The sequence below is a fragment of the Girardinichthys multiradiatus genome, chromosome 19, assembly GCF_021462225.1.
Source record: "Girardinichthys multiradiatus isolate DD_20200921_A chromosome 19, DD_fGirMul_XY1, whole genome shotgun sequence".
Lineage (NCBI taxonomy): Eukaryota > Metazoa > Chordata > Actinopteri > Cyprinodontiformes > Goodeidae > Girardinichthys > Girardinichthys multiradiatus.
This window is the reverse complement of record NC_061811.1, coordinates 3,861,605-4,005,783: the sequence shown is the minus strand read 5'-3', so window position 1 is coordinate 4,005,783 and position 144,179 is coordinate 3,861,605. Positions and strand designations below refer to the sequence as shown.

Below are 144,179 nucleotides of genomic sequence, written 5' to 3'. Positions count from 1 at the left end.
ATTTCTCAGAAGGACGGCTCAGAAGGAGCCCTATGTCCACATCCTGGTTCCTCAAATATTTAAGCCAGGTCCTAGTTCAATGCATCATGCCCCCCAGCCAGTTTTCAGGCCATTCCTTCAGAACAGGAGCAACCACTACTGCAGCGACCCAAGGTCTCTCCTCAGCCGCTCTCCAGCAATTGGGTCGTTGGTCTTCTACATCCTTCTCTTCCTATGTTCGCCCAGATTTCCACTCTGTTCTATCTGCTCAATGTTTTCTCAGCTCTCAGGGAAGAGCTCCCTTCAATTCCTGGTGGTGGTTGGCCTTTATCCATCATTGGCTTTGTTCAATTGTCATGTTTCCGTTTTGCAGGACTCTTCCCTTCAGCACCTGCCAGTCGTGTCTAATTTTCTCCCTCACTCTAGCTCCCCTATGTTCTTCGAAAAGTACTTTTCTCTTTGTTTTGTCCTTCTTTAATCGGAGGTCAATTTTTCCTTGTCTTTTTAAGTTTTTCATTTGATCACGTCTATTCTCCTTCCTCCTTTCTTCACGTTCCCGTTCACTCTTTTACGCCTTCACGTTCGATTTATCTACCAACTCCTTATTAATAGATCTGTATTATAACTTTATTTCATATCTTCATCTACATTTCCTTCATGGCATTTTCAGCACTCCAAGGCTCTTCTGAAATTTATTCATCTCATTTTATTTCCCCCTTTCTTGGGCAATCCTATTTCCCGTTTCATTTAAACTCCTTCTTCCCTTTAATTACCCTCTCTTTTCCGGCCTTTATTCCTTCATTACCCAATCTATCTATTTCTTTTTCTCAGCTGATCTGTTCATAACTTTATTCCATATCTTTATTTGTATATCCTCTGCAGAATATTCACATCATCAACCATTGCCCTCACGGCATATCTATCACCTTGCATTGCTCTCTAAGCATATTATTATCGTGCACTGCCCTTAGACATATCTATCATCTGCTTTGCTTCTCTATTATTTTCCTTGCTTTATAGCCTATTTACAAACTTCTTTTCTCTGCTTTAATTCTTCCCGTGGCTTTCGCTTCTCTCTTCCTTTCTTATTTTCATTCTATTTTCCTGTTAGATGCCCCCTTTAGTACTCAATTAGGCCTCGTCTCGGCCTCGCCCCTTGTTTTGGGGGGGAAGACATCTCTAAATCTAAGCCTTACAAAAGTTCATATTAACTCATCTCATTCTCAGCATTCATGTCTTCCTCCCAGGTCCAAGCACCTAAGAAATAACCATGTAATTTCACATCATTAAAACTTTTCTAATTGCCATCCCTTTCCTTTGTGAGTCTTTTCAGATTGCAATGTACGTATATACAGTACAGACCAAACGTTTGGACACACCTTCTCATTCAAAGAGTTGTCTTTATTTTCATGACTATGAATATTGTAGCTTCACACTGAAGGCATCAAAACTATGAATTAACACATGTGGAATTATATACTGAACAAAAAAGTGTGAAACAACTGAAAATATGTCTTATATTCTAGGTTCTTCAAAGTAGCCACCTTTTGCTTTGATTACTGCTCCGCACACTCTTAGCATTCTGTTGATGAGCTTCAAGAGGTAGTTACCTGAAATGGTTTTCACTTCACAGGTGTGTCCTGTCAGGTTTAATAAGCCTTATAAATGGGGTTGGGACCATCAGTTGTGTTGTGCAGGAGGTGGATACAGTACACAGCTGATAGTCCTACTGAATATACTGTTAGAATTTGTATTATGGGAAGAAAAAAGCAGCTAAGTAAAGAAAAACGAGTGGCCATCATTACTTTAAGAAATGAAGGTCAGTCAGTCCGAACAATTGGGAAAACTTTGAAAGTGTCCCCAAGTGCAGTCGCAAAAACCATCAAGCGCTACAAAGAAACTGGCTCACATGAGGACCGCCCCAGGAAAGGAAGACCAAGAGTCACCTCTGCTGCGGACGATAAGTTCATCCGAGTCACCAGCCTCAGAAATTGCAGGTTAACAGCAGCTCAGATTAGATAACAGGTCAATGGCACACAGAGTTCTAGCAGCAGACACATCTCTAGAACAACTGTTAAGAGGAGACTGTGTGAATCAGGCCTTCATGGTAAAATAGGTGTATGTGTATATAGGTATATGTATGTGTATACTACACTATACAGGTCCTTCTCAAAATATTAGCATATTGTGATAAAGTTCATTATTTTCCATAATGTAATGATGAAAATTTAACATTCATATATTTTAGATTCATTGCACACTAACTGAAATATTTCAGGTCTTTTATAGTCTTAATACGGATGATTTTGGCATACAGCTCATGAAAACCCAAAATTCCTATCTCACAAAATTAGCATATCATTAAAAGGGTCTCTAAACGAGCTATGAACCTAATCATCTGAATCAACGAGTTAACTCTAAACACCAGCAAAAGATTCCTGAGGCCTTTAAAACTCCCAGCCTGGTTCATCACTCAAAACCCCAATCATGGGTAAGACTGCCGACCTGACTGCTGTCCAGAAGGCCACTATTGACACCCTCAAGCAAGAGGGTAAGACACAGAAAGACATTTCTGAATGAATAGGCTGTTCAAAGAGTACTGTATCAAGGCACCTCAGTGGGAAGTCTGTGGGAAGGAAAAAGTGTGGCACAAAACGCTGCACAACGAGAAGAGGTGACCGGACCCTGAGGAAGATTGTGGAGAAGGGCCGATTCCAGACCTTGGGGGACCTGCGGAAGCAGTGGACTGAGTCTGGAGTAGAAACATCCAGAGCCACCGTGCACAGGCGTGTGCAGGAAATGGGCTACAGGTGCCGCATTCCCCAGGTCAAGCCACTTTTGAACCAGACACAGCGGCAGAAGCGCCTGACCTGGGCTACAGAGAAGCAGCACTGGACTGTTGCTCAGTGGTCCAAAGTACTTTTTTCGGATGAAAGCAAATTATGCATGTCATTTGGAAATCAAGGTGCCAGAGTCTGGAGGAAGACTGGGGAGAAGGAAATACCAAAATGCCAGAAGTCCAGTGTCAAGTACCCACAGTCAGTGATGGTCTGGGGTGCCGTGTCAGCTGCTGGTGTTGGTCCACTGTGTTTTATCAAGGGCAGGGTCAATGCAGCTAGCTATCAGGAGATTGTGGAGCACTTCATGCTTCCATCTGCTGAAAAGCTTTATGGAGATGAAGATTTCATTTTTCAGCACGACCTGGCACCTGCTCACAGTGCCAAAACCACTGGTAAATGGTTTACTGACCATGGTATCACTGTGCTCAATTGGCCTGCCAACTCTCCTGACCTGAACCCCATAGAGAATCTGTGGGATATTGTGAAGAGAACGTTGAGAGACTCAAGACCCAACACTCTGGATGAGCTAAAGGCCGCTATCGAAGCATCCTGGGCCTCCATAAGACCTCAGCAGTGCCACAGGCTGATTGCCTCCATGCCACGCCGCATTGAAGCAGTCATTTCTGCAAAAGGATTCCCGACCAAGTATTGAGTGCATAACTGTACATGATTATTTGAAGGTTGATGTTTTTTGTATTAAAAACACTTTTCTTTTATTGGTCGGATGAAATATGCTAATTGTGTGAGATAGGAATTTTGGGTTTTCATGAGCTGTATGCCAAAATCATCCGTATTAAGACAATAAAAGACCTGAAATATTTCAGTTAGTGTGCAATGAATCTAAAATATATGAATGTTAAATTTTCATCATTACATTATGGAAAATAATGAACTTTATCACAATATGCCAATATTTTGAGAAGGACCTGTATAATACTTGTTTGAACTGCACCTTTGTTTTTCTCTTGCGCTGTCTTTGAAAGCTGCTATTTTTAAATTTTGTGGTGCTTTTTTGTACAATGACAATAAAGGGATTTTGATTCTGAAATCCCCTTTACAGATGATATTCATTTTATTTTCATATATATTCTAGAAAACAATATTACTTCCATTACACTTCACAGTTATGCCTTCTTTGTGCTGGTCCGTCACATAAAATGTAAAATACGTTGAAGTTTGTGGTTTGGTTTATTTTAATGCTCTGTTTGACATTCTAGGCAAAAGATGAAGCATAAAAAGCATTCATCTCTACTCAAAAGATGAACCAAGTTATGAAAGTCAACTGACTTTTTCTTCTTCATTTCCAATATCTCCTTGAAGGCAAAGCAAGCGTTTAGACTCCTGTGAACCCACAACATATTCTCAATTAGCTGCTCCAAGGTTGTGGGATGTCATGGTTATTATTTCTATCTTAGCTTCATTAATCCACATTTTCCCATCATCCCTCTGTCCTTAATCATAATTTTTGCCTATGCCAGCATGGCCTCTGGTGGCTGGATGCAACGAGGGTCACAGCATGCTACCGCAGCACTCAGAGGGGTACACACTCACGTACACATTCATAGAAAATACTAAGGCTAGTCAGTCATCCATCTCAATTACATAGTATTGGACCCATATCATTACATTCCTCTCACTTGGATGGGTCAACACAAAACTATAGTGTGAACGCTCTCAAAAACAGTAACTCATCTGTGACATCCACTGGACTCAATTCATCTTGCACTGGACCCTCGAGTGGTCTCTGATCTGTTGAGACATTTGGAGTCAGTGAGCAGTGAAGAGAGGCTAAACTAGAGTCAGATGGGTTGCTGTAAAGAGTCTGACTGTGGGGGAGAAAAACAACATTCAGGCAATTGAGAGGTGTTGAAAGAACTGCAGACAATATGAATCTGTCTTAGCAGAGCTCAGTCCAGGTGGGTGATTGGTTGGAACGTGCTTATTGTTCCAGCAGATCTGAGCTCTTTGCGTTATTTGAATACCAAATGGTTCCAATTGCTGCCTGTGAAGGGGGTGGGGGATACCGCAGTCTGACACACAATGGAAACTGGAGAGGGTAATCTGATGGAAATCTTAAAATGTTCCTTTTCCTGCTTGCTACATGCAAGCTTGCTATACTGTCTGTTTCTCAGGTAGTTTCCTGTTAATCCTTTAGAGAGAAAGAAAAATGGAAGAATGACTGAATGATATGAGAAAAAAATAGTGGTGGGTGGCATTATTAAACTCAGATGCAGAGAACCGTTGGATTTCATGATGAAAACTTTCAGAGCTGCAGCGCATCCACTAAGTTTCAACACAGCAGCACAATGAATCGTCCAACCATACGGCTCCCATTCTTAGGAAAGCCATTTCATCTCTCCACTGCATATCGAACATAAAGACTGAAGCCGGGTGGGGTAAGGGGGGACTCGTCTGTCTGACTGAGAGTAGATAGTACAACCACTGCAGAGCAAAGCAAAAAACCCTTTAGCATTGTGACAGAGCAGATGTTAAGAGTAATGACAGTGGAGATTACCCAATAATTGTAGCAGCGTAAATCAAACCGAAACGGCAGGAGAAGGAGAGGAGGAGGAGGGATGGAACAAAGATGGATGGATACACCCCCAGAAACAAAGAACACTTTGTAATTAATATAAAACCTAAAGAAGACAATTTAAATTTAGATGCATTTTATTTTATTCTATTTTTTCCTTACAGACCAACCTCTCCATCATACTTTACATGGTAGAATATGGAAACATCCCTTTTGTGATGATGGTGGTGGGGCAACATGACTCCTAGTGTCTATTTTTCTGCGCTAAAGTAATGGCTGTGATGCAAGCTGCTGCCTGAGCCTCAAGGCCAAAGATGCAGCATAAAGGGCTCCCTCCATCTGAAAGCATGATGACATACTTCCCCCGAACATCGACAGCACTCAGAGTTCACCAAAGCCCGCGAGCGACCACACACCGGGAACCGACACATTCTGCAGCAAGGTGCTCCTGCAAAGTGAATTTGTATCCCTCTCCATTACTGTGTTGTTGCCTTGATTGTGTAATAAACTTTATTCGGTTAAGCGTGAATTATTGTTAATTGAACTAAAAAGTAATTTTCTTAATTGAAACAGAGAGGGGAGGGGCACACCAGATTAACAGCGTGAAGGAATGACTGGTCTTCACTCTTTCTCCCCCACCTTATTCTGAGTTTTATTTTGTCCAATTCTTTTTCCTATTACATTTCTCTTCTCATCTTGCAGTAAAATGTCTGTAATCTACTTAGTTCCTGTAAAGACTGACAATAAAGAAAAACCCTGCAACAATTCTGAACAGTATGGCTGCTTGAGTTACAAAATGTCCTTGATATTTTCTCTACTAAAATGCAGAGCTGCTCAGAAGTTTACTTGCAATTGTCATAACTAAAATAACATACAATATATGCAAAATTATAGATATGGACTCAAATATATTCATACACCCTCACTATTTTTAGGAAAACTGTGGAAAATTAAAAAAATACTTTTAGCAGCCATCAACAAGCTTCTGACATAACCTGAGAGAATATTTGACCACACTTCTTTGCAGACTTTGGAAGGTTTTATTTAAATTGCTTGGTTTGATGGAACAAACCTGACTTTTATTCCCTGTGTGATCCACTCCAAAACCAGTTTGAATGTGTGTTTGGGGTCATTGTCTAGTAAGAACACCAATTGTGTCTACAACTGTCAAAACTGTCAGAGGACAGAAAATCTGTTTGAATGTTCAAGAACATCCTGGAAACAACCAAAGACCAAGCCTATCATAAAATAGGAGATGCTGGAACACCAGTGTAACTGTCCACAGTGAAGCCGTCTTATCATCAACATGGACTGAGAGGGTACCAACCAAGAAGCTGCAGGTCCAAAATCAACACCTTTTAGTTGAAACTCCCAACCAAGACTTTTCAAATGCCCATTGTTGTACTCATCGTACTCAAACCTAGGAACACTGTACCAATCGTCAAGCACAATGGTGGTAGCATCATGCTAAGGGGCAGTTTCACTACCAAAGGGTCTGCTGAATTGCTCAAAATGGATAGTGTGATAATGAAGAAGGAATATATTCAAATTCTTCAACTTGACATAAAATTAGTAGCTGGATGGTTAAAACCTGGACACAATAGGCTATTCCAACATATCAGTGATCTCACACATGCATCTAAATGGCTTTCAGATTGTATGAGGCAGGATATTAGCCTTGTGGACCGATTCTGACCTTTAAGCCTAACAAAGATATATAGCCTATGCTTAAAAGCTGTATCCATGTGAAGAGACCAAAAGATTTGAATAAACTGTACCAAGTCTGACATGATCAGTTGTCAAATGTTCAGTCAGAATGATGCCAGAAGCTTGCTGATGACTTCAAAAAGTGTGAACTGTCTCTGCAACTTTCCAAATGACAACCAAATATTAGTGGGGGTCTTGTGTGTATTGGGGCCTGTTTGTATTGTGCACGAAATTCTTGATCATAAAAATCAATAAGGTTGTTTATTGTAGAATGATTCCACTCTGGAAAAGGTATGGCTCAAATAAATCTAAAGTTCATGTGATGATGAGTGCATGTAAGATATTCCGAAGATGTTACCTTAAAGTCATTAGTACTTTAAAGAATATCAACGCTGCAGGAAAGTGCACATGCAAGATTTTAGTATTATTGTTAGATTATTTGACAACAAATTATTTAACAGCAGTAAAAGCAGTAAAGGAAGCACATAACACACATACCAGAGCTATTGCGGACTTTTAGGAAACAGTCTTATTCCAGTAAACTATAATGTGGACTCACCAGGGTAAGAACTGCTGGTCGCAAACCTAGCTAAATATTATCCCATGCAGAACAGAATCACCACCCTGCACGGCCGGTATTGGCTGAATGGCAGGAAGTGATGTATATTGACTTTTGTGTCTCGCTGACTCTGCTGACAAAAAAGGGACCAAACCACTTCCAGCTGCTAAACCTAGAGCAAACAGACGCATTCTGCCAAACATGATTCATCTGCATTTGTTTCCCCAAATTAGATTTTTCATTCAGTGCTTCTGCTTCTCAACAATTGTGAGTCACCCAGCAGTAGAAGTAGCTACATGACACTCAAATTGTATTATCACAGTAATACACTTCTAAAATGATTCGTACATTATGTGTAATATAAGCAAATGAGGCCTGCAAATGACACTGCTGTTGGTGTCAATGAGATTCATGTACACACTAAAACAAACATTATCCATCTATTCCTGATGATTTCTCTACATTAACTCATGACCTCAGGAACATAAACGCTCTTGTCAATTTTGGCCATCCTCCATTGTTTGCCTTTCTGCAAAGTCTGAGCCATCTAGCACCCTGTCAGTCACAGGAAGGGTGTGGAGGAGGGGGCAAGAAGAGGGCCATTAACAGTGTTCTGGACCCGTGTCTTCCTAGGGTGAATAATTATGTCTGACATGTCGTGAATAGGGGAGGACATTATCGCAGTGATCCTCTGTACCCCTCAGTGTGTTCCCCTTGCACACACTCATATGCACTCACATTAGGGCCCCCTCTGAATGATTTAGGGGGTCTGTTAATAATGCAGGGGCTCCTAGAGCTAATTAGGTAAGTAGCAGAGGGTGCCGACTAGGACGCCTCAGTTCACTGATACAAGCTGTAAAGGAATGAAGCTTCAACTGCTCACAGACTTTAAGTTTCTCTTCAATGATACAACCATTCTCTGACCTCTGCCATGCTTCCATCTTATCAAACTGTCATATTTTAGAGAAATAAATTCTATAAACAATGCAAGTTTGAAATATAAATGAGTCATAATCTACATATCTACTGTTCTTCAAATCAGGTAAATATTTTTAGATGACCTTTTTGATAACAAAAAAGTCCTTGTAGCCATGTTTATATGTACCATATATGGACGATGGTGTGCCATCTGGATCTGCCGTGTCTGTCTGACTATTTTATACAGGGCATGGTTTGTTTTCTAGTTTTATAAAAACACTTTTTAATAAGAATATGTTGTGGAAACGTGGCCTCTATTTGGTGACACAGAAAAGGGATGAAGTGGGCACATTTTGCCATAAAGATCGCTTACACAGGAAACATGAGGAGCTACATGGAAGTAAACAGAATATAAAACAATTGGAATTTTAGATTTAAAGCAAGAAACAAAAACATCTGAAGAAAAATACATTTTATACCACGCCTGGGATAGATAGCTTGAGCAGGGAGTAAACAAAATGTCAAGGTGACTGTAGGTTTTGTTTGTGAGCATAAAATTTATCAGGAGAGGAAATGCTTTCTTTTACAGCAGCTTTTACTTTTCATGTGTCCTCTGTCAGCAAAAACCCCAACAAAACTAAGTTAAGAGTCCTGCTGCATGTTTTCAGATAATTACTTTCAGTTGTGACTCATTTGCTTTCTTAGTGTCTGAGCCAAATGAATGAGTGTTTGACTGCAACTAAAGTCTGATTGTATGTCAGTATTTTAACCTGAACAGAAAAATAACAGAAACATGATTCAAAACTTCAACTGGGAAATAAGACCAACAAAAACCCCAAAACACCCACAAATCAGAACACTTACAGTTTGAGTAATGTGAGATGTCTCTGAATAATGTTTTTATAGCTGCATTACTGTGCTGTAGTTACACCCAGAAAACTAGAACGCAGACACATTATGTGAAAAAGAAAGACTTGCACCACATCTTCTTGACTTCTTACTGTAAAGTAGTTTTTCACTATTTTGGTGATGTCAGGAGGGTATTGTAGTTGGGAAGAGCATGCTGACGCATGTGCAGACCACAGTAACAATGCAGTTCTGAACCAGAGCAGAAACTGCAAGGTGTCTTCAAATGCTATAAGAATTGTAGAGGTTTGAAGCAGCATTTTTGAGAGAAGAAGGCGTTCCAAACTGTGAATGAATGTCTGAGAATCACTGGCAGACCAGAATCACAACAAAGTGCTTTAAAATTCTACCATAGGGTGCAGGTTTGCTTGGTCTCCCAACTTCTGCTCTTAGACAAAACTTCTTCTGACTTCCTCCTTCTCACTCAAAATATCACCAAATACAAGCTTTGTCCATTTATCCTGTCTTGGGTGGACATTGGGTTGCTTTGATGCCTGAGTTCAATGTTCCAAACGCGACGTCATCACTCATCAGGAAGTCTCTGCTCCATTCTTGGCTGCCTTGTGCTTGCTTTTCTTTCTTTCACCTTTTTATACATTTCTCAATTACAATCTTGAAAGTGAAGATAACTATTATTAGCTACACCCTACAAAAAATATTCCATATCCTCATTAAGGTTAGGCATGTGGTTTATAGTATATGATTATATATGGAACAAAGGCAAAATTATTTGTGTTTTATTACAAATCATAAATCCAAGGTTTTCCTAATCTATAAATTTGTCTTGTGTGTATTATAGGTGGAGTAGAGGAAATTAATCTGCAAAATATTTTGGTATAAAGTATCATGAAGGCTGTAAGAAACAGGGAGCTGTGTGCTCCAGGAAAATCAATAGAAAGTCATTATCTTGAGAGGAAACAAGTGGAGAGTCAAGGTGGGCCTTGTCACGTGTTCAAGCTCACTCTCACTCTCTCTGGCGCCATAGCTGTCAGCCTTGTAAGTACAGCGTCAGGGTGATTAGGGAGCAGCAGGGGCTAGACAGAGCTCAGTCGACCTCCAGACAAGCCCTCCTGAGACACACTGCCTTAACCAGTCTAGGGTCAGGACTACCTTGTCTGCCTCCCTGCTTGCAAGATTTGCACTTTTGTTGCACAAAAAGGGGGCTTCTGCTTTCAGCCATTGAATCACTACATATCTGATTTATGGTGCCTTCAGGCTGCCAGGCATTATACTTTAAAGGGTTCACTCGCACAAATTACGGAAAAAACCGTGCTCCGTAGCCATAAAGTAGAATTATATGGTGAAATTTATATATATATATATATATATATATATATATATATATATATATATATATATATATATATATATATATATATATATATATACATAATATATACATAAATATATATATTTATGTATATATATATATATATATATATATATATATATATATATAAATATATATATACATAATATATACATAAATATATATATTTATGTATATATATATATATATATATATATATATATATTTATATATATATATATATATGTGACGAAAACATTAATAAGGTAAATACAACAAATTAAACAACAACAGGCGGCCAAATTAAAAGTTCAATAAAACTATATATAATTAACTACAAATAAGTTTTAAATAAGAATAAATTTTGGACTTTTGGAAGAGTGGACTATTATTTATCTCCATAATGCATAAAAGTACCTAACTACATGAAGTAAACTGACATGCAACGGTGTAAGCTCATCCTTACAAAATGGGCGTAGGTAGGGAAGAAACTACAGCGCGTAGAAAAGAAATGGGGGCATGACTTGGTAATGGGTCAAACTGGCCCAGAACCCAACAGTTCTATAATCTATATTATCCTAAAGAAGAACTAAAGAAACATCAGAACTGCAGAAATATACTGAAGCATTCCTGCATTTCACAGCCAATAACTGTGAAAAAAATCCCAGAAACCACAAAGGGGATTATTTTGTCACGTTTGTTTCTGTAAAGCTTTAGGTGTGGGTGGGTTAGAGAGGAATTCAGGCAAGAATTTGCACCATATAATCTATATTTTCTTCTGATGTTTCTGTTTTTCTCTGAGTTCCCTTTAGCGCACAGTCGATGACAGATTGGTCATTAGTGTTCCACAACCTTTCAACGCCGTCTGCAGTTTGTGGAGTTTAGCGACTCTCTGCTGTCCCACAGCAAAAGGAAAAACCTATGGACTCTACCTGTATGCGATACCTATGGCCTGAGGGATAATGATATTTAATCACAGCCCCACCAGGTGAGGAGAGGGGATGGCGTAGACATCATGGCACCACAAAGAATTCCTCCACTATCATAATGTAGATCAAACCACACACAATGCACCAAGCTTTTGCAAGGAGAATCTTTGGAATCTAAATAGGCTTATACAGAAGCACAGATGCTGGTCTAAAAAGTCACAAAGTAAAAAAGCTTCTAAATAAAAAGCAAAGGCAAAAGAGTGCAAGACCAAAACTGTTGCTTAGGCACCTTTTCAAGTAAAAGCAAACATTTTTTACATTGATCTTCATCTATCTAAGTGTGAAGCTTCTCAGGCCTGCATTTGAAGTCATTTGACCTCATTTTCACCCCCACAGAACAGAACCTCATCAGACATAAAAGCTATCAGAGAGGGGCAAAAAAGGCCAAACCTCCCCAGGGAAAGTGGGAGGAGATGTGGGAGTAGGAGGAGAAGGATAGGTGTCACTGTTTCTACAAATCCCTCCAATCGTCTTCAAATCAAAGCTCTGCACTCACAGCAATATATGTTGTCAAAATGATGTGATTCATGGCATGCAGGAGGTTTTAGGTTCTTTAAAATTAGGAAAGAAAGAATCCTCTGTGTGAAGCTCATTATTTTCTTCTATCTTGATACCAAAGTCCCCAAGATAAAATTAAAATGTGTTTGAATAGATTTCTTTTTCAAGAGGACAGAGGGCCAGAAATAACAATACAATGAAAAACCTTTACAATAAATACACCAAACAAACAATGTAAAAAAATTTGACAAATTAGTCTGGTACACACTTCAGTCTAGAAACGGATAAGTGACACTGATGTCTCAGTCAAAGTGTGCCTGATAGGAAGGAAGGAAGGAAGGAAGGAAGGAAGGAAGGAAGGAAGGAAAGACTGAAACTTTATAGCAAAAGATAAATGGTCAAAATACCAGAGGAAACATAACTCTGCTCAGTAATTCCAGGGAAGGGTTTGATTGCTACAATGCCAAAAATAAATAATTTCTATTGATTATCAAGAAGGGTATAATGAATTTGTTAATGACAGCTGCATTTTCTTTTTCTAAATTGTTGAACATTTATATTGTTTTTTTATCTTTTGAAAGATACCTGCCTCATTTTCTATCAGAAAATAAATTCTTAATTGATTCAAAACTTTTTAAACCTAAGTTAGCCAGTGGTATAAATAATTTTACACATTTTCATGGCCCTCCAAAGAAATGCCACCCCACACCATTAATGACCCACTGCCAAACCAGTCATGCTGAAGGATGCTGCAGGCAGCAGATCTCTCTCCACGGTGTCTCCAGACTCTGTCACGTCTGTCACAAGTGCTCAGTGTGAACCTGCTTTCATCTGTGAAGAACACAGGGCACCAGTGGCCAATTTGCCAATCCTGGTGTTCTCTGGCAAATGCCAAGTGTCCTGCACGGTGTTGGGCTGTGAGCACAACCCCCATTTGTGGACGTCGGGTCCTCATACCATCCTCATGGAGTCGGTTTCTAACCGTTTGTGCAGACACATGCACATTTGTGGCCTGCTGGAGGTCATTTTGCAGGGCTCTGGCAGTGCTCCTCCTGTTCCTCCTTCCACAAAGGTGGAGGTAGCGGTCCTGCTGCTGGGTTGTTGTCCTCCTACGGCCTCCTCCACATCTCCTGGTGTACTGGCCTGTCTCCTGGTAGCGCCTCCAGGCTCTGGACACTACGCTGACAGACACAGCAAACCTTGCCATAGCTCACATTGATGTGCCATCCTGGATGAGCTGCACTACCTGAGCCACTTGTGTGGGTTGTAGAGTCCGTCTCATGCTAACACGAGTGTGAAAGCACCACCAACATTCAAAAGTGACCAAAACATCAGCCAGAAAGCATCAGTACTGAGAAGTGGTCTGTGGTCCCCACCTGCAGAACCACTCCTTTATTGAGTGAGTCTTGTTAATCGCCAAAGATTTCCTCCTGTTGTCTTTTCCATTTGAACAACATCATGTGAAATTGATTGTTAATCAGTGTTGCTTCCTAAGTGGACAGTTTGATTTCACAAAGGTTTGATTTACTTGGAGTTATATTGTGTTGTTTAAGTGTTCACTTTATTTTTTTGAGCAGTCTACTTAGAATTCCTCAGAAAATTATGGAATATAATTTGAAAAATGTGTTGTGACCCTATTTTGTTGTGGGTATTTTAGGAATTTTAGCTCTGCTGACCAACTTATAGTGAGATGACATCAGCGGATCCCATAGATGGATAAAAAAGTATGAAACTTTATCACAAAAAGCAACACAAACCCCTCTGTAAGTATCCCTGAAATTATATCAAACTCCTGAGCTGTTTCGAAGTGTTTCTCTCTGTTTTTTGCTTGCTTTCTAAAGAGGAAGTATTTAGGATGTAGGCCAGATGGGTACACAGCACTATTGTATGGTTGACACAGAGATGACCTTGTTGTGCCTGTTGGTGTGTGTGTGTGTGTGTGTGTGTGTGTGTGTGTGTGTGTGTGTGTGTGTGTGTGTGTGTTTAATCAGACAGAGAGGGGGGATTAGAGACCAGGCACCTGGCAGGTGGAAACAGTCTGTACTCATCTGATGCCCTCCTGTCCTTCTGCTCTGTCGCTCAAACAAAGACGCTCAGACACAATATGCAACTTATTAGTGAGTAATGAACACATTCTAGTTCTTACAGTGATGAGCTAATGTTGTAGATGGAAAGAGTTTGTTCGTGAAGCAAAATATACAATGAATGACATTTAGCTGCTGGAAGCAAATGTGTTCTTGAAAGAGTCACAATTGGAGCTTAAATTACATTAAACTGTGGCCAATTTAATGTCAAACTGCAGAACCTCAGTGGTTCCCCATCTTAGCTAAAAAAAAATATAGCCACCAAGATGTATTCCAGTTATTAGCACACCTGCTGTCCCTCCATGTTATGCTGTTGTGCCTACAGGACAGCTCCTAGTCTTCTCTTTTCACAAGGTTGGAGTGTACAGAGTGTACAGACTTTTCTAGAGTCCGGGGTCCTCTCATCCCGAAAGGTTTTTTACAGAATTTACGGCTGAGGTGTCAAACTCCAGTCTTCTAGGGCTGGTGTCCTGAAAATGTTTAAATGTGTCCCTGCTTCAGCACACCTAAATTAAATATGTAGCTCGTTAGCAGCACTCCGGGCCAGGGACACATCTAAAAGTTGCAGGACACCGGCCCTCGAGGACTGGAGTTTGACAGCCTTGATTTGTAGGATGCCATACATTCAACCAAAGTTCCCAGACACCTTTTCAAAAGAAACAGGCCCATAGCATCACAGGACCTCTGCTTTACCAGTGGGCATGAATTTCTGTTCCACATATTTATATTTTATTTTTACGCAGTCTCACCTGGAGTGTTTAGATGCCAAGAAGATCAGTCTTATTCTTATCTGATCAAAGGACTCACTTCCATTTAAAATCCCTGTAAAATTTTGCAAGCTCCATATATTTACTTCTGTGATGGTAGGACGGGACAGGTTTTTTCCTAGTATGCCTACCCGAACATACCAAAGGTAATAAATTAAATGTATCCCTCTAAAACAATCCACATTAGAAGGATACTGTTTTGTCACCATTTCACCTTTGAACTACAAGTGTTTCCTTTTAACTTCCAACTTTTAATATTGTTGAGCCTCTGGTAGAAATGCTTAAGAGAAACCTAAGTTTTAATAGCAAACTTAGCTGACAGACATGAAACTAAAGAAAATTAGCTCCATCCTGACTCTTGTCAGCCCTCCCAGATGAGTACTAAGTCTACCATCTGTTAGAGGCCGCTCAAAGACAGTAGCAGAAATAGAGCCATCAGTGTAAAGCTTGAAAAAGGACTGTTTATAGAACATGTCAACATAGGTTTGTCCTCATCAAGAGCAGATTTTACAAGAGACAAGTACAACAGGGGAAATATGTATTGAACATGAAAGGGGTTGTTTCAGTAAATATATTTCTACTGGGGCTATTTGCACGAAATTTACACTGAACAATACTAGCAACTGCCTTTATCAACAAATAAAACAAAAACAGATAAGTCCAGAAGATATGTGCAACAACTTAACTTAGGGATTTAGGTGAGTAAGTACTGAGCCCACACACTGAATCTATTTAACACGTAGTAGAAAAGCCTCTTCAGGTGATAACAGCGTCAAGATGTGTGTGGATGTGCATTGCCCAGGTGGGATTTTTTTCTGTACTTTTGTGGGGTTTTATGTGGTAATAAATGTTAATTTGTTTAATAATAAAATCTAAAAAAAAATTCAATTTAACATATTTATTTCTCAATATAAAAACTTTAATGAACATTTGTTTGTATTCTATTGTAACATCGCAGTTGTTTCACACATTTCTTCTCCCATGTTGCTGGCTGTAGATGATAAGTCGCTAACGGATAGAGGTGAGCTAACGTACCAAATGCAGGAGTTGTAGCCGTAGATCCAAGGGGCTGACAAAAATTGCTCTTTAGCCTTGAGAAAAACCTTGTTCTTAACCAGGTACTTCCTCAGATTAGTAGTATTCCCGCCGCTGGCCTTGCACTTGGCGTCACAAATATTGCAGCGAACATAATCTGCACCGCACTTTGAAAAGTGGAGCCATATTTTCGAGGCTTTCAATGTATCAGCCATGCTTTGTTGATGGTACCAGAGGCTACTGACGTCATTGACTACTGTTTTCATGTCCGGCATGGAAAATCTGCCACTCTTCCACTCCCTCAGTGTCGCAATGATGCGTTTAGGTACCAAAACATGGTACCATTTGATTTTACTTGAATAGGTACTTGGTAGTACCGACGGAATTCAGGCGATACATATAAAAGTACGGAATTCGTTACCCATCTGTAAAAACCACTAGTGTTTTATCCACAGATTCATGTGAAGAAAGTCTTTGTGAATCTCTCCATTTACTCTCCTGTTAAATATTTAAAGTACCATATGCTGAAAAACAGCCCCACACCATAATAGTCTCACCTTCAAATTTCACTGTTGGTGTCTTTGGATGATTTGCATTGTGTTTCCTGCTCCAAGAAGGTGTGTTCATTGACATCTGAGTTTAGTTTTTGTCTTATTTGATTAAATTATATTCTATGCAGTGTTTTATTGGCTTGTCCAGAAACTCAGTTTCAACATGCCTTTTCTTTACCAGTGGATTTTTGCGCGGTGAGTTTGCATTAATTATTTCCTATTCCTGATAATGGTCCTAACAGATTTCATTGTAACTGATACCATCAGTAAGTTTTGCAATAATAAGGTTGTGAAGGTCTTGAGAGATTTATTTGCTTTTACCCATCAAGAACCTTGTATGGGCCATTGATTAGGCCTAAACACGCTGATTGTAACTGGCACTGATAGATTTCTAAATAGTGACAGATTTTAGCTCATAACCTGGCTTTTAAAGCCTTTTGTACCTCAATTTATTTATTTATCCCCTGTAATTTCACTTTATTACACTTACCCTAATTAACGAATACATTTATTTTTATTCCTTTGTTGGTGTGGATTATTTGTTTTGGTACGTCTGGTGTGAATTGCCAATAGCCTCATTAGAAATGTATCTACTTGGAGAACTTCTAATGTATTCCGCGGTTATTTTTTCCAGTGTTAGCAGTCTAAAGAAAAACACAAAGACAAAACAAAGACATAGGACCCTGTCAGATCACAAAACATTAATAATTGTCTAACATAAAGAAGAACATTACAGTTAGAACGAGGTGGTAAGGGGGAGGAGAAAACATCAAGAGGAATGAAAAAAAGAAAAAAAGTTGTATATTTTCTTGGCTCATGTTAGCCAGCTAACGAGGTGCACAGTTTTCAACTGTACAATGAGTAAATGCTTCTGTAGGCGCCTGTCACTCCAAGGACCAGCATGGGATGATCAGAGATGATGACAGGGGCACAGACCTATGTCACAATGCCCAACCCGGCTGTCAGTCAAACTCTTCTACTCCATTAGATGAAAAGAATGAGATCTAATCCTGCTAAACAAGGTGAGAAAAAATGAATTAGAAAAACACAAGGATGACAAATTCTGAGATGCTGCAAATTTCTGATGAAATTTGAAGCAGGAAGCAAAAACCGCAGTTGTTCCTCATCTGGATTTCAGGCCGAAGTCATTTATCCTGGGGAATAAAAAATGTAGTGTCTCACTCCTTAGTAGGAAATGTGACACTCTGTAAACTTGTCATTTGACAGCCAAAGAAAGACCATATGAGTCATACTCCAGCCATCTTGGACCGTAACCCCTCAGGTCTCTGGGGATTTTAGAGGAATGACCGTAGAACCAGAACGTCAGAGCACAATGGAGAAACAGACTCTATCCCACAGTCAGTTTATGCAGGAACTTCAGTGAGCTGTTTTCAATTAGAGTTTGCTGATTCACAGTGTTGGTCTACCGCATCATTTCAAGAAAATGCAACCATAACTGAAAACCACAATATTTGGTTTGGACATGGGGAACTTCTTTGCCTTCGCCTTTCTCTTGTAACGGGTAATTCTGAAACAAATCCATATTTTCTGACCCTTTCCTGCTCATTAAAATGAAATTGTAAGCTTATAATATGCTCCATCTATTGATGTTGAGGCTGCAGGAGGATTTGCTTGAGAGATCAGCACCAATTCTTGGCCAGCAATGTCTCTCCTCTAGTCTGCCCTCAGCATCTCCATGGTAACCAGCAGATGTACAGGTCCATAAGTGTTGGTAAATTCCAATGCTTCTTTTACTGCTTTGGGTTTTAGCTCATATTTGCACCATATACCTCTTGGAAACTAAAAAATACAATCTTTTTCCAAGGTGGGATGCTGTTACTGGGTTAAGAACATTCAGATATTTGTAGTATTAGTAAGGTGTTTAAAATGAACTCTAAAATGAACCGAAATAAATTATATATATATATATATATATATATATATATATTTATACAACATGCTGATCCATGTTTGTAGTTCATTTAGTTTGCAGGAGAGAGCAGACTTTCAGCAGATAACAAAGAAGCTGAACAAGTGCAACAAAGGTGCCCTATTTACCTGTTTAAGCTTTAAATCTCTGTCTGTCATGAAACATGCTGGATTTGAAAATGTTGGCAGCCCTTTGGAAATCTCAGAGATGCAATAAGTTATCTACATTCTCTAGGGCTGGTGTCCTGCAACTTTAATATGTGTCCCTGATTGGACACACCTGAATCAAATGGATGAAATTGCCTCCTGGGTTTGCAGGAAAGTTCTAAGGAGTCCTGCTAATGACTAAATTATTTAATTCTAGTGTGTTGAAGCAGAGACACATTAGACATTGCAGCAAAATGGCCTATGAGGACTGGAGGTTGACGCCCAGGGCTCTGGAGGATGCACATTGAGACCTGTATACAGTCTGGAAAAAAAGTGAATGGAAATCACCCACCAAAAAACCTAATTGGTACATCTAGAAATTATACTTTAGTATTCAGACAGACAGACAGACAGACAAGAAATAAATGTAGAGTTTAGGTGTGGCCCAGCCAAAATCCTGACTTTAGTCCTTCTATAGATCCTTTATTGGATCTATGGAGGGAGCTAAAGATTGGGGAGATGGCAAGCAGGCCTTCCTTGGGGCTATGAATATATTTTGACTCAACAATATATATGTAAATGAAATTAAATGTCTCGAGACATGGCCCAAAGAAGCCCATGAAGAGACGGTTCAAACAGCTTTCGGGGGACACTGACGTTTGCTGTGATCTTTTGGGCCCCCAGATGTACAGTACCTCTGAAGTGGTCAGAGCCATGACATTAGACTCTGATGTCCCAGCATGCTCTGCAGATGTGGGTCAACTGACATCTGTTTCTCACTGCTGCCTGGGCTCAGCTCAACCCAACCAGCCTGGCTGCCATATTCATCCTAATAACTGCTCCCATAATCACCAGGGATTATTCTAATATTAGTGAGCGCACACCCCCAAACAGATGAACACACAAGCAGTGCTGCTCTGATTAAGGTATAGTGCTCCATATGTTTTTTTGGAGTGTTTTGGGAAGGATTTGTATGTTTTTAGCCTTTCAGTGAAAAGCCTTGAAAAAGCCAGCTTAGCGAGGACTAAAGAGGGTCGCTGCATAAATAATATTAGCAAATAGCCTGGGCCGATAGGGGTCAGGCTGGGTGAGATGTGGCTTGCCAGCAGAGGTGCTCTAACAATGAGTGCACGACGCTGCAGGAAAATCTGGCCTAGCAGCTCCAGAATTAGAAGTGAGACAGCAATGAACTGATCTGTCTCCATAAAAGGGGGATTACGACGCACTGACAGGATGTGGGAATCAAGACGGCACACTCACCACACAACAGGACGAGAAAGAGACGCTGCGGGGGGCTGTCAAGACAGAGCTGGAGTGAGAAGGGAGGATTACCGTATAATGATAACAGATTATGAAGATGGAGGGGTAGATTGTTGCTGTTAGAGAACATGCTTCTGTGAGGAGCCTGATTGTCCAATTTGGGATTTTGATTGCAATGCTTCAAACTGCATTTTTCCACCATTTACACATTTGTGCATTCTTGAGTTTTCGTTATGTGTAAAATAATCTCTCCCTCTCCTTCTCTCAGACATTTTTTCTCTCCAAACGGTCTATTTGTGGAAGTAGATGCCTGCGTGTGTTTATGACTCTCAGTGGGGCTGTACTGCTGGTGATTTTTTTTCTCCACACACACACACAAGCATGCACAGTAGGCTCCCACTGCTGACATTCAACATTATTCTTTGCTGCATTTGCATCTGTAGTCACCATGGTGACCTTGTTTATGACTGAATCCCGTACTGCTGACAAACATACACACAATATCCCAGACAAACAAGCATGTTGGATCATCCTCTGTTTTATTTACATGCATTTCTTCCCATTTTGTGATGTTAAAATGATAAACTTGTGTATTGTTAATTTTTATTTGATAAACTGACTGCAGAAGGAAAACAATTACTGGTTTCTATTTCCTTTACAAATATAAATATTAAAAGGTAGTTAGACCCATTTACTCTCACACCCAGAAACACATCCAGTGCAACGAGTAGCCTGTGCGAAATTTAATCAGTGTCTCACTCTACCTGTCCTGTGAAGGCCTCAAAGGTTTGTTAGAGGACAGAAAACAAACAGCATTGTGAAGACCAAGGAACCAAGCAGAGGTCAGGGAGGAAGCTGTGGAGACGTTTAAAGCAGGGTTAGGTTCTAAAACACTATTCCAAGCTTTGAACATCTCACAGAGCTCTGTTCAATCCATCATCTGGACATGGACAGAGGATGGACCAACTGCAGACCTACCAGGACATGGACATCCACCTAAACTTGACCGGCTGGGCAACAAGAGCCGTAATCAGGGAAGCAGCCAAGAGGCCCATGGTACCTATGGAGGAGCAGCTGAGATTCAAAGCCCAGGTGGGAGTCCTGTTGACACGACAACCATTAGTTGTGCTCTTCACAAATCTGGCTTTTATAGAACAGTAGCAAGAAAAAAAGCCATTGTCATTTGCAGTTTGTTACCAGCCATTAAGGAAACAAAGAAGGAGCTTGGGTCAGAGGAGACCTAAAGGAAACTTTTTGGCCCACATGTGAAACGTTATGTGTGGTGGAAAACTAACTCCAACACCAACATGAACACACCTGCTCTGAAACATGCTGGTGGGAATACAGGTGGGCTGAGTACTAATGCACACCCCATACTTTCAATATTTTAAATGTAATTTTTTTAAACATGTTTCTTTTTTCTTCCACTTCACAACTATGTACTACCATGTTGCTGACATATAGCTCAAAATCCCAATAAAATATATTGTCTCTGGCTGCAATGTGATAAAATGTGAAAACGTTGAAGGATTTAAATACTTTTACAAGGCATTGTGCAATCATAGGACCCTGTCAGATCACAGCAATCTCAAACTCATTTGCTCAAACACGCACAGCAGTTGGTGTGGATGGATGCAAAAGACCAAAGCTAAACACAGAGCCATAAGCAGCACACCACCTAATCACCTCCTGGCTGGACTGGATAAGGTAAAAGGTCAACCTGGCTACTTCTCCTGCCTTACATATGCAAGATAAAATGACAAACCAACAAATATCAACTTAAATGACAAAAAGCAGTAGGAGGCTTTTCACTGAATGTCCTAGATGTCTGATGTGTTTGTGCATCAGGTCTGAGTGTAAGGAAGCCGTGATTGTAAAGCCATCCCTCTTAGCGGGTGGCAGCATGCAGACATGTTTGGCATGTGAGGGTGATCTGTTATGCAACATGTGGGAGCCTGCTAATCTCACCAAACAGCCTGCTCCTCCTGGCCACCTCTCGGACCGCGCGCACAACAAACATGCACTGGTGGCACACCTCCCGGCCATCTTTGCAGCCATGCATGGCTACACACCCAGGTGGCCTTAATGGGTTTAAGAGCAGTCGGAGATCCTCCCGCACTTCTGTCCTGACCTGAGCCCTCCTGTCTCCACATGTGACTGCACAAGAAGTTGTGTGAGAGGTCAAGGCACCAAGAAGTCAACAGAATATACCAATGGTATCAGCAGCTATGAAATACAAAATGCTTTGAGACATTTTTGTTGCTGTTGCTTCCTTACCATTTGTAAACTAAGTTCCCAGTTTTATATCTAACCCTTAGTGTTTGTTTTGGATTCTGGAAGTTTCTAGTTTTGGACTCTTTGTGCACACTTTAATCCTCATAATGAACATTTTAGTGGCATGTGTTGGTCAGGTGACTGTTCACAGGCTATATCTAGAAAGCATTACTCTACCTGATGGCATATGCTAATTGGCTTCCAACTGGCACAATCTGCAGCAGATGCACTTAGACTCACCTAGAGTGCCTTGCAAAACTATTAACACCCCTTGAACTTTTCCCCTTTTTGTTGTGCACCACAATCGTCAGTGTATTTTATTAGGATTTTATGCGATAGACCAGCATAAAGGTCAGCATAAAGTGCGTTTTTCTAGTAGTTTGTAGTAGTTTCAGTTTTTTGGAAAAAAACCTAAAACTACTATGTACAGGTCCTTCTCAAAATATTAGCATATTGTGATAAAGTTCATTATTTTCCATAATGTTATGATGAAAATTTAACATTCATATATTTTAGATTCATTGCACACTAACTGAAATATTTCAGGTCTTTTATTGTCTTAATACGGATGATTTTGGCATACAGCTCATGAAAACCCAAAATTCCTATCTCACAAAATTAGCATATTTCATCCGACCAATAAAAGAAAAGTGTTTTTTATACAAAAAACGTCAACCTTCAAATAATCATGTACAGTTACGCACTCAATACTTAGTGGGGAATCCTTTTGCAGAAATGACTGCTTCAATGTGGCGTGGCATGGAGGCAATCAGCCTGTGGCACTGCTGAGGTCTTATGGAGGCCCAGGATGCTTCGATAGCGGCCTTTAGCTCATCCAGAGTGTTGGGTCTTGAGTCTCTCAACGTTCTCTTCACAATATCCCACAGATTCTCTATGGGGTTCAGGTCAGGAGAGTTGGCAGGCCAATTGAGCACAGTGATACCATGGTCAGTAAACCATTTACCAGTGGTTTTGGCACTGTGAGCAGGTGCCAGGTCATGCTGAAAAATTAAATCTTCATCTCCATAAAGCTTTTCAGCAGATGGAAGCATGAAGTGCTCCACAATCTCCTGATAGCTAGCTGCATTGACCCTACCCTTGATAAAACACAGTGGACCAACACCAGCAGCTGACACGGCACCCCAGACCATCACTGACTGTGGGTACTTGACACTGGACTTCTGGCATTTTGGCATTTCCTTCTCCCCAGTCTTCCTCCAGACTCTTGCACCTTGATTTCTGAATGACATGCAGAATTTGCTTTCATCTGAAAAAAGTACTTTGGGCCACTGAGCAACAGTCCAGTGCTGCTTCTCTGTAGCCCAGGTCTGGGGAATGCGGCACCTGTAGCCCATTTCCTGCACACGCCTGTGCACGGTGGCTCTGGATGTTTCTACTCCAGACTCAGTCCACTGCTTCCGCAGGTCCCCCAAGGTCTGGAATCGGCCCTTCTCCACAATCTTCCTCAGGGTCCGGTCACCTCTTCTCGTTGTGCAGCGTTTTCTGCCACACGTTTTCCTTCCCACAGACTTCCCACTGAGGTGCCTTGATACAGCACTCTGGGAACAGCCTATTCGTTCAGAAATGTCTTTCTGTGTCTTACCCTCTTGCTTGAGGGTGTCAATAGTGGCCTTCTGGACAGCAGTCAGGTCGGCAGTCTTACCCATGATTGGGGTTTTGAGTGATGAACCAGGCTGTGAGTTTTAAAGGCCTCAGGAATCTTTTGCAGGTGTTTAGAGTTAACTCGTTGATTCAGATGATTAGGTTCATAGCTCGTTTAGAGACCCTTTTAATGATATACTAATTTTGTGAGATAGGAATTTTGGGTTTTCATGAGCTGTATGCCAAAATCATCCGTATTAAGACAATAAAAGACCTGAAATATTTCAGTTAGTGTGCAATGAATCTAAAATATATGAATGTTAAATTTTCATCATTACATTATGGAAAATAATGAACTTTATCACAATATGCTAATATTTTGAGAAGGACCTGTACATGTTTCTTTTTTCCCCTAAGCCAATGCTTTCTAGAACCACCTTGTGCTTCAGTTAAAGTCTTTCGGAGTATGTCTCCACCAGCTTTGTGCATCTGAAAACTGAAATCTAAACACACAAGTAATTGCATTTAGGTATCCACTTCGACACATGTATGTGCATACATCATATCAGCTGTAGCTGTATGTTCAATTCAATTCAATTCAGTTTATTTATATAGCGCCAATTCACAACACATGTTGTCTCAAGGTTCTTCACAACAGTCAGGTTCATACATTCCAATTAATACTAACCATTGAACAGTGCAGTCGGAGTTAGCTTTTTATTCAAATTGGATAAAATGTTTTTCTGTCTAAGGACACCCAGCAGATTGCATCCAGTCAGTGACTTGCAGCATTCACTCCTCCCAGTTGAGCATGTAGAGACAGTGGACAGTCACTGGCGTTGACTTTGCAGCAATCCCTCATACTGAGCATGCATGTAGCGACAGTGGAGAGGAAAAACTCCCTTTTAACAGGAAGAAACCTCCAGCAGAACCAGAACCAGGCTCAGTGTGAGCGGCCATCTGCCACGACCAACTGGGGGTTTGAGAGAACAGAGCAGAGACACAAAAAGAACAAAGAAGCACTGATCTAGGAGTACTTTCTATGGGAATGAAAAGTAAATGTTAATGGATGTAGCTCCTTTAGTCGTTTCACCTAGAAAGAAAGAACAGATAAACTCTGAGCCAGTTTTTAAGGTTAGAGTCTGAAAGAGAGCACATAGAGTTAGTCAAATAGAAGCTCAGTCAGTAGCCATGTCTAGGAGAGAAAAAGGGTTAAACACTAAAAGACAGGGCCATGTGGGTCATCTGTAGAAGGTGAGCATTAAGTTGTTGCCAGCAGAAGCTTGGACGATGCCCCTCTCCAGAAAGGTGTCACAGGTAGAAACAGAGTCAGGCCAGGTGTAGCTTCTAGGAAGAGAAAAGACAGAACAAGGTTAAAAGCTGAAATAACAGCAAATAATGCAAAATTGGAGAGTAGTGTGAGAATGTAGCAAAGAGGGTGAAAGCGGTCATTATGTCCTCCAGCAGCCTAAGCCTATAGCAGCATAACTACACAGATAGTTTCAGTTCAGATTATTTAGTTAAACGGCGCTTATTTACAACAATGTCGTCTCAAGGAACCCCACAAAGGGTCCCACTGATGGTCATTGTTATACTAAAAATCACAAGGATTGGGATACCTCTCTCTGTCAGACTGATTATGATCATTGGAAAAGAGAAGGGGTCATACAGGTAGCAGAAATGGAGGGTGTGTTTGGACCTCAACCATAACTGAGCCGGTTTAGGGTCACTGTCCTGCTGGGAGGTGAATGTCCACCCCAGTCTCAGGTCTTCTGCAGCCTCTAACAGTATTTCTTCCAGGATTGTCCTGGATTTAGCTCCATCCAACTTCCTATCAACTCTGACCAGCGTCCCTGTCCCTGCTGAAAAAAAGCATTCCCACAGCATGAAGCCGCCATCACCATGTTTCATGGATCCTGTACTAAGTGTGATCTTTACTGTTAGTTTTCAATGACACAATATTCAGTATGTAGGCCAGCAGTTACCTGCTTCTCCTTGTCCACCCTTTCAATTTAGGTGAACGTCCATGTCCTGGGAGGTCTGCAGATGGTCTATCCTCCCTCCATATTCAGATGATGGATTGAACAGAGCTCTGTGAGATTCTCTAATATTGGGATGTCGTTTTACAACCTAATCCTGCTTTAAACCTTTCCACAACGTTCTCCCTGACCTGTCTGCTGTGTCCCTTGGTCTTCATGATGCTATTTGTTCACTAATGTTCTTTAACCTCTGAGGCCAAAAACAGAACAGTTCAATTTATACTGAGATTAGATTGCACACAGGTGGACTCTGTTTAATTCTTTTTACCAATTAGTTGGCTTCTGAAGCCAACTAGTTACACTGGATTTCATTTAGAATTATCAGAGTAAGGGGGGCTGAATACATAAGCATGATGTGCTTCTCAGGTTTTTATTTGAAAAGTTTTGAAAACCATGTCATGTTTTTCCACATCACACACAATTATGCATTAACTTGTGTTGATCTACTACATAAAATCCCAATGTAAAACGTTGGCATGTTTGGTCGAAATGTGACCAAATGTGGAGTAGCTAGAAGTAAAACTATTTTTGCATGACACCGTATGTGCCACACAGCCACATGTCCTGTCTGAAATGCTGCTTTAAAAGCAAAAAGGAAAAGTAGACTTCAGTTTTTTTATAATTTTCTGTAATTTACTTATATGTTAATTTCCAAAAACAATCCAAGTTCATTTTATTAATTAGTAGCTTATCATTGTTCTGCAGTGTAAAGCTTCTTCACGATTACTTCCCCCTTTGAAGATGTAAGCGGAACTAAGCTTGTGTTAGATGTGTGGGAACGTTAACCAATGAGCCAAACTTGCAGGGCAAAATCACCACTAAGGGAGCATTTAAAAGTGGCCTCTTATCAGTGACAGTTCTGGCTTATTTCATATGTGCCCACAGCCTTTCGTGCCATTTGCACCCCCACCAACCCCACTGCATATTGTGACAACTTTGATGTGCTGCAAAGCTTCAGACCCTTCCCCACATTGACGCACAATAAATACTCTGATAACAGCTCAATCTGCAACTGGGGTAAAAAGCAAATAACACTATGGTCCTTACAAGACTTCTTTTGTCAGGGTTTGGTTCTGGATTCATGAACCAAATGAAACAATTGGTTCCAGATTGAGGCAGACTTCCGTTCCCCCCAGGGGGATGGTTTAAATATATCAGAGCAGAGAGAGGCAGTTGTAACAGTAAATGGTGAGAAAGCAATCAAGAAAAGAGGAATGAGTGAAATGGAAAATAATTCAACCCTGAGCAGTGTGGGAACGTTTGTGGAGAATGGACGCCAGGATGCATCATGTGTAAAATGTGCAAAAAAACCAAATGTCAACAATATAAACAGGACAACAAAGAATCAACTGTTCTATCATAGATTGGATTTTTTTCTCATCAAAATCCCACCAGTCAGCAAAGAAAGACTTTGATGTACCAAACAAAATATAATTACATGATATAATTATGTAAGGAGTGTGTATGACATGCCTTAATATGATTTTACCAAATATAGTTATTGATTAAGCATCTCTGATCCATTCAAATTCCATCATTAAAGTAATATAATTTAATGCAAACACCAAAAATTAACGAAACTTTGTTTTTTTCGTTTTTAACCGTGACCTGTCCGGCAGAGTAGTACTCAAATTTGTTGTCTGAGTGCCAAGAAAAAGCCCAACAGATTTACTGTCACAAGTGGAGCACCACAGCTAATGCTTTAATATTTTAATGCTCTTTAAAACTTTTATTTGCAGCTGCAAACAAACGTAGGACAGCCCAGCCCCTAATAGCTAGAATTACCCTCTTTGGTTTAAATAACATTTGCGAGGTTCTTCTTATAGCCATCTTTCATCTCTGAATTTGGTTTGAGGAACGTTTGTCCCACTCAACACTTTCAGCTTTTTAAGATCTTTGCTCAAAGCACCTCATGAGATCAAGATCTGGGCTTTGACTAGGCCCAGAACTTTCCATTTCTTAATTCTCAACCAGTCCTTGGTGGATTTACCGGTATGCTTTGGGTCGTTGTCATGTTGCAGGTTCCAGTTCGGTTTAGCTTTACCTTTTTTACAGATGATCTTACATTTTCTTCAAGCACCCTCTGTATGTATGTATGTTGGTAATTGCATCAAAAGTTCTCCGCTTGTAGACTATTTTCCTTGCAGTGGAATGGCTGATTTCTAATTGTCCTGAGACCTCTTTAAATCCCACACCAGCCTCATATGCTGCTGCAGTCTTCCTGAAGGCCTCTGGCAGATCTCTGGATCCCGCCATAGATTTCACTCTCACTTCAGCAATCAGGAGCACCAACCAAATGTCCGTGGTTTAAACAGCACAAACTACCTTCAAAATGCTGAGTAACGATTGTCATGTGCGTCTGATGTGATACACTTCTATAGGATTTTCAGCCACAGAAGCCAAAAAATTTATAGGCCAGTTACTTACATGTTCACAATGTGGGTAAACCAATATGAAATTACTTCCTACAATTCTTAAGAATTGAAGCAATGAACTCCAAAAATATCATCATAATTCTCTGCCAGAAAAACCTAAAAATCATAAGAGTATGAAATAAATAAATTACAAATCTCCATTTTCACAAAACTTTCACAGAAACACAGCCGCTGAAGCCCCACTATTCTTCTCCATCTACTAGATGAGCATTTGTATATATGGATGATGAAGCAGCGTTGAGTAACTTGATCTTGATCCACAGTATGGCTGTAAAGAGAAAACGGGTCAACTTCTTCAAAGAAAACACATTTAAATGGTTGTGTGGCCATTGGCCATAAGCACTCTTGCTTTCCCCAAAGACCCTCTGTGCACATACAGTATGTGTGAGCTTCAGGGATGTCAACATGTAAAGAGCATGGCTTTCTCCTCACCCACCAAAAACAGTTGTGTTAATGATCATTAATTCAGTCCCAGACCAGAAATCAGAGACAATTATCAGGTCTCTAATGCACCAGTATGAGTCAAGTTTGTTTTAGAAGTGCACCCCAAGTCTGAAACTGGAGTTACCATCTCTAGTTGGAACATACAGAGAGAGGCATGTTTGACCATTCCTTCTTTCTACAGTCACTAGATCATCCAGAGTCCTGGATCCTCTCTGATGTCCTCATGTTTCCGGATCAGTCTGCAAATTTTCTACGAGATTTATTTATGCGAACTGAGGTGGATGTGGAGGAAGGTTGATTTCACAAATGGTTAATGGTTAAAACCAGTTTTCAGATTTATGGCAAAGTCCACTAGATTTTTATTTGAAAGGTCACAGAAAACGTATATAAACCTGCACTCCAACAAGCTTACTGTTGCCTTGTGAAAAAGACCCACAGCATCACAGATCCTCCATCTTACTATGCCCAGGAGTTGCTTTTTTAATGTATTATTTGCTTTCACAAAAGGAGTTTTTGTTGCTGAGAAGAAAACCTCAACCACGTCTCATTTGACCCAAGCACAAAGTTCCAGTAAATTTCAGGAGGCAATTAGCTAAGTTCACATGTTAATTCTATGGTTCTTCTCCCACTGAATAAATGTAGTTAAATGAAAAGTTGGATTTTTTAAAAAGATTTGTTGCCGGGCACTCCAAAAAATTTGTCCACATCTGTCGTAACATATCATCTAACAGTAAAAACATTCATGTGCATCGAGGCTTGTTTGTGAGAAAAGAAGAATGAATGCACATGATGACAAGCTGTTGAAATTATGGTCTGTCTTTTGTAGCATTTGTAGCATGGAGGTGAGACCATCTGCAAAGGTCTCTCATGGTGTCCTCCCCTTAAGCAACAAAATGATATGATGTACAAAGAGAAAAATAGCTTAGATAAGTTATGGTAGAGCAGGGGTGTCCAAAGTGGGGTCCGGAGGCCATTTCTGGCCCTTGGAATGATTTTGTGTGGCCCCCAAAGACTGAGCTGAAATGGGGTCAAATTCTCCCACCAGCATAAGCAATTAAATCAAAATACCTTTTTAAAACTGAGTTGACATTTACAATGACAGACAAATAACAACTATTTTATGTGATTTTTGCTTTCATTTTAATTTGTTAGTAAATGCAACCACAAACATCCAGTAACCTTTCACACAAGCACACCTGGGTGCCTTTAATCATTAAACTTGGCTTAATATCACAGCATTTTTAAAGAAAGAGTGACTCACATCTTGTTCTTGTAGCTGAGAATAGGCAAGGAAATGTATTAAACGATCAAAATGGAAACAATTGGCTTAATAATTCTAATTGTATGTCTTTGTTATAATGAGGGAAGCATGAGGTTTTTGGATCTACCAACATTTTCTGACCCGTAAATAGTTTCAACTTGATTGAACGTTTGGATACCACTGTGGTAGAGGATGTGAGCTTGTTTGGTGTCATTTGCGTCTACTGCATGAGATTAAACTATTTGCAGCCCTTTAAAATAATGTTTTTAGCTTTCTGTTCTAAAACTCACGCAGAAAGAATGTTCATGGTAAGTATTTCTGTAAAGTTTCTTGGAATATGCTGTAGAGGCAGCAAACCTAGTCCCACTCACCCGCATATTTTAGGTGTTTCCTTGCCTTCATGCACCTGCTTTAAATAAATGGGCAATTAACAGGCCTCTGCAGCACTTGATGGCTGCTAATGAGGTAATGCAATCATTTGATTCAGGTGTTTCTGGGTGGAGACACATCTAAAACATGTAGGACAGTGGGCCCAGAGGACCAGGATTAAGACCACCCACCATTCGCCAGAGGCGAACATTATCAATGCAGGTTAAAGACACAGTGTTTTAGCATTAAATGTCTAATAGATCATCATAGATGTTAACATTAACAAAAAGGAACAGCCAGTAATCCATGTGTCACAACTGAACTGTCAGGGATAAGGACTCTTCAAGTATGACCTGCTACAATGACAACAAAACATAATTTTACCTCACTCTCACCCATTAACAAAACATATTTTTTCAGAAATGGTCCTTATGTTGCTGCTCTGCAATAATAAAACTGGCCAAACTTGTTGCTTGTTTTAAAGCTTATTAAAGAAAAGAAGGAGACATTTTCTTGATTTCAGCATCAGAATCCACGTTCAGTCGCCTAAACACAAAACACTCTCAACAAGTGCGTGCTTCATTCTTGAGAGAGCAGAGCTAAAGTGACCTGGAAAGGGTTTGGCTAAGGTCCAGCTGCCTTCACACTAACACACACATACACACTCAGTCATCATCTTGGGTGATTGCATAGCCTTTCAAGCTCATTTACACACACAAGCAGTCAAACTGAAAACTAATTAGTTACAACATAGACAAACAAGCACACACCCGTGCACTGACACCTACACTCACCGGCATGAACAGAACATCTATGGAGCAAGGTTAAAAGAAATGGAGTAACAAAAGTGCAGAATAGACAATATAAATACACACGTGACCCATTATTTTTCCAGATTCAACTTTAAATGGTGAAAAGTGACTCTGAAATGATGTGACACAAGCCGACAAAATCATTCTTATCTCAACATCGCTGGGAAAATCATCAAATAAATTTTAGATAAGCTGAGTAAATTAAAAAGCAATTTTTAAATGATGATTACATTTACCAAAGAAATCTTGATGATCCGTTAGACTTATGGGAGGATATTCTGTGGACCGATGAGACAAAAGTGGACCTTTCTGTAAGGAGTTCACACTGTGAAAACTAACATAACATTCTGGAAAAATAACATCAGACTGAAAGTCAAACATGGTGGTGGTAGTGTGATGGTCTGGGGTTGCTTTGTTGCTTAAGGACTTGGACAATTTACTGTAATTGACTGAACCATGCATTCTGTCTAGCAGAAAATCCTTAAGGAGAATGTCCGACCATAAACTAAAAAGGTTTTTGAAATGTCCTACTCAAAGCTTGCATCTACACCCCATCAAAATGCTGTGGCATGACCTTAAACAATCTGTAGATGCTTGGAACCCCCCAGTAAGGCTGAATTCAAGCAATTCTGCAAAGAAGAGCGGGACAAAATTCCTCCACAGCAATGTTAGGACTAATTGTCAGTTATCTCCTAAGCTTAATAGCAGTTGTTCCTGAGGGTGAAACAATCAGTTTTAAGGTTACCGTTGCTTTTTCTCATTGGGCCAGGTTTGTTTGGACAGATTGTTTTTCTTTTAATAAATGAAATCATTTGAAAACAGCTTTTTGTATTTATTCCGCTAATCAAAATATGTTTGACGGTCAAAAATATTTGAGTGTGACAAGAAAACAAAATCAATAACAAACTTGTGAGGGGAACAAATACATTTCATGGCACTGTGGTTTAAAGTTCAAATAAAAAACAGTGTTCTCCTCTCTACCTCTCGCCTGCTAGATTCAGTTCTGCATCCTTTGGTCAGTTGGTGACACAGTGTCTGCTTGGTTATCTAATTATTCAGGCCTCCAGATCATCCACAGGTGTGGATGTAGATTTATGTGAATCAGATGTTCTCCAGGAAGGAGGCTGATGTCAGTTTAGCATCTATTCAAGGAACTGGGGGAAAATGTGTGTTTGGGCTGGAGGTGTGGGGGGTTCGTCAGTTGTTGTGTCCCAAAGACATGTCCCCAGGCTGACACCTCTTCCTGTTTGGACATAAGGCCCCTCAGGACACACACAGCTGTGTACAAAGCTAGCTCCCCCTCTTTGCATCCTCGTAAACACAAACACACACTCCATTGTTGCCTGTTAGGTTCTATACATCAGCCATGTTGATGACACACCTCCTTTTCATGTTTGGCCACCAGCAGCCCTCAGTCACATGGAGGCTTATCACAGCACCTGTGAGGAACACACAGAGGAGCATTGGTGCATGTACAACGTTTTCACATTTGGTCATGTTACAACCACCAACTTCAGAGGATTTGATTAGGACTTTCTGTGAGAGACCAATACAAAGAAGTGCAGAATTAAAGTGGAAGAGATTGACAACTAAAAATCTGAAAAGTGTGGTGTGCATTTGTAATCCACCCGTTTCTGACACCCCACAACAAAATAAATCCACAGTCACCAGATTAGCAAACAGAGTCCAGCAATTTAATTGGAGTCTCAATGTCGCTGTTCTGTTTCTAGCCTTGGAGGTTTGCTAGAGAACATTAGTGAACAAACAACATCATGAAGACCAACGAACTCAGACATTCAGCCACATGCTCCAGCTCATTCTGCAGGATACCGAGGTGTTCCAAGGCCAGATGGGACTTATAGTCTCTCCAGCAAGTTCTGGGAAAACCACCAAAGGGAGGTGCTCAGGAGGCATCCTGATCAGATTCACGAACTACCTCAAATGGCCCCTTTGAAGATGGAGGTCCTCATTCTATCTCTAAGGCTGAGTCCAGCCACCCTACGAGGAAGCAGATTTTGGCTGCTTGAATCTTGTTCTTTTGGTCATGATCGATATCTCATTATCATATGTTGAGCGTAGGAACATAGACGGACCAGTAAATTGAAAGCTTATTTTAGATGCACGTTAATCCGCTTTTAATAAACATGTTAAACTTGGATAAATACAGCAAGTATTTAAAAAAAAAGAGTGACCCACAATATGGTTTCCGTGATTGTAGTTTTAAAAAATTCTATATTTTTCATGGCCATCAAAAGTGTTTTACCTGACTTTTTTGGCCCATGTGACAAAAAGTTTGGACTCCTCATTGTGAAAATGCATTCCAAGCTGTGAACATCTCACAGAGTCCATCCTCTTTCCGTGTCCATCATCTGAACGTGGAAAAAGGATGGACCAACTGCAGACCTACCGAAACAAGAACATCCATCTAAACTGACAGGCTGGGCAAGGAGAGCATTAATCCAAGAATCATTCAACAGGCAATATGTCAACAGGACAACTATTATATGTGCACATGAATCTTCCCTTCATGTAAATGGCAACTACAAAGCCATTGTTCAAAGAAAACTATCAGAAGGTCTGTGTCCGTGTAGGCAATATAGCAAATAAATGAAAGAGGTGCTGCGATCAGATGAAACCATAATTGACAGTCTCCATTCAACCTGACTGAGCTCGAGATCTTTTGCAGAGAAAAATGCAAAAATATCAGTCTCTACAGGTAAAAAGCTGGTAGAAATACAACCGAAAAGACCTACAGGTGTAAACGAGAAGTGGTGAGGCTGACAACTAATGTATGATATTTCTACTAGGAAAATATATGCAATTATGCACCACGTTGTGTTGGTCTATCAAATAAATGTACAATAAAACATACTGATGACTTTGGTTTTAATGTGATGAAATTTGAAAGAGTTTAGGGTGATGAAGACCGGTGCCAACCATTGCATTAAAGTATTTATGCACGCTCTTCTTAGTTTTGTCTCAGAAACAAAAATCTGTTGACTTCACCTTGTTATTTCTGTTGCATGCTGAGAATGGCTGCAACATAAGAAAAGAATGCAGCAAATGAATGTAAAACAGCTGCTGCATTCTTGAGTTGGATGAGTCAACAATCACAAAGTATGGAGACAAAAAAGACAATACAAGGTCTCATACCAGCTTGTTTGGAGCAGTAGCCTGAAATGTTAGTGCACACATTTAGTCAGTTCAGTGTGTGCAGTGTACATGGCGTGTTCACATACTTGATGACCGCAAACGATCCCATCTTCTTGGCAGCACGTTACATATTGAAGGAATGTAATGCAATAAGCTGCGAGAAGCAACAATCCCTTTCTGTTTTGATAACCAGGGTTACAAGTTCCTCTCTGGGCAGTAAGGACAAAACCAGCAGAACCTGTGAATAAAAATCTAATCAAAGAGCGATCCAAACTATATTTACACCACGTCAAACAGAAATAAACCCAAACCTGATACTGGAACATTTCAACTTGATGTAAATTTCTAAAGTAGTTCCTCCAGTTTTCCAAAGGTTGGAGGTGTTTGTCAGTTTCTAAGTTTGTGAGTCAGGCGACTGTTGCCCATTAAGTGGCCACATCCATCGGACGTCCAATTCCGCCCGCTACCTGACCAGCATCGTTTTGCGATCTGCAGACGGGAGGTACTGGATACTGTCAAAGCAAGTGGCAATTCAAATAGTTTTGTCATGAAATTTCGTAATTTAGTAATTCCACACTTTTAATAAAGAAAATGTTACTGTGAAGGTCAGACCTGACCCAAAGTATAATGGTAAGCCATGCCAAAGCATTCTTTTTATTGTTTTGGTTTTTTGATGTCTGGACTCTGTGGTGGTCAATCCATGTGTGAGAATAATGTCTCATGCTCCCTGAACCACTCTTTCACAATTTGAGTCCGATGAATCCTTGCAATGTCATCTTGGAATATGCCCGTCAGGGAAGAAAAGATCCATTGATGGAATAACCCAGTCATTCAGTATATTCAGGTAGTCAGCTGACCTCATTCTTTGAACACATACTGTTGCTGAACCCAGACCTGACCACCTGCAGCAACCCCAGATCATAGCACTGCTCCTACAGGCTTGGACAGTAGGCACTAGGCATGATGGGTGCATCGCTTCATCTGCCTCTCTTCTTACCCTGATGCCCCCATCACTCTGAAACAGGGTAAATCTGGACTCATCAGACCAAATGACCTTCTTTCATTCCTTCAGAGTCCAATCTTTATGCTCCCTAACACATTGAAGCCTTTTTTTCCAGTTAGCCTCACTTCTTAGTGGTTTTCTCAAGGCTACACAGCTGTTCAGTCCCAATCCCTTGTGTTCCCTTCGCATTGTGCGTGTGGAAATGTTCTAACTTTCATTATTAAACATAGCCCAGAGTTCTACTGTTGTTTTTCTTCTTTCTTCTTTGATTTCACCAAACGTTTAGGTGATCGCCGATCACGATCATTCAGGATTTGTTTCCGGCCACATTTCTTCCTTCGAAGACGATAGGTCCCCACTATCTTTCCGGTTTTTAATAATGCGTTGGACAGTTCTTAACCAGTTTCGGTAGTTTCTGCAATCTCCTTAGATGTTTTCTCTGCTTGATGCATGCCAATGATTTGACTTCTGAAACAGACTGACATCTTTTCCACGACCACGGGATGCGTCTTTCAACATGGTTGTTTAAGAAATGAGAAGCTACTCACTGCATCAGTTAGGGTTAAATAACTTGTTGCCAGCTGAAACATAATCACCCATGCAGTAATTATCCAATGGGAGGCTCGTACCTATTTGCTTAGTAAAATCCAGGTGGTGACCTTTTTTTTGGCCAGGCAGTGTATCTGAGCATCTCCTCCGTTCAACGGCCAAAATGCAAAACCTAGTGTCTGAGGTTTCGATTGATTAATTTCACTTTAGATAAGAACACATAAAACTCAAGCTGTCTGCAAGAACCTTCCACCCCAAAAATAGAAAATGCTGAAATGCAAAACAACCAGTATTATTCTGACTTAAGGTTTTGCTCTTTGGCTCTTCTGACAGCAAGTTAAGGCTTGTCACTGCATTTAAGCTTGGGTAGATCAATCTATTTATTGTTTATTGTTAAGGGATTTACAGGAAATGAGCTGCACCAGAAGGAGATCAGCATGGAGAATACTGACAGAGAAGAGCAAGTCACAAAGAACCCAGGGAAGAGGTGAGAGGAGTGAGGAGTTTTTAACTGCTGGTACAGCAGATAAATAGCCATCAGAACCAGGTGTAACTAATCAAGGGAATGTGGTGCAGAAGGGGAAGCGGCCAATCAGGGAAAACTGAGGGAAGGTGCCTAATTAACACAGAGGGATATGAACCAAAACACAAAAGGATTCACTAAATGAAAAAGAAAATACACAGAACACCAGAAAAAAACAGGAAATGATAGGGTGGTATATGGAGCACCAGACAGATCATGACAGCTGAAGGTTCTTTCTCCGGCATGGTGCAGCATATTTATCCCAGCCACAGAAGGTCGGGGAAAACACGGTTTGATCTGCGTAAACCCGAGGAAGATAAGGGGATCAGTTCAGCTTGTTTTCTTACAGGACCTGACAAATGAATAGAGAAGTGAGCCCATTCTTCTTTGGGCAGCAGGACTGGAGTGTTTATCTTCTTATTTCTTCAGGCCGCTGATGTCAGAAACCTACAAAATGCATGCTAACACTGCAGCTACTGTACATAAAAACACAGAGGAAAGAACAGACATGTTGTGTATGCATGATTTAAGATAAATACACAAATGTATCGATCAAGTACGTTCAACTGGCTTGGCCCTGTTCTGTGTGTTTGCTGGTCCTGAGGTCTGCACCCATCTGCTCCTGTGTGTGTGTAATCTGCCTCAGACAGGCTACAGCGCTTAGAGGGGCCAGACTGCAAACACTGCATTGGGATGAGACACCTGCCACAGGGCTAAGACCGCAGCCGTGACACACAAACACATACACAGATGGAAGAGGCCATGGTTACCAGGGACAGACGTGTGCTCACGTGTTTCGTGTTGTTTTAAACCACAATTTGTCTGCTGAGAAGCGTCTCCATTTTCCATCCTAATTGGTTCGTATTAATCGAAGGCACATTTGACAGTTTCTTATTTACAGAACTCATATTGCTCCTGCTATAGACAGAGAGAAAAAATCTCTGCCTGTTTATCCTCGTCTTGAAGTCTGGCTTTGAGCATCTGCTGTCAGGGTGTCACGTCTGAATTTAGCAAATGCCCAGGCACGAGGTGGCTTCGTTCTAAACGCCCAACGCTCAAAGGAGTGTCTGTCGTGCCGCGGCTCTGCGTGCCAAATCAGAGCTGGCTAGGAGCTCCCTATAGGCGAACAGATGGCCATTACTATCATTTATAACTTATTAGGGCCTATAATCCTACCTGCGTCAAACACGCCCCAACGCTTAGAGCTGGCTTTTTCTCTTTTTTTTCCCTCTCATTTAAAACTCTCCAATGTGCCAGATAAGTTTCTGTCACGATTTTCTCAGATTTTATTTTTTGGTCTTATTATTATTTTTAAGCTACATGATTGACACATATGTGCAGAGATAATATGATATAGGGTTATTTTCCTGCTAAATCAACAGTCAACAGATTGCCCCATGATGGCGAAGAGCTGGAAACTGATAGCAGTGGATGGAAAATGTAGGCACAACATGTGGTGTACAATCATCTTCACCAACTGTAAAGGAGAATCATGCAGTTCTATTTATTTTCATAACATTGCTCTGTTTTTGCTCCCATGCTCTAATCATTGGACTAATAAGCAGCGCTCCTCCTGAAGTCATATGCTGTAAACCGACCACTTGAATAAGTGGATTTCTCTCCACTCAAAATTTACAGCTGATACCTGAAATTACTGTAGAGGACAGTGAAACATTTGCCCCCTTAGAAAAAAGAGAAAGTTAGAATAAGAGACTTTGCAGTAAGGGCAATTTTACAGCAAAAGAAAAAATACTGTGCACTTACAAAAAATAGCATTCTCAGATTTAAAGAATGTGCAAATGAGTAGGATCTGTTCAGGATGTATGTATATTTGTACATAAAAACAACAACAGACTTACTGGGTTTGTTTGGAGCAATTCTGCAACAGCTTCATGCATGGGATGGGAGACATTGTCCAACAGAGTTCTTCTGTATCCCGCCACCTGCAGTGGGTTGAGGGATCATCCCAGAACAGAAAAATCCCAGAATAATGATCTAGCTCCATCATACATCAGAGATCTGATTGGTCCATATGTTCCTAACAGAGCACTTCGTTCTCAGACTGCAAGTTTACTGGTGGTTCCTAGAGTCTCTAGAAGTAGAATGGGAGGCAGATCCTTTAGTTATCAGGTTCCTCTCCTGTGGAACCAGCTCCCAGTTTTAGTCCGTGAGGCAGACACCCTGTCTACTTTTAAGGCTAGGCTTCAAACTTTCCTTTTTGATAAAGCTTATAGTTAGAGTGACTTAGGTTATCCTGAGCTATCTGTGTAGTTATGCTGCTATAGGCTTAGGCTGCTGGAGGACATAATGACCACTTTCACTCTCTTTGCTACATTCTCATACTACTCTCCAATTTTGCATTATTTGCTATTATTTCAGCTTTTAACTTTATGTTCTCTCTCTTTTCTCTTCCTAGAAGCTACACCTGGCCTGACTCTGTCTGCCTGTGACATCTTTCTGGAGGGGCCATTGTCCAAGCTTCTGCTGGCAACAACTTAATGCTCACCTTCTACTGATGATACACTTGGCCCTGTCTTTCAGTGTTTAACCCTTTCTCTCTCCTACTGACTGAGCTTTTACTGTAACTAATTATATGTGCTCTCTTTCATACTCTAACCTTGAAAACTGGCTCAGAGTTTATCTGTTTTTTCTTCCTAGGTGAAACGACTAAATGAGCTACATGCATTAACATTTACTTTTCCTTCCCATAGAAAGTACTCCTGGATCAGTGCTTCTGTGTTCTTTTTGTGACTCTGCTCTGTTCTCTCAAACCCCCAGTTGGTCGTGGCAGATGGCTGCTCACACTGAGCCTGGTTCTGGTTCTGCTGGAGGTTTCTTCCTGTTAAAAGGGAGTTTTTCCTCTCCACTGTCGCTATATGCATGCTCAGTATGAGGGATTACTGCATGTAGATAAACTGCTGCTCCAACAAACTACACCACAGAAGATGGCTGATGCCACCCCTGATTCGAAAAAGGTTTTCAGGAGCACCCCTTGTACTCCAAAAGATCTCCTTAGCAGGTAAAGTCTGCTCTGACCCTTCCTGTGAAGAGGATCAGTGTTGTGACTCCAGTCCAGTTTATTGCTCAGGTGGAGACCCAGGTACTTCTGAGAGTGCATTATCTCAATATCAGTTCCCTGGATGTTCACCTGTGTTGGTGTGGTGGGTCTATGCCTGCAGAAATCCACAACCACCTCGTTGGTTTTTCCCATGTTAACCAGGAGATGGTCCCACTGGCACCAGTCTTTAAACTCCTGTGTCCACTGTCTGAACTTTCAGTCGTTCTCTCCTGTGATGAGGCCAACTATGGCACAGTCATCAGAGAAACTTTGAAGATGGCAGTCTGGGAAGTTGATGAAAACTCTGCAGTGTAGAGGGTAAAGAGGAACTGTGCCAGCACAGTTCCCTGAGGGACCCCCTTCCTGCAGACCAGCATGTCAGAATCTGCCCCTGTTCCTGACCGTGGCAAGTGAGGTACTCCAGTGTCCACTGGGACAGGTGTTGGTCCATTTCTGGCAGCTCCAGCTTGTCCCTGAGAAATCTAGGCAGGTTGCTATTAAAACACTGGAGAAATCAAAGAACATGATCCTCACAGTGTTTCCTGTTTATTGCATTTTATAAAGAGATTTTAAAAAAGAGATAAAAGCTATTTAAACCAACCAAACTAAAAAAAGTTATATCTCCATTTGTTGTCATGAATTAATTACGATAAAGTTCAATGTCACCTGTCACATCCAGGCCTGAATATTGCCAGAGCTGTAGGACTGAGAAATCACATAAATAGAACCTGTCTGACAACATGAAGTAGGCTAAAGGTTCACAAAAAGCATCACATGATGCCCAGATCTGAAGAAACAGTCATTAACATCTATCAGTCTAGAAAGGGTTACAAAGACTAAGGCTTTGGGACTCCAGAAAGCCACAGTGAGAACCATTATCCACGAATGGAGAAAACATAGAACAATGCAGAACCCTCCCAGGAGTGTCCGGCCTACCAGAATTACTCCAACAGTATATCAACAACTCATCCAGGAGGCCACAAAAGAACCCAAAACAACATATATAGGTCTGTAGGCCTCACTTGCCTCAGTTAAGGTCCGAGTTTATGATTAAACAATAGGAAATAGACACTGGATTGAAATGGTTCCAAGGCCAAAACCACTGCTGACCCAAAAGAACACAAAGGCACATCTCAAATAACATCTTCATGACCTTCCTAAAGAGCTTTAGGAAAATATTCAGTGGATTGTCGAGACAAATGTGGACTTTTTGGAAGGTGTTCTTCCTCTAAAAACGAAAAATAAGATCATACTGACAGTCAAACATGGTGGTGGTAGTGTGATGGCCTGGAGCCTTTGTTCATCTACTTCTGTTGTGCTCTCTAGCGGAAAATCCTGAAGCACAATGTCCGACCAACAAGCACAAGTTAATTTGGGTTATCTAGCAGGACAATGATGCACAACACAATAACAAGTCCAACTATAAAAGCTTTGGCCTAGTCAAAGTCTGGACTTCAATCAGATTGAGATTCCGTGGCATGATCTTAAACGGGTCATTCATGCTGGAACCCCCATAAATGTGGCTGAATTAAAACAATTATGCAAAGAGTGTGTCAGAATTCCTCCACAACAGTGCTGAAAAATCATTGAAAGGAAACTCTTGATGGTAGCAGTTGCTGCCAGCAGTGGCAAAACCAGTTATTAGGGTTAGGAGACAATTATTTTTGTTCACAAAGGGCCTGGTTTGTTTTGGAAAAGCTTTTTAACCTTAATAAATAAAAAATCATTTGGAAATTACCTTGGTATTTACTGAGGTTATCTTTGTCTGCTGGGTTTCTGTCCGTCCCCCACTTTGTCTCTCTGTATGGCTCCAAGGAACCAATCGGCAGTGATGCCTCACACTCGCCACCCAAGCAGGTGTGGGCATTGACGTTTCTGCTGTGAACAGGCTGCATCTGTCATGTGGCAAAAAATAAATAGCACCAATCAATGTCCACCATGGACAAACACACACACACAGAAACACACTATGTCCCTCTTGCGCACAATCCAGGCCCTGTTTCTGCAAACGAGGAGCTGTGGCACTATGGTAACATCGAGGGCGATCGATGAGGACGTCTCATGTGGAAAGTTATTACTTATGATGTGTTCCTGTCACCTATCAACATGATCACCGAAGAAAAAGGCCAGAGTTGTCCGCAAACCTTTGACTGCACCTCCTCTCTGTCGCCATTTTGAAGCAGCTCCTTTTCTGCGGCCATTTTGTCGCTGCCATTTAGCGCTATGTAGAGCTCCAACTAGGGATGCCACATGGTGCCTGTGAACCCCAACCCCACAACCACCCAAGCCCCACCCCCCAACCCCCACCCCAGCACACACACTCACACACACACACTAAACAGCATCATTTGTGACTGGATGACAGACAAATAGACGGGCAGACAGAGAGACAGAAGGAAGGCAGATGACCGGCTTTGATGAGTTTTATGGAGATGTGTGTGAAAAGACGGACGTACAAATGTTGGCAAACAGACAGACAGATAGACGGTGCACATGCATGCGTGTTTCAGCGTGCATGTATGTGTGTGTGTATGTGTGTGTTAGCGGATGTCAGAGCAGGTTGTCTGTTCTTGCAGTGGCAGAGATGAGAGGGAGAGAACAGGAAGCTGCTCTCCTGGAGACAGATGGACTGCCATGCTGTGGACACATACACACAGTCACACAAACTCAGAGTGACACACAACGGAGCAGCCAGCGAGAGAACATGTCAGAGAACAACTGCTGAAGACAGACCAGCACACACCGTCATGCTAGTCCTGGCGTCCTGGATGCACAACTCAGAAAAGAACTGGTGAAAATGACTGAATGTTAGTTGAAAAGCTGCAGTCTGGTCGGCTTACATGAGTGCAGGCTTCTCTGTAAGCACTAATGGGGAAAATGAGTCCTGTTTGACTAACTCAAAACAAGTTTCTTCTTCATTACAGCTTAATACCTGAAATAAAAAATCCACAATGAATGCGGCGAGAAGCACGTCGACATAGATGCACAACACAGCGCAGCTCATAACAGGTGTTAATCCTGCCAGATTCAGGTATGTGATGACAATCTTCTCACACCCAACTTGAGAGCAATGGCGGATCTAGGCTATGCCAGGTTGTCACACAGGATGTGTTGTGTGTACACACTTGAACACACACACACACACACACATGTTCAGCATCTTCTCCTCAATTTCTTCGTCTCTCTTCTGAAGAGCGATGCACAGGAAAAAGGAGGAACCAGTGATTCCAGCGGCGACAACAGCAGTGTCACACCGTGTGTTTGGGTGTTTCTGCAACTGTATGCATGTGTGTGTGAAAGAGAGCATCTGTGAATATGTGTTCGTGTGCGCCCAGGCGCGTGTGTTAGGTGTGCTTCACAGAATTGCCAACACATCGCCTCGCAACTAGAGCCCTATAGGAACACAGACATCTGTGGAGTGAAAGGACGCCAGCTTGCACGGCCGTCTCCAGAGGAAACAGAGGAAGTAGAGGAGAAAAGAGAAATGGAGCAGAGGAGGAGAGGAGACCTTTGACCTCTAACAACACCTATATTAGTGACAAAAAAAAAGTTTTGCAATATATATTAAGTCTTATGAAAATAAAACAGTTATGGCAGAAATTGTTCACTTTTTCCCCAACAAATCCCAACAGGAAAGTCTTTCAGGAAGAATGGCGTATAAAAGATTATTAAAATAAAATATTTTTAAAAACCCCTGGAAACTAAATCTACACTCTAGATGAAAAAGCAGAGTGAGGTCTATTGTGGTTAGAATAAAGAGTACACTGTCTATCAGCAGATTAGCGAATAGAAGCTGGAGCCACTGGCCTTCTCCAACAATTCATCCATGACCCTGCAGCCAGGGACTTCCACCGCAAATGGAGTTGATGACAATACAAGCAAATGTCCTCCATGTGTGCACAAGCCGGCGCTCTCAAGCAGATGTGCACTGCAGACCTTGGGAGTATGAGCCAGCAAACAGGACACAGGTGCACCTGCTCTCTGCTCTCAATGAAAGGTCAGCCAAACTTCAGAGATGGATGCAACTTTACAGTATTTATGTCTACGCGACAATGAGACGAGAACTGTCACAAAACAAATGTTAATATCTGCTCATTTGCTAAATTTGTGTGTTTCTGTCCTAAATGTTATCTCTATTTTAAACTAGCTGCACATGTTTTTCCTTCCAAACAGCCATCATTGCTGCACGTGGCTCCATGCTGGTTGCCAAAGTGCATTTGCAGCGATCTGAACAGGTATACAGGAGAAAACATGTGCAGCCGGACCAGTGCCAGGAGAGACAGAAGGTCCGCAATGATGTTTCACTACATAGATTATGCGGGTACTGTGGTCAGAATGAGGAACAGACAGCGCGGGGGAAACAGAACACAAGAAACAGACAATTACCGACAGAAAGAGGGGACAGAGACGGGTCCGCGCAGAGAAAGACGAACGAGCGTGAGCATGAGAGGCAGAACATGTGAGACAAAGAGAGGGGAGTGAAGCAGGGAGGGTGTGTGTGTGTGTGTGTGTGTGTGTGTGTGTATAGGCTACAGCTGGCAAAGGGATTCCCAGAGCCAACTGCCAGTGTAGTGGAGCTCCTTAACAACTTCACAGGCCTCTCAGAAAGGAGCTTTAAAGTGGCCACATGGCCTGGCCAGCACAGCAGAGCAGAGCAGCCGGCTTTACTTGGGCTCCACACACACACATACAAATGCACACACACATATTTGTGCATAAGCATTCGAACACACACAGGCTCAAACAAGACTCAGCCCGCCAGCTGCTGACAGGGACAAGAGTGTCCAGAGCAATAAATCTGTGAGCATGTGTGAGTGCAGGAAGGGGGTTAACCAAGAAATAGCAAATGAGCAAAAGACCTTTTAAGTTGCCTTCTTGTTAAAAACAGGACGTTGGCATGATATTTAACTTAAAATGGCTGTCTCCACTCAAATTTAAACTTTTTCATATTACAACAACAAACCTCAACTTATTTTATTGAGATTTTATGTGATGGACCAAAGCAAAATAGTGCTTCAATGAAACTGACATGTGTTTGTCTTTATGTTTCACATACAAAAATTAGAGTGAGGCATGCATTTCTATTCAGCCCCTTGAGCCAATGGTTTGTAGAACCACCTTTCACTGCAGATGCAATTTAAAGTCTTGTGGAGTATCACTTCACCAGCTTTGCACATCTAGAGGCACAAGTTGTCCTTTCTTCATTGCCAAACAGCTCAAGATCAATCAGATTGGTCAGAGAGCATCTATGAACATAAGTTTTCAAGTCAAACCACAGATTTTCAGTCTGGCATTTGACTAGGCCATTCTAACACACAAATACGCTTTGATTTAAACCACTCATATAGCTCTGGCTGTATGTTTAGGGTCATTGTCCTGCTGTAAGGTGAAGCTTCACCCCAGACTCAAGTTTTCGGCAGCCTCCAACAGGTTTTCTTCCAGAATTCCTCAACAATGTCTATACTGAAGAAATGCATCCCAACAACATGATGCTGCCACCACAATATTTCACTAAGTGGAGAATGTGTTAAAGGGGACATGTAGAGTTCATTTTCAGTTTCTGATGCAAACCAGAGAGTTTATATTAGAATAAATGGGGCTGAATACAAATGCATGTCACACTTTTAGATGTTTGTTTGTTTGGAAAGTAAATTAAAAACCATGCATTGTTTTTCTCACATTTCACAAATATTTACTACACTGTGTTGGCCCGTCACATAGAAGTGCATTTAAGTTTGTGGTTGTAATGTGATTAAAATGTGGAAAAGGGTATGAATACTTTTGCAAGGTAACACTGATATTGCAAACTTTTTGTCTCTTTGCAACTACACTCAATGCATGCTAATGCAAGAACTAATTCCAGCAATTAATTCCTCTTTGCGGAAGTGAAAATGGGATGTATGCGATGGATTAAAGCAGCTTTGCTTTTGTCTGTTTGAGTCCTCTGATAACTGTAACCAGCAGCCGATCATCAAATGTTCCCAGCGAATTAAGACCCCTAATTTCAGAATCTCTGCCTGATCCTTTAAATGTTCGTTGCAGGGCAGAAATTGGTTCTTTTATGGCTTTATTCATATGATTGATTATCATTATGCCTCTTTGGAGCACAACTTGGAAGAGGTTTGGAGACTTGGGAGAAAAGGGAAGGGGAAGGAGGATAGGGGATGAGATGCCATCACACTGTGGTGAGACAAATGTCTCCTTCTCTTGCTTTCTCCCTCTCAAACCTCCTCTAGACGCTTGTCTGTCTGGATCAGCGGAGTATATTTTCCAGGAGCTGTTTGGTGACAAAGGTTTCTTCAGCCCCGATTGCGGTTTTCCCCTTTTTTCCCACCATCACTATGCCAGACCACCACTATACTAATGGTGGGGCATTAGCATTTCAAGGAGCCTCCATTAAGGAGGGCAAGAAAAGCTGCTCTCGGCAGGGGGAAATCCATTTTGTCCCAAGCTCCAACATCTGCTGCATCCGTCCCAGCCAGAAGGACGCTCGGATAAAGCCGAAGAGCCCTCTGATTTACTGTAATGACAGACAGATAGACAGACAGGCAGGCAAAACGGATGACCATATGCGGAAGAGAGAGAGAAAAAGGAAAAGACAAAAACAACTTCTGTCTCACTGTCTGTCAATTCCTGGTGCTTTCTGCGTGCATGTGTCAATTGTGGTGAGGAAGAAGAGGGAAGGGGTCATGGGAAAGGCAGGTTGCCAGATTAAACTCTGCTGGGAAGAATCCTTTATGCCACAAGAGTGGAAAATTATTTTTTAAAAAGCGTTACAGTACATGGCTCATATAAAGCCAGTAGTAAGAAAACTTTGGTAGTCTTAATCAGAGAGCTGACGGTCTGATGGTTATCTTGCCCCACATAATGTCCAAAGACCTGCAGCAGGAAGAGAAGACGACTGAAAGACGGTGGCAGAGGGACACAGGGCCCTGATCCTCAACCCATCTGTCCTGTTCTGCACTGCTCCTTCTATCTCTTTCATCCCGCCCTCCCTCTTCAGTGGTCTCCTGTTTGTTTTGGTCTAAACCTACTAAGTCCGTCACCATCCTAAAGCCTGAACAGCACGGAGGTGAGCTGAGTCACACCCCGGCCAGCTGGGTGTTTTAAGTAGATATACAGAAAGGGGGAGAGACAACTTTAAACTGAGAGAAAAACGCTGTGACAGGAGGTCATTCCAGGATGACGACACACATTCTGTCTTTACAATAACTCCTGTAGAAGACAATTCAAGTTCTAATAAAAGAACATGCTGCTACTACATGACTCCTGATATTATCTATGTGCATGAAGCACGCCTGATAATGTCCCAATCTGGGAGCAGGAGCATGCACTTAAAGAGTCCTGTACTGCTGTGACACACCACAACTCTGCTGTGATGGATACTGGCTGTTGCCACGCACCAAAACAAAAATCCGGCTCCAGAGGTTAAACACTGTATTTTTCATTTTCACAGCAGCGTACTTGAGTGTTTGGTTAGATAAGTCATGCAAGCATGTGTGTCTCTGTTTTGTACCACCTTCATCATCCGTCTCACTGGAGTTTAAACAGACAGAGGGGTTCTACTGGGAACTATTGTGAAAGGTTGGTCCTGACACAAAAAAAGGAAAAGAAATAAAAAAGATGGATTAGGGAGACATTCATGCTAATAACTGGTCCTGACATAATTCTTTCACACTGGGAGGACGGAGTTTTCCAATTCTTTTTAGGATTTTTTGGGAGGAGTAACCGGGGCTATCTGGCTCTGCATGCTACAGCTACAAACTTCAATGTCTTATATTAGTATTTAATATGATGACCCAACACAAAGTCCTGCATATTTTTGAAATCTAAGCAAATCACACATGGCTTTTAATAGTTTTTACAGATATAAATCTGCAGTGCGCGTATATTCAGCCCCTTTGAGTCAATACTTTGTGGATCAACCTTTTTCTGCAGTTACAGCTGCACGTCTTTTAAGATGTGTCCCTACCAGCTTTGCACATCTAGAGACTGAAAGTTTGGCCCATTCTTCTGAGCTCAAACTCAGTATAATTGGATTAATAACGCCTATAAACATAAATTTTCAAGTCTTACCACAAATTCTTAATTGAATTCAGGTCTGGAATTTGACTAGGCCATTCTAACACATGAATTTGCTTTGATCTAAACCACTCCGTTGTGGCTCTGGCTGTATATAGAGTTGTTCTGTTGGAAGGTGAACCTTCACCGTCTCAAATGGTTTGCAACCTTTCTTCTAGGATTATTCTCTAGTTATCTCATCCATCTTCACACCAAGTCTGACCAGATTCTCTGTTCGTGCTGGGGAAAAGCATTTCCACAGCATGATGCTCCCACCACCATGTTTTGGGTTCAGGGGTATGCACATTAGAAACTTTCCAACACATTTTGCATGAGCCAAACAGACTTCCTCCATCCCAAAACAAGTCCGATCTCAAAACATCATATCAGATGATGCAAATGCGGTTCTGTGAATCTATGAGCCGTCATTACATTTGACTTTGGCAGATTTTTACAGAGAACCTGAGGATTATTAATAGGGACAAAGAAGATAGGAAGCGGCGTACTATCAAAAATCTTCCTGTATGAAACATCTACTGAGAACAGAACATGTCCAGTAAAGCATTTCCAGTCAGATTAATTGTCTGGTTTAAAAGTAAATCAGTATAAAACTCTAAAATGTGATAGGTAATGTATTGATTTTTCTGCCTTACTTTTCTATTAGGTTATTGTCTGGACCAGAAATGCTTCACTTTTGATTCCCTGGCACCCTGACCACGTACATGCTTCATTTCCTGTGTCAATATTCATCAGCTTCTGGGTAAATACCTGCCAAATGCAAAGAGAATGTTTTAAAAGTTCGTAAACTTTTAAAACTTTTAAAGTGTTGTTTTACAAACTACCATGATATTTTTGAAACCGGAAATGTTTTAGGATGGGAGAGATCCACTTTGGTCCTGGACCCTCTTGGACTAGCCTTTAATCTCTGAGACCACTTAATCTCAAATTCTGAACAAAGACACTAAAAGAGTCTACTGCAGGTAAGATATTCACTACTTAAAACCTTTTAGCAGATCCTCCCTTGATGCAGCATACAATTTCAAGTAATAACTTAATTGAAGTTGTTTTGTTATTATTTTTTACAATGTGCACAAACACTACAAGCTGTTTGTTCGGCCTAAGAAGAAGCAAAGGGATGATGTCACACAGTGGTCGGGGCATCACATCATGGGCTGACTCTGCGATGTCGCCTGTGGTGAGCACCTGGCTGCTTTCACCACGAGAGAGCCATTACATGTCAGAGGGGTGTTTAGAGCGCTCCATCATTACACACACACACACACACACACAAACACAGAATCAGCAGCTGGTATGCAACTCCAACTGGACAAAACAACAAAACTTGGAACACCGCGGCCTGTTGGATAGTACAGAAAAACCTGGCAAATTTGGAGAGCTCTGTCTATGTCTGTCGGCCTGCTTGTCTCACTCTCTTTCTCACTCTTACACTGCGGTGCCACCCAACCTCAACGCCGCAGCTTTTATGCAACACCGGTGTCTTGTTCTGAGTGATGCCTTACTCTGTGTGGTCCAGACGTAACTCATCCAGGCAACTCGCTCAGCTCTGTTTACCAGTGGGTTACTTTACACACACACATCATCTATTGCACTGTCTCTGCAGGTCTGCTTCTGGGTTTCTGTCCTCCTAACAATTATCTCTGGTGTTAGCTCAAAGATCAGGCACCTCAAAGTCTGGGTCTGTCACAGATGAAGAGCTTGCTGGCTCTGAGATGTGTTTACAGGATCCTGGGGGTAAAATGTGTGTGTGTGTGTGTGTGTGTGTGTGTGTGTGTGTGTGTGTGTGTGTGTGTGTGTGTGTGTGTGTGTGTGTGTGTGTGTGTAGGGGAGAATGAATGAGACGTAAGAGCAGAAGGCTAGCTTATAGTGTGCTACAGTCAGCAACACTTTAAAAGGAAGGCTTGTATTGCTCTTCCCGCTACAGGATCCCATCCAGTGTCTGTACACATGCGCAAAGACGCACACATGCAGAGAGCCAGATGGACAGCAGTGCTAAGGCTTAGTTTAATGACAAAAGGACCCTCAATCTGGACGTGGATTTATCACTCACTTTAAAGTCCATCTGCGAGAAGTTTGGACTGAAAACACGATTGCTCAGTGTCTGTTCCTCTCCCTGCTTGCCTACTTTCGCTGAAACTGAACTCAAAAACTTTCCCACATGACGAGCACCCATGCATACGTCGCCTGCATCTGCAGCAAATCTCTAGGATACGTTATTGAAGAAGGTGGGGTTGATGGAGGACTTGGATTCTCCAAACTGGTGGTGGTGATGTCATACAGGCATGTAAGCATAGGTCATTATTTTCTGGGTTTAGTGGCGTCCAGGGGCCCGGCAGCATGTGGGGGAGGGCTAGAGGGGAGCTGAGAAACAGATAGACAAGTAGAGTGACAGCACAGAGATAGACTAGCCACCTATTTATAGAGCAGGCCATCTGCAGAGCTCCCTCTTGTCTTTGGTCATCCTGTTCACAAAGGCTTGGAGGCAGATTCCAGCAGCCCAGCGCCCAGCCGCTCCATTCACTATTCATTCCAGAGCCGGCAGCACCATATGGATCCGGCCCCACTGCTGGGCCCTGGCCGGCCTGTTTCTCCCTCTCTAGCTCTCTCTCCTCAGATTGACATGGTAATGAAGCCTGGGTGGCTTGCAAAGTGCACTCCTTTCTTTTTTCCCAGCGTCTTTCCCCTCTCAAAGATGCTGTGCTTGAGCATGACCGGACACCCCCTCCTCCACCTCCTTCTCCTCCCTTCCCTCCTGCTCCCTTCCTCTTACCGTCCCTCCTCCTCTTTTTGCAGTGCTCTCCTTCTGTCTTCCTTTACAGGTAGCTCAGACTCTCTCAGATCTCCTTGCTGTGTCCACTCTCAGACATGTTAAATGATCTCATTTGATTCCCTCACACCTGCAAGCAGCTAATGTGACGTTAGGCAGCAAAGATGCTCTTGTACCAAAAACATCTCAGTAAAGCTCAAGGCAGTTGTGTGTTTAAATAGCAATGAGTCAAAATAGGATTTTTTTTATCAGCAGTGTCATATGTCAAGAGGAACACTGGATACTCCCTGAGATCACTTCCTCTTTTTCAGCTCACATCCCCTTTCCAGTTTGACCATCTCACTTCAATGAGACATAGAAGGTAATAAAGCAGAAATAGGATCAGAGAAGGGGATTCCATACAGAAACTGAAGATGAAGCGACAAACGTCTTGCAGGAAGAGGACTGTGAAAGTGAACCCAAACAGAGCCTCTGTCAAAGTCCCTCTGTCCTCCTTGGTTGTCTCTCAATGGACGAAATAACCACACTGACGGCTTTATTATAAATGTGACACTTTAATTAGATGAGTCAAACATCTGAGTCAGCCAGTCTACTGTGTGTTATAAGGAGAGACCCTAAAGGTCAGCAAATCATGTGAAATGAGGTCCTAACTGTCTGAACTTCCTGGTTTATCCTTGACCTGCTGTAATTATCATAGTTTTGTAGTTGTTCACGGTTTTCCTGTGCAGGATGATCAAAAAGAGAACAGCTTTTTTCTCTCTAGGTTCTGTTCTCTGATGATGTGTCTAAAATAAAATTACAGATATTTAGATATTCGAAAAACTTTGTTCATGAAGAATATATATCGGTTTGCATGTTTTTAATGTTTTTAATGGGAACATTGAAATAAACCTCACAACAGATGTTGGAATCCACTAGGTCATCCACACATCTGAAGAAATCAAAGCAAATTAATCAATAAATGAAGTTATGTGGAATGGTTGTGGAATGGATGGTAGAGGGAATAAATATTAAACACATGATCAATATCAGTTGGTTTAATATTAACTGATGACCTATAAAATTCCTCTCATTACCAAAGCATAGCACAGAGTGGTACAAGTCTTAAAAGCAAAGAGAACTTCACAAAAAAAGTCTTCCTGTTACAAAAACTTATTGCAATGGTTACAGCTGCATTTCTGAATGTGCCTGTGAGGACCACTGAAGCCATAATCTGGAAGTGGGAAGAACCTAATTTCAACATAAACCAGCCACACCCAGGTGACCCTCAGAAGATTTCTGGCAGAGGAAAAGAATAATCAAATGAGTTGTCCAAAAGCCAAAGACCTGGATTAGCAGGTACAGTTTTTCCCAAGAAAAAGAAAAATCAGTAATGCACTGAACCACAGTGGTCTTTATGCACACTCACTGCCCAAGACTCCACTGTTGAAGATAAAGCGTGTCAATGTTAATTTTAAGTTTACTGCAGATTTGGACAAGCCTGTGAAATACTGGGGAAATATATGGTCACATGAGTCCAAAGCTGAATTATTTGAATCTCATGCCACACACCAAGTTTGGAGGAAAGATGGTTATGCAAATCACCCAAAAACACCATGCCAAATAAGAAGTTAGCATGTGGGAACATCATAGTCTAAGCTGTCCTACAACATATGATACTGGCAGACTAACTGAGGGAAGGATGAGAGGAGACATGTACCAGGATTTCTTGATGAATACTTTAAGATGAAAGTGTGTGGATTTCCAAGTAAGACAATAGCCCCAAACCCCCAGCCAAGGAAACTCTTAATTTGTTTCAGAGAAAGAAAGAATAAATGATCCAGTCAATCACCTGACTAGTATCCAACTGAAAATTTGTGTAAAAAAAGTGAAGATCAGACTGCATAGAAAGAACCTCAAAATTTTAAGAAAGTTTGTGTTAAAGATGGGGTCAAAATCCCACCTGAGCAATGCCCATTAAAATATTTCTACACCTGTAGACAACAGTTCAAACATATTGCTTCCTTGTGAGACATCATGGGATAACACAAAGAGAACTGTGGAGCTCCACAAGGCTGATTAATCCTTGAGTCCAATTTCCAGTTGCCTGAATGTACTAGATATGAATGGGTTTTGGTGTGAATTGTGTGATTCAATCCCAGAACAAAAGTACAAGATGGTGAAAGACTTTCTGTCCTGACGTGAGCTTAAAGGGCAGTCACAGAGAAAGATGCAACTACTTTGAAACACAGCACAAAAAGTCAGAATTCAGCCTGTAAATGCACTCAGGGACAGACACCATTATTTTCAGAGACATATCCTATCATCTAAAGAAAGTAAAGGTCATGTGTCTGAATAAAAATCATTACATTTGGAGGGAAAAGGGGACGTTTATAAGCCTGAGAACACCATCACAACTGTGAGGTACAAGGGTGGCAGTATTATTATATGGTGTTTTGCTTCAGGAGGGACTGGTGCACTTTAAAAAACACATGTCATGATGTTTTCATTGCATGATGAAGGAACGTGGAAATTTAAAGACATCAGCCCAGAAGTTAAATCTTGGACCCAAATGCATCATTAATTTTATTTCATTATTTCATTATTATTACTGGTATTTTCTCGACTCTGAAGTAGCTTTATTATTATTCTACTGAGTACAGTTTTACTGAAGGAAAAACCACAGGACACTATGTAAGCAATGATAATTTTTTAATAATGTAAAATTCTAATTATTTCTTGAATCATCTGTAACAGATTTGTGTTTTCTGTTAAATTTTCCTCTTATTTCAAGCGCTAGAAAAATACAATCTCAGCAGCATTTTTTAGATCAGTGGTACTATGAAGCTTGAACTCACTGTGTTACCAGTATCTTGACTTTCAGTTTACAGTTTTGATGCATTTAACTCTGTTCGACAGGAGAAAAGAATGTACACCTCTCATCTGTGCATGCCTTTCTGTGTTGGATAAATCCTTAAATAACCATTCATGTGTGCATGAATGTTGGTAATTTGTCACCATTTATTGTTTTTTCTTCTTTACCTGGTGTACTGTTGGGTGTGATGAGGTGGGGTCCAGTCCCTGATGACCCTTAAATTATAAAACTTGAAGGTGGTTTTAAACCTGAAAGTGGGTTTATCCACAAAAGATGCTTTAAAGTAAAATATTTTGGAAGGTTTTTTTGTTAAGCTACTCAGATGTGTGCATTATTATTAGTTATGGTTGTATGTGGTAATATTTTTAGTGACAGTACATTAGTAGTCAGAGGTATCACTGTTGCACGATAGCAGTCACCTTGGGATCTGTGCAGCCGCAGGCCTAAGCCAACCTAGTTAACCATGCATGCTGTGCTGGCCCTAACATAATTAGGTGCCATCCCAATGTCAACACTGCTGCTTTCAGAGCCTGATAAAAGACAAGCCTTTTCCCCACTCCTGATACTGTGACAGGGCTGGGAAGAACCAGTCACAGGGATCCTATCATGTGCAGGCTCTGTGTGTGGATGTGTAGGAGTGTGCATGGCAGTGTGTGACACACTTTTGCTATTGTGTTACTTTCAACTTTTAAAATCTCATCTCATTCCAACCCAAAGACAGAAATTAAAAAGTTCTAATCTTGCGGTCTGGACTGTTAGAAAGTGGACTGATGAGTCAAAGCAGATGTTACAGGCCTGACTGGAGGGTTTTTAAACCTTCAGCCACTGACCTGGATGAACTTGCTGAAACTTTTACTTCCTCCAGTAGTTTGTTCTCTCCCCTCTCCTCTTCTCCTTGTACACAGATTAATGCAATCAGCTGGGCTTCCAATTAATACTGCAAATTGAATTAGGCTGCATTTGTAAAATAACCACAATGAACTGGAATGTAGGTAATTGAATCTATCTATTATTATAAACTATGCACTGCTCAGATTTTTTAATGCGTACAGGCATTAAAATGAACAGAGGTTTGTGGTACTCTATTTACTAAATAGATCAGATTGATTTATTTTGTCTCACAGAAACCTGGCTGCAGCAAGAGGATTATGTTACTATAAAGGAGTCAACTCCTACTAATTATTTAAATTTTCACATTCCTCGAAATACTGGGCGAGGGGGAGGAGTAGTAACCATCTTTCAGCCCGATTTATTGATTAGCCCCAGACCAATCAATAGCTACAACTCTTTTGAATATTTAATCCTTAGTTTTCCTCATCCAAATTGCAAAGCACTAAAACCACTTCTGTTTGTTGTTTTGTACCGTCCACCAGGTCCTTACTCTCAATTTTTAGATCAGTTTCCAGACATTTTATCTGATTTAGTGTTAAATACAGATAAAGTTATTATAGTGGGGGATTTTAACATTCATGTTGACACTGAAAGTGATAGCCTAAATATAGTGTTTAATGCTATCTTAGACTCAATTGGTTTTGCTCAAAACATTAACAAACCTACCCACCTTTGTCTTCATTCTCTGGACCTTGTGCTGACATATGGCATTGAGTGTGAAGACATAACAATATTTCCTCATAACCCTGTCCTGTCTGACCATTTCTTAATAACCTTTGAGTTTAATTTAACCGAGTATTCCACACCTGAAAGAAAATGTCATTATAGTAGATCATTATCAGGCAATGCTGTAACAACCTTTAAAGAATCTGTTCCACTTTTAATTTCCTCATTATCACAGAAAAGCACAGTGGAGGGCAATAATTTTGTTTCTTCCCCTTCACAAATTGATTCTCTTGTTCATGGTGTTACTTCATTGCGTGGTGCATTAGACAATGCAGCCCCTTTGAAAAAGAAGTAATTATTCATAGGAGGCTAGCTCCTTGGTTTAATTCAGAGTTGCATACTTTAAAGCACAATGTTAGAAAATTGGAGAGAAAATGGCGCTCTACACACCTAGAGGATTCCTACTTAATCTGGAAAAATAGCCTACTGTTGTATAAAAAGACACTTCGCCAAGCTAGAACAGCTTATTTCTCACCATTAATAGAAGAGAACAAGAATAATCCTAGGTTTCTCTTTAGTACAGTTGCTAAACTTACACAGAGTCATAGCTCTGTTGAGCCATCCATTCCCTTAGCTCTCAGCAGTCATGACTTTATGGGATTCTTCCGAAATAAAATTGATTCTATTAAAAAGAAAATCTTTAACATACTCCCGAAGATGATTACTTCATCCTCGGAAAGTGAGACAACATTGGAAATAACTGCAGAACCTGATTTGTGTTTGGACTGTTTTGATCCTGTGGAGCTTCCTGAGTTATCAGAAATATTAGCTTCATCTAAACCTTCAACTTGTATGTTAGACCCAATCCCAACCAAATTATTTAAGGAAGTGTTCCCTCTGATTACCAGCCCCATTTTAGATATGATTAATCTATCTTTAGTAGATGGATATGTACCACAGGCTTTTAAGTTAGCTGTAATTAAACCTTTGCTTAAGAAACATTCGCTTGATCGAGATAACTTGAAAAATTGCAGACCTATATCCAATCTTCCATTCTTATGTAAAATTCTTGAGAAAATAGTTGCTAATCAAATGTGTGAGCATTTACACAGCAATGACCTGTTTGAAGAGTTTCAGTCAGCCTTCAGAGCTCATCATAGCACTGAAACAGCTCTGCTGAAAGTCAGTAATGATATTCTTATGGCCTCAGATAATGGACTTGTGTCTGTTCTGGTTCTGTTAGATCTCAGTGCTGCATTTGATCCAGTTGATCACAAAATTCTCTTAGAAAGGCTGGAATATGCTGTAGGGATCATTGGAACAGCGCTTGGCTGGTTTAAATCTTATCTGTCTGACATATTCCAGTTTGTTCATGTAAATGATAAATCATCTTTAAACTCCAGGGTTAATTGTGGAGTACCACAGGGTTCAGTACTTGGGCCAATTCTCTTTACTATATATATGCTTCCAATAGGTCAAATTATCAGGCAGCATTGGATAAATCTTCAGTTACACTGATGACACTTTACTTATCCATGAATCCTGATGAACCCAACCAGTTAGACTACAAGCATGTCTTGAAGACATAAAAACTGGAATGACTTTAAATTTTCTACTTCTAAATTCAGACAAGACAGAAGTTGTCATCTTTGGACCGGAGTCTTTAAAAAACAAACTGCTTAGTCACTGCTTAATCACTTAACCTGGATGGCATTAAATTGACCTCCAGTAATAAAGTAAAAAACCTTGGTGTTATTTTTGACCAGGACATGTCATTTAAATCCCATATTAAACAGGTTTCTAGGATTTCCTTCTTTCATCTCCGGAACATTGCCAAAATTAGAAATATCCTATCCAGGAGGGACGCTGAAAAACTAGTTCATGCATTTGTTACTTCAATGCTGGACTATTGTAATTCTTTACTATCAGGATCTCCACAAAATGCAGTTAAAAGCCTTCAGTTGATTCAAAATGCTGCAGCAAGAGTTCTGATGAAAATTAAAAAGAGAGATCATATTTCTCCTACTTTAGCTTCCCTTCATTGGCTCCCTGTTAAATCCAGAATAGAATTTAAAATTCTCCTTCTCACATATAAAGCCCTTAATGATCTAGCTCCATCATACATCAGAGATCTGATTGTTCCATATGTTCCTAACAGAGCACTTTGTTCTCAGACTGCAGGTTTACTGGTGGTTCCTAGAGTCTCTAGAAGTAGAATGGGAGGCAGATCCTTTAGTTATCAGGCTCCTCTCCTGTGGAACCAGCTCCCAGTTTTAGTCCGTGAGGCAGACACCCTGTCTACTTTTAAGGCTAGGCTTAAAACTTTCCTTTTTGATAAAGCTTATAGTTAGAGTGGCTTAGGTTTTCCTGAGCTATCTCTGTAGTTATGCTGCTATAGGTGTAGGCTGCTGGAGGACATAACGACCACTTTCACCCTCTTCGTTACATTCTCACACTACTCTCCAATTTTGCATTATTTGCTGTTATTTCACCTTTTAACTTTTTTCTCTCTTTTCTCTTCCTAGAAGCTACACTTGGCCTGACTCTGTGTCTACCTGTGAAACCTTTCTGGAGAGGGGCATCGTCCAAGCTTCTGCTGGCAACAACTTAATGCTCACCTTCTACAGATGATCCACATAGCCCTGTATTTCAGTGTTTAACCCTTTCTCTCTCCTAGACATGGCAATTGACTGAGCTTTTATTGTGACTAACTCTATGTGCTCTTTTTCAGACTCTAACCTTGAAAACTGGCTCAGAGTTTATCTGTTCTTTCTTTCTAGATGAAACGACTAAAGGAGCTACATCCACTAACATTTACTTTTCCTTCCCATAGAAAGTACTCCTGGATCAGTGCTTCTGTGTTCTTTTTGTGTCTCTGCTCTGTTCTCTCAAACCCCCAGTCGGTCGTGGCAGATGGCCGCTCACACTGAGCCCGGTTCTGGTTCTGCTGGAGGTTTCTTCCTGTTAAAAGGGAGTTTTCCTCTCCACTGTCGCTACATGCATGCTCAGTATGAGGGATTGCTGCAAAGTCAACGCCAGTGACTGTCCACTGTCTCTACATGCTGACTTCAACTGAATTGAATTGAAACTGAACTAAGCAGGTGACGTGTGAAAGCAGTTTGTTGTGTTAAACTTCAACAGAATCAGACTGGGGGTTTAATACAAATCTTTGCCAACCATTACAGATTTGTATATGTAAAGATAATGAAAACCTTGTATCAAAAAGTGAAAAAGTTTTTGAGGGGTGTGGAAACGTCTGCAAAGTGCTGTATCTCTCTAAGCCGTGATGTCATCCTGTTTGCATTTTTAGGAACTGGAACACTTTGTGTTTACTGGTTTAATCCAGATTTATCTTTTTCTTAACATCACATTATCAGCATCATCAAACCATAGAAACACTGCTGAGGCATTCCAATTAGGGGTGATCAAAAATGGCTCCTTCAGCACACACACTCTCAGAGACACAAACACACACACACACACACAAGCACAGTCAAAGCTGCCTTTTAAATGTTTTTCACTAATTCCTTTTATCCGGATGAAACCCTCTCACAAATAGATTACCTGCTACGTACGATCCTCTCTTTCACTGTGAAATTGTGGCACGGAGCCACATCCTCCCACTGCTTCTTCGTCCATTAAAATACAGATGAGAGCGTTTTACAGCACGGGCCAACAGCAACGCCTCCCAGCTAATCCAGCAACACAAACACAAACATCAGATGAATTATCTGTAATGGAGAGGACTCTGTTCTGGCACCGCTGATGGAGAAATGAAACAAAACAGGAGTTTATTTTGGTAAATATTTGGATTTCATTTTGATTCCTCTTTTCTCGTACGTAATTAGCTGGCAAATATAGATCTGCATGGAAGCCCCTTGCTTTTTTTCCCACTCAGGGTGCTGCTGTCTTTAGGTCTGAATCCAGCAGCTCTTTTTACTTTATTTCAAAAAGAAAGTTGTTTTTTTCAGTCAGTGTTTAAAGAGTTCTCAGCTTCAGCTTCTAAAAAATGCACTTTGAGAGTTTGCTCTGAATTCTCCATCCATCCATCCATCCATCCATCAGTGGCTAGCAGTACACTTGACAGTTTCACTGGCTCAGGAGTCGAGCAAACAATGCTGTTCTTACTAGCAAAACTCTCCCGTGTTGATATCTTATCTACTTAAAGCTCTATTTATTCAGCACACATCCTTTTATTCCGAATCTTGGCAACGACGCATGAAATCCAGCACCTTAATTCCATTAGCTTGTTACTTCAATAAGTCCCAATAATCTAGACCTAACTGCAACATGTACACTGACTCAGAAAATACATAAAGCCTAGCAGCTCCCGTGGGCCCATTTTAATAACACTAACAGCCTTTAAAGGTTGATTCATTCTGCTGATATTAAAGCAAATGGCCGCATTAACCTGTTGGCTGAGACTAACTGTGCTGGAGCTTATCATATGGAGTGGGGAAAAGCTGGTGGCGGTATGAAACACAGCAGGTTTAAAGCCATTTTATATAATTACTTTGCAGAGATGCACCAGCTGAAGGAAAGTAGTTTCTCTCTCCTGCTTGCAGCTTAGTTTCCCACCATCCTGAATGAGCCGATCATAGTCCGCACACAGGGCTAAGGCTATTGTTGATAAGAGACTGAAGCGTCTCTTCAACTGGGGCTTAGCGAGTATCATTCAAAGGCTCCACTCTTCATCTCAAAAGTGACTCAGCTTTTGTTAGTTGAGGGGTAAAGAGGGTCCTTTCTGACCCACATGCCCTCAGTGGGAAAAGAACAGATAAACTAAAAAAACCTAAGAGGGAGAAAAGAAAAGATTTGGAGAAAAAAAGGTAGAGAGATAATCTATAAGGAAAGTGAACATGATGGTAATGGGGATGTTAAGAGCACCGCAGAAAGGCATGAGAAAGTGTGTGTCGGTAGGCCCGATCCCGCCTGAGCTGATGTGACGGGCAAGGAGGGAGAAAAGATAAGAGCCAAGAGAGAATTAGAGCCGTGAGAACCTTTGTTGTTGTGATCAGTTGAAAGCACTGGCTCTCAATGATCCACCTGACCACTTCAACGTGCTTACAGCCACAAATCTGCATATGAGGGGTGAGCAGATACCCGCAGCAGTCCGCAACAGCACAGATACCTATGCACGAGGCAATGGGAAAACCAGCTGTAAAATGTAAGTCTGCAAGTAAAGGTGAAGCTGTGGTAAAAGATTAACATGATCATATATCTGGAACATGTGAACCATGATGATACGTGGTTTTTATTTTACAAAATATCTTAAAGGTGTGGCATGCATTTGTATTCAACCCCTTTTACTTTGACTACCCTAAATGTAATCAAATTCAACAAAGTACAAAAGAAGTCACCTAAATAGTATAAATGTAACTTTTCTGGAATGGCTTCAGAGGTTTATTATAGAGCATTAGAGAACAAACAGCATCTTGGAGACCAAGGAACACAGCAGACAGGTCAAGGAGGAAGTTGGGTAGAATTTTATACCAGGGTAAGGTTCTAAAACAATATCCAAAGCTTTGAACATCTCACAGAGCTCTGTCTAATCTATCATCTGAACATGGACAGAGGATGGACCAACTACAAACCCACCAAAATATGGACGTCCTCCTAAACTGTGGAGAGCATTAAGAAGAATCCATGACAGGACAACCATTAGTCCTGCACTCTACAAATCCGACCTGGAAGAAAGCAAAATTAAATATTGTTTGCAGACACAGCATACAGTGCCTTGCAAAAGTACTCGGCCCCTTGAACTTTTCAACCTTTTGCCACATTTCAGGCTTCAAACATAAAGATGTAAAATTCTAATTTGTTGTGAAGAATCAACAACAAGTGGGACACAATCGTGAAGTGGAATGAAATTTATTGGATGTGTCAAACTTTTTTAACAAATAAAACACTGAAAAGTGGGGCGTGCAATATTATTCGGCCCCTTTACATTCAGTGCAGCAAACTCACTCCAGAAGTTCAGTGAGGATCTCTGAATGATCCAATGTTGTCCCAAATGACTGATGATGATAAATAGAATCCACCTGTGTGTAATCAAGTCTCCGTATAAATGCACCTGCTCTGTGATAGTGTCAGAGTTTTGTTCAAAGCGCAGAGAGCATCATGAAGAACAAGGAACACACCAGGCAGGTCCGAGATACTGTTGTGGAGAAATTTAAAGCCGGATTTGGGTACAAAAAGATTTCCCAAGCTTTAAACATCCCAAGGAGCACTGTGCAAGCAATCATATTGAAATGGAAGGAGTATCAGACCACTGCAAATCTACAAAGACCGGGCCGTCCGTCTAAACCTTCATCTCAAACAAGGAGAAGACTGATCAGAGATGCAGCCAAGAGGCCCATGATCACTCTGGATGAACTGCAGAGATCTACAGCTGAGGTGGGAGAGTCTGTCCATAGGACAACAATCAGTCGTACACGGCACAAATCTGGCCTTTATGGAAGAGTGGCAAGAAGAAAGCCATTTCTCAAAGATATCCATAAAAAGTCTTGTTTAAAGTTTGCCACAAGCCACCTGGGAGACACACCAAACATGTGGAAGAAGGTACTCTGGTCAGATGAAACCAAAATCAAAGAGTTTGGCTACAATGCAAAACTATATGTTTGGCGTTAAAGCAACACAGCTCATCACCCTGAACACACCAACCCCACTGTCAAACATGGTGGTGGCAGCATCATGGTTTGGGCCTGCTTTTCGTCAGCAGGGACAGGGAAGATGGTCAAAATTGATGGGAAGATGGATGGGTCCAAATACAGGACCATTCTGGAAGAAAACCTGTTGGAGTCTGCAAGAGACCTGAGACTGAGGTAGAGGTTTACCTTCCAGCAGGACAACCAGCCTAAACATACAGCCAGAGATAAAATGGAATGGTTTAGATAAAAGCATATCCATGTGTTAGAATAGCTTAGTTAAAGTCCAGGCCCAAATCCAACTGACAATCTGTGGCAAGACTTAAAAAATGCTGTTCACAGAAAGGATAAAACCCGCTCAGAGAATCATTTATAGCGACTTTAAGGGCAGGTGCCGTTTAATTTTCTAGGATTGAATTCTTCATTATGAGGAAAATAAATACTAAATGATTTGGCTTATTTTGTCGAATCTCTCCAGACTGTTTTGACCATTGCCCTCAGTATGTCCACATGCCCTGCAGCAAATGGGATGTCAAGGGACTGATTTTCATTGTGTGAATCTCGACTTTCTGAGGCAGCCCATTTTTCACACTTCCTCTGTACAATAAGTAACGCTTCAAAGACAGTGAAAAGCATCTTGGCAGTGAATTTGTTAAGCTGTCGGCTTGGAATGGAGCAGACTGCATTGTTTTTCTGTTGATTTAGCATTCAGAAAAGTGCTTGTGGTATTAAAACAAATGTTGTGTTTTTCTGTATAATTTAAAGACATTTCAACTGAAGTACAATACACAGCAATGCGTAAAGCAAAATGCAACAAGTCAAATCAAAAATAGCATCGTTAAATATTATAAAAGTCCATAAAAGCAACAAAGGTCAGAGCTTATAGAAAACTTTGTGGATTTCTGAACATATTCCAACATTAACGTGCTGCTCACAGTCTGCCCCAGCCATCCTCCAAACAGCAGATGCATAATTTACCTCTGAAGATACAACACAAGTACGGGTGGTCGGAGATGGCACAGAACGCTGCAGTGAATCAGCCACCACTGGCCTGTTCTCCATTTTCACACAAACCCCCTGTTTTCTACATTAACTCTCTCTTCCCTTTGTGTTTTATAAATAGAGAAAGATTGAGTAAGAGTAAGAAAACTGAGGTTAGAAGGAAGTAGGCTTTTTTTCAGCAGCAAAGAGGACCATGTGAAGGAAGGAAACAAAGCTCTAAAGGGAGAAGTCATGTACTGTATGTTCTGTTCTGCCCATGGAGTAAAAATCATTTGTGTGACTTGAAAACAAATTATAAATTTGTACAGAATGTTACATGAAGGTATCATGAATGTACCTACAGCAAGTCTACCTAAAATAACAGGCCAGGCAAGAAGGAGCAACCCATGGTGACTGGAGGAGCTGAAGAGATCCAGAGGTGTTAAAATCTAATAAACAATAATATTAGTCGTAAAATCTGTAAAACTGGCCTTAAGGAAAAGGTGGCAAGAAGAAACCAGCAAGAAATCTGCTCTGCAATTTACCCCAAGCCAAGTAGGGATACAGCAAACACAAAGAAGAAGGTGCTCTGGTCAGATGAGACCAAAAGGGGAAGTTTTGGCCCAACAGAAAAATTAACATCTCCATTGTGAAACATGTTGGTGGCCGCTTCATGCTGTGGGAATGCTTTTTTTCAGCAGGAATAGAGAAGCTGGTCAGATTTCAAGGCAAGATGGATGGAGCTAAATCCAGCTAATCCTGGAAGAAAACCTGTTAGAGGCTGCAGGAGACTGGAGACTGGGGTGGAGGTTCATCTTCCAGCAGGACAACAGGGCATGAATACTTTTGTAAGGCACTGTAAAAACTTACCTGAATCAAACATCAGCTGCTTCAACACCAGCACACAAATAGACCAACTACAAAATTGACAAAACGGAAATTCTACCTGGCAACCAGGCAGAGGCAGGTCAAGTAGCCAAAGATTGTCTTGAAGTAAGAGCAGAACAACTTCAATATATGTTTACTTAAGTAAGAGTGAAAAAAGTCTGATTTAATTTGTTTAATAATAACAGAATCAGACAGACAAAAACACAAAGTTACCTGGAAATTCTGGTAGTTGAAATAATAAAATAAAAAATAAGTCAAAATAAATAACATTATTACAAAATACCAAATTCAGGAAGAAGAAACAAAAATTTCACACATATAACTTTTTTTCACAACAAAAAGGGTACCGTAGGTAAAATATACATGCTAGAACGGCGCAACATACTTTCAGTACTACTTGCTGTTAACTGTATATTCATTTGACCTCCAAACAGCCCTGCAGGCTCAGCAGAAAGAAAATAACATTAAAACAATGAAGTTTGTAAAAATAAGAGAATTCTCACTGTAACATAAACTGCATGTGCTTCACATACAGTTACAATCAGAGGTGGAGTAGCCAGATAGTAAGAATATCTTTACTTCAAAATCATATTACTCAAGCAAAAGTAAAAGGTATGGGGCAGTAATACTACTTCTATAAGTGTATGTATTTTTTTCAGAAAGTTATTCAAGAAAATTTAACTGAGTAAATGTAGGTAGTTACTAGTGACAGGAAGGTTTTGACTCAATATTACCGTTTAACTAGCTGGTTATAAAACAACTTCAGCTTCCTGTCAGAAAGAGACAGGGACTTTTTCTCCAGGAAGTTCCCACATCATCATTCGTGTTTAACCCATAATTACTTGGTCAAAGACACTGATCAGATTTAGTGATGAACTAGTTAGCTGAAAATGTTCAAACAGATTGTCTCCAAAATGAACCAGAACCCACACATTGTACTGTCTTATTTTTTACTATTCTGTTTTTTTGTTTTGTTTGTTTGTTTAGGGAAATCTAGACAGCTTTTCAAAGTTTTGTTTCCTATTTATATTGTGGTGTTTTTGCACCTCAGGGCTTCCAAAGTGAATGTTAGATGTACTGGAGAGAAATTCCCTGAAATCAAACTCAGAGCAGTGGCATTTCTAAACCAAATTTACCAGGGGAACCAGGGTTTTATCATGGAAGCACAGAACAAAATCGTGAAACCAAAAAGGAAACAGGGAAATAGCCCACATAATCTAAGAAGTCTGTGGGCTAGGTGGTATCAGAACATAGTTTCAGGTCTCGCAGACACATTCTCAATTCCCCTTGGAATAGAGGAACCTGTCAAACTGCGCCTTGGGAATGAAACAACCCCAGCTTCATCTCTGGTGAAATGTTTCCATATGCTCACCCTGGGCATGAATGTTGTATTAATTTTGGGCTTTTACTAGTGCATTTGAATCAATTTTTTCCTTTGTTGGTGAAATGATGATACAACAAACAATGTGAAGGAATTTCAACAACAAAACTTGTTTCGATTTACTGGATATTTTCTCTGAGCCCTACCACAGATTCAGCTTTTAATTTCTAAATTTTCCATACAGATGAGGTTGGGGCCATTCTCCTAATGAAGCCTCTTTTATCCATCACAAAACCAGTTTTGGTATTTAATATAAATTATTGTCCCGTTGGGTTCAGGTTCCAATAACCTAACTGGTGATTTGTAGAGAAGTTAAATAATTTGGAGATCATCCTCCTTTATCGTTACAACCACTTTGAGCAATGTACAATTACCATGGACTGCAAACCAGACCCAAAGCATCATGCTTCCACCACCATGTTTGACAATGTTTGCAGTGTTTTAAGGTTAAACTCTTCACTTTGACTTCTCCGAACACACATTTTGTCATTGTGGCAAAGCCGCTCAAACTGTCTCATATGACCATAAAACCTTTCTCCATAAGACATTTGGCTTGTCCATCTGGACAGCTGTGAATTTTACTCCATCTTGAATATGCACATTTAGCAAAAGGGCCTTCTTTTTTATTCAGTACCCTGACTATGTCTATGTTTATGTTGGAAATATTTCACTATAGACAACATCCCTGGTGCTGTAGCATCTCCCAGTTATTAATAGACTCAAATCTTTGTGGTTTCTGGGTTGTTCCTGAATATCTTACCCATTTTCCTTTCATCTGAGGTTTAGGAACAAATAGAAAACTGGACAATGATCCCAAGCACAACTAAAGACTTGTTTTGGAATGGCTTCTGGAATGGCCCAAAACTCAAGCTTATTGAACACCTGTTTAAAAGCATTGTCAGTACCAGGGAACCCGCATATTTAAACTGTCTCTACCTATTCTGATGAGAAGATGAGAAGAGTGGTCAAATACCAAGCCAGAAGGATGCCAGGACCACACCATAACTCTCCCAGATGTGGGGAAAACAGTAAAGGTGGACTCATCAGAGAACAATACATGTTTCACATTGTCCACAGCCCAAGATTTGCGCTCCTTGCACCATTGAAACCGACGTTTGGCATTGGCATGAGTGACCAAAGGTTTGGCTATAGCAGCCCGGCCGTGTATATTGACCCTGTGGAGCTCCCGACGGACAGTTCTGGTGGAAACAGGAGAGTTGAGGTTCACATTTAATTCTGCCGTGATTTGGACAGCCGTGGTTTTATGTTTTTTGGATGCAATCTGGGTTAGCACCCGAACATCCCTTTCAGACAGCTTCCTCTTGCGTCCACAGTTAATCCTGTTGGATGTGGTTCGTCCTTCTTGGTGGTATGCTGACATTACCCTGGATACCGTGGCTCTTGATACATCACAAAGACTTGCTGTCTTGGTCACAGATGCGCCAGCAAGACGTGCACCAACAATTTGTCCTCTTTTGAACTCTGATATGTCACCCATAATGTTGTGTGCATTTCAATATTTTGAGCAAAACTGTGCTCTTACCCTGCTAATTGAACCTTCACACTCTGCTCTTACTGGTGCAATGTGCAATCAATGAAGACTGGCTACCAGGCTGATCCAATTTAGCCATGAAACCTCCCACACTAAAATGACAGGTGTTTCAGTTTCATTGTCCAACCCCTGTATATATTTCAACTTGTATGTGTAATTTTGAATTTGAGTAAATAGCAAATAAATTCCAGCCTCTGCACAAAGTTCTTCTTTTTGAAATGAATTGAAGTTGTTGTTCTATTCTTCCTGCCTGGAGAAGTAGCAGTTTAAATGCATCACTGAGCAGGATGTGAAATGCATTACGTAACATTTCATTGCACTGTTACTGCCTGCACCTAATGCATTTGAACTGTAACTGACTCAACGGCCAGTAGAGCCATAGTGTTCATGTAAAGTCAGATAAGCAACCCTAACATATAATATATGCTGAGACACCGACTCACCACTCATTTGTGCTGCTCAGACGATTTGAGTTCCACCGTCTAACTGTATGTTCATCTAGAAACCACACAGTCCCATCTCCTGTGTGAAAAACGAAGTACACAGACATTTGATTTCGGGGGCACAAACTCATCACTGCAGCGACCGCTGTGCCGCAGTGATAGGTGGGCAACCCAGTAATGCTAGCATGTGACTGTGTGCCAACAGGCAATATTACCAAAATTATTGGAAGTACAGCAACAAGTCATCCAGGGCATCACAGAAGAATCCAGATCAACATCTAAAGTTCTGCAGGCCTCATTTCCCTCAGTTAAGGTCAGAAGTCATGATTCAACAGTAAGAAAAAAAGAAACCATGGGAGAGTTCCAAGGTCAGAACCACTGCTGACCCACAAGAACATGAAGTTACATTTGTCTTAGAAACATTTTGGTAAATATTATCAGAAAAGAACAGCATACTGACAGTCAAACATGGTGGTGGTTGTGTGATGATCTGGGCTGCTTCGATGCTTCAGGACCTGGATAACCTGTAACGGATGGAATTATGAAATCTGCTCTCTACCACAGAATCTCTAAGGAGAATGTCCAGTTACCAGTTGGTGACCTTAGTGTTAGCACACTTGGGTTCTGTAGCAGGACAAAGATCCAAACCACACCAGCAAGTCCAACACTGAATGGTTCAAATTATAAGGACCTAAATCCAATTAAGTGGCCTTACATGCATGAAATTTTAATGAATTCCTCCAGAGTGATGTAAAGCACCCATCAGTTATCACAAACACTCAATGTTGAATGTCGGTCAGTCAGTCATTTTCTACCGCTTCTTCCATAGTGGGTCGCGGGGAAGCTGGTGCCTATCTCCAGCAGTCTATGGGCGAGAGGAAGGGTACACCCTGGACAGGTCGTCAGTTCATCGCAGGGCAGCACACAAACAACCATGCACACACTCATTCATACACCTAAGGACAATTTAGATTGACCAATTAACCTAACAGGCATGTCTTTGGACTGTGGGAGGAAACTGGAGTACCCGGTGAGAACCCACGCATGCACGGGGAGAACATGCAAACTCCATGCGGAAAGACCCCCGGCCAGGAATTGAACCCAGAGCCTTCTTGCTGCAAAGCAACAGTTCTACCAACTGCACCACCGTGCCGCCCTCAGTGTTGAATGTGAACTGGTAAAAAGTTTTCTATGCAAGGATTCCCCCAGTGGTTTGCGTTGATTGTCGTCCTGACCAAGCATGTGGCAACAGTGCAAAGAAGCAACTCTGTTTCAAAAGAAAGTCCAGAACTCAGCTCGGTATGACCGACCATCTGTCCTGACTGTGGGTCAAAAGGACAGAGCAGAGACCCAGAAGCAGCTGGTCCAGGGGTTCTATCCATGGATGAGAAAAACATAGGGATGCAGCTGCACCTCTGTTGACATCCAACTCCTGCAGCCAGCTGTGTGCTGACAGAGAGAGGACAATGAGGAGATGAAAGTGGAGGAGGATTGTCCTCCGGGGAAGCTTGGAGAGGCCCCTTCACAACCAGCCTGGAAAGCACTTGGGCAGCCATGGTGTCTTTTGTCTCCCTGTCCAATCTGCCCTTATCTTTCCCACCCTCCAAAGGTTTATCCACTGCTGCCTCCCCTCACATGACAGCAGAGCCGGGTCTGGGCGGCTGCTGCTCAGAGAGCACGAAGAGTCCCGTTTGGACAGCAGGAGACAGTGGACAGACCAGATGAGTTTTAGTCAAGGCCAAAAACCAGTTAGACCACAACAGGTTTTAATTTGATGCAGCTTTCTCTCTTTTTAAGGGGTGATACACCTACGGTTGATCTGCAGATGAAAAGTTACAAAACTGCGCCTGTTTTTAGTCTTCAATGCTTTTTTAAAGCGCTCAGTCCTGCGCTGCATGAACGCGTCACGCAGCTGCTGTTTTTTGGGGTGTATAATACCAAACCCCGCCCCACGCGGGTCGGGGTTGTCCTGCTCCCCTCCGGGATGTGTTTACGCTCCTCCACGCGACAGGCGCGTGGCAGCTGAGACGAGGAGTGGAGCAGCGCGAAGCTCCTCGGTTCTCCGGGACCGTGGAAGCAGAACGCGCGCGGAAGGATTCTGGAAGTCCAGTGGGCCTGTTCTGGTGCTGAAATCTACGCAGGTATCAGCATGAGGACTTTTCTGTGTCGGGACGTTTATTCCAGGACATGTCCCACTGAAACTTATTTCTTAGTCTTTATCTAGAAATGAATTGCAGTTGCAGACAGCAGAACCAGCAAATGGACCGGAGAACAGACTTCTGGACTCCCGGCTGCACGGTGCACACAGGCCGGTTGCAGCTCCGCTTTGTTTCCTGAATCCGAACCTATTGGCAGTGAGCGGGAATATCTTGGATTTTTCGAGGACCAAAAATAAAATAAAAACTTTGGGAAAGGTTTTGCTTTTTTTGACAAAGCTTGGTTGACAATCTTCTATGCAAAGCATGAGGTTGGCAGTGTGAAAACAGTTTCAATAAGATTTAGCAACCAATAATTGATTTAAATACACCTGTGACAAAATGCAAAAAGCATCCCCACTTTTTATTTATTACTTATGTGTTTTGGTCCCACAAAGGCTACATTACAATTAAGGATTTCTTTGGTGGAGCAAATATTCAGCTCCCAAACTCTATTACAAGTTCCATCTATCTAATAGCAGGAATAGTTCTGTGCTCAATGTCTCTTTAAATTATGTTAAATATGCTTAAAGTAGCAGAGATATTCAGAATTGTTCATACCAAAATATTCGCCTATAAACTGTTGGATTTGTGTGCATGTAATGGAAAAAATAAAAAAATAAAAAAATATATATATATACACACCGATTTGTGTTATTTTCCTTTTATCTAAATTGTTAGATAGGACAATTGTGATGTTTAGATTTTATAGGATGCTGCAGTTTCCATTTGGGTTATCCTTATCCCTGCCCCTTAATTCAGGTAGAGGCTAAAATATCCCGCTGAGAAATGGGACACTTCTTCAGGGAGCTGAACCATCATCACTTCTTGCAGATTTCTGTTGACTAAACATACATGATTCAACATGGCTGTTTCTGATCTATCCTGCTGCCGACATGCACAGGGTTGTTAAAAAAAAATCATATAATACCAAATGTACCTTAGTAAAAACTAAATATATTTTAATTCCTATACATTTAGATTTTTTATCATGTATTTGTAAAAACATATATATACAATACGTTTGTTTCAAAATAGCAGACTTTAAATACACTGATCCTCTAACATATTGGATGAATTCTGGTGATTAGTCTGAGTGCAAGAATACTCAGTCCCAAAGAAAATACTTAGTACATTTATTTACAGTGACAGGGAAGAGATAAAACAGCCTTACTGGACTGGAGTTGGACTGCTTAGTGGCGCCACCATTGGGTTGGGGATGGGTTGGAGGAGGCAAAGGTCACCCCAATAAATTTGCTGCACCCCTTTGCAAATACTCCGGGCCACCCTGAAATTACACCAGGGTCACATGAGTACGTTTATAGTTTATATGTACTCTAATCATGAACCACAGACTATGTGCGTTGTTTAAAAATTCCTAAACGTCAAGTTTAGCTGTCATCACACCTCCTGAAATCTTGGTGTGCCACCCTAAGGTTATTATTGGCCCCCACTGGGTTTCTAGAGGCGCCCCTGGCTATATGTCAGTGCCGGTGTTGGGTTTGTGTTGTGAAGTTCCACCAGCCTCTGAACGCACGGTCAGAAGGTGCTCCCTAAAACACCTTCTCCCGATTCGGCCCCCTGGTTGATCAGCTGAGGACCTCCCTCTTAAATCCCGTCGTCTCCATGGAAACCGCCTGAGCGGCGCCGCGAGGGCTTGGCTCGAGGGCTGCTGTGAATGGGCTGACGTCACGGCGCCAAAGAGTCTGCTCCAAAGGCAGAGAGAGAGAGGGAAGGAGGAGAGGAGAGAAGAGAAGAGAAGACAAGGAGGAGGAGAGGCTGCTGCTCCTGCTGGTTGCGGCGCGCTCAACTTTGCGCCGACTTGCTCTTGCGCCAACTCATAACCTGTCTGTCTGTCAGGCATCAGTCTGGGGCGCCATGCAAAATAGGTTCACTGCTGTGGGAACGATGGGAATAAGGAGAGAAAATGGGAAACATCTCTTGCAGCAGATGTGGACACAGACTGCGGGAGATTTAGATTATGTTTGGAAATGCATAAAAAAATTAACTGAAGGAGAAGCTGCGGGTAAAAAGTTGGCACAGATGGTGTTTGACTCACTTTTTTAACATTTCCGACCCTTTACCTGGATTTGAAATCATCTTATGAAACCTCATAGTGACTTTCTTCAGGTTAGGCATGACAGCTGTGCTTTTATATTCTACCTGAATTAAATAAAGCATTAAAATGAAACTTAAAGTCTTAGATTCTCACTATTCACGTCACATTCCAGTGCTGATTTTTCTCACCTAGTTTTTAAAAGACATATTCATTTGGATCAAATTTAATTAGCAAAGCTAAGCAAAGCTCCAGCACATCTCAACAGCCTTCACCTGCCCCTGGGGGGAAATTAAAGCGTCTCTGTCAACTCCAGCTGAAGAGTGAAGCCGTAATTCCAACCAAACAAATGGCTCATTCAGAAAACATCAAAGCATCGACGGTCATTAATCACTTCTTCATGTGCTCAGAGATTAAGGCACAAGTTTTTGGTTGGACTAATGTACGACAGTTATTTGCATATAAAGAAAATATGGAGGAGGAACATCGCTGCTCACCATGTAGTAAACAGCACAGTCAGAAATTAAAATTCTGCACTAAAGAATAAATCTTGCAGTACAACACGTCCAGCAGAAAACTTTAGACTTCATTTTTAGTGCATGAAATGGGAAATAAAGTAAAAACAGCTGTAACTGTGTGTGTGTTACTTCACTACAAGTTTTCCTTTTTCATGCTTATGAGCACATTGTAGTTTCTCCAAAAGCTTTACAGCAATAAAACACCTTCCTGGTGAAAGTTGCAGTGTTTTTTGTTTTTGTACCTAAAATGGAGTCTCTCCAGTGCGGTACTCAGCCGACCAAATCTGCCTTCACACCAGGTCCGGACTGAACTGAATTAAGAGTGATCAGATGCGCCTGGTCCAGTTCCCTGTCATCACCCTTCAAACGCATATCTGAATGTGTTGGTACAACTGGTGCTGGACATATCGAATACTTCATTGTTAGAGTATTAAGTGGGAAATAAAGTAGAAATAGCTGTAAGGTGTGTTACTTCACTAGAACTTCTTGTATTTTTTGCTTATGAGCACATTGTATGCGATTCAAATCTCTCTGGTGAAAGTTGTAGAGTTTCTACTTATGATGGGGTCTTTCCCAGTGTGCTTATAATAATAACAATAATCATATTTTTTATTATTATTGATATTATTATGACTACTCTCCTGTATTGTTTCTTTAATAAATCTTTACATTTCTAACTTGCGCTCAGAGATCCAGGCGCGTCCTCAGCCTCACCATCTGACATCCATCATTAATTTTCTTGATCAGAAACAGGTAAGCGCTTCATTTTCCAAATTGCCCACCGGAGCTGCTGAAGCGCCCTCCGCTGGTTCCGCCTCCAACCTGCGCCGCCGCTGTGAAAAACAGCCAATAGAAGAATCAAGGCGCTCTGAGCGACGCGCCGGCCGCGTCCAATCAGCGCGTTTGAGCCGCCAGTGTCACAAGCGCAGGCTGTTGCCTATAAAACCCGCTCTGACAGCTCGGGTGATCCAGTCTGATCGCAGATCGTCTGACAGAACAAAAAGGAATAACCGAGCCAAAGCAAGCCCTCCCCACCGGCGACAACTCTTCAACCCCGGCAAAATGAAAGCAATAAGCCCCGTGCGGTCCTTCCGGAAAGCCGGCACGAATTTCTCGGAGCACTCCATGGGAATCTCCCGGAGCAAGACCCCGGTGGACGATCCGCTCAGCCTGCTGTACAACATGAACGACTGCTACTCCAAGCTGAAGGAGCTGGTCCCGAGCATCCCCCAGAACAAGAACGTCAGCAAGATGGAAATCCTGCAGCATGTCATCGACTACATCCTGGACCTGCAGATCGCTCTGGACTCCAGCGTCGCACTCACCAGCCTGCATCACCCCGCTGCGCGGCCGGGCCAGAGCGCGTCCAGGACCCCTCTGACCACCCTCAACACAGATATCAGCATCCTGTCATTACAGGTAATTACGCGGCAGCTGACTTAACTATAGGAGAGAAAACACGGTTAGACTGTTTCTATTTGCGCACCAGTAGCCGATGCGCACAAAATGGCTTGTTGGAAAAGAAAATGGCATGTTTCTCCTTTTTCCCCTTTTGTTCACATCACATGAGGAAGAGATCCGACCTACATTTGCGCTGGTGCAACGCCAGACACTTCGATCGAACACGCTGCGTAAAAACCCCTAACATTTGGTTCGTGTGTTTGTTTGTTTTCAGTCCCCGGAGTTGCAGTCAGAGCTGCTGACAGATGACAGCCGGACTCTGCATCGTTAAAGCGGTAAGTAAGCTGTTCTCATGTCTGCTGCTGCATTCTGTCCAGGGCTTTTAGGCTCCAATACAGCCTGTCTCCCAGTCTGCTGAAGCAGAGCGACAACAGTCCGGTCCATTTGTCCTTCCCGTTGCTGTAATCTAATGGTCCCAATATGTTATTCAGCACGAGAAGGCGCCGTTAGTGCACGGAGCCATCCTAAATCCACTTTAGACCAATTTAATCGAGCTTTGTGTCTGAAAAGGCGCACTTTGCGTCTGATTTCTGTAGAAATAACACGGAGGCTCTTCGCTCCAGGCTGCTCGCTTTACTGTAGGCAAGCAGCAGCAGTCGTCAGGGTTGTATTATAGCCTCTTGTGTCTGTAATGAAGAGCATCTGCAACAGGAAAATAATGGCTGTTTGGATTACTGCTACTACGATGTCTGCACATAATTGGTACAAGAAGTGGGTAGGCGCCAGCTGAGCGGCAATTACGCTGATTCTTCCCCAGATTGGAGGCTGAAGTTGTGCGAACAGTGCGCGCACGGCACTCAGCCGTTCCCACCCGCATGTGTGTGTGTGTGTGTGTGTGTGTGTGTGTGTGTGTGCGCGCGCATCTGGAGCGCAGGGTTTGCTCAGTATTGGGAGTGTTTGGTTAAATGTTAAAAACTGCGGCTTCCTCCCTGGCGCCAGTCTGTCCGGATCTCTGCCCTGTTTGCATTTTCTAAACACGCCTCTCTTTCTCAATCTTTTGCAGGTGTTTGGTCAAGACGCAAAAACACACACAGGACCTGGGGAGCAGGACCTTCCTCCCCCTCTCCTCCTCCAGCTTCTCTGTCCTCCCAGGCCTGGATTTTTTTTTTTCTTTTTTCTGAAATCAAGAGACTTTTGCTTATTATGGGACAATCTGATGTGATGTGTTTTCTGTTTGGACACATTATTATTTAATTTAAGACTCATTATTTGTGGGTCCTTTCTGTAAATGGAAGGCACGTTATATGGAATTATTTCCCCTCCCTCCACCCTTGCCTTCTCCCCATTACTCCCCTCTCCCTGTTTGAACTCTTCGCTTTTTTGCGGAGGTGGGAACGTGTACAGAACAGACTTGGTTAGTTACTGTAAAAAGTTTAGTCTTGTCAGAATTGTTGACACATGAAGGACTGGACGATGTTTAAGACATAAAGTTAAAGAATGAGACCTTGTGAACTCTCTCAGCGGGAGTTGATCTTGTATAGTTGCAGGAATTTGAAACTTCTGCAAAAAAATGTAATGTTGTACTTAATTATGCTGAAACTTTTTATAAAAGTAATGTAAATTGTACCTCTCTTTTTTTTTTTTTTTTTATACAAAATAAATCCAAAACGCAACTGCAACATGTTTCATTTGGGGGCATCATGGTGCGTAATGGCAGCTGCCATCCAGGGGTACGTGCGCATTGATCGTTCATTTGAGACGATTCTTTAATGCGTCCTTATCAGACCTGCGCTATGTGACCTATAATAGGCTAAGACACAGCGTCATTTTTGCCCTGAAGAGAAACACGTTCTGGAGGCGCACAGGTTGCGTAAAAAGCTTATTTGGAGCGCGCTGGCTGCACTTTTACTTTCTCACATGCCATGTAAAGTAAATAGGATTAGGTCGTTTTAGTCTGAGCCAGCTAAGCTCTGGCCATCGCTGCTTTTTAAACAATCTTAAGTAATTTAATTTAAGATGAAATTGAGCCCTAAATAGGTTGCTAAAAAGTTTGAGCAGTAATTTGGTTTAGTTTTAAAATGATTTCCCCTCAGATTAAAACTGTTGCTGAGCTTTTTGATTTAAGTTAATTTAATATCAGATGGATAAAGGAAATGAGCATCTAGTTGGGGGTGGACGTGTGAATGCCGTCGCTTGCAAATGTATCCACACCTTTAGAACTTGTTCGCATTTTGTCATGTTGCAAATAGAAAGGTGCACAATTGTGAAGTGGATGGAAAATAATGAATGCTTTTCGCTTTTGACATATATGAAAGATGCAAACCTGGAAGAAGGTGCTCTGGCCAGATGATACCAAAACTGAACCTCTTGGCCTGCATGCATCACTGAACATAAAGTTCCTAAATTGAAACATGGTGGTGGCAGCATCATACTGTGGGGATGCTTTTCCTCAGAAGGGACAGGGAAACAGTTGCTGCAGAACACTTAAGGCTGGGTTGAAGGTTCACCTTCCAGCAGGACAACCACCCTAAACATACCAAGAAGGCCTAAATGTTCGAACCTCCCTCTTAATCTGCAGATAAACCCATCTCAAACATACGGCGAGAGCTACAATAGTATGTTTAGAGCAAACCATATTTGCGTTAGAATGGCCTAGTCAAAGTCCAGACTGAAATCCAAGATCTGTGGCAAGACTTAAAAACTGATGTGAAGATGTTCTCCATCCCACCTGAGCTTGAGCTATTTTGCAATGAATAGAATATTTTCCAGTCTGTAGATAAGCTGACAGAGATACTCCAAAATACTTTCAACAGAAACTGCAGGAAAAGGAGGTTCTACCAGGTACTCTGGGGTGCTGAACACAAATTCCGGATTTTTATCTGTAAACTAAAAACGAGATTTTCTTCAACTTCACAATTACGCACTACACTGTTTTGGTCAATCACATAAAATCCCCAAAAGGCACGTTGATGTTTCTGATTGGAATTTGTCAAAATGTGAATAAGTTTAAAGGATATGACGAGTCTTGCATGCTACTCAGCATGTCAGACCTTGCATTGTGTTCAAAGGTTCAGGAGGCTTTCTCATGCTTCCATCTAACCTGAGGAATAACATCTGTCCACCGAAGAAACTCTAGAAACGAAGAGCAGATGAGTATCATGTGAACAGGAAAACTCAGTCTGTGAAACGGTAACTTAAAACCCTCCTCCTTATAAATGTCAACACTCTCCACTTTGAGTCTTGTTGGTCTGAGTTTTTACTCCTCAGTAGTTTCGTATTGACAGGCAGTGTCCACGGGCCTGCATCACGTTTGTATGGAGAGTGCGCCATCTATCGGACAAATTAAATCCTGTCAGTGCAAACCTTCCGCTTGCCTGGCAATTTTCTATAACTGCACGGTAAAATAAAACCATTTACAAGTTCAAAGTTAACTCATTTTCAAACTGAATTCAAGGCTCCTGCATTTTTAAAATCTAAAATCATGTCATTTTCAGTGTGTTTTAAATGTAAAAACACAAAACTTGATCAATTTATAACAGTTTTACAGCACTGATGCTTAAAATATGAAAGCTGTTATAAGCAGACTGGAAGGAGAAAACTAATGTATAGTATAGATTGATGGACAAATGAATATTGATCAATTCAGGGATGGATTGCAAAAAAAATGGACATATGCAGAGATTGATGAATGTGTGGATATAAGCATAGATGGATGGGTGGATGCATGGATGAATTAAATCGATACATGTATTGAAGGATAGATATGGTAAGGTAATGCAGGCATGGATGCATGACTAGATAGATGGAAACAACTTTTAAATAATAGGCCAGGGAATAAACTCTAAAAACCAATGACTGTACTGACTGAAGCAGTACTTTATTATTCATCCAAACCTAAAAAACATTTAAATAAAATTGCAGACTTTTCCAAATGCGTAGGAATTCTGTGAATCCAAGTCTACAAAGAGATGAATGTTTCAACAGCTGATTTTCCAGACATTAAAAAAATAATAACCATCAGATAACCATTAAGGGTCATGGGGTGAAATGTTTATTGATTCACAAAACAAAGTATAACAGCAAACCCTGATTGAAGACTACTGCCTCTAACACAGCACTACAAACAGCACCATGCATTTCTGAGGCTAAACATTTAACACTGCTGAACGCTCAGTAACCAGCTTTTATTTTTTTGAGAACATATTCTATTCCTTCAGTAAACACACAGTCCACACAAGAGCACCACAGAGGAGAGAAATCACAACCAACAGGAGACAATCCTACACTAATACAATGTGAAGAGTTTTAATAACCTGTTTTTTATGTGACGTTTAATGGTCTTGGTATAACTATAAAGAACTTTAGGAACTCATTTCAACAGAACAATGCAGATATCTGCCTTAAATCTTTAGAAAACATCAGAACATCAAGAACACGACCCATCTATTAATGAAGTTTCAGAGTACGCTCTCCCGCTCGTCTCCCAGGCTGAGGGAGTACAGGTTCTGGTTCTGGTGGATGGTGGCAGCGGCGCTGCTGCTTCCTGGCTGGATGATGATGCTGGCAGGGAGGATGCTGGACTCTGAGAAGTTCTCCTGCCGCTGACGGCTGTTGTTGGAGTTGGTGTCGTCAGGGCTGCCTGAGTTGTTATTGAGGGTGGTGTTACTGGCGGTGCGGTTAAGGTTGCTGACCCCGTCGGAGGGCCACCCCTCATCTGGGCTGCTGGCCATCAGGCTGGCTTCAGATGTAGCATCGGAGCAGATGGACATGCGAGCCACTGCTGCGTCCTGCAGGCCGCTCAGTCTGCTGGGGAGGGGGCCCCTCTTCCTCACCAGGCCCTCCAGCTCCAGTTCAATCAGGCTGGGCTTTGGGGTGTCCCTCTCTCTGTCAGGGTCTCCTTCAGCCTCCTCCAGCGAGGGATCTGGGGAGCTGTCACTGGAGCGCATCCCTGAATCCGAGGAGTCCTTCTTATTAAGGAGGATGTCTGTGAGGAGGCCAGGTTTGGCCAGCATCCCGGGGGGCTGCGAGGCTCTGTGTAAGGACGAAGGACTGGCTCGTCCCTCTTTGTGGAGGAGAGGTGTGGTGTTGTCGGCTTCTTTTGGGCACCAGTCCTCTTCACTGGGAAGCTTGTGGTAGAACGACCCAGCTCTTTTCTTCTTTGAGCCTGAGGTCCTGGAGGACAAGCTGTGGTCCAGCTTCTCATCCTCTTCACTGATGGGATCTAGGAGCTGAGCATCGACCCCTGAGGCAAAATCTGTGATGTCGCTACTCTTGGAGCCCCTTTTGTTGAAGGGCTTGCGGCTGTCCTGCTCTGTTCCTTCCTTGGCCTGAGAAGAGGGTAAAAGAATCAATCAAGAGAACAGAAAGAAGCTAGAAGGCCTCTGAAGAGGAAATTCACATTTTTCACCTCAGTGCCACGAGCAACAAAAAAAATGAAAAGAAGCAGAAATGTAAGAAGAAATTATCTCCATGTTTCCAGCTCCGACTACGACTGCTGTGATGACCAACATCAGAACATAAAACCAAGCAGAGCCCAGAGCTTCATCTGCATAAGACATTCATTAATAAACAAACACAGTTTCTATGGGTAGCTGAACAGTGACAGTTTACAGTGGCCTGCAAAAGTATTCACATTCTGTCAAGAATCAGAATCAGAACCACAAACATCAAAGGATTTTACAGCTTCCCATCATTTTAGGACCACAGCAGGCTAAATGTGACTGTTTTCCAACTTAGTGATCGGATTACACAAAACCGCCAGCCTGTCACATATAAATATACCAACACTGAAGTAGATCAAGGCCTCGGCATTGATGATTTGAACTAATGTAAAGCTAATTTATATCACTTTTATTATACTCTACCGGCTACTACACATATTCAAATTTTTCAAGAAAAACAAATTAAAAGTTAAGGGTTTAATTTATACTAAATTCCTCTCTACTAAGAAGAGTTTAGATTTTCTCGGCCTTATATAGCAATAAAAAGTCAGGTTTATCGTGTTTCGTAAATTTTACAAAGCAACTTAAACTATTGTTTATTTTTCTATGCTATATACATATATAAACAGTGTTATTGTTGTGTTAAGAGCAAAATGACCCTCGAGATTCTAAAGATATTATCAATTTAATTTAGTTCTGGACTTTGACTAGGCCTTTTTAAGACAGGGACCGGCTTTGATTCCAGCTATTCCACTGTAGGTCTTTCTGTACCTCAGGGTTGTTGTTCATCAGGCTTTTTTCCAGGATTGTTCTGTATTTAGCTTTATTGTCTTATCAGTTTCTCTGCTGAAAAAAAGTATCCCCACAGCATGATGCTGCCACCACCATGTGTCAGTGTGTGTTTAGGAGATTTGTTCTGAGATTCACCTACACACAGGTGGACTTTATTTACTCATTAGGTGACTTCTGAAGGTAATTAGCTACGCTGGATTTTATTCAGGAGACTTAGAGTAAAAAGGAATACGATACAAATTCATGCCACACTTTCCACACTTTTTTTTGTAAAAAAAGTTTTGGGTGAAAAAATTTGCAGCACTTTTGTCGGTCCATTGCATAAAATCCCAACAAAATACATTGAAGTTTGTAGTTAAAACATGATTGAAGTTCAAGAGGTGTGAATACTTTTTCAAAGTATACTATTTCACATTCAAATGAAGGTGGGACAAAACTCTGAGTTTATCTAAGACGTTCACTCACCCCTTTGTCCTCTGAGCTGGCAGCCTGGAGGAACTGGCCCGGATGGGGCTGCATGGGCCTTTCCCCCCCACTGCCAGACATCTCCAGCTGGGCCATCTGAGCGATGTACTCCCTGTAGGCATCCCTGTACTCATCCTGCTGCTTGTCTGTCAGCTTGCAGATGTCGTTGGAGGATTCCTGCGAGTTGAGGCTGGACATGCTTGTGGTGCGGTGGTTGGTCACCTGACAACATGAGGAAAACATCAAGTTAGCCTGTTTGTGGAGAAGCAAGTTTGTAAGAACTGCTGTGCTGCAGTAAAAGTATATCACTGCCCAACACTGCATACATATATTCAGATTCTTTGCAAAAACAACTTGCAAAAATGAAAAGTTCAGTATGGTAAAAAGTATAGGCACAGAACAAAAATGAGATTACATTCAAAACAATTAACAAAGTGAGACATTTTAAATAGCAGCTGAGCCAGATGTCTATGTGTGACTGTTTGTTCTTAGACATCTTCTGCAAACTGGGAATATATAGAGAGTGAAAATAAACTGTGGCCCCATGACACCTTTTGGTGTTCTGCACTCTGCATATGCATTTTAATTCTGTCAATTTCAACACATTAGTTTCCTCCTGCTGTGCTGTTTTCTCTCTTAAAACCACACTAATGTGAAACCACTGAGGTCACCATCATGCTGGTTGCTGCAGTGGACACGTGGCTGTTTGACAGCTTAATGCAGAACATTCACACATCTAACTACAAACTGCAAAGTCTTTTATTGGGTATTTAGATGAGAGACCAATAAAAAGTGATGCATAACTGTGAACTGGGTGCATTATTTTTCATCTCTTTTTTAACAATTTGATTTAGGTCTGGCCTTTGACTAGACCATTCTAACACATGAATCTAAACCATTCTATTGAAGCTCAACTCAACTTTTCTTCAGCGTCCAGCAGGTTTTCTCCCAGGGTTGTCCTGGATTTAGCTCCATCCATCTTCCCATCAACTCTGACCAGCTTCCCTGTTCTTGCTGAGGAAAAGCATCTCCACAGCATGATTCTCCCACACTTATGTGTGGGGTTTTGGTAACATTTCTCTAGAGTACATTCCTCCACATGTTTGATGTTTCCCAGTGATCTTCCAGAGGTATCATGGCCCCCATGGCTGCTTCTCAGATTAAGGCTCTCCTTGCTCAGCCTGTCAGCTTTGATGGACCTCCCTGTCTTGGTAGATCTGCAATTGGTCCATCCTCTCTCCATGTTCAGATGATGGATTAAACAGAGCTCTGTGAGATGTTCAAAGCTTGGGGTGTTGTTGTAGAACCTAACCCTGGTTCAGGGAGAACATTCTCCACAACGTTCTCCCTGACCTGTCTGCAGTGTTCCTTGATCTGAATACAAATCCACACCCTTTTTAATGTGTAAAAAATCATTATCCATCCACTTCATGTTTATGCTCTACTTCTTGTTGGTCTATCACATAAAACCACTGTAAAATACATTGATGTTTGTGGTTATAAAGTGACAAAATGTGAAGCATATTAAGGGGTATGAAAAGTTTTTCAGGGATGGGTAAATCTAAGTCCATAAATACAGAGAACGTCTGTCTGAATGATTCATTTTTATCTCTTGGAAGGAAGACTGACCGTCCACTGTGAGTTGTGGCTAGGTCTCGGAGGCTCCTCTACCCCTGCTCCACTGAGCTCCTCGAAGCTGAGGTTGAGGCTGAAAGCAGCGGTTTCCTGCTGGGTTCCTCCCGTGCGTCTGCTGGACTCCTCATGGAGCAGGCTGCTGCCCTGCTCACTGGCCGCTTGGGACTCATTCTGAAGCACTGCCTGCGTTTCAGCATGTCGCTGCTCCATCACCTGAAACATGCATTTCAGGAAAACAAGTCATCTTTACTTTGGCTTCAGGACAATGTTGAGTTAATTTCTACTTTCAGTGTCATCTGGACATTCTTCTGGATAACACAGATTCTCCGAAACTTATGATTGCAGTTTTAAAGCAGCTCAAGACCTTCCTTTAAAATGTGAAGTTGGGGTCTGGTGATGTTGTGTTTTCTCAGAGCATGGGAAACAATTAAGGAATGGGCTTGTTAGAGGAGAGTTGTGTGCTCTTCTTTAAGCAGAGCTGCTCATCTGTCCTTCCCTCCCCAACAATAACCTCCCTTCATCCACATATCAGTACGCCATCTTGAACCAGATGGCCACACTTGCAGCATCCTGGCAACACAACACTGCTTTTTTTCATGAAGCTGTAAGTCCTCTGCATTTCCAGATGCTTCCGTGTGAGCCCTGCATCCAATATCTGGCTGAACTCAACCAACACACTCTGCTGTGGTATTAGTACAGAGTCGGGTCCATGTGTTTGTGATTTCTGGACTGCCGGATGACTTACGAGTGAACTTCTCGTAATACGGATTATAAAATCCCAATATTTTAAGGCTGTCTTAAGTCTATTTATGAGAAACTGTACTGCTTAAATGTAAGAGTAAGCCTGAGATGGCCTGGATTAACAAGAGGTCACCGTACAGAGCCTTGCAAAATATGCTCAGCCATTTTATCTTATTACATTTCATTACACTAAAAACCACAAACTTAAATGTCTTTTATTGGGATTTTATGTGACGCACACTTTGCTACTTTGCTTTGGTCCGTAACATAAAATCCCAAATGAAATACATTGAGCTTGTGGTTGAAAAGCATTTTCCAGTGAAGGATCCCCTTCTTGGCTTTGAAAAGCTTGCAAAACTATTATGTTGATGTTATTTATACATTTTGTGCTTTCTATTTTTCAGCATTCTCAACAACTACAAGCCTTCTTCTAATTACACTGTTTGGAGTTCCTTCGTCTCACCATTCCTCTGAAAAGTTGCCAGTCACCAAAGTTCATCTCCATCTCTTTCTTCAGTTCATCTAGATTACAGTGAGTGAGCACTCGGCCATTTATATTAGCCTGCAAAGGACACAACTCAATAAATTAATGCTGACACAAAGAGTATTTTCAGAAATGCACAGATAGGAATAACTTTTTTACCTTTATGATTGTTGCTGCGTACTGAGACAGCATGTTGGGGTCCATCCCATCGATCTGTTTGAGGCGTTCGCACACTGCGCCTGTCCCCAAAGAGCTGAGCGGCACCACAGGGCACATCTAACACAACAACAAGCAGAACTACACAGTCAGCGTGTGGAGTGTTTTACAGAAATTATTCTGTTAGAGCAAATCATCACATCCCAAAACCACTGGTGAGTACAGAGCGAGCAACCATTCCTGCTAAAGAGACATGCAAGCACACAAAAAGGCAGAACTGCAACACCATCCCTCTCAGTCATGCTTCTGTCAGCTGTAAATATAACGAAGCGGCTCACCTGTCCAAATACCTGCTCTTATGCCTTTTCTCAGTGTGTACATAACCTTCAAGAAGGAGACTGAAAGTCTACAAACTGCACACTGAGTGGCCATCACTGCTGAGAAGCTGCAACGCTTGATGGGACTAAAACCAGGTGGCTAAAGGGCCTCAGACTCAGCCAGAATGCCAGCAACTGACACAAACACCCAAACTTCATCCAACCTCTCTCCTTTCTCCGTCCTAATGACAAGAAGTGATAGAGCACCTTGCTTTTCTTTTTTCTACCGCCTTTCCTTCCTTCCTCTCACTTTTTATCCCCCTCTGCTTCCTGTGCTGACCTTCTCCTCTCCTTCCCATCACTCTGTTTTCCCTCTCGCTCCACCCGGCTATTAGCACCATTAAGACCTGGCTTTAAACTAAGTCCCTTGGCTTTGTCTCTGGTTCTGAGGGACAGCAGAGCAGAGCTTAGTTGGACTCTGAGTGGATGTTAGACAAAATAATAATCATCCCATACAAAACTGTACCCACAAGTAAGAGCCAACCTTCTGTAATGGCGTGGAGGAACACTGGCACATCATGTTCATGTCTACAACGTTTTACTACTAGAATGAAACTACAATGACTGTTATGTTAAATTTTCAAACTTCAATGTGTTTTACTAGGATTTAATGTGACAGACCAACACAAAATAGTGCATAATCATGAAGCGGAAGGAAGATAATACATGGCATTACAATTTATTTCTACTACAACTGTGAAGAGTGGCATGCACACCACATTTCTGAGTTATCTCTTAACATGGAGACTGAAACTTTTGCTCCTTCTTTGCAAAATAGGTCAAACTCAGTCAGATTGGATGAAGAGCATCTGTGAACACCAGGTTTCAAGGATCTTTCACTAGATTCAGGTTTGGACTTTGACTAGGTCATTCTAACAGATGAATATGCTATGATCTAAACCATCTCATCGTATCTCTGGGTGTATGTTCAGGGTGGTTGTGCTCCTGAAAGGGGAACCTCCATTCAAGTCTCCATTCTTATGCAGCCTATAACAGGATGTCTTCCAGGATTGTCTGGGATTTAGCTCCATCCATCTTCCCATCAACTGTGAACAGCTTCCTTGTTCCTATTAAAGAAAAGCAACCACACAGCATGATGGTGCCACCATGTCTTACATAGGATGCTCAGGTATTTGTGTTGTTCTATTTCCGTCGCATAAAGCATTTTTCAGACAGACCAGACGACTTTCTCACACGTTTGTTGTCTCTTCACATGGACTGAGGTAAACTGCTGTTCTTATGGCAGTTCAGATTTGAGGAATGCACAAGCAACAGCTTCTTCCACCTGAGCTGTTGATCTCTGGGGTTCCTCCAGAGTTACCGTGAGCCTCTTGGCTGCTCCTGAGGCCTTGACAGAACAGCTGGAGGTATACTGAGAGTTGGGTTGCACTGGATCATATTTAGGGGTATCAGAGTAAAGATGTTCTTTACAAATGAACACCAGAAAGAATAAAACCATGTATCAGCTGCCTTCTGCAATCATGCACTACCTTAAGATGGCCGATCACATGAAATCCTAATAAAGGACATTAAAGCTTAAATAGTTCTAGTGGTATGAATAATTTGTTAGTGAATCTAGTGAGTGACTGTCGTGTTGAAGTCTCTTTCTACAGCATGCTGGATGTGTCACTGTGTTAGTATGAAAGATGGAGCAGAGACGGGTGGATGATGGAAGAAAAAAACTGAATGTGAAGATAAAAGAGGCCACAAAACCAAACATGTACCTGCTTCAATTGGCAAGGCAGCGATTTTAAATGCTTGATAAGGAGAAAAGAAGCGAACAGTCAAAACCACAGAAAAAGACTCTGAGGCCGTACCTGTGAACAGAGACAGCTGGAAGGAAGAAATGAACACAGAGAGAAGACAGACTGAAACTCATCACTGGGAGAGAACAGCGTGGACATGTATCGGTTTTACAGCAGGGCCCGAGACGACTTCTTTAAAGCAGTTAGCGGCCGCATCAGCCTGAAAACGCATAAGCTGTTTGAGAATTATTAAACAAGAAGATTTTGTTTCTGCTGCAGCCATAATCTTTGCAGACAGAAAGAGGCACCTTTTACTCAACAAAAGCAGAAGTTTCAATGCAGGGAAGATTCAGACAGCAAGCGAGTCTTCAACAAACATGACAGAAAGGGTGAACTCTCTCAGTGTGTGTGTGTGATAAGAGTGTAATTACAGCAGGGCCGTGCTCAGGGCTGGGCAGAAGGATGGGGAAGAGGAAACAGAGCCCTGCGAGGGAGGAAACGTCTTGGTATGTAGATAAGCTCCACCAGAGCTGGGCTCATTGTCAGCATACAGTACGTGTGTTTGTGGATGTGTGTGTGTGTGTGTGTGAGTGTGTGTGTGTGTGAGTGTGTGTGTGTGTGTTGCCAGCCCCAACAGTTGCTCTGATGATAATCCCGGCAGCCACAGGGAACCGTACTCACTCCGACATCAGCTCGGTAATTATACTCGACTGGGCCTGCTTACATATCCAAAGAGCTGCTCACAAACGTGCTCTCACACACACACACACACACACACACACACACAGATTTACAAAAAAATATAGGCACATGTAGGAGACTACACAATAAGCCTAAGAATAAACTTTAAGAAAAGGACGAAAATATCAAAACGTACATTAAAGAAAGAGGAGATACACGAAGCCGAGATGGAGGCATAAAGAGCAGGATTTAAATAAATACAAACCAAAACTCCTGACAGATAAGAGGAAAATAAAATGTTACAGATTAATCTACATTTACATCATTCACACAGCTCCTCTCACTGCCTGCTGGCTGAGCTCTGATAAGCAGAAATCTACTGAGCAGTCTTATCATTAAATTGTTCCAACAGTAGCTGCTCTGTTCTGGAGATGCAGAGATTCAGTCCTTTTTTGCATCGGTTTCAAAATAATGCCTCTGAGCAAGAAGGTCATAGGTTCAAATCCCAGCTGAAGTTCATGTTGTTCTATGAGGGTATTACAACTCTGATTTGGCCAACATGCTGGTTAAAGGGAGACCACACTGCATGCAGTCTGGAAGCTCACAGAGTGCTGTATCCGAGCATATTGATGGAAAGTTGAGTGGAAGGAAAAAATATGGCAGAAGAACGCAACAGGGATAACTGCAGCTTTGAGAAGTTTGTGGAGCAAAGCTTTTTCAAAGGTTTGGGTGAGATTCACAAAGCGTGGGCTGCAACTAAAGTCAGAACTTCAGGAGCCGCCGCACACAGATGGTTCCAGAACATGGGCTACAACTAGTCCATTCCTTGTGGAAAACCACTCCTGAACCAGAGTATCAGAAATCCTCTAACTGGGCTTAAGAGCAGAAAGAACTGGATTGTTGCTCAGTGGTCCAAAGTCTGGTTTTGTCAAGAGAAAGACACATTTTTTTATTTTCAAGTTTCACACATTTTCAGACTCAGATTTAAATTATTTTTTTGTACGTTCATGTAATGCAATGGTGCCAACATAGGCCTCTGATCTATGAATTAAAGTAAAGGTTATTGATCTGCATGTTTGGCTAGTTAAATCAAACATACCATTAAAATCTATTATTCCGATTATGTCAAATATGGACTGAACAACTACTGATTCGTTAAAGCAATTTGTAAATTTTGAATCCCTAAAAATGTCAAGATGTGGTAATTCAAAGAAAAAATGTGTAAATTAAAACAAGGAAAATCTATGTAATTGTTTTTTGTCAGAAAACTAACTTTTTTTTTCCAGTTTTCTTTTTCCAGATGGATCCAGACCTTGGCAATGATAAAAGCAAATTTCTGCCAAGATTTTCCCAGAATGACCCAGGAACTCTGCATGAGATGAGAGACCATCGGTTACTCAATGTCACAGCAGATTGTATGAGAATCTGCTGTTACAGTAGGTACCCGGGTAGTGCTGGGGAAGAACCTGCTCACAGTCTGCAGGTTTTTAGTGAAGACTCTGCTGGATCACTCCTGGGCCGCCCATCTAGAAAACTCTGACTGGAGCATCAGGGCCACACAGTGATAAAACTAACTGACTGGTCAGTATGATTTATAGCTTTAGTCCATTCAACCTTTAGCATTCATTTATAAATAGGTCCACACTGATGTTATAAAAAGAATTTTTATTGGTCTGATGTAATATTTGGGTTTTTCATGAGCTGTAAGACAGAAACATCAACATTAACCCAAATAACCAGTTAAACATCAGTCTGGGTTTAATGAATCTATAGGATTCATTTTTTGAATTGAATTACAGAAAAAATTTACTTTTCAATAATTTTCTATCCTGCTGTAAGAGTGCTAACATGCATGCAAACAAGGCCTGCTCAAACATGGCTGGTCAATCCACTTGTGACCAAACAGAAACCAGAAATGTTCCATTTGCATCTGAAGCATTTTAATAAATCATGTCTGTTTACAAGAAGGGCTTCTTCACTCTACATCTTCATTTTAAGATCGGGAAGCAACTTTCAGCCAGCTTGCAAATGTAAACGTGGACTGAAATGACACTCAACAACTTTTAAGGAAATTTATTATTGTTAAAGATTGCATTTAAGCACCAACTCAGAGCTCATTTTGTTACAAACCTCACTGAGGAAAATCTAACCACTAATTTTATCCTTAAATCCTTGAATGAATCCGTTCAAAGTGAAAACTAATTTGCATCACAGTGTAATTAAACAGACTGAAGCATCCAGTCTGTGTTGTGATATAACTGCTTGATGTTGTATTTCTTGGTGTTTTATGTGTTCAGATGCCACCAGTAAGAACTGGATTGAACAATATGTTGTAAATATACCGTCAGTGCATTATAAGTGTGTGACTGTGTGGAAAACTACACTAAATGCCAAAGATTAATTTCACTTTTTACATTAACCATATCCAATCTGTTTATTTGTTTCAAAGTTGCATTTCAACGTTTCTTTTAAGTGATGCAAACATTTTTACTGAAGCGGTTTTTATGTATTTCGTGTTTTCTGTGAAGCATTCATGCATTTTACGCATGCGAGCAAAGAAGCGGCATAAAGCCATATGATTAGCGGACCAGGCAGATAATGCTGGGTTATTTTGACTACGCAGTCATGTGCATACAGGGGTTGGACAATGAAACTGAAACACCTGGTTTTAGACCACAATAATTTATTAGTATGGTGTAGGGCCTCCTTTTGTGGCCAATACAGCATCAATTCGTCTTGGGAATGACATATACAAGTCCTGCACAGTGGTCAGAGGGATTTTAAGCCATTCTTCTTGCAGGATAGTGGCCAGGTCACTACATGATACTGGTGGAGGAAAACGTTTCCCGACTCGCTCCTCCAAAACACCCCAAAGTGGCTAAATAATATTTAGATCTGGTGACTGTGCAGGCCATGGGAGATGTTCAACTTTACTTTCATGTTCATCAAACCAATCTTTCACCAGTCTTGCTGTGTGTATTGGGGCATTGTCATCCTGATACACGGCACCGCCTTCAGGATACAATGTTTGAACCATTGGATGCACATGGTCCTCAAGAATGGTTCAGTAGTCCTTGGCAGTGACACGCCCATCTAGCACAAGTATTGGGCCAAGGGAATGCCATGATATGGCAGCCCAAACCATCACTGATCCACCCCCATGCTTCACTCTGGGCATGCAACAGTCTGGGTGGTACGCTTCTTTGGGGCTTCTCCACACCGTAACTCTCCCGGATGTGGGGAAAACAGTAAAGGTGGACTCATCAGAGAACAATACATGTTTCACATTGTCCACAGCCCAAGATTTGCGCTCCTTGCACCATTGAAACCAACGTTTGGCATTGGCATGAGTGGCCAAAGGTTTGGCTATAGCAGCCCGGCCGTGTATATTGACCCTGTGGAGCTCCTGATGGACAGTTCTGGTGGAAACAGGAGAGTTGAGGTGCACATTTAATTCTGCCGTGATTTGGGCAGCCGTGGTTTTATGTTTTTTGGATATAATCCAGGTTAGCACCCGAACATCCCTTTCAGACAGCTTCCTCTTGCGTCCACAGTTAATCCTGTTGGATGTGGTTCGTCCTTCTTGGTGGTATGCTGACATTACCCTGGATACCGTGGCTCTTGATTCATCACAAAGACTTGCTGTCTTGGTCACAGATGCGCCAGCAAGACGTGCACCAACAATTTGTCCTCTTTTGAACTCTGGTATGTCACCCTTAATGTTGTGTGCATTTCAATATTTTGAGCAAAACTGTGCTCTTACCCTGCTAATTGAACCTTCACACTCTGCTCTTACTGGTGCAATGTGCAATCAATGAAGACTGGCTACCAGGCTGGTCCAATTTAGCCATGAAACCTCCCACACTAAAATGACAGGAGTTTCAGTTTCATTGTCCAACCCCTGTAGGTGCACAACTCATTTATTTATTCATTTATTTACATAGCCCTTTAATATGGATGCTAATGCATCTGCTGTTAGTCAGGTTACCATAGCGGGGTCACAGGGGCTTGAGGGGAGGCCCTCCCTGGCATCCTCTGCTATAACATCCTGACATGGGTGCAGAACGGAAACAAAGACTGAAGATTAATAAAGGCTGAACTCTCCTCTGTATCATTCATGAGATAACCTTTTAACCTTGATCTTTCGGGTTTGGCCCTTAAAACAGAGACATGCCCTGTCAGGATCAGGTGCTGGAGTCTACAGAGCCTAGCAGAACCTTATCACATTTTGTCTCCAGGGAAAGTTATTGAGATTTCATGTAACAGACCAACACAGACAGGTTAGGGAGACGGTTGTGGAGAAGTTTAAAGCAGGGTTAGGTTTTACAACAATATGCCCAGCTTTTAACATCTCACAGAGCTCTGGTCAATCCATCATCTGAACCTGGAGAGAGGATGGACCAGCAGCAGATCTACCAACACATGGACGTCCACCTAAACTGACATGCTGGACAGGGAGAAAATTAATCTGGGAAGCAGCCAAGAGGTCCATGGTTACTCTGTAGGAGCTGCAGAGATCCACAGCTCAAATGGGAGAATCTCAAAGTCAAACATCTACTAATCTGGCCTTTAAGGAAAAGGGGTAAGAAATTATAAACTGCATTGTAAATTTTCCTTAAATAATCCGCAACCCGTTTCTGTAAACAAACTTTATATAAGAATAAGTGTTATTTTTGATTGAAGTTGTTGCCAGTGAACAAATGTAACGTACACAAAAAACCACAAAAACTCTAATTAATTTCATTATTGTTTGAAATCAAATGTAACTTTCTGCTGAACTAATGTCATTCCCACTGCCATCTGAACTGAATTTTTCTGTTTGTTCCTTCGATTCCTGCTCTGTCTTAGATACTGTGTTTAAATATCACATTTCTAAGTCACTGCACATACTAGTTTTGAACTTTTAAAATAATGGGTTTTTTTTGTTATACGCAAAATAATTTCCCTTCTGGTAAGTTTCTATCTAATCTAATCTAAGAAGAACGCAGTAATAAGGATGGAGGTGCTTTGATTAGATGAGACCAGGATTGAACATTTTGGCCAACATGCAAAATGGTTTGTGAGGACGCTCTTCATCAGCAGCAACAGAAATGCTAGTCAGTGATGAGGAGAAGATGGATGGAGCTAAATCCAGAACAGTCCTGGAAGAAAAACTGTTAGAAGCTGCAGAAGACCTGAGACTATGGTGGAGGTTCACCATCCAGCAGGACAACCACCCTAAACATCCAGACAGAGATTATGGGATGGTTTAGATCAAAGCAGTTTTATGTGTTAGAATGTCTAAGTCAAAGTCTGGACCTAAATCTAGCAAAAAATCATTGCCAGAACTTGAAAACTGATGTTTAGAGATGCTTTACTTCCAACCAGACTGAGCTTCAGTTATTTTTGGAAGAAGAAAAATGTCAGCCTCTGGAGGTGCAAAGCTGATAGAGACATACCCCAGAAAACCATGTAACATCTTTCCCAAACCCAATTATCCACTTCTTTGTGTTGGTCTATCACATTAAATGCCAATAAAATACATTGAAGTTTGCAGTTGAAACATGACTAAATACAAAAAAGTTCAATGAGAATGAATACATTAGCCCAGTACGGAAGCAGCGGAAACAGGACATATGAAAATCAACAAGGGAAAAAAATGAAACCTAAAGCACAACAGAAATAAGAGGAAATCAAAGAAATGAAAGAGAAAAGAATGCGAGACAAGAGGAAGTGTTAAAACGAAAAGGAAGTGAGGCTCCTTTGGTTTGTTCATGCAGCAAATTGACACCATGGACCAAAACACCTGCTCAAACGTTTAAAGAGAAATACTTCAGCTCATCTGCTGCTGTGATCAAAAGTGAGCTGAGAGGAGATGTGAAATGGGTCTGGTGTTTCTTCTTTACTTACAAGTCCATTGGTGTCCTGAGGTTGACTGGGTGGTTTAATGGAAGGGCGCGAGGATGAGGGAACATGGTGAGAGTAATGCCGTGGCAGGTGGTACACATGATGGGGGAAATAAGGCTACGAGGGGAGAAAGAAGGGTAATTATATACATTCACATGGGGAGAAAAGAGGAGGCAGGCAAAAATCATTAAATCATGAGAGGAAGCTCATGCATGCAACACAAAATACTCTGGGAATGTTTGGGTAATTCATTTTCAATGGACATCCGACAGAGTACAGCACTAGGCCAGGGGCTTATCTAAATACTTGAACCCTGTTGTGTCTCACCCGGTTGTAGAAGGGGTGCTGAGGGCCTGTCATTCCATTGAAGTAGGAGCTGTGGGGTTGTGGAGGCAGGGACCCGGCGAAGGAGCTGGTCGGGGAGCAGGCGGTGGATAGCTGGCCGTACCCCAGCTGGGGACGAGGCACTGCCTCCTGAAGGGGCAGCGTGGGATAGGTCACTTCTCCTAAATGCATTTGCTCCCTGGCTGCACGCACATCTAAGAAAGGACAGGGAGAGCCAGGGGAAAAACAGCATCAGAATACAGAGGAGAGTTTATCAGCGATCATGTCTTGGTGATGACTATTAAAGACCCTTCAGATCCACCCATGCATCAATCATTTTGGTTTATTTTATGATCTCCAGAGGGGGGTTAAACCAGTTATGAATTTAAAGAGGAAAAATACTTATCGAACATGTGATGCATGCAAGAGGAAGAGTCTTGGACTGCTGGGAATTATAACAAGCACATTTTTTCTCCCATGTTCTGCATTTCCAAAATGGGAGACATTCAACGGCCTGAATGACTTTTATTCCCACTTTAATTCCTGCAGATGTGCTGATTTTCTGTCATCCCAGATTCTTCTCCAGCCAAGAGATGACAGTCACATACGTGGGCTCCTGCTGCCCCTCACAACTAATTCAGCCCAGATAAACAAACAAAGACGACCAACATGAGTGCTAAAGCATGTCGCCACAATTGTTTCCCAATAAATCTACTGGTCCTTGAGAGGAGCTGAGGAGCAGGCTTGGATAAAACCTCCCAAATTAAAGTGAAGGAGCCCAAAGACAGAACAGAGCCGGCCTGTGTGCACAGACCCAGAAACAAGAAGCAGGCACCAGAATGTCTCCTGCTCATACAAGTGGCAGCTGAATGACGCGCTGACTGAGACCCAATCCTGCCTGTGGACACAATGGGGCCCTTATGATGTGAGTCAGGCTCAGGGGCGGGTATCACTGACAGCACTGCCCACTGGCTGGCCACAGGACACTGGACATCAACCGCCAACTGCTCGCAGAAGGATGACTGGGCCGGAGCGTCGCTCACTTTCCACTCCCTGACGACAAATTTGTGGAGGTGAAAACATGTTTTGGAGCACATGTTCATAAATACATTGTCATGGTAAAGTTTTCACACTCCCTAAACATTTTGTCACATTACAATAAAAAACTCATATTTTTGGGGATTTTATTTGAAGATCAAAAATTGTGACATGAAAGGAAAAAGATGAAGGATTTTAAAATGTTTTCACAAATAAAACAAATAAAATCTGAAAAGAAACTGGCAGAAATTACAGCTGCAGCTGTTTTGGGGTGAGCCTCTACCAGCTTTGAACATCTACAGATAGAAATCGTTGCCCGTTTTTCTTTGCAAAACAGCTCAAGCTCAGTCAGATTGGATGGAGAGAGTCTGTGATCAATGTTCAAGTCAGGTCCGGGCTTTGGCTAGGCCACTCTAACATGAGTATGCTTTGATCTAAACCATCCCATCGTATCTCTGGCTGCATGTTTGAGGTAGATGTCCTGCTGGAAGGTGAACCTCCACCCGAGTCTCAAGCCTTCTTCAGCCTCTAACAGGTTCTCTTCCAGGACGTTCAAGGATTTAGCGCCATCCATCATCCCATCAACTCTGACCAGCTCCACCATCCCTGCTGAAAAAAGCAATCCCACAGCATGATGCTGCCACCACCAGGGTACACAGTGGGGATGGTGCGTTCAGGGTTATGTGCAGTGTTAGTTTTCTGAAACAGTTTTTTGAATGTAGGTGACAAGCTAAGCAGAGCACCGTCTTCCTCTTTTGCTGTGCTCCCTACATGACTTGTGGGGAACTTCTCTAGGTAATTCTCCTTGTCAAGAGGACAACCACTAATGTTCTCTAACAAACCTCTGAGGCTTTCACAGAACAGCTGCTTTTATACTGGAATGAAACCACAGACAGGTGAACTCTGTCTATTAGAATGGCTGCACTGAAATCTATGTCCAGTAAATATGATACAATTACAATATGGCTTATAAAAGCAAGCCACAGTTTTCCGATTTGTATTTGCAAAGAAATGTTGAAAACCACGTAGTATTTTTCTTCACAATGATGCGCTGCTCTGTGTTGGTCTGTCTCCTGAAACCGCAGTAAAACATAAATGTAACTAATTAAAAAAGATAAAGGCATATGATGACTTATGAAAGTTGCAGTACAGACTATTAGCGGCTGAGTATGGACTTGCTGGCTAGACATATGGCTGTAGAACTCGCACACCTGCGCCCTCCATGAGTCAACTTGGGCGGAACGGACCGGGCTTTCTGTATGAGTGTGAATGTTTGCTTTCAGTGGTCTCACCACACCATAACGCAGCATCTTCACACCAAGCGTCACCGACGCTCCTGTAAAGCCAGAGAGGCTGCTGACACATTGCAGCAATGGTAGTGCCTCCAAGTTTTTACTGATGCACTTTTACGTCACAGTGACTACAAACTGTGAAATGTGGTGAAAAACTACATGCAGAGCGGCGACACTGAATGACATTATTGTCTCGTTTTCACAGTTTTTGGAATAAAAACCTGCTTGGCATTCAACTGTTTGAAAATGAGAAACAAGATGTGGGAAACAGAGAGTTCCTGTAGCTCACACTGTAAGAGCAAACTGCATGATGTAATGCTGTCAGCAACAGCAAGAACACATAAGACAGGCAACAGCTCGCTGTTTCTTTGCAATCTTCTACTATTTTATCTAGAGAAAACATAATCTGTGACCAGAAGCAACGTTTTAAATGTATGAAGCTTCTGTTCAACAGACTCCTAAAACATACATTTATTTGCATCACTGCTAAAGATGTGTAAAAAGTCATATTTGTCTGCAGCAACATAATCTCACAGCGAAAAATCTGAAATACCAAACATTTCCCAAGAGTATATTTATGTAGAGGTGGGGAAAAAATCAGATGCTAAAGGAAAAGAAACGGTGTCACCACTGCTGCTACGCCCAACAGTTCAATTCAATTCAATTCAATTCAGTTTATTTATATAGCGCCAATCCACAACACATGTTGTCTCAAGGCTCTTCACAACAGTCAGGTTCATACATTCCAATTAATCCTAACAATTGAACAGTGCAGTCAGAGTTAGCTTTTTATTCAAATTGGATAAAAAGTTTTTCTATCTAAGGAAACCCAGCAGATTGCATCCAGTCAGTGACTTGCAGCATTCACTCCTCCTGGATGAGCTTGTAGAGACAGTGGACAGTCACTGGTGTTGACTTTGCAGCAATCCCTTCGAACTGCAGCAGAGAGGAGCATCTGGAGGTCACCATGACCAGTTTTTTGTGAGACGTGCCGTGAATAAAGAAGCCTATTCCCATATAACGTAAACATAGGCTCTACTGGGATCTAACTGGAACTATGACCTTTGGTCAGATCAGACTAAAACGGACCTTTTTGACACAAACACTCCAGGTGGGTTTGATGTGAAACAGAAGATAAAAACAAACCTACACATATACAGTATAAAAGGCTATTTTTTCCTCTCACAATTAACTAGACTAAATGTGTCCAGTTGTACGACAGTTAGGATTATTTTAATTAGATCTGTTTATTAATTGTCAGAATAATAAGAGACAGGTGTTTTTTATTTTTACTTCTGTAAATTCAGAAGTTTCCAAACATTTTCTTAGTATTTGGTAATCGCCTTTAAATCTTTATGACATGTTTTTGGCCAAATGGTTTTGGTTTCCTTTCAAAAGCTTCTCAAAGTTGTTTGATGGAATTTTGGCCCATTCCTTCTAACAGAACCGGTTAACTGGGTCAGGTTAGTAGACCACTTTGCTCACACGCACCTTTTCAGCTCTGGTCACAAATCTCCAGGACTGAGATTAGGGCATGAAGATGATCACTCCATAACATTCATTTTGTTGTCGTTCAGCCACATAGTAAATAATTTGGCGGGATGTTTACGGTCATTTTCTATTTGCAAGATCCATTTATGACCAAGTTGTAACTTCCTGCCTGATGGCTTGAAATGTTGCTTAAATATTTACACATACAGTTTGTCCTCAAGATGCTATCTAATTTGTGAAGACCACCAGTCCCTCTTGAGGCGAAACATCTGCCCAACATGATGCAGCCACCTTCTTCATGGATGGGATGGTTTTCACAGGCTTGAAAGCTCCCATCTTTCTCCTCCAACTATGTTCTCGTTGGCTAAACATCTCAATTTTAGTTTAAGTAAAGCATAGGTCATGTCTCCAAAAGCAAGGCCTTCATCTGAGTGTGTTTGAAAGCTTTTTGAGAGATGGGTTCTTCTACTGAACCTCATTTTGGATAATGACCCACTCCAACTAACTTCAGGAGCATCTTCATGAGGTCCGTTGCTTTTGCTCTGGGATTGATTAACACATTTTGTACTAAAACCCGTTCATCTCTGCGACACCGAACCCATCACCTTCCTGAACCGTGTCATGGCTGGACATTCCCTTGCATATAATAGTTCAAACAGATCAATGTGGAACCTTCAGGCATCTGGATGTTGGATCATCCAGACACGTGAAGGTCCACAATGGTCTTCCTGTTAACTTGGAGAATTTGTTTTGTCAGTGATCAGTGTGTAGAAGGAAACAGTGTGTCTTAATATACATCCACAAGTGTGCCTCCAGATGTTATGAATAAACCAATAAGAAGCCTACCAAGCCATGACATCATCATCTGGGCACCGTAATCTCAGAATATGTTAACTTCTTAATTCAAAGGAAATCATAGAAAGAAAAATCTCACACTATTCTGCCATTGAACAAATAATAGGCCAAAAACATGAATGTTTGGTCTGATTAACTGAAAATGAGTTGCCATAAGCTGCATAATGATCCACAACATAAAGCCAAATGAACACAGAAATGGTTCACCAGACTAGGACCACTCAGTCCCCAGAGCTGGATCCGAAAGAAGAACCTGAGGAGTGAGCAGGTTTGTGAAGAGAGGAGAGAATCAGAGAGGAACCAGGAAGATGAACGGTCAAAGATCCCTCACTCTGCACGCTCCAATGCTATGAAATGTTATGGAGGAAGACAAAGTGGTGTTCTGTTGTCCCTTAATATGAGACTTTATTTTCCCCCAAAAGTATTAATGTAATTAGATCGAAGGTTAGATTTTTCAGTTTGAAATTATGCTGCTATGGTAAATAACTTAACACTTTTCCCATGTCTTTAGCAGCTGTTGGCCAACATTATTATTAGACGCCCAAAACGCACAGCCAAGAGTGTCCAAACCTGCTATGATCTCTCTGAGTTTGGGGTCCAGGTTGACGGTGCAGGGTAGAAACATCTCCACATCTCTGGCAGCGAGAACGGGAGTCCTGGAGGAGAGGAAGACCTCAAAGCTGCGGATGTCTCCATCGATCTCCAGCAGCGGCTCCACATCCTTGGTGGTGGGGATGTTTTTGGAGATTCTTCATGTAACAAAAAAGAAATTAAACGATTTTACATGATTTACTTAAAAGATCATCTGCTTAAACTGAGGTTACAGATGTGCTCATAACAGTTTTTATTTTTTATTAAAATTAATTTTAGACCAAGAACACACCAGTGAACCTTCATTGTTTTTGAATTTGTGACTTTTACATTCATTGCAGATAAAAATGTTACATACTGATAGGGGAAGAAAAAGAGGAAATAGCAAGCCGTGCTGTTAAGATTAAGGAGATATGCCAACGGTCATCTTCATCATGAGAGCAGAGAGATAACTGGATTTAGAGAAGGCGAGATAGTAAAACAGGGGATGTTTGAGGACAGATAGAGTGAGGGATTTTATCTCCTCTGAGCAGAGGAGGAAACCTGAGAAGATGACAATCAGGGTAATTTAGCAAGCAGCAGACGGAAACACGTCATGATGCGCTGCTGTGCTTAACAACATGTTTATCACACGCATAAGTAAACACCATGTTGGGAAACTACTGTGTTTCCAGCCTAATACACAGTCTAGCATTATATACTTTATAAATCACACGACAGTAAGAAGAAAGATACAAAAAGCTACAAAATACAAAACATCATAACTCCAAAACTGTGTGTTTTAGAAGATTGTAAAAAAAAAAAAACTCAATGGAAACAAATAAATGGCTTTTGACCAGGCATCTGCAAAACGTTCTTACATGCTGAGGACGCAATTCAGCCATTTGATTCAGGTGTGTCGAAATAGGTATGCATCTAAAACCTGCTCTTAAAAATTACCAACGCAAAGCAGAAGATCCACTCAATCAAGTTCCTGCAGTAAGAACACCACCATCACTGGCCACTGCACTGCATGCACATTTTAATTGCTTGTTACCAGTAACAGCAAACCATATGGCAGAAACCACATTTGGAGAACTAGACGTGGTGAAGACGACTTCCTGAAGCTCAAACTGAGCATCAGAACGGGGAAGAAAAGGGATCACTTTGAACGTAGCATTGTTGTTGGTGGCAGACAGGCTGGGCTGGGTATTTCAGAACCTGCTGATCTACTAGGATTTTTACACACAGTCATCTCTCAGGTTTCCAGAGGATTATCTGTGAAAGAGAAAATGTGCTTGCCTGAATACATTATATTGTGTGTAAAGTTTGGTGGAGGGAGAATTATAGTGTGGTCATGGATTTTCCTTGGTCCTTTAGTTCCAGTGAAAGGAACTGTTAATGTTGCAAAATACCAAGACATTTTGGAGAATTTCATTGTCCTGACAATGAGTTTGTGTTGACTCCTTATACTCCACCTTGATTGCACACCAGTCGAACACAGCAAGACCCATAACATGGATCTTTGACCTTTGTTTTTGAGGAACCTGACCAGCCTGCACACATCCCTGACCACAACCCAACATCCCACCTCTGGGATGTTTTTGAGCTGAGACTGCAAATCAGATTTTTACGTCCAACCCCACAAACTCTGGTCAAACATTCCCGTAAACACTCTCCTAAACTCCGAGGACGACCTTCCCAGGAGAGCTGAAGCTGTGGATCATATCAGCAATAAACCAATGGATTAAGAACAGAATCTCATTAGAGTTCATGTGTGTAAAGCAAGGTGGCTCCTCAACAATGGGAACACAGTGTATGTTACCTCCGCAGACACACACGGTGCACTTGAGATGAAATCAGTGCAAATTAAAACACTGCCACTATGGACACCTCTGCAGGGAGGACGAGGAACTTTGCAACATGGAGTGTGTGTCTGTAGCCACGTGCATGTGAGTGTGTGTGCTTGTTCCTTTTCTCGTGAACTGCATTAACCTGTATACAGTCTGAGGAGAAGCTTGTGCTTCCCCCATGCCTCAGTTCCAGCTGGCTTACTGCTGTTTGTTTGTGGCTCTGCAGACACACACCAATAGGAGCCAGCGACTCACACACAAACACAGAAACTACTTTCTGGTTTACAAAAACAGCCTCCTGATCTTTTTAAAAAGAATTTCATGTTTTTATAAATTCATCAAGCAGGAAAGTAAGAATAAATCATAGTGGTGGAGTCTTCTCATAAAATCAACTTTAAGATACTTCAGGTTCTTTGTCCTTTGTAACTCAGAGTGACAGTAGGAGCGAAGAAGAACCAGTCGTTTGCATCCATCATTAAGCTACAGGCCGATGTAAAGAAACAGGAAACCACTGAAAGTCTGACCTTGATGTCTGATGTTTCCAGGTGTGACTGAAGGCAGGCAGGTTGTCATCAGTAAACTGGTTTCCAGTATCAAGGTATACCGAGGTTTTAAAAAGCAATGGTTTCAATATGGCTAGCACTTTTTAACAACAATGGCAACATTGAAAGGAGGCTGCTGACATGGTTCAGGCAGCTGATCAAGATACCTCCTGGTTGCCTCCCTTTGGCAGTTTCCTGCACATGCTTGAGGGCCTATATATCCCTGCTGGCCTGGGAATGCCTTGGAATCCCACAGAATGAACAGGAAATTGTCACTGGGAGGAGGAATGTTGAGGTTTGCTGTGCACGGCTGAGCAGCTGCCTTAAAGAAGGCTGCTGAACTCTTTCCTTACCCACAAGAAAAGACAAATGGCTGTTGGAAAAAGTTTCTGATCATGAAAAACAATCCATCTGTGTTTATGTATCAAACTTGACAGAAAAATGTTAAAGATCTTTTATTATAATCACAAAAACGAATAAATTATTTTACCAGCAGTAGAAACAATTGCTGCTTTTCTGTTTTAAATAAACACAATTTGATCTTGTTATCCAAACTTGTTTTAATGTTTTTCTGTAAGTACCATGAAATCATATCATCATATCAAGAAAATGTCATAAACCTGGTGACCAAGCAGAGCTCAACTGGAAGCAACAAGCAGCCATAGGCAGGAGTCAATCATCTGTGAAAAAGGAAACTTAAGAATGGCCAATAAAACTGGAATAATAAATACTGATGAACCAATCAGAAGAGACATACAATCAACACTGTGAACTGAAAATTAAATCAAATTCAATTTTTTCACTGAACATACATGTTGAACCATTGCAATAAATAACTGACAGAGCTTCAGCTGTGCTCATAACTTTACATACCCCGACGGATTTTTTCAAGAATAATTTAAAACATCTTCTTTTACTTGTTGTTGAACCATTGATAATCAAACAATTGTGTTTGCTCTTTTAAAAGAAACCACTCAAATAACCCTCTTCAAAAGTCTACATAACCTGAAAGTTCTGACCTGATAACACCCACCCAAGTTGATACACATCGGTTTAAATGGCAACCTCACCTGTGATCTGCTTGCTTGTAATTAGTGTGTGTGTTTAAAAAGTCAGTCAGTTTCTGGGCTCCTGACAAACCTCTGCATGTTTCATCCAGTGCTGCACCGACGTTGCTGGATTGTGAGTCATGGGAAAAGCAAATGCATTATCAGAAGAATAAGCATGAGAAGGCAGAAGGAAAAGGATGGATATTATAGAATTACATGACTCCCAGACAAAAAGCAGCTTGGCCATTTCAGGATGCAGAATGAGGAGGCATCCTCAATGAGCTCCATGGTTGAGTAACCAGAATACTATTATAACTATGGCAAAAAAGCAGACTACTTACAATACACCAAAGAGCCCAGAGACAAGCCTCAGAACTTCAGGAGAAACGTTATTTGGAGTTACGAGTCCAGAACTGAACGTTATGGTCACAACCATCAACCCTATATTTACCGAGGAGTCCTCCGGGCCTGTGTTTCTACACAGAGGTGGATCACTGTCAGTTTGGGTATGGGTGAGCTACCAAGGCACAGGGAACAAAGTTGATAGTGTGATAAAATGCTCCATGACATCAGGAAAGCACTGGGGTAAAATCTGTACTCAACCTGGAAGCTGACCATGGGACAGTCCGGGACATTTCAACATGACGATGACCCAAAACACAGCAGGAAATAAAATGAAGGTCCTGGAGTGGATATTTCGGTCTTCTGACCTTGACATCACCGAGTCTCTTTGGGGAGATCTCAAACATTCAGGTGTTGCAACATGGCTGAAGAATTTACAGGAACTGAAGGTAACCATCTGAGAAAGTAAAGTCCCACATCGACAAATATCACAAAAAAATGTAAATGTCACTGATGTAAAAACAGCAACACATGGCATTAAAAATAAAGTTTTTTAAACTTTTGATCAGGGATATTTCCTGTTGTCATTAGATTTGTTACATATTATCTTCCCCCAATCTTTAACAATGGTTAACCAAAAGAATCTGGCATTCTGACGGGGTATGTAAACTCATGAGCACAACTGTAACACCACATTTCGCTGTTCAGCCGTCAGCTGGTAAAGAAGAAGCTTGTTGTTCAGGTTGGAGCACCCAGGAAGCAATCGTGTCAATTTCAAAACAACAAAAGGTGAGCTAAAGGAAAGTTCGGCATCCGAGGAGCTTTTGTACAATAGACCCATTGAAGCTCAGCTTATAGCTGCAGCAGAGCAGGCACTTCGGTCCAAGCACATGGTGTGTGGCATGGCCACTGAGAGCTTTCTAAACATATCCAAGTGCTAATAGGTCCCAAAGCTGACTGAAGCAAAGCCTTTCTTCTTCTCCAAACCTCCTCCACACTGCAAGAAGTGGGAAGGAGCAGAATTCATCAATCTATCCTATACGTACACTCTTCAGGCACACGGGTATGAATGTGCTACTTGATGTTGCTTTACAGCTACCCTCTGTGCTTACGGACAACTTTCGCACAGACGCCACAAAGAGCTGGTCTCCCTGCCAAACGTTTCCATAAAGGGACCCAAAGACAGAGAGATGCCAGGAGAACAGATGACCGCCTGTGCATATTGTGTACGAGCAGCTCAAGAGTTTCAATGTCAGACACTGTGTGGCCAGTATGAGAGACGGTGGGTGCAGAAGTTAACCAGGCCCTGGTCCACCACATTCCTCCCCTGGTCAAAGTCATGTCAGAGTCGCTGGCAGTGTCCGCCGAGCGCGTGGTTGTAAACGGTGAGGCCCTCTCTGGGAAAGCAGTGAGCTGGCATGTCGGCACGTGGACTTTAAGCATCAATGCTGTGGGAGGTTATTGTTACAGTGAAAGCTGCCAAGGCCTCCACAACCCGAAAGGCAGAGGCAGAAAGAAAAAATATGTTTTCACTTTAGATGACGCCATGTTCAGATTCTTCTGAAAATCCAGACGTATTTCCTTGATTTAAATCAAATGCTTCACATACTGTGGACACCCTCTGACTCGGAGCTTCTCTCGCTTTCTCAGACTGTTTGGCCTTCTCGTCTTGGCAGAGCCAAATGACGAATCACAGCATGGAGATTTGTGGCAAACTTTGGTCCAGTAAATGAAACTCTCATAGTAAACTGGACCTGAGCATCCCAACGCAGACCGCAAAGACAAGCAGCCTAATAGGAAACACACCATGCCGATAAAAACCAAGCTTCATGGAGGGCGGGTTTTCCTGGAGAGGGTCTAAAGACTCGCTGGTTGCCTGACATCTTGATTAAACTCATGTGTAGCAGCAAAATGGGCCTTTCTTGTTCCAGGCCTAAAGCCACAACTGAACCCTCCCCTAGAAGTAAGGGCTCATTCTTGACAAATGGCAAAGCACTAAACCTCTAACTGTAGATTTATGTACGAAGGAGAAGTTTAAGGCATCCCCAGGCCATAGTAGCGTTTGTTCATTGTGACATTAACTGGTTCATGAAGTTCAGATCTGCACGTGGTTGGTAGCCAATCTGTAATGGACACATTACAGATTGGAATATTCAGGCTGGACACATGCTTGCATCGTAAAACGGATACAAGGATAAGAGATCATAATCATAGAAGACAAAGAGCTACGAACTGGCCACAAGTAGAAGATCCAGACACACAAACTTAAAACAATAAAGTAAAACATGATGTAATCACTTTCCTCAAAAGAACACTGCTGCTACTTGGGCAAAATTATTCGACATACACCGTCTTCTTACACAATTATTATTATTACTTGGCCTGGCTATCTGCTCTGGTAGCCAGCAGACAGACATGCTGCTGGAATTGTCCTATTTTTGGTTTTAAATCAGTTTTCAGTTTATAAGAGGTGATGGTTGGTGATCCTTGACTTTCCACATTCTGACTGTCCATGTTTGCCATTACCGGAAATATTTCTGAAAAGTCAAAATTGGCTTTTTATTTTTTATGTTTTTAATCACATGAAGCACCTAGAATTGTCTTGTTGCTGAAATGTGCTACACAAATAAACTTGCCTTTTCTTTCATTCTGTCAGCCAGCTGACCGGCAGTGTGCAAGAACATGTGGAGGAGGGGGTTGTTGCATTAAACAAAACTCTGTTCATCCAGAGAAACTCTGGTCACTTCAGCACTTTCTCTGGCATCACATTAAAAGGACTTTAAACTGTTGTAATGATCGGGAAAAAAACTAGTTTTAAAATTGTAATTTTATTAAATTGAACACCTTAAATCCAGACTGTGAATTTTTACATCTAGGTTCCAAAAGTTTAAGGTGAACACACACCTGGCTAGCTTCAGACGCAGTGTCACTGGACTTCAGCCATGCATAATCTTTTACTGGTTTTGATTAGAATCGTTTAAATTCATCAGGTCGCACACAGTTGATGTGTTTTTACCTCTAAACGTACTACTGAGCAGCTTTAGCCAACTAGTGAAATCCAAACCTTGTTAAGCATAAACTTTAAGATGACAATGGCGCAGGTAACCGGGTGTGTACAAGACGTTTTTAAAACCCCCGACCAAACACCAATGACCATTCCATGCCTACAAGAAGCATCAAATCCAAACGATGAACGTGCGTAATACACTTGCAAATGAGCCCAGAAAATCTGTAGGCATGTTTGAAGACAAATGCATGCAAAAACATCCCAACAGTATTTGCATCAAACTTCCTACGTCAAAATATTTCACTAGCTAAGCTGAAGTACAGCATATTCTTGTTTTGATGCTGAACTGGTTTTACTGCACACTGTTTTGGGAGTTCCATGAAAACCCGATCAATGCAGTGTTAATGTTTCAAAACGAGATGGAACGCAAGTATTATGTAGCATTTACCTGCACGACTTTGCCAACTGTGGTAAGGAAACAGCAGCCTATTTCATAACTGGTCAGTTTTATTTCTAGCAGGGATGTTTGGGTTTTAGTAAGCCTTAGAGTCCATGCTGGGATATATTTATAGCCAAAAAGTCTGGGGAGTTTCAAAGTCATTTCTATTGTCACAGTAATCATTTTCACAATAAATTAGAGGTCCCCAAGAAATCAGCTAGATATCAGACCAGTCAGTCAGTCAGAGACTCTCCTTGCAATCAGTAAACGCAGCGTACCTCAGTACTACCAGGTTACCCCAACCATAACAGTCTTTTGTGTGGACCCCATGACTGGATGAAGATGAATAAATCTTAGCCAGAAAGGATGAAAATGAAGCCTGAGAAACCCTAAGAGCTGCAGGAAGCTAATGAAAAGTAATATTTTCCTAAGGAGTCATGCCATGTTCTTCCAGGCTGCTTCAACGGGGACCAAGACTTCAGCAGATAACAGGAAGGATCACAGCAGTAGTTGCTCTCTTTTATACATTTAATTTCTGCTCCTTCTGCACCATCAGACTATATATATATATATATATATATAACTAGAGCACATCTTCTCATCTTGCAGCGTCCCAGACCAGATCACACTCTTTAGATGCACAAGACCTTAAATTATTATTATTATTATTAAATAATAATTCAGCATGCAAATCAGAACACACTGCTTTTATTTTTTAAAAAGACACCTGCTGTAGTTTCTCTGTGTATGGGTAGCTGTTCTAGCACCACTATGTGTGCTCCAGTGTTTGCTCTTACTAAAAACATCGGGACTGACGCATAATCTAGAGATTTTAAAAATAAGTACACTTTTAAGTAAGTGCAGATCTCGTACTTGTCGTCTTCCGCTTTATCCGGAACCGGGTCGCGGGGGCAGCAGAGACACCCAAACATCCCTCTCCCCAGACACCAAGTACAGATCTAATACAATATATAATCATCAGAATAAACAAGTGTGCATTAATAATAGTGCAACGGACTGTTTGGAACGTATAATGTAGCACATTTTGTGAGTCAATAAGAGGCTCAGGCTGTTGGATGACATCTCGCTGCAGCAGATGCTCACACCTGACACAGATAATAGTGCACAGAATGCTAAAGGTCGCAGAGATTGTTAGAAAACAGGATTGTGATATTAAGTTGCAGCCATACTCTTAAGTACGTATATATTTACAGATGTTACGGGTAAGGTGACTAATCGTAGGGAACAGACGGCTGTTCTTAGGGGTTATAGTTTAGCTTAATATTATTAGACTTAACATTAAACTGTTTTTTTTAAGTTAATAAGATAAGTCTTGTCAGTACGGCATGTTACTTTAATTGTTCAGCTGCAATGACTATTGTTGCAAACAGCCAATAAAAATCATATTTAGAGTTTATTATCAACTATATATTTGGAATAACTGAGTGCAGATAATGACCTAGTCCTCTACCACCATCATAGTTAGTCTTGTGGCCGTCAACTCGGAGCTCAACCCTGGACAAGAGAGAAAGACTAAGTAAAAGATTACAAGCTTTTGTAATTCACTTTGAAGACAAATTAGGGGAAAGAAGGAAGTGTCTCTGATAACGTAACCAGAACCTGGAGCTGTACAGACAGAGGCAGCTTCTGCACAGCTCACTGACCTCTGAAGAGTGAAGATGTTAACATCAGTTAAGGACCAGACGTGTAAGTATGTATACATGAGGAGTGCCTTTGGCTCCCATGCTGGAGGGGTGGTGAATTTCACTGTCCGTTTAAAGGTCAACGACGTGCTTTTTATAATCAGAAGCCTATCTTCCAAGACCTCCACCAAAAGGAGATAGTGAAGCAGGGCAGGACATCAGTGCTGAAAATCACTACAGCAGAAAGTCCACAACATCAGCAGATCTCTGCATTCTAATGCATTCTGGGTATTTTCTTCTTTCTTAATGTTACAATTAAACTGAAACCGTTCAGTAATCAAACCGTACAGGTCTCTGTGACTGAGGGGCAAAGGTCAGCACTCTGAGGTGTAGACAAGGTTTTATTGGCATTACTTGTCCTCTCACACAGAAAAAAAAAAGAACAGAGGACATCTCTTGTTTCAGGCCAATTAAACTAATCCCTCAACCTTGACTTACAGGCAGAAATAAAAAGGGCTTTAAGGATTTTCTACCAAAGAATGTTGCATGACGTTCTTTCCATCCTCACACACACACAGCTGCAGACAATCAGACAACACATCTCCTCCTGTGTCACCTGTACAAACCATCGGTGTTTTTTTTTTACATTTTAAGCAGCTCAGCAGGGAATACATGGTGTCAGAGCTAGCTGAGGCAGATTCAAGGCTTAGTCACCACCAGCACCTGAGGAAAAGAAACAACAATACAGAACAAACCAAAAGCCACATACACAAACTCAGCTGTGTGTGGGGGGTGGGGGGTGGACTTTCCCACAAGAAGCACCAATATGGCGTCATGCTTTAAAAAACATTCACACACTTTCCTTCTGAATGCCGTTTCTTATCTTTGCCATCTTTATCTCACATGGACCCTTTGTTTCTTCTCTCTTTGTGCTTTTTCTGCTCTGTCATCTCTCAGCACACCGAATGGCTAACGATGCAGACTCAACTCTTCTGAGACACAGTTATTTGCTACATTTGAAAGGGGAATACTAGGACTGAAACTATTTCTCTATCACTTTTACTAAAATACTTGCTTTGGATAAAAAGGACAACAGACTTCCTCACATTATGCAACTGCCATACATCTACAGGGCCTTGAAAAGCATTCATACACCTTTAATCTTTTCAAATTGGTTTAATTAAGAGTCAGTGCATTTTATTGGGATTTTATGTGATAGACCAACACAATGTAGTGCATATATGTGAAGTAGAAGAAACATAATACACACTTTGTAACGTTTTTGCGTATAATCTCAAGAAAAGTGTGGCGTGTGTTTGTATTTTACCTCAATTCAGATCCTTTGCACAACTAAAGCCAATTCCTTTTTGCAAAACAGCTCAAGATCAGCCAGATTGGAAGGAGAAAGTCTCATAACAGAATTGTTTAGAAGTCTTTCCATAGATCGTCAATTGTATTTAGGCCTGGACTTTGACTAGGCCATTCCAACAAATCAATATTTACCTACAGATTATCATGGAGACCTCTGGCCTAACCCGTTCCACTGTAGCTCTGGCTAGATGTTTAGTCTCAAGGCATACCCACAGCATGATACTGCCACTACCATGGGTCACCAAAAAGGTGTGCCCAGAGTGATGTGCAGTATTAGTTTTCCATCACTCAGTAGGTCGAGAAGGTCAGTTTTGTTCTCATCTGACCAGAGGACCCTCTTCAATGATTGCACATGGCTTATGGTAATGTATAAACAAGACTCCATGTGGATTTCTTTTGCACCTCTTGTAGAAAGGCCAGATTTGTGGATTGCACAAGTAAAATCTCTACTGTCTACAGCATTTCCTACCAAAGCTGCAGAACTCTGTAGCTTCTCCAGGGATACGCAGTCCCAATAAAACACATCACAGTTTGCAGTACATAGAAAGGACAATGTGCCAAAAGGATAAAAAACTTTTCATCTGAGCGCAGAAAAGTTTCAAAATTTGCATTAACAAAACAAAAAAAAGGATTGCAACATTTTTATTGGCAACCAGATATTGAAAACTTTATTAAAGGGCTTCAAATAAAGGAAATACCCAGAATGTGTTTTGGAATTGCCTTTTTAATGCAGTACATAATTGCAAGTAAATTACACTAATTGTCCCAGTTAAAGTAATAATGGTTGAACAGAAATGATCTTACATTTTCAGCATTAAGAATAGGATTTGGTCTAATTAACAGTGAATTGCTGGAAAACATATTCAGAGTTTTCAGTGTCCAGAGAGTGAATTTGGTGTGAGAATGAACTTCTGATCAATTACCGAATATAGAAACGGTAACCTATTGTATTTATACTCTTTAATTTAACCTTATATACAAATTTTTGGGCCAGGGATTGCAGGAGACCACAGCAACGGTGCAGATTAAAACTAAACTTTTACATTAAAATAATCCCCTGCCTTGTTCCGCTCCCCGCACTGCCTGAATCTGTGTGAGCAAATGCATGTTTGTTGAACACGGCCCGCATCTCGGGGTCTGATTAATTACACCGACTCTCACAGGAATTGGGAAGCAACATATGTTCATGCACTGGTGTGTGAGCTTATTTACGTGTGTGAAAATGTATGCATGTAGGAGAGTATCATAGGTAGCATATGCATCAGATTTACAAGAGCTTCTATGAGTATACTTGCACTAACTGTAAAACGTGTAGTGGAAAATACTGTTTCAGGTACACCGGTGTGCATGAGTGTACAGCATTCATGGTTTGTGTGTATGAAAGCGTGGGTGTGTGCTGAACAGGAGATTCAGCTGCAGCACCAGAGACACAGTCCAGCAGGGGCATCCTGGCACAGACAGGGCACCAGATGTCAGAGCGGTGCAGGAACCTGCTCAGTGGACCAGTGACACTTTTTCTAGAGCTGAATTTGGATCTGGGCTTCCAGGAATAAACTCCCACTGATCGTGTGACTAAACCCTCCCTCGCACATCACAAGGTCCAAATATGTTAAGCTACAGCTACTTCACTCGAAACCAGTCAGAGCTTCCTAAAAAATATTAGAAATAAACTTTGAACTGAATAAATGATTCAATAAAAAGCTTCATTTTTAAGTTTAATTTTGGCCTCTTGGTTTAAGTAACAAACTGACATGTCTAAGTTACAGCCACTTCTTCCCAGAGCTAAACTTCATTTAATTTACTTAATTATACATTTAAGATCTTGACTGATTTTAATACATTTCAAAAGTATTCATCCCCCTTAAACTTTTCATATTTTATCAGGACTCTGTGTGACAGACCAACACAGTGGTAAATAATATCGAACTACGAGGAAACATCATGTCTGTGGCAGGTATTTGCATTCAGCCTCTCTTTACTCCAATGCCCTCAAATAAAATCCAGTGCAACTTATTCCCTTCAGAACTCCAAATCTACTGAGACATGGCAGTCCACCAGCTCCTGCAGAGATCCACAGCTCAGGTGGAAGAAGCTCTGTGTTAGAAGTCCTGTTTGCAGTTTGCCACAAAAATATGTAGGAGACACAGCAAACTGGTGGAAGAAGCTGCCCTGGTCAGAGGAGAGCAAAATCCAAGTTTTTGCTTTACATTCAAAACACAATATGAGGGAAAAAAACAACTATGCACACCACCCTAAACAAACAATAAAACATGGAGGTGGTGGGACCATGATGTGAGAATGCTTTTCTTTAGCAGGGACAGGAAGGCTGGTCAATGTCATGGTTTAGATGAAAACATATTCATGTGCAAGAATGGTCCAGTCAAAGTCCAGACCTAAATCCAGTTGTGAGTCAGGCAGAATTAGAAACCTGTATCATCTTCCTTCCACTTCACAGTAATGACCTAATTTGTGTTTGTCTATAACATTAAAAACCCCAACAGAATATGTCCATATTCATAGTTACAACGTCATAAAATGTAAAATATTTGTGTGAATATTATGAATATTTTTGCAAGGCACTGTTTATTTATTGCTTTAGATACAAGTAAAGAGACAGGTTGCTTTCCACAACAGAAGCCAAAATCCAGAAAAACAGATTGGTTTATAAAAAAAAATCTGAACGTGTTCTTCACCAATCTCTTTTCGTTCCTCTACAGAAGAGTTTCTAATGTGATGTAACAACTCTAAACAGCATCAACTAAACGAGGATAAATAAGGATCTCCATTAAATGTCTTTGGGAATGGCAAAATCAAAACTCACAAAGAGGAAAGAGCCACGTTCGCTATGGTCATTAGACGTCCAATGGCTGCTGAAACAAAGGAAAACTGACTCTTCAGAAGTGATGAACCTCAGAGGAATGCAATAAAAATTCAGGACGGTGATGGCCTGAGCACTTAGGAGATGGATTTGTTCTTCTTCTTGTAGACAAACCAACCAGATTTGGCTTTTCACCTCTTCATAAATAAGTATTTTCTGAATGCATGAAAGCTTTGAAATAATCAATGATTAGTTGGATATTAATTATTGATTATTCATGGTATTTAAAGGATTAATTACATATTTGAATCTCTTAATGTGAGAAAAGCCCGGATCACGGGAAAGTATTTTGGCTACAGTAAAGTATTTTAAAAAATTTGTATCTTATTTTAAACAATCGGTTTTAGAAAAAGAAAAAAAACATAAAATAGTATTGTATTACTTTGCATTACCCCAAGTCTGCTTCTGATTGGTCGATCAGCCCCTCATGTTGACTCCTCTCCCATAAAATGTGCTGATGAAAGAAGATTTGATAAAACTGACCCTCAGAAAACATCAAGAAGCTTTGCATTAGTCTCTATTTTTATCTTTGTATCTTTTGTAAGTTTCTTTTGCTTTAATAAATCATCAGTAAGCAAATGGTAGTGTAATTAATTAAATATTGAGCTCTTGGCTTCAATAAATACTATTTTCCAGAGATTTTATTTTAATCTTTGATTATCGTTGACCGATCTGAAATAAAACATGTAAATCCTGAGAAACATCCAGGAATCTCAAGAGATTGCTCAATGGACAAGAAAATTCATCCTTCAGCTGGAACATGAGATTAAGAGACTGATTGGTTTAAAACCTTAAAATAATTGAATGCAGCCTAAATTATTTTACCTGAATATCCATAAGCTTGACCGCTGTGAACCTTCAGTCTACAGTTACGGATATACTTCTTCTAAAGTAGTTTCCCTTTGCTGCCTCCCATTATTCTGGGTAACATCCAATAGTCGTACCATTATTGAAAGAAATCGCTCAGGTTAATAACCGATTACACATTCTCCATCAGATTAGGAAGGCTGTACAGACCTGCTCCCAGGATGGGATTTAGCTCTGCCCTCTTCTTCTATGTGTGGTCAGAAAGCTGGTTGTTTTTGAGAGATATGAGAACGTGGAAAATAAACCTAGACTTTTCTGATTTTGCAGGGAATAGCAGCTGATGGGTTGACATTTAAAACAGCTAAAGAACTTCAGAAAATGATCAAATCAGCTAGTTTTAGTACTGCACTAATTATCTATCTGTTTTCAGATGAGAAATGAACAATATTTCTGCCAATGTACATACTGCTGAGCACTAAGATCTAAAAAGAGGAGAGGAAAAGAAGAGCATGTTGCCTTGTGACTGAGATGCAGGGCGACAGTTGACCTATAAGGGGGCTGACTCACCCCCGCGTTCACTTCACCACTAATATATTCACTTAGTAACGCTCAGGGGGTGTGCTGCTGCTCTGTAAAAAGGGCAAAAACATTACACTGAAGACATGAAACAAACGTAATAAAGCAATATTGCTGGATAGATAAATGAATCTAGTGATAAATTAAAGTTAGGACACAGAATACCATGTAGTTTGTGCAAATATAAAATAAAACCTTCTGACAGGATAGATAAAGAAGAACCGCCTTTCATTTCACAAGCAAACAGGCAGGAGGAAGAGCCAAATGTAGTTGAGGCACATGAAGTGGTCGCACATAACTTACTAAAAAAGACAGAAACTCATCCAGATCAAAAAGGACCTAAAGAGGAAATAGAGGAAGAGACGGGCCGAGACATAAAAAGCTCCACGGACACAGGCCTGAGCCTTATCAGCAGAAGATTGCTGCACGAGATAAGGCCAGCAGACAAGGCGTTGTGTTTAGCCTGTTTGAGATTTCCTGTCATCATCATTAAGTCAGCTCCTTCAACGGCCGCTGCAGAACAGCAGAACATTTGGAAAGACACCCAGAGAGGAGGAAGATAAAGACAGACAGGACTGTTGGTCAAAAACACAAAGATAGCCATATTAAGCATGATGAGCATGGCCGTAATGGCTGCTGCAGTAACAGCTCTTCATTAGATCCAAATCTGAGGGCTTTTTGCAGACGTTTCAAATTCTTCTTAGAATGTAATGTAATTTCTGTGGTCCTTCACAGGCCAAACCGCTAAAAACCAAACCTAATGAGGCTGCCGAGCTTGTTGGAGATGGGGGATGGAGCGTTGCCTGCTGAGTAGCTGACAGTAACGGTCCGTGACACATCCCCGCCGCAGGAGTCCCAGGCGCTAGTGTATTGTGACAGAGTGCGACCTTTAAAGGCCAGAGATTGATGCACAGCAGCTCCTGAACCCAGAGACTCAAGCTCTTTCAGTCCCCCTCCCCTCCCATCTGCAGCGAGGCGGCCTAAAAAAGCCTTCTTGACCTCACAGAGATAAAAAGCTGAACCAAGCATGTGCACTGGCACGACTTTTATGAAATTATTATTATTAAATTATTTCTCTACATTTGAGTTAATAAGGTTTAAACATTGCTTATTTCTGTTGCCTTAAACAATGTGATCAATTACAAAATCTGCCAGTTGCTAATTAGTATAGCACCACCAACTAAATGTACACTCATGATGTTGCAGTGAAAGGTCCACTACTGCCACCTGCTGGTTAACTTTACCAACACTTAGTTCAGTATTTTTGAAAAACAAGTGAATCATGTGAACAAAATAATAATTATAAATTCACCCTGAAACTAGCTTCAACAATTGTATGTAGGGCATTAAAGCTAATTATTGGTGACCCTCAGCAAAAGAGGAAATATAAAAAGGTGCAGAAAGAAATTTAAAAAAAGAAAGTGCTTTAGAAAGTTATTCAAACCCCTTCAACCTTCTCACATTTTGTCATATTGCAACCAAAAACTCTGATGTCTTTTATTACGATTTTATATATTAAACAAACACAAAGTAGTGCATAACAGTGAAGTGGACCTGTGCAACCAAACCCCTTCAGAAGTCTGCAAATCAGTAGTCAAAGTCTGAATGTGATTTTATCTCAGTGCTCCCATCCCTATGGTGGTGGCAGCATCATGCTGAGGGGGGATGCTTTTCTTCAGCAGGGGCAGGGAAGCTGGTCAGAGATGATGGGAGAATGGATGGAGTTAAATAAAGGAACATTATGGAAGGAAACCTGTTAGAGGCTGCAGAAAACTTGACACTAGAGTGGAGGTTCACCAGAGATACAATGGATGGTTTAGAATAAAGCATATCTGTCTGTTAAAATGGCCTAGTTAAATTATAGACCTAAATCCAATCAAGACTCAAGAGCCAAGACTTTAAACATGGTGCTCCCAGACCTGTCTCCCTCAGACTGGATGTCCCCCATCCAACATGACTGAGCTGGATCTTTTTTACACGAAGATTGGACAGAAAGACTCGCAGCTGCAGTGCAAAGTGGATGTAATGACTGAGGGGGGCTGGATATAAAGACACACCACATGGTTTAGATTTTTTAGCGTGAAAAATAACAGAAAATGAACATCACTTCACAAATATGCGCTTCTTTGTGTTGGTTTATCACATAAAATCTACAAATGTTGAAGTCTGCAGTTGCATTGTGATAAAATGTAAAAAAAACACTTTAAGGTATGTGAATACTTTTAAAATACTCTGTAACAAAGCGCAAGTGAAGGGGAATTACGTGTGTTGTGTGGGTGTATACCTCTCATAGATGGTCTTGAGTGTGACCTGGTCCGGCACGCCTTCAGCCTCTTCCAGGAAAAGGATGATCCATGATGTCCTGTAAGGCCACTCCTCTGTCAGGTGGATCCACGACGCCAGACGATCCCAGTTGAAGATTATCTGATTGGCCCTCAACAGACGACCTGTCGATGTTGGTGCAGAGGATTAGGGACCACCAGCAACTGGTCCACTCTTATCTGCATTTCAGTTGCAGTATATCTGATTTGTATATTAGATGTTATGGATTTGAACTTTACTGAAGTGAAGTCTTGTCTTATGTTCCTTCGTCAACATTTCTTTATTGCTGTCATGATTGTGACGGGCAGACTAAAGCAAGTAGTTTCATATAAAGATGCTTTTGTACTGAATATTATAGCTATTGCCATTCTGCTCCTGATATTAGACAGTTAATAATTTAGGCTATCTGCTCTAGTAGCTCTAGTATCCAGCTGCAGCTGGCTGCCAAACACACTTTGGTTTTACAGTGATGTCTGGCGCTAGTTTCATTTCCACACCAAGGCTGTCGGGATTTCATGACAAAATATTTCCAAACAGGAAAAGTGTGATTGCCTTCTTTCAGCTAGCTGACCAGCAGTGTGCAGTAACAGGGTGGGCTATGCTTTGCTCTGAGTTACAGAAAACTCTGCTCATTCTAACAGTTTTGCATCTGTAATTTTAAAACCTTGGCATGCCTTTGTACGAGCCACCGACCGACGCCTAGATGCAACAGTACTCTGTAGGAATGCATTAGAGAAACAGGTACACCTGAGTTAATTTGCCAGGTCTCATATCCTGCAGGGGCACCCACTACACAAGTTGTGTAAAGCAAAAGTCAAAAAGATTCAGAGAGGGCTGCAACACATGCAGGTCCTGTCTTCACCTGTGATGGAAACAATGTTGAGCAGCCTCCTCATCGTCTGTGGGCTGATGTCACAGAACCAGTCCTCAGTCACGAGCAGCTTGGTCAGGTCGAACGACATTTGTCTGGTGATGGTCCTCTGCATCTGTCGACGGCGGTACGTGTCCTGGACAACCAGATCAGAGGAAGGTATCTCAGTTTTGTGTTTTAAATTTATGTCTTACATGTGTCCACCTAAACTAACAGTCTGTTCATTAGTTTCAAGTTTGATTTGAAACATAAAATCGCTGGCGCCTCCCATTACGTGGCCTGGAATGTAAACAGATAAATTAAGATATAGTCTTGTGTCGTATGTCCAGTTCTAGTCAGAAGTATTCATATACCCATCACAGGCCTGAAGGGACACCAATGTGATCATGTGATGAATTTAAAACAAGGACTATATGCACAAGTTTAATTAATTGAGGTTTTCCTCTATTCCAAACAGGTTCAAAATTACACAGATGGGGTCAGACACAAACATACACCCCCGCTAATATTTGGTAAATACCCAACAGCCAAGTTCCCCTTGAATCCACCCTTTTTGTAGCAATAAAAAAGCTTCATGTATAAATCCTGGGTGGATGTTTGATGTTTGAGTTTCTATAAATTGGAGGTTGGGAGAAGCCTATTGTTGGTCTGGGGTATCTATTCCAAAACCAGTTTGAGTGCGTGTTTGGGATCATTATCCAGTTGGAACATCAAGTGGTGTCCAAATTTCAACCATCCGACCCAAACATGTTCCCCTCACATGAAAGCAAATTGAATTAAGTGATCAGGAACCACCAAGGCTCAAGTTTGCCAGTGTCACTGTCCACAGCAACGCCAGACTAATATCAACATGGACTGAGAGGATGCAGATCCAGAAAGAAGCTCCTGCTGCAAACTGAACAGTAACTCACATAGACAAGTTAGATATCTTCTGCAGAAACATGGTAACTACAGCTATCTGGTCAGCATGGCAAGAAGAATGTTAGGAGGGATCAAGGTAAGGTTTTGTACCAGCTATCAAGCATGGTGGTGGGAGCGTGATGCCGAGGGCCTGCTTTACTTTCAGTGATAATGGTGGATTGCTCAAAATGAGAGGAATAATAAAGAAGTAGGGCTATCCAAATTCTTCAACCTTACCTCACATGAAAGCTAAATAGTTGAAACTTAAGACAGGAAGAGGACAATGATTCCAAAGACACATCCAGACTGGTCTTTGAATAGACACTGACCATCACTATACTGAAAAACCTGTGGGCCAGAATTATGCCAGAAGCATCTTGATGGCTTCAAAACGGGGTTGGTCAAGACACAACTCGCTACGGGACATTTCCCAACATATCAATGAGAAGCATGCATATTTGCTGAGCCTGTCTGGATTAGAAAATCCATTATAAATTCTAACATGAGCATCCAATTCTTATTAAATTAAACCGATTAAAGTTGTTTGTTGGATGATGATCCCATTCTGGAAAAAGAACAGTTCAAATAAATTATTAAAGGTCTGCAATAAAAGACATTCATAGCCATAATGAGCATATGTAGACAAGAAGTGGAAACCATCGACCGTGTAGGTCCTTGAGGATTGCTTTCTAAAGACAAAGCACTAATCAAAGAAAAGCTGATGTAAACCAACTGTAGTCAGAGGGAAGTTCCCTACAGGAACTGCCCTCAAATTTGCAATACAAATTCAGGTAAAAAACTGTTCTAACTGGATGTGAATAACTGGAAATGCCGTCTCCCAGTCGATAGAATAAAAATGTACCCATTACGTTAAGAATCACCGACCACTGTAAAAGAGTCACAACACACAGAGTATTGACACAGATCCACAGCAGACATCTGTGTTGAAGTCAGACAGCTGTTATGGTCCGGAGCCAACGTGAGCCTTTTGGTCCACTTTGAAGTTCTAACACCGGTCCCATGACCTCTTTCTCAGAGCGATGGAGCATATGGCCACCACTTTATAATACATGTTCATGAAAAAATATGTATCTATGTTGTTTGTTATTATTTTGGAAGAGTTAAAAGCAGATTTGTAGGCAGAAATGGTTGGTTTTACACATTTTCTATAAATGATAAGACGTAATGTTATCTAGAAGTTGGATAGCTGCAAAACAAATTATCAAATTTTATTTTTTACTTCATGTTGATCTCCATTTGAAGCTAACTGCTCCTCCTTCCAAGATGCTGATTTTTACAGAGAAGACAATCCTGTGAAAAAGAGCCAATAGTAATGATGGAGGGAACTAGATAACTAACAAACAAACAAGGCAGGAAGCAGAGGGGTAGGGGGTGAGGTGGTAGGAGGAAGGGCTCACAGGAGGGAGGACAGCATCAGCTAAAGCAGCAGAGTCACTTAGCCTCCTGCCAGCAGACCTGGTGCCAGTGTTTTGTCACAGGGACCCACTGCTGCTAGGCCTTGTCATTAGGCTGTGGCAACACAGCAGGAAGGATAAACAGCCATTACATCAATTACACCAGGAACCCTGGCCGCACACCGAGCACCTCATCCATGTGTCCCCCCCCCCCCCCGTCCTACGGCCTCCCAACACCATGCTTATACAACCCCCCTTCAGGCCAGAAGCAGAAAACAGAGTAGTTACCAGAGCTAAATCTGTATTTCCTGACCATACTCTGTGATTTTACATCAAAATGTGAGGAAGTAAACAAATTATTCTGGCTAAAAAACACGAGAACGTCATTAAGCATGCACAATTCTGGTAGGCAACGCATATTTACTAGAGCTGCACAATAATAACCACAGTCGTTGCTATATCAATGTGTCCAATACAGCAATCACCAAGAACGGCCAGGATTCTTGAATATTTCCTTGATCCTTTTTTAAAAGTGTTGTTCATCGCAAACATTTTAGGGCATTGAGTAGTATTTTATCTGATGATTCAACACAATGTACCAGATTGTAAAGTGAAAGAACGATTCATGGCTTTTACCGTTGAATTAGAGATCAAAATCTGAAAAGTGTGGTGTGCGTTTGTATTCTTTGGCCCTGGGTCAATACTTGGGAGAACCACCTTTCACAGCAGTTCCAGCTGCGGGTATTTGGGGGAATATTTATCAGCTTTGCACATCTAGAGACTAAACTATTTACGAAAGAGCTCAAGCTCCATCAGATTGGATGGAGAGGGTGAAGAAAAGCCTTCGTGCAGCTACAGCGGAGAAAGAAAGGTGGGCAGAACCTTAACTTTATAGCAGTGTTTTCCAACAGCAATATGATATGTTGCTCCTCTTCACCGAACTTAATCACTCACTTGAAATAATAACCTGAATGTGAACATCACAGATACTGGAGGAAAATCCGCTCAACTCCAAATCCTGCTGCCTGCAGCTTCCAGTCAGACCAAACTCTGTACATGGTGTAAAATGTAAGCCAGAGGAACCTCCTGATGAGAGGAGATTATCCTAACAGCTGCGCATGCTGCATTCAGGTACAGCTGGGACACAAGGTTGTCTAAATATCAAAGATGTTCTATTCTCAAATATGGGGTCAGTCTTATTTAAAACGTTCTAAACATAAACACTGACTGTTTTCCAGTGGTTATATTGTTGTGTAATCTATCTACCCAGGCATCAGCTATGCCTGCTTACACTACCTTATTCACTGAAAAGAATCCAACCAGATCTCCATTCAGTTCTATACTTTCCACCCTGTTAAGTTTTAGAACATAATCAAATCAAATTCATTTCAGAAAATGAAAAAGATTCTTGGCTTACTGCTGACTGAAGTAAAAAATAAACCATATATTATTTATTTTTCTTGACTGAAGCAAACCAAACAATGAGTCTTACACCTCTAACAACAATGCACCACTTCATGTTGGTCTGTGACATAAAAGCCCAATAAAACACATTGAAGGTCCTAGGTTAAAAATCTCAATAAATTACCAAGGTGCTATATTTGGCCCTCTGGACGGACCTGAACCGGCCCACACCTGGTGTAGTGGGCGCATAGTGGGGAAATCAAGATGATTAAAAAATGTTGTGGGGAAAACGCGTCTTAAACGCAATCTATACTGACGTCGCAATACTCGGTAGTAAAACTGCAAAGTCATCTTAATATGAAGCACCAATAACATTAAGTTGAACTTATTCACAGCTTCAGGTTGAACAGCCATTACCCTTCGGTTTAGAGCGTTCTTGCTGCCAAGCTTGGCCTGTTCTTGGGACAGGCTGTTCTGAGACACCTTCCTGTCCATGTCTTCATGCCACCCTAAAGGTAGAGAAGAAGACAATCACAAAAAACAGCTTGCAGTTATCAAAACTTACAAATGTGCCTCCATTAAATAGAATATCATTGAAAACTTGGTTTCAGTATATAGCATCTGTATGTCCACATGCAACAGGAAGTCAGTCTTCATGTACCCTCTGCAGGCACGGCCTCTCCATTGGTGGGCGCAGCCATACAAAGCTTCTTGGCTCTGCTGAGTCCTCTGCTGTTGAGGAACACTGGCAGGTGGACGATGTTTCTCATGTAGTCGTGGCCGTTGATGTTCGAGTCTCTCAGCACACTGTTCAGGTTTTGGTTGATAGCTTTGATAATGATATGAGGATCGCTGGCGAAGATGGAGATGAAGGGACCTTTGGAGAAGAGAACCCTCACCTGAAGTAAAAACATCACCAGAAGCAGACGAATAAAACATTTTCCTGAACATTTTATGATCTACAACATTTTGGCACAGATCTGGTCAAGTCACAAGGAATGTTTTGAGCACAGCAGATTACTTAAAGTAGCGTCTACAACTTTAACATTAAAAACGGTACTTTTACATCTAATCAGTCAACAACCTCACAACTCAAAGCAACAGTCAGCAGTAGCCCTTAAAATGAACCGCTCCTGAGAGAGATGCCTGTCCACAGCACACGAGGCTGGGGATTTCCTTCCTGCTCACTAAAGAACATTGTCCGAGAGTCACAGGACATCAATTTGTGTTCCATGCATTCATGATTTGTTAAACCCCGACTAACAACCTCAGGCTCACCACATGGGGCGGTGAATCTCTGCACCTAAAGCTGCGGTTTTCACCATAAACAGAGGCACCATCACATGACGGCTGCAGCTTGAATGCACTGGTATAAATATAGGAAGCTGTGTTCTGAGTTCTGTTTGGACCATTTTAAACAAGGGGAGGTTCTTGAAGAGATGAGAACATTACATTAGCACACAGGAGGCTGCCATCTTCCCAGGGATTACTTCACCAAATAATAACATTTAGCTAAAGGAAATTTCATTACAGCCACCAGGAGGAAGAATCTCAACTTGGAGGTGAACTGAGGCAGCTGGAAACACTGAGGTGACGCTGCTGCAGCAGAGATGTGTGGGCTCTCCTATACAAGTGCATCTCAAATGATAATATCATTAAAATGATAGCTGCAAAGAAAAACAAAACATTTTCTCAGACAATCTGAATATTACATCAGATCAATAAAAAGGGTTTTAATACAGAAATGTGGGCCTAGATGTTCATCTAGTGTACAGTATCTGCAGTACTTGGTCTGGGCTCCTTTTGCATGAATTACTGCATTAATGCAACGTGGCATGGAGCCTGTGGTTCTGCTGAGGTGTTTTAATAGCGACCTTCGGCTCGTCTGCATTGTTGGTTCTGGTGTTTCTCATCTTCTTCTCAACAAAAGCCCATTGATCAGTAACTCATTGTGGATCTGAAATGCAAAAATTGTCTGATGTGTTTGCGCTAAATAAAGGCTAAAAATGTCCAAACATGTTTGGGTCAACTGTTTATGGGCTACATGGGTCACTCTTTCTTTGAAAACATGCTGTACTCAGCCACGTTTATGGAATGAATACATGTATTAAATCTCTAGAAGTTAGAAGTCCTGTTTACTATGAAGTTAAAATTAAAGCAAAAACGTGGTTAAAAAAAGACCAATGCTTTGTTGTAACAAAAATGTTCAAATTTAAGAATATTGTAATTTGTGAATGAAAATCTTGTCCTAAATTTTTAAATTTTAAAGTGAACATCTGTATCAACCCCTGGTATTGGGGGGCAAATTAGCACAATTTTTGAATTGCAGATGTAGGCCACAGAGAATCTTTCAGTGCTGCCAGAGTCACGGGCAGAAGGAGGTTTTTTCTTCCACTCATCTTTGCATCTATATGCTTGGATTCAATACTCCTTTGTTCAGGATGTTAGTGAATGTCTGGACAGCTGTTAAGTCGGCAGAAATCCCCATGATAAAGTAGGCCATAATTCTTTATTCCTTCATTAAAATCCTTTTTATTGGTCTTAAGCAATACTGAAATTCTCATTAGCTGTAAACCATAACCAAAACAACAAAACCCTTGAACTAAAGCACTGTGTGTAAGGAATCTACATAATATGGCTTACTTTTTGAGCTGAGGAATAAATGGACTCCTCTATGATCTTGTAAATTACTGAGATACAGCAGTAAGTTAAGAGGCTCATTGAGTTTCCTCATACCAGTCTGCCTCGTGGTTATAAACAATCTGAACTGCGGATGAAGAGTGCCTGAGGCTTGTTAACACCCACCGTGTCCAGCATCTGCAGCACTTTGTCCTGCTCACAAGCGTCCAGCCCGTCGATGATGACGGCCATGCGTGTTTGGTTCTGGGTAAATCCGTCAATCGTTTTGGCCATTTTCGACATCATTTCAACTTCGTGCTTCAGGACCTGTAGAGACACACATCAAACAGCACCATTCATAGCCATTTATTTATTTTAATGCTCATCTTCTGCAGAAGAGTGACTGTATTAGAGAGTAAAACTTGTTAACTTCATAAGCAAAAAGAACATCCCATTAAATTTGAGACAGGAGATCAAAGTATTTATATTGGGTTGAGTGGAAATGCTTAAGTTGATTAGTTCACCTTCATAAATCCTTCACTCTTCAGCTTGTGTAAGTTGTTGGCAGCGCCATGCAAGCGCTTCCTCTGGGAGTTGAGGACAGAGTCGGCCACCTGCCACCAGGTCCGGAAGTTCAGCAGCAGGGCCAGGCCCACCACACTGGCCATTGCTATCAGCACTGCATTTACCGTCAGGTTTTCAGGGTCGACCTAATAAAACAAAATAAAATAATAACCACATTAAAAGAGTCCACCGATTCCTCTAAACTCACCACATTCTGCTGCACTCTAATTTGCAAGGCCACACTCTCCATAAGACAAGTGTAATTATTGGGAAATAGCTGGACATCCTCAGAAAACACGTTAAAAGAGCAAATAGGAAAGACATTCATAAAACCTTTTTTTTTTTTGCTTCATTGTACCTTGAAGATAGCCAACAGCACCACACCAGTGATCAGGCATACTAGCGTCAGTGAACACAGCACGAAGGAGGGAAGGCAACATGTTTTTTTCCATTTTTGACCTGAGGTGTTGGAACATAGGCAGCATTATTAGACAGGCAGATGAAAAGCACCACTTTACAACCACAAACCTCAATGTGGTTTATTTTATGTTACAATCCAACACAAAACAATGCATACCTGGGAAGAAGAAGGAAGGATATCAACAATTTTTAGATGTTTAGGATTTGAATGTGAAGGCTTTTTCAGCCCCATTTACTATTACCCCTAAATATTAGTTGACTTCATCTAATTAGTAGATAGAATCCTCCTGTGTATCAATCAATCTGAGTATAAATGCAGCTTTGTTGGAGATAAACAACAAATCTGGATATAACATATTCATACCCTGTTCTGTGAAACACATGTGAAAGGTGAAACAGTGACTGAGCTTGTGTGGTCGCCAGGTCAGGCGTGTTACCTTTGATCTCATCATTCATGAAAACCCTGAACAGCCTGGTGGCCAGGAAGCCAAACTCCCTCTCACAAGCATCTGACAGAGTTGCAATCATTTCAGCCAAGGAGGTCTCCCCTCCGACACTGGACAGACGGTTGTAATCCGTGAACAAAAACCTGTGAAAGGCGAGGAGGAGGCCATGTTGGGTCTTAGTTACAAAGCAAATGGATTTTATTGAACTATAAACTGTTCATTTCAGGGTTCATATAAATGTATAATCTCAAAAATCTACGTTTTTTATGAGTTTTGATGACATTTTGGGTGTTTCTGTATAAAACACTTACCCAGCTGTTTTTATTTTGCTACAAGAATCATTGAACAACTCAATGCTGAAGTTGGCTTCTGTTCCAGCAGTCTGGTATAGAACTACTTCACTGCTTTTTTGGCATCTGGTCCAACTTCAGTCAGCTGTACTGCACTGTATAGACTAAATGATCCCACTTTTATAGAAATGGTGCCTACACCAGACAATTATTTTACATTTATAATAATATCCTCATTAGGACCCACAGGTCCAGTTAAAAATCAAAAAGCAAGATACCCTAGTGGCCAAATGAAAATCTGCAGGTTCTGTTGGTATCTCAAAAAAATCTAATGACTAAAGACTTTTTTTGGACCAAGGAATAAAATCTGTAACTTAGAAAAAAAATCTAATCAAATTCCATACTCTTGTATACATTTTAAGATATATATTTTGTATTTATTTTTATTTAACCTTTACTTATACAGGTTGTCTCATCAAGATCCAAGGTCTCATTTACAAGAGAAACAAGAAAAAAAAGAATATATAGAAAATGTATAATAGTGAATGTGACCATGTTTATTAATTTATTTATTGGTACATTTAGGGAGGCTCCAACAGAACATGTTCTTTGAGAACATGCGTTTCTGTGCTGATCACCTGACAGGCAGAGCCCGGGTGGTCTGCTCGGGAAGCTCCAGCGGGTTCACGAACATCAGTTTGAGCAGCAGCTCCATGTAACCGATCTGACGGGCCAGACGTGTGCTGATGACCCACGCCCAGTGCCAGCTTTCCCTCTCACGCCGGCTTCCGAAGTACACCAACACTAAACACAAGAAAACACAAACAAGGTGTTTGTGTGTTTAAATGAAGGTCACTGTAAACTGGGGCATGTTATGAAAGTTAAGAGAGATTAGAAGGCAAAACTAGCTGGTGTCAGCAGGGTTATAGCACCCTCTAGTGGCCACTGCAGATAATACTTTGTTAAGATCAAATCCCACCAACTTTCTGAAGTTACATTAGTTAGCAGAGACTTGATACCTTTACACCTCGTCACATTACAACCACAAACTTCACAGCATCTATAGTGATTTTATGTAACGGACAAACACAGTAGTGAATAATTGTTGAGTGGAAGGAAAAGAATACATGATTTGATTTTTTGATTTGTATTTATAAATCTGACGTGGAGCATATTCAGCCAAAATCAGAACTTTGTAGAACCACCTTTCACCACAATTACATCTGCAGGCCTTCTGGAGCATGGCTCTAAAAGGTTTGCACATCTAAAGACTGAAATCTTTGTCCATTCTTCTTACAAAACAGCTCCTTTTAAGTCAGATTTTATAAAAAGTGTCTGAAGAACATCAGTTTTCATGTCTCGCCACATATTCTCAGTTGGATTTAGGTCTGGACCGTGACTAGACCAGGGATGTCAAACTCCAGTCCTCGAAGGCCAGTGTCCTCAAACACTAGATGTGTCCCTGGTCCAACACACCTGAATCTATGACCGAATTACCTCCTCAGTATGCAGTCAAGTTCTCCAGAATCCTGCTAATGACCTAATTATTAGATTCAGGTGTGTTGAAGCAGAAGTACATCTAAAGGTTGCAGGACACTGGCCCTCGAGGACCTGAGTTTGACACCTATGGACTAGACCATTCTAACACATGACTCTGCTTTGATATAAACCGTCCCATTGTATCTCAGGTTGTATGTCCAGGGTGGTTGTCCTGCTGGAAGGTGAACCTCCACCCCAGTCTCAACTCTTCAGCAGCCTCTAACAGGTTTTCATCCAGGATTGTCCTGTATTTATCTCCATCCATCTTCCCATCAGCTCTGACCAGCTCCTTGCCCCGGTTAAAGAAAAGCATCCCCACACCATGATGCTGCCACCACCATGTTTTCCCATGGAGACTGTGTGTTCAGGGACATGTGCAGTGTAGATATTGTCACTGTGTTTTGTATGTAGGCCAAAAGGTTCAGTTTTGTTCAGATCTGACCAGAGCACCTTCTAAATGTTTGCTGGATTCCCTACATCAGTGGTTTTTATTCCCAGTCCTCAGAGCCCACTGTCCTGCATGTTTTAGGTGTTTCCCTTCTGCTACACAACTGATTTAAATGAATAGGTGATTACCAGGCTTCTAGATGGTATGCTGAGGAGGAAATGTACTAATTTGAATCAGGTGTGCTGCAGCAGAGACACATCTAAAACATGGAGGACAGCGGGCCCTGAGGACCAGAGTTGAAAAACAATGCTCTACATGACTTGTGGCAAACTATGAATGGGAATTCTTGTGGCTTTCTTCTCACCATGCTTTCATAAAAAGGTCAGATTTGTGGAGTGCCCAACTAATAGTTGTTCTGTCATTAGGGGTTATCAGAGTAAAGGGCCTTGCTATTTGTGTTGGTATTTATTTGACCTTACATCAGGTCAAATGAAAATAATTTAATACACAACTTCCAGCTTGTTTGTCTCCTCACCAAAAAAGATGTAGAGCAGGGCGAGGAGGCTGAGGGAGACAGCGATTGCCAGCTTGGGATCAACAGTAAAACCCAGGACGATGGCCACTGAGCCACAGAGGAGCAGCGTGAGGAGGACCACGAGCCAGGAGAACTGGAACAGTGGCTCGATCTGCTGGCCTGCAAAGGTCTTCATCTCATCTGATGAACATAAGGTTAGGAGAAAACATTGGAAAAAACAACCAGACCAATTATTACAAAAAACTGTGATGAGACGTGGTACAAAAAGCCATTTCCTTTTAGGAGGATTTCTTGACTGGCGCCTTGTGTGAGATTACTCACCCTCCAGCTTTTTCAGAAGGAAAGACTTGCCACTGCCCCACTGAGCATACAGGCCAACACAGATCGGTGGCTGCATGGTGGGTTCACTGAGGATGTCGGCTAGAGCGCTGCTGTATAGGTCATAACCCAGCATATCTCCATCTGATTCGGTTGGGGAAAGGTGCTCTATGAAACAGAAGGAAAGGCTCAGAAAGGCTTCATAAATGATGAAGACAACGATTCCACACAGAAAGACTACATTTGGATTTCCAAACACTTCTTTTATAATGAAATGAAAACGCAGTTCATACTGGCTCCAAATATCTGCGTCAGGATGCTTTTCTGGTGGGTGCAGTCGATGTTGTACGGTGTTTCTCCAGCTTTGTTGGGGCGGTACAGGAGGCGGCCATCTTTTGGGTTCCTGAGCAGCAGCTCTGCCAACTTCCGGCTCCGTCCACGGATCGCGATGTGGAGGGCGGTGTCTCCTTTCTAAACGAAAACAGGCGAAATGCTGAAACCCCACACCAAAAAGAAACCGAAAAAAGGTATAATGATAGTTTAGGGTGTGTTAAACAGTACCCGGTCCACTGCAGACACTTTGGCTCCTTTATCCAGCAACAGCTCCACTATCTCTATGTTCCTCATTTTTGTGGCTTTAATAAGCGAGCTCTCTCCTTCCTAAAAGACAAACATGCAGATCCAATTTAAACTTAACAGTTAATGTTAATGTTATACAGAGTTTATTTTTATACAGTATTAGGCTCTTTGATGGGATCCAGATATTTTTCATTCCAGAAAGAGAAAAGGCCTTTAGTCACACTTAGCTTCATAGTACAAAGAGATATTCATGAATGACTGGGTTTTCCTTTCTGATATTACGTTATAAAACGTATACACAATTCTCTAACCGCTGTCACGCCTGTCTGTTTTCGGTTTAGAAATCGAGTGTTGCACAGGTCTAACCCTGAAGAAATAAAACAGATTCTGCTTCTCAGGTCCTGCCAAGTCTTTGAAATATGTGTGTTCTTTTAATGCATTCCCAGTTTGAATAGCGCACGTGTTTTGGGATCAAGGCTGTGGAACTTTCAGTGTTCTGCTGCATCAGGACAGGGTATGTAACATTTGCCATGAGATCATATTCTATTTTAATTATTTAAGAATCAACTGAACATCTGAGAATGAAATTTAAATGCTCAATAAGTGCCCCAATGTGGTCAGATTATTATTAGCTAAATTATTCAGAAAGTAGGTCATGCCGTCCGTTTCAAGTATTGGGGTTCTCAAGGTAAGTGAATCTTCTTCAGTGCAGAGAGAGCATATGCATGATGTAGCATAGGATTATGCTGATATTACTGGGTCACTCCTGTGATATTTCAGTAACAGTTGTATGTTTGGTACGCAGTGCGTGTAAGAGCCTTCCAGGAAATATTTCAACCCGTCCAAACAACCTGCAGCAGCCTGGCTTATCTGGTGACTGAATTAAGTCTGCTAGATTTAGTTTATTTTTTTTACATAAAATATGTCATTCTTTCAATAAAAACAACAAGTGAGTTTATAGAAGATGGGAAAATGTTAGTAACAAAAGAACAAGTAAACATCATGAATCCACACAGTAGGAAATAAAGGAACTTATTTAATAAGAAGCTGTGTACCTTGGTGCAGCTCTCTGTATCAGGATTGCACTGCAGGATGTCTCTCACCATGGCAGCATTACCTTTCTCCACTGCCCAGTAGAGGGCAGTCTTTCCATCCTGGAGTGGAAAAGGAAAATCCAGACTTATTTATGAAAAAAATAATCAACCATGATAAAAAATACAAACCCTACATTCACATGGGTGCACTGCATAGTGAATTATAACATTTATCCTTTATGTATGTAATTCTAATCCAGGGAAAACAATAAAGATAAGCAAAATAAAATGATAGAGTTACATTTCACACAGAGAACCCAAGGAGTGAGGACAATAGGAAAGGGGCCCCTACCTGGCCCCTGACGTCAACATCAGCGTATTTGTTCAGCAGAGCTCGGACTATCTCCACATGACCTCCTCTTACCGCCCCAATCAGCACAGTCTCTCCACTCTAAAACCAGTTCAGGAACAGAAACACAGCAGACAGTCATTCATCGTACCAGTGTCAAGCCTGGTTGCCTGGTGAGAACGTTCCAGTGCATCTCACCCTGTCTGGGATGTTAACGTAGGTGCCAGCGTCCAGCAAGTCCTGCACAATCTCCGTGTGGCCTTCCTTGGCAGCGATGGCGAGCGCAGTGTTGCCGTCCTTGTCAGTCATGTTCACATTAGGGTTCCTCTTCAAGACCTCTTTGACAACTTCTGTGTGACCTCCTTTCACCCCCACAATCAGAGCGGTCATGGAGTTCTGTGGGAACAAAGAAACATTTTATTTTTCAGCTCTGTAGTGTTTTCAAACCAGGGTTCCAGCACAGTTTTCATGTGACAATTCCAGGTTTTTCCGGACTTGTCTTCTAAAAGTTCTCAGTTTTGTTTTAAAATATTAAAAGGTAACATTAAACTCAGCAGATTTAGCTTTTAACTGTTTCTTCCTGGGACTAATAATTGCCACAGCAACATTCATTTCTATTAATCCATCTGATGATGGATACAACATCTCAAAGACTTGAAGGAGCACAGATTCAGCGTCACAGCAATTATTTTTCATTTTGTTCACTGATGCCTGTTTTGGTTTGATAAACCTTAATTAACTGAATAATTTTAACTTGAGTGGTTCCAAACATAAGAAACAGCTCAACATTTTCTCATTTTTGCTGAGTGACAAGATAAGACTGGCAGGGACCAATCAAGGCAGCATCTCTTGTGAATCATCAAAACATCTAGATTAACACATTTATTGTTTGTGTAAATAATTTGATATTTTAAAAATTACATATGTACACACAAGCACTATAATTCCAGGTTATTTAAAATGTCCTGGTATGTCTAGTTTCTAGAATAATGACAGGACGGACACAAACCGCGACAATAATGCCCCTTTTAAACTGGCTCTTTTAGGAGCTGCGGCTCCGCTCCACTCGGGTGGGGGCGTGGCAGGAGAAGCAGCGAGGAGAGACGCTGCTGTCTGGACTGGTGAAGCTCCAAAGTTTGTCTGAAGAAGTTCCAATTTTATGTGGAAGTTTTTGTCTCAGCCATGAAAATAATAATGACACAGACTTTAAAGCGCATTACTGCGGACTTTTGACTGCGGTAAAGTTAGTTATAGATTAGATATTCGTGCTCCTCGGATACAGCGGGACATCCTCCCGTTTGATCCGAGGAAGACAGATAATGGGCAGCTGCTCTCTGGCTGCTCCCTCCTCCGGCAGACGCTGGTTCGCAGTTAAGGACCATCAATAAATGTCAGAACCAAACACGCTGCTTCATGGTGGTATTGTTTTGTGTGTTCTGAAGGAAATGTTTGCGCGTCTGAACAGGGGATTTTATGTGTGATCAGCTGGTTTAGGGTGTTATTAAATACAGTGCTCCGCCTGCGTGTAATTCGGAAAGCTGATGTGTCTTTTTTCTTTTTCAGCCTTCAGGCATGGGTTATGATTAGTAAATAGTAAAACGGTCCTTCCCTTCCATGATAAAATATCTCACTATGTTACAAAACTGAGCTTCTCTGATTGGTTGACGCGCCGCCTCCAAATGTTCAGATTCCCCAACTCAAGCGTCTGCCGCTATGCACGAGCGAAAAACGCGTCTGACGCTTGAAATCTCAAAACGCACTGCGCTCGATGCACAAAACACATCACAACGCGCTGTGCCAGGTGCGTGAAACACGCCACAGGACCTCTCTACGCATCCACCACAGACTGAAAACCAGACACCTCTGAAACTCAAATCGCGTTCGGTCTGAATGCACCACAAGTGTGGAGGTCACCATAAATAAGAAAACAAGACAGCGTTAGAAGAACTGAGTGTAAACTACTTACTGCTCCTTCCTGATCCACATCAGCTCCATTGGCCAAAAGGTGCATCACACTGTCGTAGTGGCCCTTCCTGGCTGCCCAGATCAGAGGGGTGGTACCGTACTGCAAAGAAAATGACCTTGTTCCATCAACTGTGTAAGATTACCCATAGTAATAAACTAGTTATAAAAAAATTATAATAAAGGAAGAGAGCTCAGAAACTTAAAGGATAACAAGGCGGATATTCACCTTAGTCTGGCTCTGAGAGTTATCTACCATCTGTAGGTTGGAAACAAAGCAAATGCTAAACTTCTGAGTAGGTACCTTGTCCGAGCAGTTGACCTTGGCTCCATGCTGCAGCAGAAGATGGACAATCTCTGCATGGCCCCGTCCAGCCGCCCAGATAATGGGGTAGACACTGTACTGTTGGGCCAGAGGACAGAGGTGAAGTCATGCTGAATGAAACTAATGATTGGTGTTAGACCTGAGTCATTGAGTTCCACCTCCAAATTATACGTTCTAGGTACTACTTTGTGTCACACTGACATACATTGAAGTTAGTGGTTGTAATCTGACAAAATGTGGAAATGTTGAGGGTATATGAATGATTTTGCCAAGCCTTGTAAGTGTGGTGACAATCTGGGTTCTGTTTTAGCTTCAGTACCTGTCCAGTGATGTTCGGATTGGCTCCTTTTTCCAAAAGCAGCCGGGCCACCTCTGTCCGCCCTTTATAGGCGGCCCACATGAGTGCAGTCCAACCTCCCTGAGCGTAACAATCAAGGCAAGTCAGTAGAGAGATCAAAAGTAAATAAGATAAAAATAATTATAGGATTATGATAAAGAGCAACAGTGGAGTTAAACCACATCACATTTCTGTCCTCTGGGTTAAACCAAATCTGGGTGGATTTGCAGCATTAAAATGTGCTATTTTTGGATGGAGTGACACACTTTCCAGTGAGTGAGCTGAATCACACAATGTGGTTTATTTAAATCCGACTGCGATCAGTGGCTGTGACCTCTCCTGGACAGCTCAGACACATCCCGAGCTGCAGATGAGTCACCTGCTATCCTGTTTAAATTTGCAACATTTGAAAACTAATCAGATTTTTTTTATTTCTATACACCATTTGATAATAATGTTCAGAGTTCATTAAACTGGATTATTTTTTGTTTTAGCACCCCAGGAAAAGAGTATGTGTTCTTTATCCCACCCAGACTAGTCTAAGGAAGGCAAAAGAAAATCTGGTATAGTTCAGGAAACCATGACTGTCACGGTTTCCTGAACTCAGGGACAAATATCATAGCTCTACAAAGCCAAGACAAGCAGATGTAAGTAAACTGATTTTCTATTAGAGAGGAGCCATCATGCAGAAACTAATTTAATTTCATGTCCATTTTAGAGCAAGTAAATTAGATTGCTCAGCCATAACTGAGGCACCACATCAAATAGGAAAGGTAATAATTTAGGTAACATTTCTAAAATGTTCACTTTTAATCCTACTTGGCTTCCACCTCTCATTCAAAAAAAAATATACTGAAAATTGAGAAGTATTTACTCTTACACAGCCTTATGCACCTCTACTAATTGTTGTGTGCTCAGAACATCTAAGATCCAAAAATTTAGAAAAGCTAAAATATGAAACTAAACTACATAAATAATTCATGATTAGTTATAATTTTACGTTTTTATTAGTGTTGTGACAGTGAATGGGAACCTGTCTTCATATTTAAAAGAATGATTGCATGTTTTAAGCTTTAAATGTGAAAACTACTTCTGTCATTAGGTCATTTCTAAAGTCTGCTTCTGATTGGTCGATCAGCCCTCCTGATTACTCCTTCCCAGGAAGCTGCTGATTCCAAAGTAGCTGGGTTTTAAGACTCCAAATCAGACAAGAAAAAAAATAAAACCGGGAAGAACTTTTGCCTAACAGAGTGGATGAGAAGCTTGGTCAACTTGTTGAGAATTAGCTGTGATAAATGTCCTATTTGCCTTGGACACTTTGCTAATTTAATCAAATATTTATATAAAGTTCCTTAAGAGTTTTGCTTTATTTTTTTCTGCAAACCTCAGACATGCTTAGCCTCAGTAGTAACTTTCTTTAAGACTATCTTTAAGGAAACCTTTAAGAAGTTCTAAATCTAATCTGGGAAACCACTAAGAACCCAAACGAACTGAGCCAAAACCCTTACTGTTTCTGTGTAACACTACAGTAGAAACATCAGCTGTCGTGTCAAGATTTCATGGTCAGGCTAGCTGACAAATGTGACTGTGGGAGGGAGTCACATGATCAGAAGTCCAAGTCGGTTTCACCAGTAGCAGAAAAAGCACCCAGTAAGGTGCGCAGTTCTGGTAGGAAGCTGATGGATCAAAGGTGGTACCAAAATATTGAATTCCTTCTATTTTCTGTTTCCCTTTGTGAAATAACTGTAAGATTTTATAACTCAGAATTGTAAGTTGTATAACTCCTTCCTTCAAACACCTGAGAGACGGATAAACAATTGATTAGAGTTAGATTTTAATCAGTCAGGCAATATTCAGTACGTTTACTTTCTTATTCATAAAGCTTCCATTTTAGCTCTAATAAGTAGTTTGTTGTAAAGTTAGCATCTTTGTTTGGTATTATTTATCACTGACTGTTTCTTCTTAAATCAGAAATAAACATTTGGCTGGTTAGTAATACAATTTTTGATTATATTAATTATTAGTTGTGTTTAGTTTTTAAATATATTCTTTAATTAATGTGTAATCCATTTAATTCTGAGAAATATACAGAAAAGTCCTTTCTTCTTTAAATCTTTGATAAAGTTTGTTAACTTGGAGGAAACAATAAATTCTTGATTTATTTACATTGATATAGTTTAGTGTAGCTCCTCATCACTGCAGTTCTATTTCTTTTTTAAGGCAGCTACTGACCGATAGAAAAATCATTTACTTCAGTTTATTTACTTAGTAGCGCTATATATATGTATATATAATTAATAAATAATTAATCCTTGGTGGAAGTAAACAAAGTGGGCAAAAGGGTCCAGATTCTCACCATGTCTCTGTGCTCCAAGTTGGCATTGTTCTCCAGGAGTTCCTTCACCACCTCGAAGTGTCCCTCCTTAGCAGTGGAGATCAGCGCTGTCCAGCAGTCCTGCACAGTGTCAAACCCTTATTCAGACCACTAATCTAACTCCGGTCCCACCAGAACACCACACCGGACTCCAAGCTATCCAACAACTGATACCTACCAGCTGATCATACCAGGTGCTCATGGGAATCCGGTGTCGCATTGATACTTAACAAAGTCAGAGAGCAATGTCAACGGAGCGGCGACTAGAGAATCGAACCCTTCTCCTCTCTCCCACAACAAGAGTAAGCCTCAGCTACAATGTGCCATATGTAATAGCTGGTTACAGGTCAGTAGATGGTAATAAGAGGTGTGGGAGGATGTGTGTGTGTGTGTGTGTGTGAAGAGGGAGGGAGAATAAATGAGTGAGTTAGTAAGTGTGTGTGTGTAAAGGGGCTGGCTCCTAAAGACGCAGGGTGTCAGCTGGTGAACAGATCCTGTCATTAGTTAAAAGAGTTCACCTGTAATGAGATGTCATTATGGCTCATGATGGCTCATAATAACTGAGGCCTGAGCTCTGACCGTGGTGACTTCAGCAGCATCAAACATCAACGCCAATAGCTGCATCCCTTTCTGTTTAAGTAGATGGTGTGGTTACTATGAGCACATTGTTTTTCACTCTGTTACGCCACCATGCGTCGGGGTGGGGTCATGCTGGGTGGGTTCATGTGTGTATTTTTATGCTTACAACATCATCCATGTTAACAGTGGCTCCTCTCCGGATCAGTTCTTGTAAGATCTCCAGATTGCCCAGCTCTGCTGCCACCATCAGGGGAGTCTGTCCATTCTGAAACCAGGATGTGGGATAAAAACATCAGGTTTCAAAGAATCTACATAAAAATTAGACTTGTTATTTAACCCAGGATAGCTTTCAGAAAACAAACACTTTACAGGTGAATCCCAGTAAATAAGATTTTTTGTTTTTATTTTCAACTACAACAGTGAAACACATGATAAACAGCTGAAACTACATGTTTACATACACATAAGACCCATGACCTTTTTATTCTTCAGTGTGACGTTGAATGAGAAAACATTTCCTGTTTAAAGGTTAGTTAGTGAAGTTATTTCTAGTTCCAGAATAATGACAATTTTCTCTGTCTCCTTACCAGCCTGCTGCTTGTGACGCTATTAGATAGTTTTCCTTCCACAAAACGTTCCATTAATATGCTTGTATACAGCATTCTGGACAGAAAGCTTTTTTAGCTACAGGTCCTTCTCAAAAAATTAGCATATTGTGATAAAGTTCATTATTTTCTATAATGTAATGATGAAAATTTAACATTCATATATTTTAGATTCATTGAACACTAACTGAAATATTTCAGGTCTTTTATTGTCTTAATACGGATGATTTTGGCGTACAGCTCATGAAAACCCAAAATTCCTATCTCACAAAATTAGCATATTTCATCCGACCAATAAAAAAAAAGTGTTTTTAATACAAAAAACGTCAACCTTCAAATAATCATGTACAGTTATGCACTCAATACTTGGTCGGGAATCCTTTTGCAGAAATGACTGCTTCAATGCGGCGTGGCATGGAGGCAATCAGCCTGTGGCACTGCTGAGGTCTTATGGAGGCCCAGGATGCTTCGATAGCGGCCTTTAGCTCATCCAGAGTGTTGGGTCTTGAGTCTCTCAACGTTCTCTTCACAATATCCCACAGATTCTCTATGGGGTTCAGGTCAGGAGAGTTGGCAGGCCAATTGAGCACAGTGATACCATGGTCAGTAAACCATTTACCAGTGGTTTTGGCACTGTGAGCAGGTGCCAGGTCATGCTGAAAAATGAAATCTTCATCTCCATAAAGCTTTTCAGCAGATGGAAGCATGAAGTGCTCCAAAATCTCCTGATAGCTAGCTGCATTGACCCTGCCCTTGATAAAACACAGTGGACCAACACCAGCAGCTGACACGGCACCCCAGACCATCACTGACTGTGGGTACTTGACACTGGACTTCTGGCATTTTGGCATTTCCTTCTCTCCAGTCTTCCTCCAGACTCTGGCACCTTGATTTCCGAATGACATGCAGAATTTGCTTTCATCCGAAAAAAGTACTTTGGACCACTGAGCAACAGTCCAGTGCTGCTTCTCTGTAGCCCAGGTCTGGGGAATGCGGCACCTGTAGCCCATTTCCTGCACACGCCTGTGCACGGTGGCTCTGGATGTTTCTACTCCAGACTCAGTCCACTGCTTCCGCAGGTCCCCCAAGGTCTGGAATCGGCCCTTCTCCACAATCTTCCTCAGGGTCCGGTCACCTCTTCTCGTTGTGCAGCGTTTTCTGCCACACATTTTCCTTCCCACAGACTTCCCACTGAGGTGCCTTGATACAGCACTCTGGGAACAGCCTATTCGTTCAGAAATTTCTTTCTGTGTCTTACCCTCTTGCTTGAGGGTGTCAATAGTGGCCTTCTGGACAGCAGTCAGGTCGGCAGTCTTACCCATGATTGGGGTTTGGAGTGATGAACCAGGCTGAGAGTTTTAAAGGCCTCAGGAATCTTCTGCAGGTGTTTAGAGTTAACTTTTTGATTCAGATGATTAGGTTCATAGCTCGTTTAGAGACCCTTTTAATGATATGCTAATTTTGTGAGATAGGAATTTTGGGTTTTCATGAGCTGTATGCCAAAATCATCCATATTAAGACAATAAAAGACCTGAAATATTTCAGTTAGTGTGCAATGAATCTAAAATATATGAATGTTAAATTTTCATCATGACATTATGGAAAATAATGAACTTTATCACAATATGCTAATTTTTTGAGAAGGACCTGTATGACATTTTGTTTTATGCCCTACTGGGGGGTCAACAGTCTCCTTATGATGACAAGACATTTTTATATTAAAAATTATTTTTTTATTAGTGTGATGCAATGTTTTTTGCGTTTTATTTCTTAAGGATTTATGGCACTAGGGGCCTTTATTTAGACAATTGTCTTTAAAAGTAGGCAGACAGGAAAAGGGGGTGAAGAGAGGGGGAAGACGTGCAGCACAGGCCACCGTGGCTGGGACTCGAACCAGGGAACAGCTGCACCGAGGGCCGAAGCCTTTCTATACACGGGCTGTGCGCTTTACCACTGCACCGCGCCCGTTTTTGAGTTTTTATTGACTGTAAGGCAGAATCACTAAAAATACCAGACAAAAATGTGAAAAATGTGTGTGGAGTGAAATCTTTAAATTTTTTTCTCTTTGAATTAAATTGCTGAAAAACGTCCACTTTTTGATGATATTCAAATTTAAACACACAAATTTGTATATCCCCTTTGGCCAGAGTCCATGGAATAAGCATGAGGTTGTTGCTAGGGGGAGAAATGTCTGAGTAAACTCTGCCATCTGTTATTGAATAATCTGAAGACAAAGGATAGATGGACTTTAAAACCACATAGGAGAACCTGCATAAGGTCCACTCTAAGTCTCAATAAGAGATAAAGCTGGTGTTACGCTACAGTTCACCTTATCCTTGTAGAACATATGAAACTTCCCAGGTGTTTGTGTTTTACAGCTTAGAAACAGAGAACCAGAAGAAGTTCAAGCAGGGCTTCTGATGTGACTGTGGCTGACTTACATCACTCCTGCAGTCCACATCCCTGAACTTGTCCAAGTGGGCCCTGACAGCAACCAGGTTCTCCTCCTCCACGTAGCTGAACAGACTCTGGACGGCCAGAGAGGTCATCTTCAGGGAGGTGGTGGTGTCCATGGCTGCCTGCTAAACGCCTCTATCTGCACCACTGAAACAACAGGAAATCAAACAGATATTCATAACAACTAGCAAGCAGGAATAAAAATCTGTTGGTCCTGCAGAGCTGCATGTATGGCACTACTGAGAAACACGTTTAAGAACATGACCAGGAAGAAGCTGAAGATCAAGTTGCTTAGGAAGACATTTGCACTGTCCAAACAAAACTCAGACATAACAAATTAAACTAAAACAGATGCTGAGTCTTTACTGACAGGGGAGTTATGACACTGTTATAACTACTGTGCCATGCAGAAGTATTCATACGCCTTGAACTTTTCACAAGTCACCTTAGAACCAAAGACTTCCATTGTGGCCCACAGTGTAGAGTGTTGCATGTGAGCTTCTTCCTCCCATTGCACGAGCTTGCTGCCAGTCTCTGTGAACTTAAAGTTGTCCTGTTGGTAGATTCTCCCACCTGAGCTGAGGATCTCTGAAGCTGGTTGCACTGGTTTTTATTTAGGGTTATCAAAGTTAAGGGCAGCTGAATACAACTGAATGCCTCACTTTCTGCCACAGATTTTTGATAATCAACATTATTTGTCTTCATATCCATCCACTACTTTGGGTTATTTCATCACAAAAGATCCCAAAAAAATATAGTAAGGTTTGTCATAACGTGACAAGATATGAAAAAGTTCAGGGGGTGTGAAAACTTCTGAAAGACACAATCAGAAAACTGAAAACAAATATCCTAATATGGAAACTTCTGCACAAACTAAGCATAAATACCCACAAATGATTGAGCTGGCTGTGCTCATTACTAAAGGTCTAACAGGCAGTCGTTAGCTCTTCTGTTCTGTTCTGTTCAGTTCTGTTCTGTTCAGTCTGTCTCGTCAGGCTTAAAACATGACCTGAATTTGTTCCCTCTGTTTTACGAAGCCCTGCAATCTGGGCGTCCCTTCAAGGTAGCTAATCAACTCACTGAATACAAAAAAGTCAAACAGTCCCCGAGCTTTATTTTGATGTAGCAATGATTCACAACAGGCACATTGTGCTCCAATTATAGCGAGATCACTCTCTACTGCCAGAAACTGGACGTTGTGGTCTTTGTGCATTTAATAAAGAAACAGAGCTGTGTGCAAAAGTACGACTGCAGCAAAGCTGAGCACTATTTCACTGACCTGTTTTGCAGGGACAGAACAGTTACAGAAAACAAGCAGGATTATTAGTGAGCAACCGCCTGGATCTGACAAATCAGTGCATAAAGATCAGTTTAGGGACGTCATTTATAGCAGCTCTGCTTTACATTCATTTCTTAAATAAACAAAGAGTCGTACCAATCACTGCATATATATGCATCTACCAACAGCATGGACCTTGATGCACTTTAATTAATGAAAACAGGGAGGGACCGATGCTATGATGACTTTATCTTCTGTTAGTCCTGAGAGATTAAAAGTTGAAGACATCTGGACTTCTCATTTCTTGAGGAGAGAAGATAAGAAGTCCAATTGCCTTCGGACGGTCACGTCGTGGATGACTGAGAATCTGGACCAGGATATTTTCTGTTAGATGTAAAACAAATACCTCTATCACACATTTTTATTTGATATTTTATAGTTTTAGGAAAAGAAAAACAAAATCAGAAGAACAATAGAAATGAATTTGGGGCTCGAAGCGTCTGATTGGTGCGTCTCTAAAACCAAGCCAAGCATAAACAGATCCTTGTTATGACATCATTCATTTTTAGCTTTACTACAATAAAAATTCATCTTTATGCTTTAAAAATGTGTGTTTCTGAGAAATGTTGCTTTTTAATATAAATCTCAGACATTCAATGTATTATAATACCGAATAAGTTAGGGAACAGCACAAATAAACTGCTGTTATGTATGAGGGATTCAGTCGATCAATAAAAGGCTCATTAATGATTCATAAAGTTGTACCAATCCATCATGATCGGACTCACTTCCTGCACACAGCCGAACTGAATTAATGAGCTTTATTCATTGCATTCAACTTTGGTTTCACCAAATAACCACCAAGGTTTACGTTGTATTTCCTTATAATCCTGGAGAAAAAGCTGCTACGGCTCAGGTCAATACACACTTCCAAACATCACGTCTGCCGGGCTGTCAGTACAAAGGCCCCAGCAGGTCAGTCAAATTCAGAGAAGCCAATCAATTCTTATCTGCAGAACAAGCTCAGTCTTCTGTTCTTTCTGAGGTCCTTTCTTCTCCACTCAGGGATCACCTGCCAGCAGTTTCTCTAGATCACACCATGTCCCAGAAGTGGAGGAGAAGAAAAAAAAACCTTTTGTTTAAGGTGACGGCAGCAGGAGCCTGTTGACACACCCTCCTCATCTCGCCGTCTCTCACGACACAAACACACACTGCAAACAGCTTTTTAAATTATTAAAGCAGACGACCCTAAAAAGAAAAGGTTATTAGAGCTCTTACCTCAGCGTAGGGTAAAGTTAGTGGATATTTATTAGTTCAAGACCAACACTGCTTTCCTGCCTAGTTCAACAAGCACTCCTGGCTCATGCTCAGCATCCCCCGCTTTAAGTATTAGCTGAATATTAGATGAGGGGGACAGGCCCACGCCCATCTCTTCCCCACACAATGGACACACACCAGATTTCCATTGTGTTCAAGCATCGCTTTAAACCATGCATGGTGCAGATAAAAATGAGACTTTAACTTAGAATAATTAGATAAAACATTGATTCGAGTCTGATAACCTATGGCATCACAGCCAAAGGTTACAAGACAACCTGAAGCTCATTGAGTCAGTTATACTGAAAATGTTAATGTTAAACATTTACACATGACTTGAACTTTAAATGAAGTGTTTAGGGACTGTGGGTCAACCAAGACATTAAAAAAATCAACTAGAAGCCTTTTTTCATCTGTGTTTATAGGAAATACTACCTCCCTCCCTGAGCCGTGCCGGAACAAGGAGAAACAGTTCGTCTACAACTGAATACAAAAGTATAACAAAACGGTTCACATTTTATCTGATAGATTAACACAAAGCAGAGTATAATGTATACAGGTCCTTCTCAAAATATTAGCATATTGTGATAAGTTCATTATTTTCCATAATGTTATGATGAAAATTTAACATTCATATATTTTAGATTCATTGCACACTAACTAAAATATTTCAGGTCTTTTATTGTCTTAATACGGATGATTTTGGCATACAGCTCATGAAAACCCAAAATTCCTATCTCACAAAATTAGCATATTTCATCCGACCAATAAAAGAAAAGTGTTTTTAATACAAAAAACGTCAACCTTCAAATAATCATGTACAGTTATGCACTCAATACTTGGTCAGGAATCCTTTTGTAGAAATGACTGCTTCAATGCGGCGTGGCATGGAGGCAATCAGCCTGTGGCACTTGCTGAGGTCTTATGGAGGCCCAGGATGCTTCGATAGCGGCCTTTAGCTCATCCAGAGTGTTGGGTCTTGAGTCTCTCAACGTTCTCTTCACAATATCCCACAGATTCTCTATGGGGTTCAGGTCAGGAGAGTTGGCAGGCCAATTGAGCACAGTGATACCATGGTCAGTAAACCATTTACCAGTGGTTTTGGCACTGTGAGCAGGTGCCAGGTCGTGCTGAAAAATGAAATCTTCATCTCCATAAAGCTTTTCAGCAGATGGAAGCATGAAGTGCTCCAAAATCTCCTGATAGCTAGCTGCATTGACCCTGCCCTTGATAAAACACAGTGGACCAACACCAGCAGCTGACACGGCACCCCAGACCATCACTGACTGTGGGTACTTGACACTGGACTTCTGGCATTTTGGCATTTCCTTCTCTCCAGTCTTCCTCCAGACTCTGGCACCTTGATTTCTGAATGACATGCAGAATTTGCTTTCATCCGAAAAAAGTACTTTGGACCACTGAGCAACAGTCCAGTGCTGCTTCTCTGTAGCCCAGGTCAGGCGCTTCTGCCGCTGTTTCTGGTTCAAAAGTGGCTTGACCTGGGGAATGCGGCACCTGTAGCCCATTTCCTGCACACGCCTGTGCACAGTGGCTCTGGATGTTTCTACTCCAGACTCAGTCCACTGCTTCCGCAGGTCCCCCAAGGTCTGGAATCGGCCCTTCTCCACAATCTTCCTCAGGGTCCGGTCACCTCTTCTCGTTGTGCAGCGTTTTCTGCCACACTTTTTCCTTCCCACAGACTTCCCACTGAGGTGCCTTGATACAGCACTCTGGGAACAACCTATTCGTTCAGAAATGTCTTTCTGTGTCTTACCCTCTTGCTTGAGGGTGTCAATAGTGGCCTTCTGGACAGCAGTCAGGTCGGCAGTCTTACCCATGATTGGGGTTTTGTGTAATGAACCAGGCTGGGAGTTTTAAAGGCCTCAGGAATCTTTTGCAGGTGTTTAGAGTTAACTCGTTGATTCAGATGATTAGGTTCATAGCTCGTTTAGAGACCCTTTTAATGATATGCTAATTTTGTGAGATAGGAATTTTGGGTTTTCATGATCTGTATGCCAAAATCATCCGTATTAAGACAATAAAAGACCTGAAATATTTCAGTTAGTGTGCAATGAATCTAAAATATGTGAATGTTAAATTTTAATCATTACATTATGGAAAATAATGAGTTTATCACAATATGCTAATATTTTGAGAAGCACCTGTAATCTGGGAGGGGCTCAGAGTAGAGCCGCTGCTCCTCCACATGCAGAGGAGCCAGTTGAGGTGGCTCGGGCATCTATACCGGATGCCTCCTGGACGCCTTCCTCGGGAGGTGTTCCAGGCACGTCCCACCGGGAGGAGGCCCAGGGGACGGCCCAGGACACGCTGGAGGGACTATGTCTCTCGGCTGGCCTGGGAACGCCTTGGGCTCCCCCTGGAGGAACTGGAGGAGGTGTCTGGAGAGAGGGACGTCTGGGCGTCTCTACTGAGTCTGCTGCCCCCGCGATCCGGTCCCGGATAAAGCGGAAGACGACGAGTACGAGTACGAGAGTATAATGTATTGGACAGAAAATGATGCCTTTAACTTTTTTTGTTACAAACGAAAACCTGGAAGATCTGGCTTGATCCTATCCAGTGCAAACCGCTACCTACGAGTCACCTACTTAGTATACAGAGTCCACCTGTGTGTAACTTATCCTTAGTGTAGCTGCAGCTGTTCTTTGGAGACCACCAAAGTTTGTTAGAGAACATTAGAAAGCAAACAGCATCCTGACGACCAAGGAACACAGCAGACAGGTCAGGGAGGAAGTGGTGGAGAAGTTTAAACCAGGGTTAGGTTCTAAAACAGTATCCAAAGCTATGAACATCTCACAGAGCTCTGATCAATCCATCAACTGAACATGGAGAAAGGATGGAGCAACTGCAGACCTACCAAGAAATGAAGGTCCATCTAAACTGACAGGCTTGGCAAGGGGAGCATTAATCAGAGAAGCAGCCATGCGACGACATGGTATCTCTGGAGGAGCTGCAGAGATACAATATTCAGCTGGCAGAATCTGCTGACAGGACGACAAATTGTAGCTTTCTGGAAGACTGACCAAAAAAAAAAAGCTGTTGCTGAAAGAAAGTTGTTTGCAGTTTGCCGCAAGCTAAATAGAAGAAACAGCAAACATGTGGAAGAAGGTTCTCTGGTCAGAGGAGAACATTTTATTTCTGACAAAAAAACTAACACTGCACATTGCTCTGAACACACCATTCCCACAGCATCATGCCGGAAGCTGGTCAGAGTTGATGGGAAGATGGAAGGAGCTAAATCCTGGACAATCCTGGAAGAAAACATGTTGGAGGCTGCAGAAGACTTGAGACTAGGATGGAGGTTCATCTTCCTGCAGGACAACCCCCCTAAACATACACCCAGAGATACTATGGGATGGTTTAGATCAAAGCATATAAATTTGGAGGAATGGCCCAGTCAAAGTAAGGACCTGAATCCAACAGAGAAACATGTAATCATCCATTTATTTTGTAAGGCACTGAAGCTATGCAAAACCAGAACCTTTCTGGCACATTATGAAACAACATGTAATAATTTAACCTTTTCCTGCTGCCAGAGTCATGACAGCCACCCTTAATATTCTGGGAAATATATTTTAATAACATTTCTAAATCCTGCCAGCCTACGGTATGATGAAATGCTTTTTGTTGACCTATCACTTAAAATCCCAAAAAGAATGCTTAAAAGTTAGTGGTTGGAACGGGACAAAATGTGAGAAAAGGTCAAGGGGTGTAAATACTTGGTGCAGGTTTTATCTGGACTCTAAACAATAAATCACCAGATATGAACAGAAAAAACAGAAACTCGGTGGTGTTCAGCTTAAACGTAGGCAGTGAAGTGAGAAGGCAACAGTGGATAGGATCTCTAAATTTAACCAGTCAGCTCTTTATGGCAAGTCATGAAACCGGTGAGGGTTCGGGTTCCTCGGTACAAACCAGGGTGGGTCAGCTTACTGCAACAAAACTACAATAAATAAAGGCCGGAAAATATTTGAACCAAAAGTTAGTCAAGCTGTTGTATTACTGGAATACGTGTTAACATAAGTTTAACAGGATCAGATTACAAATATTGTTCTTTTTTCCTCTCATATCTGGACGTAGGACTAGTTTTTACCTACCGGTTAACTTTAAATAGACAGACGCTGCTAAAAACAAACTATAGGTCGGGAAACCGGGTCGGCACCGTGATAGGGAGCTGGCAGGGAGTTTATGTCCCGTTTCCAGGCAACATTTGCCGAGTTTCTCCTCCTGACAGCAGGTCTGGAGGTCTTCATGACGCGAACATCTGTCAGTCTCTCAGGGTTCACAGGGTGTCACAAACACGGTGGTTTCCGGATGTTCTGGTGTCAGGAAGCAGCAACAAGTGAGTCCCAGCCCGACGTTAGCGACCAGAGGCTAGATCTCCAACAGGTCCCAACTGCTTTTAAAGCAGCTTTAAACTCGAATAACAAACTAAACAAAGAGTCTCTTACCTCCACCCGGCTGCTCCGTCAGTTACTCCTGCAGGCTCAACTCAGCTTGATGTTTGTTTTTCTAAATCAAGCCATGCTGGAGAGAGCAGAGTCAGACTGAAACCTGCTGCAGATGCAGATCTATGACCGAGGCTCCGCCTGGTTCTTAATGCTTGTCTACAGAGGCGGAACCATCGGCTGTACATCAGGGGGCCCCCCACCCATCCACCCCCAGCTCACTGGAACAGCAGTCAATACCAGGGTGCAGTGCACACACTTTGGAGATAAACAATAAACTAAGCATGTGCTGTATTAATAAAAAAAAAAACACAGTGTGGATCTAAAATATGCAAACATTTTTATAAAAAAAAAAAAAGACATCCAGTTTCCAAATCTCTTTGGGCTAAAAAAATAAAACAAAATGCATTCTTCTCTCAGCAATAGGAACAGGATTTGGGTCAATGTCTCTTTGAAAGCTATTGCTGTATTTAGCCAAATTTGTGAAAATCTGTTAAAAGGAGATTTGGGGGCACCAAAGGTTGGTTTGAGTGAAAGTCTGGATTGTTGAGGTCCTGTTTAAAAGCAAATGGCATAGTTCTTGAAAGAAAAATACTTTGTTCCATTGTAATACATATATTTTTTTAATGTTGTTAATAATTTTACACTAATTAAAAATAATACGTCTCTATCTGTATTAACCACCTGCGTTCAAGATGCAGCGCAGGGCCGCACAAAATTATTCCAAGGTGACCCCCGGACCACACTTTAGACCCCCCTGGTCATACAGGATTACTGTAGGTTTGCAGGATTTAGAAATGTTACTAAAATATGTTTATTTATAGGTGCCTTTCTAAATTATTTGCATAATTTACCCAAGAGTATTTAGCTTTGTACACTGTTGAGCAGGTAAAAAATGTTCTTTTAACTTGACGATTTTGATTGTTTTGCAAAAAGGTTTGGACACCGGTGATCTGAACCATTTGGTAACCGGTATGTTTTGGGTCATTGTCCTTCTGAAAGGATAACCTTGACCTGAGTCTCAACTCTTTTTGCAGCCACTAAAGCCTGACATACACACAGTGCAATTTCAAATCATACAGGACTTGAACATGAGACTTTGTATGATCACCATAGTAACTCCTGTCACACCACGACTTGTTGCCACAGCAGA

General features: G+C 41.4%; 2 protein-coding genes and 1 long non-coding RNA gene across 3 annotated transcripts; 2 read left to right on the top strand and 1 right to left on the bottom strand.

Annotated features, from left to right (window-relative positions):
• The first annotated feature begins 68,340 nt into the window (after positions 1-68,340).
• On the top strand, positions 68,341-69,525 carry LOC124855679. The gene is made up of 2 exons (XR_007035116.1): positions 68,341-68,823; positions 68,896-69,525. It is a non-coding gene; the product is annotated as an uncharacterized LOC124855679 (long non-coding RNA).
• Positions 69,526-72,413: 2,888 nt separating this feature from the next.
• id2a (inhibitor of DNA binding 2a) lies at positions 72,414-74,525 on the top strand. The gene is made up of 3 exons (XM_047344853.1): positions 72,414-72,870; positions 73,127-73,187; positions 73,916-74,525. The coding sequence occupies exons 1-2, from the start codon at positions 72,514-72,516 to the stop codon at positions 73,181-73,183; spliced, it is 414 nt and encodes a 137-aa protein (XP_047200809.1). The 5' UTR covers positions 72,414-72,513; the 3' UTR covers positions 73,184-73,187; positions 73,916-74,525.
• Positions 74,526-76,880: 2,355 nt separating this feature from the next.
• Positions 76,881-143,184, bottom strand: kidins220a (kinase D-interacting substrate 220a). The gene is made up of 32 exons (XM_047344854.1): positions 143,030-143,184; positions 135,949-136,111; positions 133,069-133,167; positions 132,306-132,404; positions 129,932-130,030; positions 129,592-129,690; positions 129,292-129,390; positions 127,524-127,721; positions 127,329-127,427; positions 126,998-127,096; positions 125,925-126,023; positions 125,657-125,834; positions 125,367-125,531; positions 125,046-125,225; positions 123,222-123,387; positions 122,285-122,436; positions 121,786-121,886; positions 121,388-121,573; positions 121,050-121,190; positions 118,906-119,143; positions 118,662-118,753; positions 114,517-114,661; positions 113,617-113,779; positions 96,826-97,004; positions 91,583-91,794; positions 91,259-91,372; positions 89,358-89,417; positions 82,570-82,686; positions 82,390-82,488; positions 81,180-81,398; positions 79,551-79,772; positions 76,881-78,179 (listed from the first exon to the last, which is right to left on the bottom strand). The coding sequence occupies exons 2-32, from the start codon at positions 136,078-136,080 to the stop codon at positions 77,310-77,312; spliced, it is 5,121 nt and encodes a 1,706-aa protein (XP_047200810.1). The 5' UTR covers positions 136,081-136,111; positions 143,030-143,184; the 3' UTR covers positions 76,881-77,309.
• Between the last annotated feature and the right edge of the window lie 995 nt (positions 143,185-144,179).

Bases quoted from the DNA above. Each gene is read 5' to 3' on its own strand.
- id2a (XM_047344853.1), top strand. From the start codon at position 72,514: ATGAAAGCAATAAGCCCCGTGCGGTCCTTCCGGAAAGCCGGCACGAAT. The intron at 72,871-73,126 runs GTAATTACGCGG...GTTTGTTTTCAG, and splicing joins TCAGCATCCTGTCATTACAG to TCCCCGGAGTTGCAGTCAGA.
- kidins220a (XM_047344854.1), bottom strand. From the start codon at position 136,080: ATGGACACCACCACCTCCCTGAAGATGACCTCTCTGGCCGTCCAGAGT. The intron at 127,097-127,328 runs GTAGGGGCCCCT...TTTCCACTCCAG, and splicing joins ATGTTGACGTCAGGGGCCAG to GATGGAAAGACTGCCCTCTA. The intron at 125,226-125,366 runs GTGAGTAATCTC...TATGTTCATCAG, and splicing joins CCTTCTGAAAAAGCTGGAGG to ATGAGATGAAGACCTTTGCA.